General features: G+C 41.8%; 5 protein-coding genes across 11 annotated transcripts; 2 read left to right on the top strand and 3 right to left on the bottom strand.

Moving 5' to 3' along the window:
* The first annotated feature begins 1,036 nt into the window (after positions 1-1,036).
* LOC117427085 (frizzled-5-like) lies at positions 1,037-7,092 on the top strand. Its single transcript, XM_059034060.1, has 2 exons — positions 1,037-1,486; positions 2,353-7,092. Exon 2 carries the CDS (start codon positions 2,359-2,361, stop codon positions 4,084-4,086), a length of 1,728 nt encoding a protein of 575 aa, XP_058890043.1. The 5' UTR covers positions 1,037-1,486; positions 2,353-2,358; the 3' UTR covers positions 4,087-7,092.
* A 5,183-nt stretch (positions 7,093-12,275) lies between these two features.
* On the bottom strand, positions 12,276-31,390 carry LOC117427001 (cyclin-Y-like protein 1). 3 transcript variants are annotated; one of them, XM_034045308.3, is made up of 11 exons: positions 30,974-31,390; positions 30,312-30,494; positions 27,677-27,751; positions 26,890-26,924; positions 23,984-24,084; positions 21,381-21,416; positions 20,868-20,919; positions 20,537-20,656; positions 17,152-17,318; positions 15,890-16,052; positions 12,276-15,021 (listed from the first exon to the last, which is right to left on the bottom strand). In XM_034045308.3, the coding sequence occupies exons 2-11, from the start codon at positions 30,475-30,477 to the stop codon at positions 14,905-14,907; spliced, it is 1,032 nt and encodes a 343-aa protein (XP_033901199.1). In that variant the 5' UTR covers positions 30,478-30,494; positions 30,974-31,390; the 3' UTR covers positions 12,276-14,904. The 3 variants fall into 3 exon arrangements, with proteins under 3 accessions (XP_033901199.1, XP_033901200.1, XP_034781440.1); XM_034045309.3 differs by having other exon boundaries at positions 30,312-30,491; XM_034925549.2 differs by lacking the exon at positions 30,974-31,390 and having other exon boundaries at positions 30,312-30,967.
* Positions 31,391-32,594: 1,204 nt separating this feature from the next.
* Positions 32,595-37,074, top strand: LOC117427176 (protein N-lysine methyltransferase METTL21A). 2 transcript variants are annotated; one of them, XM_034045604.3, is made up of 4 exons: positions 32,595-32,704; positions 33,058-33,222; positions 33,964-34,075; positions 34,643-37,074. In XM_034045604.3, exons 2-4 carry the CDS (start codon positions 33,073-33,075, stop codon positions 35,038-35,040), a joined length of 660 nt encoding a protein of 219 aa, XP_033901495.1. In that variant the 5' UTR covers positions 32,595-32,704; positions 33,058-33,072; the 3' UTR covers positions 35,041-37,074. The 2 variants fall into 2 exon arrangements, with proteins under 2 accessions (XP_033901495.1, XP_034780846.1); XM_034924955.2 differs by having other exon boundaries at positions 32,595-32,889.
* A 4,061-nt stretch (positions 37,075-41,135) lies between these two features.
* On the bottom strand, positions 41,136-52,209 carry LOC117427000 (cyclic AMP-responsive element-binding protein 1). Of its 4 annotated transcripts, none has more exons than XM_034045304.3 (8): positions 51,598-52,207; positions 48,092-48,220; positions 47,547-47,717; positions 47,263-47,363; positions 46,748-46,890; positions 46,207-46,389; positions 41,937-42,090; positions 41,136-41,540 (listed from the first exon to the last, which is right to left on the bottom strand). In XM_034045304.3, exons 2-8 carry the CDS (start codon positions 48,203-48,205, stop codon positions 41,396-41,398), a joined length of 1,011 nt encoding a protein of 336 aa, XP_033901195.3. In that variant the 5' UTR covers positions 48,206-48,220; positions 51,598-52,207; the 3' UTR covers positions 41,136-41,395. The 4 variants fall into 4 exon arrangements, with proteins under 4 accessions (XP_033901195.3, XP_033901196.3, XP_033901198.1 ...); XM_034045305.3 differs by having other exon boundaries at positions 47,571-47,717; positions 51,598-52,205; XM_034045306.3 differs by lacking the exon at positions 41,136-41,540 and adding an exon at positions 45,488-45,582 and having other exon boundaries at positions 41,957-42,090; positions 51,598-52,209.
* Positions 52,210-73,066: 20,857 nt separating this feature from the next.
* On the bottom strand, positions 73,067-108,214 carry LOC117426282 (Krueppel-like factor 7). The gene is made up of 4 exons (XM_034043710.3): positions 107,641-108,214; positions 86,473-87,088; positions 83,787-83,910; positions 73,067-78,831 (listed from the first exon to the last, which is right to left on the bottom strand). Exons 1-4 carry the CDS (start codon positions 107,740-107,742, stop codon positions 78,780-78,782), a joined length of 894 nt encoding a protein of 297 aa, XP_033899601.2. The 5' UTR covers positions 107,743-108,214; the 3' UTR covers positions 73,067-78,779.
* Between the last annotated feature and the right edge of the window lie 25,633 nt (positions 108,215-133,847).

The raw sequence follows: 133,847 nt of genomic DNA, 5'->3' as shown, positions 1-133,847 counted from the left end.
TTGAGGTTCTGTTTATTCATTGTTTCAGAGACACATTCCTTACAGATGTATGCTTTACATTTTTGTTTGATTTAGGTCGGGAAATCTGTTTGTTTTTTGTTTTGTTTTTAATTGCGCCACTGCAGAATTGCGTGCGTGTTTCGGGTATTTTTAATTCAGCCCAGTCACTCTGGAATCAGACTCACACCCGTGTAATTGCAAGGTAAAGCAACTACAAAAGCTGATGAAAAATGTCCATACTTGTTGCTTGACAAGTTGCTTTAAATAAATGTTCTGTGTCAAGAAAGGATTCCTGCATGAAGCTGAAAACTGAACTTCAGTGAGTCTTCATCATCCATCCATCCATCTATCTATCCATCTATCCATCTATCCATCTATCTATCCATCTATCCATCTATCTATCCATCTATCCATCTATCCATCTATCCATCTATCCATCTATCCATCTATCTATCCATCTATCCATCTATCTATCCATCTATCCATCTATCCATCTATCCATCTATCCATCTATCTATCCATCTATCCATCTATCTATCCATCTATCCATCTATCCATCTATCTATCTATCTATCTATAAACATCTTCAAAATGGTACTTGTAAAAAAAAAACAATAACAGCTGCTACAGTCTAGTCTACTGCAATTAAATTCAAATTGGCTTTCCTTGTTTACTCACACATATTAAAACAGTTAACCTTTTTTTTTTGTTTTACTGCTATAGCATTTTAGCATTTTGAATGTATTCAGTGCCTGAGAGAGAGCGCCCTCAGTACTTCTTCTGTAACAAGTGTTAGAGGCACATTCACAATGAATCTTTCATTTAAACATTTAGAAGATTATATAGTTTTGTTAAAAACAAACAGCACAATGAACCGACTCTGTTTTTACTGTTAAAAATGAAGCATTTCAACCTTCTACAAGATTCTAATGGTACAGCGACGCTGCCAGGGCTGTGGGCGTGCCTGAGATAGGCCAGTGGCGGGCTTGTACCTAGTAAAGGCCGGGCATGAATTAACGACTCAGGCGGGGTTATTGAAATATCGCAAGCAGATGGGAGGCGCACCTGATCAAGTGGGCTGGAGACAACTGGAATCGAGGGAGGGACTGGCTGGCGCAAGAGGCGATGCTTGAGGTGCCGTAGGTGTGGTTAATGCGTGTTACTTCATTTGAGCGGAGGAGAGGGGTTTGATAGGAGTTGCGTGGTTCAGTGATCAGGATCGGTTGTAAACCGTAGTAGTACATAGAAGTAAATCCAGAATAAAAGTGTGTGGACTGGAAAGAGTGGATTAAAAAAAAAGAAGAAAAAAACAGTTCAAGAAAAAAAAAAGTTTTAAAAATGGCTAAGAAAAATCTGGAAAAAAAGAGGACACAAAATGGAATGATGTGCCGCCGCACCTGAAGTGCAATTGACATTGCCGAGTGACCGGGACTCTGTGATATTTACACAACTCAGTGGAAATATAAAGAGACAGGCTGCTTTGCAGGTTAGTTTCGATTATACAGAAAGCTTGTCATTTATTTAATTTATTTTTTTGTGTGTGGACATATAGGTGCGTGTTCGGGATAAACCGACATAAAAAGACAACACGAGCAATTGCAAACGGGTTAATCTGTAACAGCGATAGCACGGTGAACGGATACAAACCAATGGTAAGCAAAAAAGTGACTGACGAAATGTGAATACTTAAAAAAATAATAAAAAGGAGGACAACTACTTCAACCAGTTTATATCCTAAAACAGACGGACAACTTATTTACGCAAAAGTGATACATTAATTCCAACAGGTACACATTTCTGTTTGAACTTTTCCGTAATTATGAATATTTACACAGCAAGGTACCTGGGGTAATATTGCTGAGAAAATCAAACTATTCAGAAAAGTAAGCTCCACAATGTTTTTAATCTCTGCTTGCAAACTGCTGTGTGCAAGAATTAGACTCGCACTGTCTAAACTGCAATTCCAGGACCAGAAAATCTGCCTGTTCATATCAGTGATTTGTGTTCATTTTTAACCAAATCGACAGATTAATTTAATATTTTGATTGTAACTTTTTGTATTAAGGAAGCCTACGGACAACAGTAAGACTTAAAATCACCTTAACCAAGAGGAGAGTTAAAAAAACAAAACAAAAAAAACCAGCCTGAATTCAGGTGTGTCGATAGACATGCTATTTGAATCAGGTGCGGTTTCCTATTGGAACGGAATGTTTTCCCTTGAAAAATGAAGTTGTAAGAGAGACTGAAGTCCAAAAGACAAAGGCGGCGGGAGCTGATTTAAATTATCTTTTTATTGTTTTTAAAAAAAATCTATAATTTTAAAATCCGATTTTATTACTATTTATTGAAAAGGTGGAAATGGCGTCTCCGATGTTGAAGACCCTGCGCTTTCACATCCTGCCGTGGGTTGCCCTGCTGTTCCTGGTCGAGGTCCCGCAGTTTGCATCTGGGGCCTCCAAGGAGATCATATGCCAGGAAATCACGGTGCCCATGTGCAAAGGCATCGGATACAACCTGACCTACATGCCCAACCAGTTTAACCACGACACTCAGGACGAGGCTGGCCTCGAGGTGCACCAGTTCTGGCCCCTGGTTGAAATCCAGTGCTCCCCTGACCTGCACTTCTTCTTGTGTAGCATGTACACCCCCATCTGCCTGGTGGATTACAAGAAGCCCCTGCCCCCCTGCAGGTCTGTGTGCGAGCGCGCCAAAACCGGCTGCTCCCCCCTCATGAGGCAGTATGGCTTCGGCTGGCCGGAGAGGATGAACTGTGAGAAGCTGCCAGTGTTAGGGGACCCAGATAACCTCTGTATGGACTACAACCGGACCGAGACCACCACCACGTCGCCGCTGTTTCAGAAGCCCACCCGTCCCCCAAAGGGCCCCCCGAAAGGGCCCGGGCAGAAGGCTGTGGATTGTGGGCGGCAGTGCCGCTGCAGGGAGCCCCTGGTTCAGATCCACCGGGAGGCCCACCCCCTCTACAACAAGATCAAGACGGGCCAGGTGCTCAACTGTGCCGTCCCCTGCTACGAGCCCTACTTCTCTCAGGACGAGCGCACGTTTGCCACCTTCTGGATCGGCCTGTGGTCCATCCTGTGCTTCATCTCCACCTTCACCACCGTGGCCACCTTCTTGATCGACATGGAGCGGTTCAAGTACCCGGAGCGGCCCATCATCTTCCTGTCCACCTGCTACCTCTTCGTGTCCATCGGATACATCATCAGACTGATCTCCGGACACACCAGCGTCGCCTGCAACAAAGACTACCAGCACGTGCACTACGACACCACCGGCCCCGCGCTCTGCACCGTCGTCTTTCTGCTGGTCTACTTCTTCGGCATGGCTAGCTCCATCTGGTGGGTCATCCTGTCCTTCACCTGGTTCCTGGCGGCTGGCATGAAGTGGGGGAATGAGGCCATCGCCAGCTACTCCCAGTATTTCCACATGGCAGCCTGGCTCATCCCCAGCGTCAAGTCCATCGCCGTCCTGGCTCTGAGCTCCGTGGACGGGGACCCCGTGGCTGGGATCTGCTACGTGGGCAACCAGAACCTGGACAACCTGCGTGGGTTCGTGCTAGCCCCGCTGGTGGTGTACCTCTTCACTGGGACCATGTTCCTGCTGGCAGGCTTTGTGTCTCTGTTCAGGATCAGAAGCGTGATCAAGCAAGGGGGAACCAAGACGGACAAGCTGGAGAAGCTGATGATCCGCATCGGCATCTTCACCGTGCTCTACACCGTCCCGGCCACCATCGTGGTGGCCTGTTACACCTACGAGCAGCACTACAGGGAGAGCTGGGCCAAGGCTCTCAACTGCTCCTGCCCAGGGAGTGAAGCCCCGTCTGGGCCTGACTATGCAGTCTTCATGCTCAAGTACTTCATGTGTCTGGTGGTGGGCATCACCTCCGGGGTCTGGATTTGGTCCGGCAAGACCCTGGACTCGTGGAGGAGGTTCAGCAGCAGGTGCTGCCGAGGCAGGAAGCCCACCAGCGCCTCCATGTACAGTGAGGCCAGCACGGCTCTGACTGCCAGGACTGGGGTGGCTAGCTCAGGCTCCTACCACAAGCAGGTGCCACTTTCTCATGTTTAAAGCACAGCAGCGGGGAGCCTGCACTCAGCTTTGTTGTTGTTGTGTGTGTGTGTGTGTGTATATGTAAAGAAAAGACTTTTTTTTTTTTAAATTTTTAAAAAAGTTAAAAAAACAAATTTAAAAAAAAAGATATTTTTCGATCTACTCCTCAAGCATTTCATTGAAATATTTTCAACAGATGACATCACATTTAGCACCTCATAAAGTACCTTAAATTAAGCATAATTAATGTGTCGGGTATTTTTCTATATAAAATAATAATAATTCAAAGTCATCTTCCCCCAAAAACAAGCAGTTGCAGAAAGGGAATGTTTTTTTAATTCTCACAGATTTCAAATGACATATTTATTGTGGCACTTACTAAGAGCAGCTCATGCACCCATCCACTCTCACGATTCTGAATGTGGAGTTGAGACCTTTATTATTATTAAGGCACATAGCTAACCCTCAGATTTACAGTTTGAAGCATTTGACAACGAGAATAAGCCAGGGTCCTAGCTTGGCAAAAATGAATACCATAGTGCTTTATATAACCTTCAACCATAGTTCATTTTACCGAAAAAAAAACAAACACCCTATACGTCATTGCAGTTAACCAGCTTGTGAGAGAGAAAGAGACACTGACTGTGTTGTCATGTGTATTAATCTTCGTTTTCTAAAGTTAATTTGATGTCCCTCAATAGGCTGCCCATATATTTCCATGTTTTAAATGCAGCCAGGTGTATTGTGTGCAAACCTCTTCTTCTTCACATGAAAAAGCCTTTAGAAATCATCTTCCCTCTATCTCTCTTTCTCTTGCTAAAGACGGCAGGATGCATATGCATAACATTTTGTATTTTTTCCCTACATGGTCATCACTCAAGACACTAGAGAGCCCGAGACCACAGTTGTGTACTGCACTATTATTTCCATTGTGTGTTTTCAAGGGTAGGGAGCATTGGTATTTGAATACATGGGAACACCACACTGTATAGTCTGATGACATCCACAGCAGTGGGTGTCCTGTCCACTAACCTTGTCCCTGACCCTAACCCTGTCCACTGCTAAGAGTCCCTGCGTTTGGAGATGCCTTGCAGCCCAGCTTGGCTGCTCAGATGTTAATGGTAATTTTGAGTGGCTGCAATGAAGAAGCACTGCAATGGATCAAATGCTATAGATCAGATGAATTCTGCATTTACAAATCTGCACTGCTCGAGATCACAAGACTGCACTTGATGATTTATTTTATTTTAGGAGGCTGTGTGGTCCAGTGGTTAAAGAAACAGGCTTGTAACCAGGAGGTCCCCAGTTCAAATCCCACCTCAGCCACTGACTCATTGTGTGACCCTGAGCAAGTCACTTAACCTCCTTGTGCTCCGTCTTTCGGGTGAGACGTAATTGTAAGTGACTCTGCAGCTGATGCATAGTTCACACACCCTAGTCTCTGTAAGTCGCCTTGGATAAAGGCGTCTGCTAAATAAACAAATAACAAATAATAATAATTTTAAAAAACATTGTGGGGGGGGGATGTGATAGTATAAAAATAAATTGGTAGCTGATTAATATAGTGTTTTGCACAGCTTTACCAGATAGAAAGCAACACCTTGTAACTGCCAGGACACCTGTTTGTTCTGCAGCATGGGGAATTGCATTTATCAAGTTACATCAGCAAGTTTGCCTTGTGAATATGAAGTGTGTCAGTGAAACTATAACCGGGCTGATCTGGAACTGCATAGGTGTGAGTGTGTGTGTTATTTAAACAGCTTTAAAAATAATAATGATAATCGTTTCAACAATAATTTAAGAAGGTGAACTGCTCTCCTGTACTCTGTCAGATTAAACTGTGCTTTACTGGTTTATGATCTGGTACTACAACTAGTCCCAATATGGTAACCAAAACCAATTTTCCTATGTGTTGGGGATGTGCAGAACCATGTATTGTGTGGGTTAATTATCTTCCCCTTTAACATGTGTTGCTGAACTCAGTGTATTCTCTTGTAAGTGCACTATGCCTCCCAGTGGCCAAATGCCAGAATTGCAGTTTTTAACATTTCTGGGCACTCCACGTAAAATCAGTCACAGCTAGTGTTCTGTGTGCACCTTGAAAACAGCAACAAGAACCAGGCAACGTATGTATCTTAGTGGAAAGAAACCATGTTATAACTTCATGAGGTTTCAATGTATCTCCACCTCTGTCTCTCTTTCTCTCAAAGTGCAACAGCCCTTTAGCAGTGTATGTAAAGCTGAGGGCACACTGAGCCACTTCAGGGCTTAGAACTTGGTTTCAGGCCACTGCATGGCACATCAGGGGACTTGAGGTTTGATACAGCAAAGTTACCTCAAACTAGGTGTCCTGGAACCAGGTTTCAAGCCGCTTTGTTCCCTCAGTTTAAGGTAACCCATTCGAAACCTCTTTTTATACATAGGAGTGGCTTACCACAGCCAGTGCTTCATGTGGTGAACGACTGGGTCCTGTCTCTCTGTGTCCGTGGTTTCTTTTGTTATTTTTATTTCAAGCCCCTCTGTCCTGGCAGTCTGATTGCAGTAGGCATGCTGCATTGTTCTGGTAAGGCTGTGTACACAATGGCTGAAATTGCACCATGTTTGTTATTGTTGTATGTTTTGTGGTAACTCTGTAAATAAGTGAATATATTGCTGAACCCATTCTGGCTCTCTTGAAAGTCTTATTTATAATTGAAGTTTTAGACTGAGACAGCAAATTAGCGAGCTGTAGCGCAATGACAGAACTTCTTATTTCTTCTTCAAATGTTGTAACTTTAATCTTTTGTAACACTGATGTCTTTGGGTCATGTGCTCATGATAGTTTTGAAACTTATATGTATTTTACTTTACGAAGAGTCAGATTTAGATATTTATGATAAAGAAAAGAGTGGTTATTTTTGTCCGCTGATTATTGTAGAGAATAAACTGTTTTACAGTCTCTGTATCTAGTCTGTGTGTGCTTGTTGTTCTTCTACTTGTACTTAAAAACGAAATAATAAATGAACACAATTCTGGACCGCCCCCCATCCCCCGCGCACTTGTTAAGCTCCAGGATTGGGGTTTATTTAACCCATTCATTACCAAATTAATTTATTTGAAAAAATCAGAACAAGCTGTAATTTGTCATTTAATACATTACATTTAGACTTTCCTTTTGCAAACAGCACAAAGCTGAGTACATCATGTTGACACTCTCTAGTATCTTTTTTCGGAGGATCCATTCCTTTGTCCTGGTGCTGTGGTCATTATTTGGGCTGTAGGTCACAATATGCTGTATCACAGTTTGCAGTCACAATACAGTACACTATATGGTCTTGATGGGTTTTTAAAAAAGCATACAAAATGATGGAGGGTGTTTGTTAAACTGGACTAGCATGTAATTATACCAACTAATCCCAGTCATTTCCTCCTTGAAGAAACAGCTGGAGTATTCAAGTACCTTTGGGTGGCATAGTATTGGAGGTGTGTATTGTGCTATAAAGTAATACTGTATCAGCACTCCACTGGGGTTACCGTAGGACTCCATGTTTACTGGGACAGTTCATGCATTCTGGTACGTTTTACCTGTCTTGGATACCCTTCACAGCAGGACTACACTTACCAGAATGCATTGGAGTGTCTCAGTGAACATGATGGAGTCATGGTAACATTGCACCCCACGGAACCTTCTCAAATCTCCCATTTTACTATCGGCGTCACTGTTCTCTGACTAAACAGATGTCCTTCACAAAGCGTCTCTCTCTCGAAACTGCGCCGTGGAAAATGACTTTCAATGAGTATGTGTGTTGTGCGCTATTGTTTATCATATATGATGCAATTATGTTTACAACGTGTTAAGCAAATATTGGCAGTTCGAGTGATAAACGTTTATTTATTAGGTTAAAGAAGTCGGCGTTCCACAGCTTGATTGGACTAAAGTTAGTACACCACCTAACCCCGATTGTAGTGCACCACAAGTTAATCATCACAGGTATATCCTCTGCTAAATCAAACGAAGCAAGTTCCCGATTGCATCAGTGTGCCAAATCAGATCCGTGATGATCCTGTTCAAGTGGATTAATTTAGTACTGTGAAGGATAAACTAAGTTACTACGCTTGCTCTTTCTAAGCATTTACTGCATACATTTTTTCTTTTTTGCAGAGATAGCTGAATTTTTCCTCAGTACATCTGAAAACTTGATTCTGTACATTTCTTACGTCGGTCACGTTCGGACAGTCTGATCCGTGAGAATAAAGTCTTGCGCAACAGTTTTCTGTTTAACGCAATACAATTTCAGTTCAACTATAAACAACTAATGGTCCATTATCACGCAATTTAAACTTTTCAGTGCCGATGCAGCACTGTCGGCGCTTAAATGCAAGTACAGTATGATCCGCCAGTTTGAAATGTGCACAAAAAAGACATCATGTTTATTTTTACTTACATGTTTGATGTAATAAAAATGCATCTTTCTTTTTGTACAGGGATCCCTTTATATATTTAGCTGACACTGAATTCCACATAGATAAGTAAAGAAGGTTTTATCAGCTATACTTTTAGGATAGAATTTAAAAAAAAACACTACATGAACATCATTTAGATATTTTATTCAACATCATGTAGTCAAAGAAACTACAAAATTATATTGCAGAAGTCCACCGGAAGCCTATAACAGCACAATGTTTCATGTTAGATTTCGAAATGTCACGTTTTTTTCAGTTTGTCAGGTTTTTGTTAAGTACCGGTATCTGGAAAACTACAAAGTGGTATTTAATTTAATAAAGTAACGTAACATTATTCAGCAGGTTTCATTCGACCTTATGAAGCAGACTACAGGGGGATGCAAATCTTTTGGCTGTAGCTATAGGTTAGTCCTCATTATCGGTCTAACTTGTTCCGATCAGTTAAACCAATCACCGGGATCATCTGTTTGGTAAGTTAGTACAGATATGCATCATTTCCTAGTCCGCATTTCATTCCACTTGATGTCGATAAATCCCTGGTACCTGCAATTGACCCTGTAAGTTTGACCGGGACGGTTAATCATGAATAGCTCATGTGGTAGAGCCAGCGTCACCCTTTGAGTTAAGGAGGTCATTGCTGAGAGGTACTGTAGGTTTTGTTTGGTTATTTCTGCTATCACAACATTGAACTGATTCATGAAGACTTCACAACACTGAACTGATTCACGAAGGCTTCACAACACTGAACTGATTCATGAAGACTTCACAACACTGAACTGATTCACGAAGACTTCACAACATTGAAATGATTCACGAAGGCTTCACAATACTGAAATGATTCATGAAGGCTTCACAACACTGAACTGATTCACGAAGGCTTCACAACACTGAACTGATTCATGAAGGCTTCACAACACTGAACTGATTCATGAAGGCTTCACAACACTGAACTGATTCATGAAGACTTCACAACATTGAACTGATTCATGAAGACTTCACAACACTGAACTGATTCATGAAGACTTCACAACACTGAACTGATTCATGAAGACTTCACAACACTGAACTGATTCATGAAGACTTCACAACATTGAAATGATTCATGAAGGTTTCACAACATTGAAATGATTCACGAAGGCTTCACAACACTGAACTGATTCATGAAGGCTTCACAACATTGAACTGATTCATGAAGACTTCACAACACTGAACTGATTCATGAAGACTTCACAACACTGAACTGATTCATGAAGACTTCACAACACTGAACTGATTCACGAAGACTTCACAACACTGAACTGATTCACGAAGACTTCACAACACTGAACTGATTCACGAAGGATTCACAACACTGAAATGATTCATGAAGGATTCACAACACTGATCTGAAGGGTTTTGGTAGAGGTACTATTAACTTACAAACAAAAGCCAAGAATGCAAACATTTCAGCCAATATCTTCGTCACTTAGTTTTATTTTATAGTCTTACCAAGGTGTGCTAAAGTCTTCATTATCAATCAAGATAAGTCAACAGGATTCTTGGATGTTTGCCATTTCTCAAAGTGCAGGTGCTTGCTTCAGTTCAAGGGTAGTCCTGCTGTAGGGTGTTTATTTATGGTACATTGAAACTCGCACTGTACCTAATGTTTGTATTTCGCCAAGGTACTGGCATTGCACGAAGGGTTACACGCCATGTAATTCCAGCATTACTGCATGCTAAATAATACAGAAATACTGTTTCTTGTTAACATGGACGTAAAATGCAAGTGCTTTTTTTATTATTATTTATTTATTTCTTGTTTTAATTCACCTTACCTGTAATAGACCCCAGGAGGCGGGGGTGAGCCACTGTGTTTTTGAATTCTCATTTAGTTACAGGAGTATAAAGAGAGTAAGGCAGCACTTCAGAGAACACTGTAGATTGAAGGGGAGCGGTTAAGAATGGCATGGTGATGGCTCCATGGCGATTGAATAAACAGAACCTTAATGCCACCAGACAACTGATTCTCAGACAGGAATAAACCCCCATTCTAGAGGAGGATGCATTCGTTAACCCTCTGTCCATGAGGCAGGGATGAGGGAGTAACCAGCAAGCTGTCACAGAGGATTGACAAAGATACTTGCCATTGTGATTTTAATCTGCAGTGTCTTTAAATAACTGGAGCCCTAAAGTGAAACAAACATTACTGTTTGTATCTTGAAAACCAATGGAACGGACATATTAGAAAGACAGACTAAAGCCAAGTCACACTGTGAGGTTCCCATGCAAATTCCCAAGTACCAGGCCGTTGGTGAGGCTCAATTGAAACCTGTTCGTTTTTTCATGTTTTCATTTTTCATGTGCTACGTTGTTTTATGAATCACTCTGTATATGTGAGGAATGGGCGAGTGGGCATCTTTCTGCACAGGGGTTATTTGCAGCATCTTGCCCCATGCTGCTGCAGCAGGTTGAGAGCTTAACCCCCCCCCCCCCAATGTGACACTAACCATTGAGTACATAACCCTTTTAACCTGACAAGGGCTTTCCTAGCTTATCCTAGTAACAATGCCGGGCTCCCACGAGAACGCAGGGATTAACGTAGTGACCAACACCTGGACCACCCCCAGTTGGACCTGAGTTACCTTTTTCCATAGAGCTGATTGTTATGAAAGTTTACTTCATAATGGAATGGCAAGAAAACATCCAACTTTTACTGTTTCAGCACTAAGAAACTTTTGAAAAAGTTAACCATGCTGGAAGTGGAATTATTTCTGCTACGCAGTGTCAGATGCCACAGCTTGACCAGGGACACAATATAAAAAACAGATTTTCCCATGGAAGCCAGTACGTTTTTTTTAAAATATATATATAAGTATTAACTCATAGCATTTACCCTGGCATCTACCTCACAGACCTACAGTGTAATAAGTGAGTTTGATAATCCCGCTCTTCAGTTGCACAAAACTCTGCAATTGTGCAATAAGATCCATGATTTGCAACCCCAGAAGTGTGCACTCTGAAAAGGGAAGACAGGTGGCATAATGGGCTAATTCACTGGCATTCTGTACTGTGCACCTTGGAGTACTGGGTTCGATTCCAGTGGGGTTCCTTCCATTATTTTCAAAGACGGTTCATTTGAATGAAAAAGCAAGCTCTTCCATGGAAGTGATGGCACAGTGGGCTAATTCATTGGCATGCTGCGCTGTTCGCCTTGGAGTACTGGGTTAAAATCCAGCTGATTCGTTCCTTTATTTTCAAATAACTGGTTAATTGACCTTCTTGTCAGTGTGAAACACAGCTTTTCTGTCTGAGCTGGTGGCGCAGTGGGTTAAACCCATGACCACCTCTCCATGAAAATGGCAGCTCAAATCCAGCTCCCAGAGGTGAGTTCTTGAAATAAGTAATGATTTTGTTTGTGTTTCCACATATGGAAGACAGGATCTGCTCTATGGAGGCTGGAGAGAATAGAAAGGGGGGGTCTGCCCCGCCCCACCAGGGAGGCAAGTGGAAGGTGGTAGTGTTCTCTCAGGCAGCAACACCACCACCTTCCACTCGCCTCCCTCCTTCATCATTGTCTATACAGGAAATTAACAAATTATTTGAACATAAAGGAATCAGATGGATTTTAACCCTGTTCTCCAAAGAGAATAGCACAGCATCTTAGTGAATTAGCCCATTCTGCCATCTCATTTCCATGAAAGAGCATGCTTTTCATTGATTAAGGTAAATGAACCAATCCTCCAAGGAGGAACAGCACAGCATGCTTGTGAATGATCACACTGGAACACTTGAAGTGTGTACTGTGAAATCTAAAGGCAGCAATCACCTTTGCTTTACAATCGTTGTTACAGATACCAATCCCCATTGCTGTATCATGGGTTTATGGTTTATAAGAGGCAGTTATTGCTTAGGAGAGAAACTGCCCAACACATTGGTCATCCGATACCACAATGCACAGTAAGTAGAAAGCAGAATACAACCCTTATGAACACAAGGTTTATTTATAGACAAGGTTATGTAACTGTATTCCCTGCTTTACCATATTGGTCCTACTTGCTCTAGTTTCACACATGATGACAACTCTGTTGGAGTCGGAACCTTCCTTACACTAACTTAACTTTGATAACAAATAATCTCGCATAATAAACCAGGCTCACCATTTAAATAAGTTATAAAAAAATGAATTAGAACACAAAGCAAATATTATTAAACCCAGGGGTACAGTACTTTTGCAGGACCGCACAGTGGACCCAAAGATTCCAAGATTGCTATTGTTGCTGGATTTCAATTGAGCAGAAAGAAAAGGACAACCAAGTGGATAATGGGCCCAAGACAATGTTACATCACACTAGAGGGAAATAACAAAGGAAATGAGCAGTCATTTTGTGCTTTCAAGCATCATGTCAGAGGTGGCAAAAAACAGCTTGGAGATTTTATTTTGGTGTAAGCTCTTGGATGGATGGATGGGTGGGGTCAAAAGGGGATTATTAATGTAAAATACCAAAACAATAAAAAAATTACAATCGAACCTACAGTAGTGTTCTAGAATGTTGAAACCTATAAATGCAAGTTCAATAAAAACATTCTATAAAACAATACAAGGACATGGACTACTGTTTCACACTTCAGGGGTTGTGGGTTATTTGACAAGTAGCACTCTAACCTGCCATGGATAGTTTCAATACAACACTCTATGCCCTTTGCCTCAAGGTGATAACATTTTATATATGACCTGGAAGCACTATTTTAGTGGCCTCCTTTGGGAAGTTCAAATAGGAACCAATTACAAGATTAGCCTTCCCTGCCTTGTAAATCACGTATATAGAAACTGAATGCATACTGTCAATTAATCCAACACTGAGCTAGAGAGTAGTGAGTTTGTAACTGTGCTCTATCGACCAATGATCAGATATGGTAGGACTGTTTATTGAAATGTTATTTTTACCAATGATATTAACATTTTCATGAGAATATTACCCCCCCTTACGTCAGGGCCCTTGAACAGTTTAATATTATTTTAAATTGAATTTAATAACAAGACAGATTCTTCTGACCCTTAATGAAGATAATGCTGCCAACCAAAAGAGTGGAGCATGTACTTTGTGTACGGCCTTTAAAAACAGTGTTAAGAAAAAACAAGCAGTCTAGCAGTAGGAAAAGAAATATAGGATAAAAACAAACAAAAGCCATACGCTGGTGTTGCACAATGCACACACAGACCCCTCACAGAAGAAGGCATGATGCATTATAAACAAACCTTATTGCACAATGGTTGTATTAATACTTACTCTCCCTCAATCACTGCAGAGCAGAAGTACAGTACCCTACAGTGCGATGCTGTAGCACATGCTATGCCTGGATAAGTTGCATGGAATCAAAAATGCAAATTTGGGGAAAAATCATTCGTACTAAGCAATGCACTACAACCTGATCCAATCTGAAAAAGTGACTCTTCCCCTCCCCCATTAAAAGAGGAACTGAATAGTTCGCTCTTACCAGTAACAAAAGCGGTCATATTGATAAGAGCAAAGGTGTTATGTATACATCAGTCAGTAAAAGGCTTGTGAGCATCAGCAACAAAAACAGACATACTTCACTATATAAAAGTATTTTATATTAACTGATATACCATGCATCCTTATTTTTATTAATGTAGAAAAACAGCACTTTTTTTTTTTTTTTAAACACAAAGTACAATACAGCAATATGATGCAACTGCCTTACGACAATGTTGTTTTGTTTTAGGATTAGCGGAGGAAAAAAACCTCAATTAATAATGAAGATCTTCAGGGTGCATGCTATATCGATTGCTAATAAAACGCTGTACCATGTGAGCAGGTGTTTTGGTTGGTTTCTTTTCACTCTACGTATAAAGCTAAAAGGTTTAAAGAAATGTTCTCTGCAATGAGGTATTCAATTGGACAGAGGAAGCCGATATCAGGTCCGTGAAACTCCCCTATCCATCGTGCCACACAATCGTTTAAAAAAAAAAAACACACACACACACTGCAAAACTGTTAATATCGTGCTTCCATTTGGAATATGAACATACAGTACTGCAGCCATGAGCTTAGATACAGCTCTCTAGAACTCTGGGAACAGTCAAAAAAAGATTACTCGATTAGTGTTTATTTAAAATACTCCATTGGCAAATGATTTTCAATTAAAAACTGACAGCTTTCACAGCTCTTAGCCTACATAGTAAGCAAACCCCTTTTTATTTTGCACCTCTGGGTATTTCAGCAGAGTTGTGTGCTGTCGAAGCAGCACCTATTTTTCTCTTTCAATTTGTATATATTTTCTCTTTACTGGAGTGTGCTTGTTGTAGTGGATGGGGTTAACGAGAGCGCTGCTCCTCTCTGGGTGAAGGACTCCCAGTAAAGCCCCCTCTGCAGCAGCAGTCCCACTCGGGGTCTAGGACAGCACTGCGTTAGAGTGACGGATACCCAATAGATTATCTGCACTCAACGATCTTCTCATAGCAACTTTACTCAGGTCTTTATACTTGTCCTCACAGAGCCTGGAGATTGCCTACAAATACAAACAGAACACAATGTTGGTCAAAAACTGAGTTTATAAATACCAAAGACTGCCCATTAGAGTAATGATTCAGCCATACAAACATCTACTGAGAACTCGTAGGGGTGGGAACATATTGTTTTAACTAATATGAACAGGAATAAAAGGAGAGGCCAAAGGATTTCAATCAACAAGGCGGCCTTACATTACTGCAAGATGACAGTTTTATTATATACACTCCAATACAAAATGTATCATAGCAATGACTTTTGTATAATATAAATTGAACTTACTATCTGTTTAAACATTTATTTTCCAAAATAATATTTTTCACAAAAAAATAGTAAAAACCTACATCAGTAAAAGTGCACATATGAACAATGAAAGCATCTATAAAACAGGGGTGTTGGTGGAGAAATGATCGATTGTGCACAGAGGAATCCTGAGATTTCCTTCCTCCACATATCACGTGTTGTGTTCTTGAATGATGTACAAAGTAATTTACAGCTGGTCTTAATACATTTACCCCTATATCAATTGACTTGGACAAAATACGGTCTCATTAACAATCATTTTAAACTTGTTATACAGAGTAGCCCATCAGTTCCTTCGCATGCAAGGTTTTCAAGCTGTATTGTAGCCCTCCATATCTGAGCATGTGTGGAAGCAGGGACGGAAATAAGACTCCTAATGCATGACCGTTTCACCCACTTCCAGGTTTTACTTCAAGCTTGATTAACCACAGTGTATAGGTAACAAGCTCATGTGCATCTTATTAAAGTCACAGTAAAACCAGGAATAATTCAGTATTTCTTTATGCAATTCAGAATTCGTGGATGCTGGAAGACAAGCAAGCCTGTTTGAATAGAGCGCCCCTCACCTCCAGCTTCTGTGCCCTCTCCTTGCTGAGGGACTCCAGGGGGAAGTTCATGTGGTTGTCGTCTGCCAGCGAGCGCAGGTCAAAGTAATATTTGGCGTAAACGCTGGCCGGAACGTTAATGTTAAACTGCAGCAGCTCCAAGAACTGCCTTTCCATTTCATTCCTGGAGGAAAGTTATCATGTACAAATATTATGGCATGTAGCAACATCAAAGCAACATATGCGAGCCCCCTGCCACCCTAAATACAAACTGACTCATGTTAGTTAAGAGTTGCAGGAGTGTCTGTGCCTAGGTAATTGGAAGTACACAGTAAAGCACAGCCAGTTTCAAGAAATGCATTAGTCAACTCACTAATCCGAATCCCCTTAGTCCGAACTGACCTATAATTCAAACCATACTGTCACAATGAAATGCACGCCGATAGCAGATGTAGGAACCAAACTTCAAAAATCATAATTCTACAATAAGTGCGTAAATATTTACAGCAGTCTCTGTACTGACCCACCCCTCCCCCAAAGGATTATTAGTGATTTTTGATGATATGTAGAAAAAACATAAAACAAAGATTATCCAAGCATTTTTAGTATGATACAGAACAATGCATCTCCATAGAACAAGGCCATGAAACATCCACCCTATAAAATAAACCTGCATGTTGTTTATTAGTGGTGAAGGACTTAGGCATTTTTGCCAGGATGATAGCAGAGAGGCTGTTTATTGGTACAAATAAAAGGACTGTGCGGGTCGCTACGGCAACTAATGGATCTGCCGAGAGCCGGCACTATTATCTCGGAGCTCTAAGAGCTCTCGAGTCAGAGCAGGCTCCTCCATGAAAAGCTTCAATAGGAAGGCTGTGTGCTTGTGTTACACAAGAGGTCGGCATGCAGCACAGACCAAAGGCAGCACTAGACTAACCTTGGCATTCAGACAGTAAAACATGGCATTGGAGAGAAAAACAGGAACACCTTGCCAGTGAAACAATTCTGTGCAAAAGAAGCCTTAGAAGAAATCAATCAATATTATCGGGGATGTCATTTCAAGGGGTCCATTACTGTCCCATCATTACTCAATTTAATATTGCCCTAAGTAGTTCATTCATTTAGTTTACTTTGTATTAAATCTGTCAAACACCACAAGCATTACTACGGGGACCTGCGAAAAAATAAAAATGATCCAAGCCTGTGTAGTTTTATGCTTCACAAAACATTTCTATAACGGATCCCAGTAAAACCCTGCACCCATTAGTTGAGTTGTTACTCACATGTCCTCCACAGTGATGTCTTTAAGGATCTGGCAGTAGTCCACATTCCATACTGCTTGGTCATCCCACACTTTCGATGCCAGCAAGATAGCACCCAGTACAATCCTCTTCCAGTTACTGGGACAAATATCAATCTCTGCATACGTCAGCAGGCGTTCCAGATAAACCTGCCACGAAACAAACCCCCCTTAGCTTTCAGGGAAAACCATTAAACCAACACCACACTCGTTCCACAGTGTTTGTTTTGTTCTTTAAAAGCCATACTGACTCACGGAATATGGGGCAGTGTGAAGTACTTCAGATGCGCAGCGATGGATTTTAGATTTGTTGCCGACCTCTCAAAACTAGAATGACTTATGTATAGATTCCGCTATTGTTGGCTAATAACACTGGTTACATTGGGAAGATCAAAATATCGTAATATTGGCTAAAAGCTCCATAATACATATAGGTCTATTAAATAATGCAAATGTTAAACCAAGACCACAGTAAACATGGCTTTTGTAATTATTAAATCAAACAAGTAACCCCACTTAACAGTAAACCTCCTTTAACAATGCATTGTTATACACTGGCACCTCTGGATTTCAGCTGGCCAGTCAAAGGTCAGGGATGGAAATAAGACTTCTATTGCACAACAGTTTCACCCATTCCAGGCTTTACTATGACCTTGATTAGCCGCAGTGTGTAGGTAACAAGCTCAGGCAAGTCTTATTAAAGTCCTAGTTATTATTTATTATTATTATTATGTATTTCTTAGCAGACACCCTTATCCAGGGCGACTTACAATTGTTACAAGATATCACATTATTTTTACATACTAGTGAAATCAGGAATGGATCAAACTGCTATGCAATGGGAGTGTCATTTCAGTCCCTGAAGGTTAGCCTTCCACATGAGGGTTTTTACTTCTGGTTCATGTCAAGACCATAGTATTAGTAACCCAGCACAATGAAAAGGAGAGCAGTGGTAATGCCCCTAAGAAAACAAAGTAGCTCATTTTGAAAATCAGTTTGAGGACCACAGAAATGATACTGCACAGCCAAACATTACCCTTCTAAGCACACAACCAGGAGGTTTGGGTTCCCTTGCTACTGTGCACTTAGGCAAGTGTTTTATTTAAGCACAACTTAAGTAAAAGGAGACGTGTTTATCACATCTCTTTCATCAGCACGGTCAGGCACTGAAATCACTTTCCTTTGTTCTAATGCCACCTAGTGGCCATCTAAAATACAACTTGAGGCAGCAATAAATTAAGGCTTCTTCTGCTGTATTAGAATTAGTTATTTAGCTGTATTAGTGCTTATTTTAAGCTAATTTTCGAGTTCTATGTAAATTGTTTTTTTTTTTTTGGGGGGGGGGGGGCTTTCGTTTTTTGATATACTGTATGAAATTATTGTTTGGTTACTTTCCAAAATGCTTTTTATTTCTGTCAGAATATGTATAGTTGTAACTCGACAGTACTTGCATATTTAAGTTGTACCTTCTTTCTTTTGCCATCTTCCACAATGAAATCCCTATGGTCACGGGCACATTCTTCTGGGGTTTTTGTGTGTAGGCATTTTTGTACATTTCGCCACAATTCTGTTTTAAATCCACTGTATCTTAACTGTAGTACAGCTTGAAATCCCACTAACAAGCCTCCATCTTGATTGTAATCTTGCAAGCGGAGTCTCCAATAGAAATGTAGGAATGTGCTGTCACTCAGTAGTTGGGGTGGGTTTAAAGTATTCAGAACTAATCAATGACAGATAAAAGTCAGGGACATTGCCCAGCAGCACTGGGAAATGTATTTATTATTATTTTTGTACTAGGTTTTATTTTTTAATGGGAATAGGGTAAAGTCAATGTGAATTGATTAACCATTTCCACAGTTTTTCCGGTGCTTTCCGGTGTTTATTGGCTATCCACTGATTTCATTTTTTTTGTATCAGGGGTGTTTTATCAGTTAAAACTGAAAATCAGAAGCCCAAATTATAATACATTATAGGAGGCTGTGTGGTCCAGGGGTTAAAGAAATGGGCTTGTAAACAGGAGGTCCCCGGTTCAAATCCCAGCTCAGCCGCTGACTCATTGTGTGACCCTGAGCAAGTCACTTAACCTCCTTGTGCTCCGTCTTTCGGGTGAGACCCTGTTGTAAGTGACTCTGAAACTGATCCTAGTCTCATATCTTGTAAAGCGCTTTGTGATGGTGGTCCACTATGAAAGACGCTATATAAAAATAGATTATTACTACTACTGTTACTAGAAAATATTAAAACACAAAAAGTACTGATACAACATGCCTCCTCATACAATACTTCCACAAGATATGTGCCCATCTTTGCATTGCTTAAAATAGTCGAAGTATAGAGTACTATATCAAAATCAAAAAGCCGAAGATGAACACGTACATACTGCCGGTGTACGTAATGTCCGAGATGTCCGAGATGCTATATTGCTGTACTGTATGAATGTAATTTTGTTGTGGTTTGCATTTGTCAGATCATTTCAACCTACCCTTGAGATTACTAATCATTTCAACTGGTAAACCCTCAATGTGCTAGAAAAGTGTTATAAAAAGAGTTTGAACATTATTATTATTATTAGTTTATTTAGCAGACGCCTTTATCCAAGGCGACTTACAGAGACTAGGGTGTGTGAACTATGCATCAGCTGCAGAGTCACTTACAACTATGTCTCACCCGAAAGACGGAACACAAGGAGGTTAAGTGACTTGCTCAGGGTCACACAATGAGTCAGTGGCTGAGGTGGGATTTGAACCGGGGACCTCCTGGTTACAAGCCCTTTTCTTTAACCACTGGACCTATCGTTTACTGATGCATTGCAACCTAAAGTTTATGACAAGAGAAAAACAGCATCTAAAAGAAATTTAAAAAAAAAAAAAGATTTAGAATTCAAAATCATAACTTTGCAGTATTTTATTTTTTATTTTTTTTTTAATCATGTGGGCTTGCAAAGAGCAAAGTGAAGGGTCCGGATGTTCATTCTTTAAACAAGCGCAGCACAAAAAATAAAATAGCAAGCATTCCACTACCTTCTCTATAGAACTAAAAGTAGTTTGGATCAGAGGCTTCAGCAGCAATCCCTTCATTTCTCTCGACTGCTGCCCCTTGTAGATGAATTCTCAAGCAGCCTCTTTGCTGCTCTCGAATCAAGGCACTTTGACATCAGAGCATTTTTGTGATACTTACGTTGATAAAGCAGGCCAGTATTTCCGGAACTGGAAAGATTCTCTTGAACTTTAATTTTTACTAATCTGAATCTTCCTATAGATCAACTGTTACTATTATTGGGAAGCAGCAGTTCTCAGTCTTTCAGGATAATTGGGGTATGGAAGAAAGCAATGTAAAACATTTGAGTGCAGTGATTGTTGCATTCTCACCAGGGTTACTATTGCACACTCCGCTGTCAGCTGGGCAGCACTGAAGAGGGTTCTGACAAACCGGTAGATGTGCTTATGCTCCGGGTCACTCCTACAGTAATCTTCAGGCACCTCTTCCCTCTGCCAACGAAGGTAGGGGACAAAATGCAATGTCAATCTTACACTTAATTACTTCTTTGTCGTGCAACAAGTGCCAAATTAACTCCTGTACTGAATCTACATTTATATTAAAAGCACAAGAACCGATGAAACTTTTATGCTGTCACTCAATTTATTTTCTCTGGCGCTGTTACAGTATGCGTCCCAACTTCATAAAATAAAACACACATACCGATAGAGGATGCAGCTTTTCATCAAAGATATCAAGCGATCTGTCCGAATCCCTATTGCAAATTAAAATAAAAAGCAGCTTTACCAAGACATGGAAGTCAAAGTAATTACCCCAGAGACAACCAGTGAAACAAACCTTTACGCTGTCCACCACAAACAGCACCACCTTTACTTTCGAATTCCTCTCTCTGCTGCCATGCCATAATGCCTTCCGTTTGATAAAACAGGGTTTAATAGGTTATCTTTTCCAATTCTTCTGGTTTAATTGAGCAGAGAGACAACATGCACAACTCTTATCTGTGCCAGCCACTGCAGATTAAGATAGCAGAGGTTACCCAAGCCACAGAACTACATGTTTAACAAAACAGCTGTAAATTCCTTAAAGGTTAAAGAAACTAAATCAATACCGAGATCCCAATTACATTTTACAGCATGCTGACAAGTCCCTACATTTACAAAATCACTGCTGAATTACAAATGACTTTGTCAGACGAAACAGAAAACAGGTTCTTACCTGTTCTTTATGTGGTAGTATATTGCTAATGTAACACTGTTAGGAAGAAAAAAAAAATTAATAAATCAATTAGATTTTTCTCTTTTACAAATACTTTTTCAATCATCGTTCAGCACGATGGTATGTACTAGAGTTCCCTCAAGTTAATTACATTGCATACAATGCCTCAAATCTAAAACTCCAGCCACCCCACCCCTACCCTGCAGCGTCAGCACACACACAGGACTCAAAGTATTTGGTCTCCATGTCGTACTGTACCTTACACAAAACAAAATCAGCACGAGATAACAAGTGTGAAATATGTAGACTTTATTTTTGAAGGTTACTTTTATTATCCTGTGTATGTAAAATTTCCCATTAACGACCAAACAGCAAAATTAAATCTAATGATTTCCATTACACGAGAGTAGATGTTAAAACTTCATGCTGATTTGAACTCGGCTCTCGCCAAGATAAGCACCAACTAAGACGTAGCTTTACAGTAAACTAATGTGATCCATATGCGTCTCCATCCATTTACGTTTCCTTCCATATGATGATGTAGATATCCTTCTGTCTGGTGTTAATGGCTGAAGTGTAATGCTGGCTCCAGGGATCAGCTTATTTGCCTCCCTGGCGCATCAGCGCCAGGGAGGCACAGAACTGCACAGAACTGCGTAAAACGTAAAAGGCAATGCAATTTAGCAAAACCAAAAGATTAAAAAAAAAAAAAAAGTTTCCAGAATTAACACAGTAACCAAAGTCAGTATTCAAATTTGCAGAATATAGTGCTCGATAAGGCGCTAATGTCACAGTTCACTTGCAAATGAAAATGCACAAAAGCAAAAAAGATGAAAACAGATCAAACAAAAAATAAATCACTATTTTAGATCAAAATAGTATCTAAAACTGTTTAATGATTAACTGTGACATTACCCTAGCTTGTCTTGTTCGCTTTGTTTTGGCTGCATTTTCATCAAGTGAAACAGGAGGAAGTGTCGTGTAACTGTATAATATAAGACTTAAGATTTGTCATTAGAGAATTAAATAATTCAGGCTGCAAGAGATATTCAAATACATTGTAACATTGAAAAGATGGGCTTTGTATCAGTCGGAAATTGCATGCGACGGGCAAGTGCATTCATTTGTTATATATATGGGGATTGATTTTATTCTTAATACAAGGGCGGTAAAACGCGACTGACGTGTATCTGGGGAACGGATATCTCAATGCCGACTGTATCCCCCACCCCACCAGATATGGTTTCATGCCGTCTATCAAGTGCTTTTGATGAATGAATGAATGCATCCATCATTCCACATCACTTCAGCTGTGCTTTTGTTTCTTTGGCACTGCCTTGGGGTTCTGGAATGCCCTTCCGGATTTCACTGTGTCATTGTTAAACTCTCAGGGTTTAGAACTGCTGTTCAGGCTGATCTGTGCTCGAGATGAACTTGTTTAAGTTAGAATGAAACCAGAATTGTGTATTTACATGTACTAAAGTAAATAACCTAAAAACCAAAGGGTATGGCAGATAAGGGGCTTTTAGAGAATGGCTCATCATTTCAGACAACCCCACTATGCCTGCATTCTCCTGTTACAGCACTATTAATACACTTTCTGCATTTCACACAAGTCTCCATGCAACTGATGTGGAAACCTTTCTGCATCCTTATTGCTGGCAATCAAACTGACTAATCATTCAGCTTCCCCCTTCTATCAGATTACACTGTAATCACCACCCTTTAACCGGTCAATGATCAATTAAACAAATCAGTGCCACAGTACAAGACAGGTTAACAGCGGTCCAAAATCCATTATCCATAAACAGGGCTTCTGATTTTTGGTTTTAACCGATAACACCCCCCGATACAAAAAAAATGAAATCAGTGGGTAGCCAATAAACACCAGAAAAACTGTGGAAATGGTTAATCAATTCACGTTAACACTACCATTTTCCCATTAAAAAAAAAAAAACCTACTACAAAAATAATAAGAATAAATACATTTCCCAGTGCTGCTGGGCAATGTCCCACCTTTCTGACTTGTAGCTATCATTGATTCGTTCTGAATACTTTACACACGCCCAAACTATTTGGTGACAGCACATTCCTACATTTCTATTGGAGACTCCGCTTGCAAGATTTAAAATGAGATTACAATCAGGAATGGAGGCTTGTTAGCAGGATTTAAAGCTGTATTAAAGTTAAGACAGAGGATTTAAAACAGAATTGTGGCAAAATGGAAAAAAATGCCTACCCACAAAAACCCCAGAAGATCCCATGACCATAGGGATTTTGTTATGGAAGACAGCAAAGGAAGGAAGGTACAACTTAAGTGTGCAAGTAGTCGAGTTACTACTATACATATTTTGACAGAAAAAAAACGCTCAAGCACTTTGTAAAGTAACCGAAAACACTAATTTCATACAGTACATCAAAAACGAAAGCCCCGAAAAAAACAGTTTACATAAAACTCAAAAATAGCTAAAAATAAGCACCGAAAAAAAAAAAAAAAAAAAAAACGAAACAGATGCCCCATCAATAAAACCAGCCTGATGACGTTATCAGAACGGGCAGACCCTGCGCTGATAGTCCCTGGGGAATACTTTGATAACACTCACCACTTTATTGTGCTTTTTAAATTAGGCTGGCTGACTGTGCTGTCATCAAGAAATATCGTAGAACAGGAGCTGTACTTCTTGGAGAGCTGCCCAGGGGACACCTGCAAAAAACAAAAGCATAATTGTGAAACAGACCACTTACTTAATAAGGAAAAGGGCTCCTATATTAACACTGGAAATGCTATTGTTACAGAACAGAATAATTTATATAATATATATATATATATATTTATATATATATATACACATACACACACACACACACACACACACAGTGCCTTGCAAAAGTATTCAGACCCCTGACCAATTCTCTCATATTACTGAATTACAAATGGTACACTGAAATTTCGTTCTGTTTGATATTTTATTTTAAAACACTGAAACTCAAAATCAATTATTGTAAGGCGACATTGGTTTTATGCTGGAAAATATTTAAGAAAAATAAAAAACTGAAATATCTTGCTTGCATAAGTATTCAACCCCTGTGCTGTGGAAGCTCTCAGTTTACACCGATGAAAGAAATTGCCCTAATGAGGACACAATTACCTTACCATAGGCCTCCACCTATGAACCATTAAAGTTGCTGTCACATTTTCTGGATAAAAACCCCACTGTTGAAGGATCATTGGTCAGGCTGTGAATCTGAAGGAAAATTAAGACCAAAGAGCAAAGAGCATTCTACAGAAGTTAGAGATAAAGTAATACAAATGCATAGATTATGGAAAGGGTACAAAATAATATCCAAGTGTTTGGATATCCCAGTGAGCACAGTTGGATCAATAATCAGGAAGTGGAAGCTGCATCACACCACCCAGGCACTGCCAAGAAAAGGCAGTCCCTCAAAACTCAGCGCTCAAACAAGGAGACTTATGAGAGAAGCCACAGAGAGGCCAACAATAACTTTGAAGAAGCTACAGAGTTCAGTGGCTGGGAGTGGAGTAATGGTGCCAGTCAACCATATCAAGAGCTCTGCATAACACTGGCCTGTATGGGAGGGTGGAAGGAAATAAGCCGTTACTCAAAGTACCATCTGAAAGCACGTCTGGAGTTTGACAGAAATCATGAGAGTGACCCAGCTGCGATGTGGGAAAAGGTTTTGTGGTCAGATGAGACCAAGATAGAGCTTTTTGGCCAAAAATCAAAGCGCTATGTGTGGCACAAACCTAACACTGCCCATGCCTCAAGACACACCATCCCTACAGTGAAGTATGGTGGTGGCAGCATCATGCTGTGGGGATGCTTCTCATCAGCAGGGACTGGGCATCTTGTTAAAATTGAATGAAGAATGGATGGAGCAAAATACAGGGAAATACTGCAAGAGAACCTGCTTCAGTCCGCTAAAAAACTAAAGCTTGGGAGGAAATTCATCTTTCAGCAGGACAATGATCCCAAGCACAAGGCCAAAGCAACATTGGAGTGGCTCAAGAACAAAAAGGTGAATGTCCTACAGTGGCCCAGTCAAAGTCCTGATCTCAATCCCATTGAGAATCTGTGGCACTATTTGAAAATTGCGGTCCACAAGCGACGTCCAACCAACCTGAACAATCTAGAGCAAATCTGCCAAGAAGAATGGGCCAAAATCACTTCAACACTGTGTGCAAAGCTGGTACATACTTACCCCCAAAAAAGCTGTTATTGCAGCAAAAGGTGGCTCTACCAAATATTAATGTGGGGGGGTTATGCAAGCAAGATATTTCAGTTTTTTTATTTTTCTTAAAAATATTTCCCAACATAAAACCAATGTCACCTTACAATAATAGATTTTGAGTTTCAGTGTTTTAAAATAAAATAGAACGAAATTTCAATGTACCATTTGTAATTCAGTAATATGAGAGAATTGGTCAGGGGTCTGAATACATTTGCAAGGCACTGTATATATATCGTTTATATTTCTTATTTAAACATTTGTTAATTCGAGAATGTTTACTTTCATAAGTGCCCTCAAATGTATTAATAAAACAAAATTGCTAACGTTACCTGGAAGCATTTGTTTTCTTTACTTGTGTGGCGAATCTGCCATTAAGAGAATCAAACTACTTTAAAAAAAAAAAAAAAAAAGCGTGTCTCTGTATATATAGTTGTTTAGGAACATGCTGAGTTTTGCACATCGCTGCTTGTATGCAGATAGTTTAATCAAATAAACTGCCTATCCTTCCATTCAAAGTTAACTTCTATTTATGCAACTACCCTATATATATATATATATATATATATATATATATATATATATATATATATATATATAATAAATTACAATAGGTGTATTTTTAGTCACGTTTGTCTGGGCACCCACCAGAAATGCTAAAACTCAGTGCATACACCGTCTAGTTTTTTTCTTCTTCTGAACTCAGTGACTTAGACTGGCGGTTGTTATGCTGCTCAAGTATAAATTTGAGAAATTACAATAATGTTTTATTTATTTGGACGATAAAATCATGATTATCTTGATAACTTACAAACAATAATCGATTGTTGAAAATGTCATTATCATCCAACCCTAATCTGGAAAGCCTTGCCCAAGTGCTAACTGGGATTTGTGAACAGAAGTCAGCCCGGTTAACCGGGTGCTGGAGGAATGCATTTCTTATGTATTTACTTTGTTTTTCAGCCGTGATGCTCAGATATTTAGGTGGGATTCCACGCTGTCTAAAGCAGATTCATTAAGATCAAGTTGGCTCACAGTTGCACAGGGGTAATCCCCTACATGCTCACACTCAATTGCATGCAAAAAATATATATAGAAAGAAAGCAGGATGTTAGATTACTGTTCATTTGAGAGGTCACTATTTACGCCTTGCTTCATCTGAATTTTAATTAAGAATGACAGAAAGCTTTTTATCTTGTATGACCTTAAAATGACTACATCTTAGAAAAATCGGATCTAAACCAATTTTCACATTACTTACATGGTTTATGTGATTGCTTTTCCTCTTATCTCTCACTGTAAAACAAACAAGACAGAATAATTACTGTTTCCATGTCCCTTAACATGCTCAAAACCGGCGACAGTGATTGGAACAAATCTAGATTGTAAACATACTGTATTCAGGGTTACAATTTACCAGAACATCTGCTGTAGTCCAAACTGATAATTGTACTAAACACACCTATATTGTTAACAGGGCTGGAAATAAGACTTCCATTGCATAACAGTATCACCCACTTCAGGTTTTCCTACGGGCTTGATTCGCCATAGTGTATAGGCAACGAGCTCAGTTGTGTTTTATTAAACTTGTAGGAAAACCAGGAATGGATCAAACTGCTATGCAATGGAACTCTTATTTCCATCCCTGAGTTGATAATACAAATAATAAAAAACAAATCACATGGATGTATTTATTCATTGTTTCTTAAGGCTTCGTCATTTATAACCTAATTTTGCCTCTTGCTAGTATTTGCATCAGCAGTGTGCCTTTTTGTATCAGTGGATTTTAAAAGAGATGGAATCTGATAAGAATCTTTACTGCCTGCCATTGGAAATCCATTATTGATCAAACTAGTGTAAACACAATAAGAGTCACATCATGTCAAGTTGGTAAACAAACAAGCCCTGCTGTCTGATGTGTGCACAACATTGTAAAGAGAACAGTGCAGTAAGCAGACACAAGGGGTGCATGATACAAGGTGGAACTTGACAGGGCTGTGAGACCTTACAGCTCTAACCTTGCGAAACCACAAAGCCTAAAAACTTACCATCCGTCTGGGATTTGCTGAGGAAGATGGTACTTGCCCTCGGGTGGTCCGATGGATTGGATTCTGGCGCTAAATCTATGAAACAAAAAAATATATATATATATATTATAATAATAACAATAAGTAGGCTTGCTACTTTGATTGTAATTTGTAAAGCTCGTTAAACGTCGACTTCCCAAAAAAATATGAGTTTAACTGAAATAAATAAGGTCCTGTTACTTTCTATGGGAAATGTTGTACATTTCAAATCTGAATCTGAAAGACAATTGAAACCGAAATTAAACCTCTACCATGTTTTCTGATGCATGTGTCATTTTCTTTCATTTACAGTTCAGAACAGCAAGCAGGAAGATAGTACATTTCGTTCTTTTGGAAACTACAGGTCGTAATACTCAAGACCTCTCTTCTCATAAATACTGAATTAAGTCCCTGGGTTTAATTGTAGACCATCCCATGCGCCTGTCCTTAACTCTTGTTCCTCGATAAAAGCTAAATTAAAGGGGTTTGTTTCCCCATTTCCTTTAATTAATGAATCTTATCTAAGTGCGATGAGAATTCTTATATCCAGACTGTTCACGCCCTGTTAATCTGTTTGGCTTTTATAGGTTTACTGCCTCCATCAATCACCCATGACAGATTTATTTTTATCAGAAAACGTTTCTCAGCAGCGCTGTCTGTGTATTCATTTCGGTTCCACATATTTCAAATGACTGTAGCCAGCTTGAGTTTCATGAGGGCAGGGTTATGGGATTAGTACAGAAGCCCAGAGAGGGAGAACTTAATTATACTTCAAGCAATGGAAAACACAAGCCTTGTAGCAATATCTGTAACCCCGCCCCCTCTTCTAAATAGACCTGCAAATCATTTCCACTTTCCTTTTTGTGAAAGATGTTTTTGTCAATTAGATTGATCGCATTGGAGGCGATCGGAAGTATTATGGGAGGACACTTTACAGGGTTCCCACATTGCAACTGCCCTGAAACAGCATACAAGGTAGGGCAGTCAACATTCTCCATTAGAGAACGCGAGAGCAGCTGACCCTGCCTGTGGTTTTCTGATGAGAATTTATTTCTAAAAATAAATTGTTTGCGGACGGACGTCATGATAAGAATACATTTAAATCACAAACTTCATTTATTGTAACTTTGATTTATTGGATTAGATAAGGGATAACAAAAGGTTTGGCAACAACAGTGGAAAAAAAATACCTTTAGACCCAAACATTAGGCAAGATAGATGCAAAATACGTCAATAGAACGCTACACAAAAGCACAGATCACAGAAAAACAGAACTAGAATGACTGCTGATGGCCTCTAGACACAATTGTGGATAATACAGCCTGGTTAACAAAACTCTCTGGTAACCTGTGTGTGCACTACCATGCAAACACTGAAATAAATAAACACAAGGGGTAAAGCGCAGAGCCCAAAACTCCTCATTCTAGACACTATACTCTGTAAATCTACTTGTGTCTAATGCTTAGATCACACCACAGTGGTGGTTTACTGCAGACAAAGTTTTAGCAGAAGTTTAGATATTCATTTACACTGGTTTATTGCCGTGTGAAAGCTAGATTGGGCTTGCAAATCTAGGACCATAAACTAAAGGCTGTAAATGTTCAGCAACAGCATCTTGGAATATAAAATAGACCCCAGAACTGATAGAAATGTGTTTTACTTTCTGAACACTAGACAGCATCCATATACAACTGTGCTGTAGTGGAAGCTGAGACTCTCCTCTTGTTCAAATCTGAAGTGAACGCTTTCTGGTTTACCCTGGCAACTGGCTGCTAGCGCAGCTGTTAACTGGTCCCATGTAAAGTTTAAAGACTTCCTAATTCAAGTGGCAACAGCTGAAGTTACTGTTGCTTTCTCTTCAGTTCTCCCCACTACCATCAATTACTATGGGGCTGCAAATTACAAGACAGGGGTGTGGAGGGAGATTCCTGCTGTTTGCAGGTTCCCGTTTTAAACTCACAGTTCCAAGTTTGAAAGTTTCAAGCAGGTTTAATTTTCTTGTGTGTGTCATACTTGCTCTATAAAACAACGTCGACGCCTGTCTGTCTTAGCTGTTTTCTAGACTCTAAGATGAGCAATACAGTCACAAAACCATAATGGTATCAATCAAACGCGTTAGCCTCAACTCAAAGGAGGAGGAAACAGGAAACTGGTATTGATGTGAAACGGAAGGGAATCTTAGAGCTGCTGTCCCGCTGAGCAAAGCACTTACCCCCGGTGGTCTTACAGCTGGCCCAGGCGATTCCCGTGATGCAAGAAAGTGGTTTTATGTTTATGGGTTGGGGGTTAGTAACGCATATTTTTTTACTAGCGCATTCCTGCAACACGATATTCCCTGGACACGTTTTTTTAAATCCCCCTTTCCTTTACACAAACTCGTACTCACTTGTCCCCCTACCCACTCTCAAGAACAGTTAAAATACAGAATCTGTTCTTTTAAGAATTGTTCAGAACAGAAATCACGACAATTAACAATTAAGACAATTCTAACATACCTTCAACAACAAAAAACACTCAATCCTAGATCCTGCGGCTCTTAAAACTTAAACATGCCATTCTGGATTCGGATAACAGTCCGTATGGGTGGGGAAAAAAGGCTATGATCAAAATAACTTACCGTCGGGTACCTCTCTGTCACTGATGTGCTGCAGAGAGGGTCCCGAATCGGGTTCATTCAATTCTGCCTCCACTTGGTAGACATCCGGACGCTCCGGCTTCCTGCGTGCCCGGCTCACCTTGGGACTCCCACCGGGGGACACGCAACACGACACCGTGTTTCCCATTTCTTAGTGCTTTCCTACTAAAATATATGTTTGTGGGAGTAACGTATCCTTTTGCTTAAAATAAAATAAAGCACAGTGAAATATGCCGCTATTATAGTACTAGCTAAATTTTGAAAATGCTGAACCTAACACAATTGCAGCCATTTTACTGTAAAGTTAAAATGTACAAAAAAAGGCACTAATTAGTTCTACAGTGGTGTTAAAATAAAGTTAGATCCTCATAGGGATGTCGGTCCTAGGGTGCAATTCTTCGTCAAGGTGTAATACCGGTAACACAGCGCCCTCATCAAACACACAAACAGCCTGCTGAAATTCAATGACGACTAGCAGACTTGACAAATCACAGCGGATGTCAACCCTTCGCAGACTGCTTGTGAAATAAATCTCACACTGGTCCACGGCGTTGGTGAAGTTAAGTCAGTGTGTCACGGGCGACTTACTGTAAATCATTCTCGAGATGTTAAAATAAAAGATATATAAAACCGGCGATACCCACATTCAGTTTGTGTCGCCCACGCCCCTGCTGTTTTACAACGAACTGGGTTTCTACTGGTAATCCATTCTTAAACCGGGATCCTCGTTCCAGCGCAAACCTTCAGACCCTCCCCCCTTGGCTTCCCAGGGTCAGGTGTCCACTCTACCCCGAGGCTTCACGGCCTACAGCCTCTTTCTTCTCTTTCTCCCTGTGCAAATGTGTTCATATCCTGCAGACAGCTGATCTGCAATGAGCCTCGGCCTTTTTGGGAGTTAGCCTTTGGTCCCCGGTGTCGGCTAATGTGAATCCCCCGGTTATCCCCTGCTCCCCTCCGGCCAGTTCAGTAAACCGCTCCCTGCCGCCGCCATCTGCTTCAAAGCCGCTACCTGGCAATCGTGCACGCCCCGCCCACCTTCCTGTAGCGATGCTCTGATTGGATGCAATCTAAAACACCGCAGCATCTAGAACTTTATTTGTTCCCTATGCTGTCATTTCCGTGACTCTTCGGGCGCTTAGTAAAAGATAACCCCGCCCACTCTAGCTATCTGAATGTTGCTTTGCTACAAATACTGTCAATTATTAATGCGTATTGTTCTTGCCAATGAAATGACGCGTTCCAAGTTTAAGAATAAGGCGGGTCTTGAACTAAACCGCTTTATTTGATTGGTTTGATTTTGTTTTCAAATGTCCACCCAACCAAATATTTAAAGAAACAGCAAATATTTTTGCAGCATGGTGAGGGGAATGTGCTCATCTAGAATACAATGCAATTACTGTGTAGTTAAAAACAACACATGGATTCATGAATACATTTGTGGTATTTACAAAGCAAGGCACACAGTGTTACCTAGCTTCTGCCTTGTGGGTGTAACATCTTGTGGGATACCATTTAATAGGAATTATGTTAATATTGTCTGAAGCTGTAGTGCAGTCCACATTGTTTACATCCCCCCCCCCCCAGGTAGTTTCCGTTGAAGATGAAGAACACTCTTAATCAACTCTTACTCAATAATGATAAGCGCTGTGTCCATGCAGTCTCACCTCACAGATATTTAACATGCTCAGACGACAGTAACTGGCGTGGCTTCATTAAACCCTGCAACATTACTGTGAAAGCGCGCTTTTTAATAATCTGTAGCGCATATGCTATAGATTTGTTGTGTTCGGATACTGAATTGCTCCATCTTTCTGTTAATTCGGTTTCATGTTGTTTACACTGTCCAAATGTTTTCGGTTGTAGGGGCGCAACCCCTGCCACCAGAACTTACTTTCCCAGAGAGCCAACAATTACGGGAAGGAAATAGTACTTCCGATTAGCAAACACATTCAGCGTACATAATACAGGATTTCAGGATACCGAACATCGTGTCCAGCATCCAGAAAACCACTTTAGGACATTCGTCTGAATTGTGGCATTAATCACTTTCCATAAACTCATAATATATATGAATAACGTACGTTCTTACATTCTTTCTAAACAATATGTTATATACTGGACACGAATTAACGTGTTCCAAACGATACTTTTTTTTAATGAAAAAAGCGATTCTGCAGTTTGAGAAGCTGGTAAACAGAATGTCAGTTTGTCTCTCATTCGTGCATTTTGACAGAATAATAATAACAATTTGCTCTCTGGATTGGCGTAATTCGGATTTCAGCGTCAGCATGGCTGACACGTGACACTGTGCAGGATCTACGCTTCCGGACAGAACTGAAGCTACAAGCATCGTGATCGCCAGTGCGTGGGTACTGGTAAGCATTTTCTAATATCTACCAGTAATCCACAGCACTGTGCATTGTGTAATGTTATTATGAGGGTTTTTTTGAAAGATTACAGACAGCAAAGGCTGCTAGTACTGGCTAAAAATCTTAATCGGCGGAATCAACTACTGTATTTGAACATTGCCCTTTGTGTACGTTCGTCCGGCTAAACACAGGTACTGATGTGGTGTCTTTGTATTCATAAAACAATATTTATTATAATTACAGTTTAATAATTACACGTTATTAAAAAAGCAAACAAGCTTATATCGTGTGTTTTAATGAGTGCCATGTTTACGAATGTTTAACAATGCTTTTAAAACCTGCTGTTTGTTTGTTGCAAGGTCGAAGGAGCTGACATGGCTCTTGTGCCGTATGAAAACCACACCTCGTTACCCGGTCTCAGCAAGCTGCACGAGCCTTCTGCTACGTTTCATTTCGCCAAACACAAGATCCACATCAGACAGGACTGGAAGCGTCTGGGTGTTGCAGCCGTGGTGTGGGACGCTGTGAGTAAGCAAGCAAACAATTGCGATTATTACCATGAGCCTAGAAATATTGTACACAGTCAATATGGCTCATTCACAAAGTATACAAACTATAACCTGATAAAAAAAAAAACCTAATTACCGGTAACATTTGTACAGGATTACAGGGATGGAAATAACTCGTATTTCATGACAGTTTCACCCCGTCCAGGAAATAAAATGTTTAATCGTTAGTGCCTTTTCAGATATCCTTGAGCCACTTAAATAAATGACCGAAACAAGTTTTGTGGTTTAAATTATTTATTTATTTATTTATTGATTGTAACAGTTGTCCATTTTGTAAGTGCTATAAGACCCTCCAGGGTGGGCAGTATTACCAGATCAAATACCAGACCAGATAAACTGGGCCTCATTATGCTCATGGGTGGTCCGGTATTGCCCAATACCGCCCAGCCTGTCAGGTCTTATTGCTTACTTTCATCAGACTGTACAAAAAAAAGGACATTGGGAAAGACAATTGGGGTGATGTTAAAATGATCGATGACGTCACGAACAGGGGTTGTTCAATTCTCAACATCAACCTTACTTACCCAGAGCACAATGTATTGACAGTGTCAAAATCTGTGCGTACATTTGTACCTATGTCCAGATAACCATCATGCACTTGCAGTGGAAGATGCTGAGGTAATCCTTTAGCACAGGTTGTGAGTGTCTGTCAGCTCTCCCGCTGTGAGTTCCCTCCTGTGTTTTGACCCTCTCCAGGCAGTGGTTCTTTGCACGTTCCTGGAGCTCGGCTCGATTGCATTGGAAGGCAGCTCTGCTGTGGAGCTGGGGGCAGGAACAGGGCTGGTGGGAATTGTAGCTGCTTTGCTTGGTGAGCACTTTCTATTTGTCTCCCTGTTTCAAGTTTGCAATCGGAAAATAGACATCAGTATGCATGTTGCAGTTTTTGCCGCAAGGCTGGAAATAAACAAGTCTAGCAACGTAGTTTAAGACAGTATGGATCTTTTTTATTTATGTATTTAATATTATTATTATTATTATTATTATTATTATTATTATTATTATTATTATTATTTATTTTTAATGGAACATTATTCCAGACAAAGATAATTTGCCAAGCCTTTGTCTGCTAGTTTAACCCATTTCATTCTCATATAATGAAAGCTATTTGTGCAGGTTCATGCCAAGTCCCACTATTCAGTGTTTGTGCTGGGATTGTAATAGGAGTTAACCTATACTTAATCAGCCTAGGTGCTATTAATAGTTTGACAGGAAATGTCCATTATATTCCAGCTGAATAGGCTAGTTGCTTGCAAGTCTTTGATTGTGAGTTAATATGTTGTGTGTAAGGCGTCTCTTTCTGTTTAAAAGCTGTCATCTCACGTGGTTTGGACAACAGGACCTAGGACTAAATGTACACTTAACTTTTTTCTTTTAGGTGCTAAAGTGACCATCACAGACCGAGAACCAGCAGTTGAATTCTTAGAATCCAATGTCCAAGCCAATCTGCCACTTGACTTTCAAGCAAGGACGAAAGTCACAGAACTGACTTGGGGGGAAAGCCTGGATCGCTTTGAACGAGGCGGCTATGACCTGGTTTTAGGAGCTGATATCGTTTACCTGGAAGAGACCTTTCCTGATTTGTTAAAAACACTGGAATACCTGAGCTCGGAGAGGACTGTGATCCTGCTTTCCTGTAGGATCCGCTACGAACGAGACCAGGATTTCCTGAAGATGCTACAGCAGGGTTTCACAGTGGAAGAGGTCCATTACGAGCCAGAGAGGGACGTTTACATATACAAGGCACAGAAGCGTAGAGTGAAAGAAGACTTGTAAGCCCACATGAGCAGGACGTGTTCAAGGCTATTCTGCTGAGTTTCCAAACCGCGACACAACGTAGCTATGCCAGGTCAAAGGTTACATATACACTGTGAGAAGTTTTCCGTCCCGCGTGTCTGTTTGTTACATCGTCAGCTAATGACGATTTAATCGATTAAACTATTGGCCGTGTGTCATATTTAATCATATCAATTAAACCTGGACTGTGGTGATACTACTGCGCGATTCGCACAGGACTAAAAATCACATAAACAGGTGCGAACCATCCAGTTATTTTTTTTATTTTTTATAAATTTAGTCATTGCCAATTATTTTTATTATTTTCTTCCCAATTTGGAAATGCCCCATTATTTTTAGGCTCAGCTCACCGCTACCACCCCTGCGCTGACGCGGGAGGGCGAAGACGAACACACGCTGTCCTTCGAAACGTGTGACGTCAGCCGACCGCTTTTTTTTCACACTGCGGACTCACCATGCAGCCACCCGAGAGCTACAGCGTCGGAGGACAACGCAGCACTCGGGCAGCTTACAGGCAAGCCCGCAGGCCCCCGGCCAGACTACAGGGGTCGCTGGTGCGCGGTGAGCCGAGAACACCCTGGCCGACCTAACCCTCCCTCCCCCCGGGCGGCGCTCGGCCAATTGAGCGCCGCCCCCCCTGGAAGCTCCCATCCTCGGTCGGCAAAGGAATAGCCCGGACTCGACCTCGCGACGTCCAGACTACAGAGCGCATCCTGCACTCCATGTGGCCCCTATCCAGTTATTTTTATCACAGATCATTTTCTCAGAGGTCCTTCTGATTTTTTCGAGACCTTCTGTAAAATGTCAAACTCAAGTGTCCTGTGTCTCTTTAATCCCGTGCGAATCGACCATGTTAGTGTTATGTTAGAATTGATACAGCGTTTCCGGGGTATTCACCTCAAAGCAATACCAGCATTCACAATAATCCATAATATAATATTAAAATTGGTACGTTCTGTCCTGAGATTCTCCAGGTCAGTAAAACGCTACGAGTGTGCATTTGGGGACGGGCAAAAATACAAAACATAATTGCCGACTCTTGAATGCTGCATTTAAAGATATGTACAGAAATACATATCACTCAAGGGACGAAGCGGTTATTCAAGCCTTTGGAAAATACGGTACAACAAAACAGGTTATTTACACCCGCTTCATTGTTTACAAAGCATGCAAAACATTGCATTTCATTTTGAATTTACCAACTTCCCTTGATAAAGACTAATCCTCGTCTGGGAGGTTCCAAGGCATCCTCAGCTTTTGACCAACTCTGAAGACGGCTGGTTTTCAGTCCCGTGTGAATCATGCTTATGGGGCCCGAGTTGCCTCCCCCTGAGTTAAGTGATCTGATCTGTGCAAGTCTATTTTATAAATCATTTCTGTAATCAGTTTTAAAAGCAAGGGTTCAATTCTGATCTTAATCTGGCACTGTTGTTCCTCTAATGGTTTAGTTTCTAAGTATGTTTACCTTGCTTGTGTACTGTAGAGAGCGGTGGGCTTTGTGAGATGTGTTTGAACAATGGAATAACCTGAAAACTAGGAAATGTTTAAAGATACCATAGAAAACCCATGCCAGGCATATAAATAACACATTGCAGGTGTCAGTATTATGAAAAAGTAGGTCACAACCTACTTCACAGCAGGCAAGAACATTGAATAAGACTCTTTAGTAAGCTAGGTCCAGTGTGTCTAACTTCACAGCAACATTCTATATCATTTTACAGAGAGGACGCTTCTATTAACCGGTACATTGGTACATTAGTTTACTGTACAGCTGTTAATATGCTGTGGAATTGTAAAACTAAATACACATGAATTAGTTGACAACACACAAAAAGGAGTTTTTTTTTTTTCTTTTCCCTTAACTTTAAAAGCAAATTTAATGCGCTTCACAGAAATGTCTGTCTGTAAAAGGATGTTAACAGTTTCGTTTCACAAGCTGAATTAAAAAAAAAACAAAAAAACAGGGAGGTGGGTGCAGAGTTAATGTCAATACAGAAATAAATGACCCCCCCGTTTTACAGACAAGTTTATATACAATGTACTGCTATGCTACTGAAACACAAAAGCAGATGCTTGTATCCATACATACAGAGTGCTTAAAAAATGACACACAGTAAAACTGGCATTACACAGATAAACCACAAGGAAAATGAATTCCTCTTTCCCAGCATTAATGTAACTGTGGGAACATTTATAAGTACATGTTTTTTTTCTCACATCTTCTTGTTTATAAAGTTGTTTGCATGGTGAGTATGCTCCCACACCCTTAAAAAAACACACAACATAAATGCAGACTGGGATTTGCTTCCCCAGACTGCATGGGGAAAAAAAAAATACAGGTGAGAAACCAACATGAGTCCACTGTGTGTAGGTTACAAAGTGAGCAATAGAACCATTACTTTAGAGTAGGCAGAGTAGACTGGCTAATCTGAGCCATGCAGGCTACTATAATGTAATACTATGGTAACTATGTAAAAGATGTTTTGATTAAATACATGAAACAAACAAGCAGGTTTTTTTTTTTAGTACAGCGCTAAAACCAATACTCATCAGAGCAAGTCATTCCCAAATCTGAACAGGGTCTGTTGTGGTTTGGCTAAGCGGCAGTGTACAGTACTCCACTACTCCTCATCAACCTCACCCAGGGAGGAAAGCAAGAGAGGTACAGTAAAAACAAAATAGAGTACTCCAAATCTGTGGTACAAAGAGGTTTCCCAACACACCTGAAAGCACAACACATCGTCCAGGTGCTGCACACACCTGAACGCACAACACATCGCCCAGGTGCTGCACACACCTGAACACACAACACATCGCCCAGGTGCTGCACACACCTGAACGCACAACACATCGCCCAGGTGCTGCAGTGTTTTATAGCAGGAGCAAATCTACTAGTTGTTTCCGACCCCCGAATAACAAACTGTGGACTGTCTTACTGGGGTTACTGAAGTGCTAAGGTTTTGTAATCCCATGATTAGCGTGAATTGGGGTTGTGAATCCAGCCGTTATAGAGCAACAGCTCAAAGGCAAACAGATACTTTAATCAGGACCACATTTACACTGGAACACTGAAAAAAAACTCAAGATCAGCTATAAAAAAGATGAATGTTGTCAGATTTTTGTTATAAAATATTTCCCTTTGTCTGAGGGTTGTGCTGTCATGAGATATCGTGCCATCAATGGATTTACACCAGACATACCTTGAAAATGCTGGCCAGGTCTGCAGACCAGACCAGACTTAGTAAATAAAAACTTTTTCACTGATAGCTTTCTCACAAAGCTGAAGAATTATAATAATGTATTTATATACGTTTTAATACTCAAGAAATGTATAGGTTTGATTAAGATGTTTTCTTGTTATTCAGATTATATAATAATTAAACCAGAATTACAGAAAGAAACTTCCTTCTTGTAATTGACATGGAAAAGGCTTTCCCTATTACAATATTCAAAAGGTTTGTAGTAATCTGCCATTATAAACTATGTACAGAAAACTGTTTTACTCCTAGAAGCAATGTAAAAAAGACAGGGAAAAGCATGCAGCCATGATGCCACAGATTCACACAGGTGTCAGCAATGTGGACATCACGCTTCAAGATTTTTTAAAAAAAAGTACACACACTCCACTGCACAAATTCTTCACACGTCCTTTTCCTAATTTTCAATCTCGGCGATTTCCAGATTGTAAAAACAGCCAACATAAAATAAAATAAAAACGCTGATGTTTGTTTACATAAATGTATTCACATTTATTTAAAACCTGTTCAGGAACAATGATGATGAGTATTAAATGGGTTAATAATGTCATTAGCATTTTCTAAAAACATTCAGGTCCCATTTTTATTACTTATAATTAATATAATGTACACTGATTAATTGTGCCACTGTAAGGGTGTGCAGCCAGGAGGCCTGTACAATGACACTGTTTGGATCAAGGGTGCACAATTCTAGTCTTAAGAACCATTTTGCTCACTTAATGAAACAGTAAACTACTGTAGGACCTGCAGAGAGGGTTCATTGACTTATTCAGGCCACCAGTGAAAGCTAGTTAGCAGTAAATTACCAGATTATAAACCATCATATTAAATTTAGCTGGTTCCAAATATTTGTGAACAGTGGCTGCCACAAAGACTAACATTAGCATTCACAGAAGCTACTGTGAATGTTTAAACCCAACCACTAAATTAGCCAGAATTTATATTGGTCTACAGAAAAAAAAAAGAAATGCTTAACAGGATTACTGGAAAAAAAAAATTGTAATCTGCAAACAAGCAACAACAGCAATAAAATCAATGAATTCACTTTTTTGATTTTCTATTACCTTTTTTATAATTTGTTTGGTTTTAATATACAAAAAAAAGTTCTGAGCTGGTAGAAGCGTATAAAACATTCTTAACAACCAATGATAACAACGTTGGTTCTTTAAAGCCATTGTGAAAACTGGTAGCTGCCAAAAAGATAATAGCTGGAAATTATGTCTAATCTGACTATTCCCCGTCTCTGTGACAAAGAAGACCTCTAACAAAAAGATATATAAAAATAAAAAAAACATAGTATTAATTGTAACTGTGGCTATAATAATACTGTACATTATGGCATGATATAACATAATATAAAATAAAACAAGAAAGCATGCCCCCCCCCCCAATGCCTTGAGCTGAATAATCATTTGAGGTACAGGTGTTTAAACTCTGAACCGTGATATAACAACATGGAGCAAATAACCGTTCCTTGGGTTGAGCATCTGAAACCTGCGTCTGAATTCCCTCCAACCATCCCAAAATAATACCTCTACTGCTGACATACAGCTAATATATATATATATATATATATATATATACACACACTACAACTAACACACACATGTACGAAGCAGGGATAATATACAATATAGCATACTAAAATAACAAAAAACAAAAAGTACTTTACAACACAAGTATTTCCCCAACCTGCATCATCAGTGTCATATGACCTCATAGAAAACGAAGGACTGGACTTTTGCCAGTTTCTATTAGATGTTCTGCTAATCTATCCACTGAAAGTGCTGTGCCTCTGATGCAGTCAGGTTGGGGACTGCTGTGTTACAGACTCAAGGTTACACTTGTACTTTAGAATATGATAGTCTGGCTCAGACTGCTTGCCGATAAAGGAAGGGTGTCTTAAAAATGAGATTCATCCTAGTCTACTTTAAGCAAGTGCACCTTGAATAGGTCCGGTTTTCCAACAGAAATCCTGTCTATTAAAAAGTAGCTTTTTCAAAGCTTTCACTGGATATATTTTCATTAAAATGAATCTGCTTTTCGACTGCTGTCTATTTGTGAAATTGTCATGAATGTTTAACCTCACCATGTCCCATCTTGACCCGAGCTCAGGTCAGTAACATACCTCACTGAATACCTTTATAAGGTAATATTCACACACACACACACACACACCAAATTTACAGATTTCGGTTAGTCTTTAAGAAAACTAAATTCTTAAAAAAAAAAAAAAAAAAAAAAAAAAACATTTCAGCAATTAAACTGAACTGCCTCCAAACGTTTTAGTAAGAAAAGCACCACACATACAAAATACACATTTTGTAAACCAGCCATAGAAATCTCTCACTTCAACCCACTGACACTACAATCTTACATTCAGTTTTAACTTACTGGAGGGAACATCAAACCATGCTCTGGGTGGGTGCTTGCATGCTTCAGATTCTGGGATGATAAATACTTTTAAAGTAAATAGCGCACACTGCACCAGTATTAATTATTATGCATAACTAAATTAAATTCATTGTTGATAGATATTTAAGAAGCAAAGCAAGATTTAGAGCTGAACATCTGAAGGAACAACAAAAAAAAAAAAAAATCTCCGAAGCATACAGCACAAGAGTGGCTTCAAATGATGCACCCTGTTTTCCTTTGCCTGCTTGGGAGTCTGAGGAGCCACAAAATGGCATCATGGAATTCATTAAGGTGTATATGATTCAAGCTTACAAAGAAGTTCCTGTTAGGTGGAAAAGTAGGAAAACCTCCATGTCAATTTCAAAATACCTCAAGTTTTATTTTTCTTTTTTTCCATTTATCTTTTTTTTTTATATATATTATAATAAATTTATTTAAAAAACGGGTCTTCATGATTAAAAGTATTGTTGTTATTATCCAACGGTAGGACGTAGGACTAATCCATAGTTTTGAAATAGGTCGGATCCTTTTGCAGGTATTTTGTAGCATAAAAAAAAAAAAAAAAAACACACACACACAACATTTAGAAAAATGTGTCTGTCGCCCAGCTTCCTAATGCCAGACTAGTCTCTGTACAGATCTGCAGTAAAACATCCGTGGAATTAATCGGATTTATGGCAGTAGAGGTCTTTAAGTGCTTTAAGTTCTTCAATCAACGTTTTGTTCTGGTTTTCCAACACAGCCACCCGGTTCTCCAGGCATTTCACATACTCCTTTTTCTTCCTGCGACACTCCCGCGCTGCCTCCCTGCCGCACAGAGAGAGGGGAGGGGAGTTAATGTGGGGTCAAAACCAGAACCACGTCACATTAAAACTGAAACCAACACAAGAAAAGCAAATGTACAACTGAAGTACCCTTGGGTACAACGTCAAATAATATGACAGTGAAAGATAGCTATACCTGGATTCGGAAAAAAACGAGACAATATCATTTGCAATACCAAATCATTGCAATAACAGGAATTGGTCAAACCAAATGTGAACAGGCCCTTTATCCACAGCAGAACTGGTGTACAATTTAACACTGCATAGAGGAGGAGGAATACATGTATATGAAAATGAGTTTTCTAGCAGACATTCCTATTCCACAAACAGGCTGCCATGGTCACCCACCACCCGTCTGATCCCTCAGATGTGAGAGTACCTGTTTTTCATGAGGCGCACTTCTCTCTTGCGAGTCGCTTCCTCCGCTGTCTGGTGAGTGGGCAGTGCTGGGGAGGACGCCATGACCACGCCCGGGGCGATGGTGCTGGTGGGAGCAGTGCGGATCTGATAGGCCTGGACATCCCCGGAGGCAGCTGAGAAGGAGACACAAAGAGGTTGCAACGGGTTACCCAAGTCTGAGTGAGAAGCATGCAGCAGTCCCTGGATATTCACCCACAAAGCAGCAGCACTACGGGGTTATATTAGGAGTGCTCTCTGTTTTTGGATCTAGGAGCTTTTTATTAAGTTCAAAACCTGTAAAATCCAGCCTGTCAGGCTGGGTCAGTCCCACAGAACCAATAATGAGATCAGCTAACATAAGCAGGAAGCAGCACTCTCAAAACAACCTTAAAGCATGTGGAGGCATCGTTGGCACCTATATGTTCTTCACAGAGGAACGCGTCTCCTGCTAGATTTAGCTGTCCCACTTGCACATCAAAAAAATGTGAAATACTAGAAACGGTGAATTTGCGAAAGGGCCCTTTATACAGTCAAATATAGTGCAGTAATCCGTCGCGTATCCGACTGCAGTGGGACCAGAGTAAGGGCGGATATGTAAAAGTCGGATAAATGAATCCTGTTTTAAAAACCATTGTACACAGCTGTAACAATTATTAAAGTCACACAATTATTGTTTTGAGATTCAGATTCTATTAGGGAGCTCCCCTAAATCCCTTGTTTAGAAAGAAAGGGTATTAATGCTTGTGACAGAGTAGCCGTCTGCCGTGTGGGTGCGTGCATTTGCTGATGAGTGACAGGCAGGAGATCAAGACGGAGGGTGAAGTTGATATGCCCTGCAGGCAAACAGGATTTATTTACATATCAACACACTGACCAGCTCACGTGACACTACCAGCAATGGCAACGCATGGAACACATACAAACAGGGATGGGACGGTATAAAATTTGCATGGTATGATAACTGTTAAATAAAAAAAAAACCTGTGGTAACCTTAATATCACGGTATACAGTACATCATGCAAGTTATACAATAAAGGCTTAAATGAAGAAAGACTAATGTAAATCACTTAAATTAAAGTAATTCACAAAAATAAAACCAACAAATCACACGTCCTTTCATGGAATGATTTAAACATTTGGTATTTAGTATTTTACTATGCCAAATAACTTGGTACGTTTCTTTTTTATAAAGACAATCAGAATTAAAAACAAAACAAAAAAAAAACTAAAGATGTACACGACGGTTATACTACAACCGTGTTAAGATGCATTATTTGCTCAAAATGATGTGGTGCTGTAGTTTGGTAAAACATTAACGTATAAAATTAAATAAATAAATACTTTGTTTAGCTGATGGTAAATAGAATTAAGAAATGATCAGTCTTATTGCTTAAAACACAGACATGTACCACAGGTTATTATTTAAGACCAGGAGATGAATTGTTTATTTTTTCAACCGGATAAATAAAATAGGTATAGCAATTTAAATGTATTTTAATACTAAAATGTGTTGGATTTAGCTACACGATACATGACATTGCACAAGTAAGCTTCCAATGAAGAGTACACATGTGGAGTTTGTAAAAAAATATTTCTTCACTTACCTAAGAAAATTGGAACACTGTTATAACTTGTTTAAACAAAACTACGCTGACAATAAGTAGGCTGTCCTGCTGCAGTCACGGGTCTGTGCTCATTTTAATAGAGACATTGGTGGTGTTCTTATAGCGCAGATTTCCGCAGTTCTGTACAGAATCGCGGAGATGCGCTGTGGACGTCACTCAACTCCACCCACAGAAATCTGTGCAGATTCTGCATAGCCCAGCGCAGCTTTGAAATGTTACTGCGGGAGGCTGGCTGCTGCTGTGAACCAAAGAGACGATGCAAAGATCACGAGCGACCTGCTAATCGTAATGCAAATAACCACTAAAACTACTGCTACCACCTTGTTAGCGGAGGCGAACGACATTTTATCATTATACAATGAAGCCGTGAACAGCCTTGTCAACACTATATTAAATAAATAAATCCATTATTTAAACAAACAATGTACTAAATCTGTGATAAGTGATGTATACATTTTACAATAACGTTAATGCTAATCAATTACATGAAACTGACTCTTGTCTAGGTTGATAATCCAGACAAATGTAAATGTAGCACGTTGAAAATGTGTGCTGTGCTGAACGGTTTGGAGAAGGCGTTTCTCTAAAAGCTGCACGTGACCTCAGAAAGACACCAGCCAAGAGCAGCTGGCACAGCAAGCCCTGGGTAACAGAACGTAGCAATTGAAATGTGTATTCTGTGTCGTTGACAGTTTCCTTCAAAACCATTGTCAAAATACAGTATCAGTTCACAAAAAGATCGTCCTCAGACACTTTGCTAAGGCTGCAAGTACCATCGCTTGATTAGAAGAAGCATGTTTGCAGCTGAAAAATGTGTTACCCATTGTATAAAGGAATTACAATAATTGCGGTGTAGAATAAAAGGAACGGTATTAATACTGTAATGTACCTAAACCGCAGTGAACCGAAAAATCGGAATACCGACCCATCCCAACATACAACAGTGCATGAAAACTTTGGCAGGATCTACAATCTCTGAACTAATCTTCTCTGTTCAATAATAAACAACTTGCTACTCAGTCTACGAATTTCAGCTTCTTTAGCCTAATTGGTTTTGGTTTTGCAGCAGCCCTGAGGTGAACCTTTTTATATGCGACGTCCCGCTGGAACACACCTACCTGCTGATGAGATGCCACACCTGGTAATCACACACAGCAGACAGGCTCTGTATTTATTGTAAATTAATTACAATAAATACACACTATTTACAGTATACATTTACACAGAAACCCCTCTTCATGCGCAGGGTTGTACAAATTTTATATTAGTGTCAGGTAATTTACACAGCAGAAAACCGCATAGATTTACGAGAAACAACAACTTTCAATTGTAAGCACAACTCGCTTTTTTGCATTAGCGCTGCACACGTGGGTGACGTTGCTGAAGAGCTTGATCATGGCGGATACGTGATGGTTTACTACCAATTTACTACCAACACGTGAATTAACCATGTACTCGATCTTTCTCAAACAGTCCAGGCACTAAATAGTTAAAACACTGAATTAAAATAAATACATTTAAAAACACACAACAACTTTGCAGCAGCCTTGTATTAACCCTTCTGCTCTGGCGAACACTCCACCTGTTTGAGGTCTGACTGACATAACGTGACTTCTGGCTTGTGTACCAGGACAAATATCCACCAAAAGTATACAGTATTATACATTTCTAAACAGCTGAGAATCTGAAGATTATTAAGACAATAACGTTTTTCACTCTATGATGAAACATACCCTACGATTACCTAGTTTGAATGTAAAAAATACATTTTAAATGTACTCAAATTCAAGTCTCTTTAGAAATGTCTCCAAGTGTAATTTAGTGATCTCCTACCTAAAAACTGTAACAGTATTTGTGGCAGCCACAACTCACAGGAACTAGGATCAGAAAGAATTGTATAAATACCGTGTCTGGTTTTCATTTTACACCAAATTGTTTGACGGGTGCGTAAATGTGAAGAAGTTCGCCATCAGATAGATCTGTCAACTCATCAACATCTTCTGTAAAAAAAATGTTTTTTCTTTCGGTTCAGTAAGCATTCTTGGTTATGTAAAGCAATGCAATCTGCTCTCTGGTAATGCTGCACTTTAAAATCATGGTATATTCAATAATCGAAACCGAAGATACTGAAATGCTGCACCTCATGATAAAAGCGACATCCATTGGCCTGGGGCTTTAATGAAATGCATATTGATTGGCGAGATATCCCTCAAGTTTATACTGTGAATATTTTACTACAGTTAATATTTTATTAATTTTTTTGGTGGTTTATAAACATTTTGGACAATGTAGCATGATTTCTGGTAAGCTTGTACTTCGCTGAATCTCCTGTCCAAAAAATAGAATAAAACTCACTTGTCTAGCTTTCTGTCTATCTAGATATACTTTAATTTTGAAAGTATACAAAACCATCCCTGATTGGTTGTTGGAGCCTTTGGAGATGTCAGTCATTTGATAAGCAACCAATGGTTGTTTAAAAAGGCTTAAAATGGGCGTCAAACATCACCATTTCATCGTGGCTCATATATGAACGACTTCTAGCGACGCCGTAGCGGAAAGGTTAAACATCAAGTCCCACTTGATGGAACTTTGTTTTTCTTTCTTCTTGTTCTGGCGTCACTCACCTTGCACAACTACCTGGTTACTGGGAACCAGTATCTGCTGCCCATCAGAGGTCTGTGCGTACTGCAAGATTGTAGTACCGGGCTGAGCTGCAGCCGCATTGCTCATGGTCAGTGTCTGCAGCCCCTGCATTCCATCAGTGCCATTGTTAGCCAGCTGAATGGCACCTCCCTGTGTGATAGCAACTGGGGGAGAAAGCAGAGGAGAAATAAAATCAACAACTGCGTCAAGCCTTTCAAACAAGAGGCATGCATGTTAATGGCTCATACCTGGCAGACAATGGCAGCACACATATAAACACTCATACATTACAACAATACATTTGCTTATTTAACGAACGCCTTGTTTACAAAGGGTAGGGGAAGTGAACATTTGTATTTGAGGATGTTCTGAAATTAACAAAACAAGAAGAAAAAAGAAAAACATTTCAGCGATTAAAAAAATCGGTTTCTAACAAATCTGAAGTTAAGAATGAACATTATTTTTGTTGAAACAGTCAAATGTAAAGTAAAACGTTCACATAAAGCAGCTTTTCCCACTTACTGTATTGCCCGGTGCTGGTTTGGTATATCGGTGTTGGCACAGTCACTGTGGTGATGGCAGGAGTGGACGAATCCTCTTCCGATTTCTCTTCCTCTATCCGGGGAACTCCTGGGGCGTCCGATGAAAGATCATTCAGGATTTTTCTACCAATGCAATAAAAAAAAAGCAAATCAGAAGCCAGGGACAGCATTATACAGTACCTGAATAAATATCAACATCTTTGCGTTTGTTTGTCAGCCAGATTTGTAGTAAGATGGTGAGTACAGACACAGCACACTACAGGTATTGGCATCAAGGTACACAACAGTATGACAGTTAATACATACATTCATTGATTTTGTAAGCTCAAAATATGATTAAAATCATAATGCTACTCCACTATCACTTCCATTCTTGTTATAAGGCAGAAAACAAATAGCACTGTGCTGTGAGTTTAGCTCCTGGGATCGCTGTATAGATACACACACGTACCCTGGCTTCTGCAATGGGAGGATTGTAAAACGCTGTGGTAGTACCTGTAGGAGGGCCGTCTTGAGAGGATCTCTCTGCGTTTCTGAGAGTCTGTCACACTGTCCACCGACTCCTGGGAATCCTCGCTCTCAGCAATCGTAGAAATCTGCAACAAATTGGTAAGCTTAGTCCAATCCTTATTTAATGACGTATTTATTCAAATATGCAAAATCAAAAAATGCTTTACATTTCTTCACTTCCACATGCATTTAACAGGGTGCGTGTTCATGGAAACTCTGAATGAAAAATGCATGATGGAATGAGTAGTGTAGTAAATAGGTAGACTTGCATAGATACAGTTGTCAGTGCTCACCTGCACCGTCTGAACCTGCGGAGACTGGATGACTGAGGGTTGTGCAGCCTGTATGACCCCGTGCACCTGAACCGTCTGTCCGTTTGGAAGCTGAACAAGAGTCACTGTGGGGCCTGTAGATGTAGCGTGAGCCCCTGCCATGGACACCTTATTTAGAAAAATAAAAAAACACCTTTAGTGTTTTGTGGTAGAGAAGGAATTGTGTCAACAACAGAAACTGGTTGATATGCTGGAATATACTAGAGCCCTACAAGTCTGCCATTTATTATAGTTGAACGTGATTTGCCAAGTTTATCATCATGCATTACCATTGGGAGTAGTGAGGATCCCTGGGAGCCGAGCGCTCTACCTATGTCAGCATTGCAATCTGTGGCTGTGCCAGCACTCCTATCTGTACCTGTGTCAGCGTTGCGATCTGTACCTGTGTCTGCATTCCTATCTGTGCCTGTACTCCTCTGTGCCTCCACTCCTACCTGTGCCAGCACTCCTATCTGTACTTGTGTCTCCACTCCTATCTGTACCTGTGCAAGCGTTGCAATCTGTGGCTGTGCCTGCACTCCAATCTGCTGGTTTTCTGTCTCTGTGACAGCAGCCTCGCCACCCCGCTGAGTCTCTGCTCCAGATTCCATGGTCATTTAGTTTGCTGAAGACTGAAACACAAAGAAAAGCCACATTAACAAAAACAAAATTAACAGCCTACCCTGCAACAACTCAGGCATCACTCAAGACACAGCGCTTTACATTTTGAATACCACAATGTAGGATGTGGAAAGTGGATTTCAAATTAGTTCAGAGCTGTACAGTAATTTTTTACAGCGGCTCTGAAAAGGATCACACAACTGTTGAGACCCATTTGCACCAGGTATGGCATTCTGTTGGTTCAAATAGTCTTACAGATAAGCAGTCATGCTCTATTCATCCCTCTATTCCAAAAATGATAAATAAACAGATGTCTAGTGAGTTAACATATGCATACACGTTTTGTAGGTCATTAATGGACACTTTCAAATCATACAAGTGTTCACAGATTCAAGTTCTCTGATGAGGTAAAGCTGAGATGCAAGTTAACACACAGAAAGAGATCTAAATAAACATATTTGAAGCTCTGCAGAAGAAATGATTGAGATTGCTTGTAGACTTTATTGCTTTATTGATACTGTTGGATGCTGCTTTTACCCTTAAACAGAATCATTTACTTTTCTTTTTTTGGTGATGGTCAATATGCTGGAATATACTGGACTAAATCCTCATAACAATTAAGATTATTTTCATGTTTCTGTACAGCACAGACCTTATGCAAACTCACATGCAAAATAAACCATTTTACTTATGTGCTAGTATACCTGCACAGCCAGAAGTAGGGAAATATTTGACCCTATTATATATTTTTTGCAGCTGGGTGTTGGTCTGAAGTTCGAACTACATTTTTTTCCCCCATAAGAGCAGCTCCTTCTGGTGGTTGATGTAAACCCTGAAATGTTGAGTGACCAACAACTTGGATCAGCACATCAAGGACTTAGCTATCTATCTAGATGTGTTCCCATAACCAATATATACATTTATTTCAGAATTTAGTTTTACTGTGCCCTTCAAATTTATCTAAAAATTCAATGTAAAGAAAGTTTAAAAACAGTGCACTCCCATAGAGAGGGTCCTTATCATCATGTACTTATCGCATATTACTTGAAAGATTTTTGTAAAATAAAATATATAAATAAATAAATAATAAATCAAATTAATCTGATTAAAGCCTAATGTAATCTGAAATATCTATAGGGGCCAAGGAGCATATGCTAAAAGTTTGATGAAGACAGTTCAGTAACCGTGTTCACCACGTAGAGTGCGAGGGAATGACACGAGCAAAGCACATATAGGTATACAGTACAATACACACACAGAGAGGGAACGTGAAATAACCTGCACACCTTTTCTTTGTGTTACATCGGTAGTTTATTGAAATCCTAGACATCACATTAAGAGACAGGTTTGATGTTGACCAGGTCCAACGAGGCAATGTGCTGAAGTACGTGCCCTATGGGGGTAAACTGTTGCTGAGGGAACACAATTCACGTTTTTCAGGAACAGTGGCTTGAAACTTTGTTCCAGACTGGGACACCTAGTTCCCTCAGCTTTCAGCTTTACTCTTTACAGAACAGCAGTCTCTTATGTATGTAAAACTGTAACAAAGAGCTTTCACAACATTAGACATCGGCAGCAGTTCTCTTGAAAAGCCATATAAGAGGAAGAGAAATTTCCATTATGTGGCAAACCTGCCAGCTGGGCTTTAACAGTGTATTTGTATTGCTCCCATCCTTACAGGTGGTTTAACTACAGACACACAATAATACAGCCTCCAGGTAGGAATGTTTTCACTCACGTCATTGTTAGCTGTGAACATAATAAAAGACTAGCCACTCGTACACTACTGCCCAAAACCAACTCGAGACTTGTGTGAGAATATACAGGATTCCCTTTATATGCAGATATTAATATTAAAGGATAGAAATAAGACTCACATTGCATAGATCCTTTCCTGGTTTCATTATGAGTTTAATCAGACACACATGAGCTTGTTACCTACACACTGTGGCTAATGGAGCTTGTAGCAAAACCTGGAATGGGCAACACTGCTATGCAATAGGATTCTTATTTCCATCCCTGATTATGTGAATGCAGATGCATTAGAAATAGTCAAAACCAAGCTTCTGTGATTTTTCTTTTTTAATCTGTTTAAAAAAAAAAAAAAGGGGGAATAAATTTGTGTTTGTCCAGACTCAGATTCCAGCTCTCTCTGTCACTGAAACACTGGGGCTATGCTTTTATCACTCAATACTACACTATGGTATCCTGAGATTTTAGAAAGGCAAAAACGTTTTATTTTTGAAATGGTTATAGTAACATGTCCAATACAAATCAGAAACTCACTGTAGGGCATTGGTAAATCAAAATGACAGCGTACGGTGTACTACTTAACTAAATAAAATTAGTACTATCTTCTCTTACTAGGTTTTTGGATGCAACCGGCGAAAGACTTGCAGCTTGCATGCAACATGCCTGCTCCCCCCTCAGTGCTCCTCCCTCCTACACTGCGTATGACAGTACATTTTCACTTTCAATTTCATGGGTTTAAAACATTTCCTACATTAATATTTTGAAATAATCGTTGCATTGATACACTTGATTACATATATTACTTATTTACGACGTCAATTAGCCCCGACGCATTTAAAAAAATAAATAAATAAACCACCTCCCATATCTGATTTATTTCAAAAACTCGTCAGCCGAAAATGCCCGCCCTCGTTTAAAAATCGCATGCTGTTTTCGAGCGTGACATTTTCAACCGATTGTGGGATGAAAAAAAAGCAGCTCTAAGAGATTAACCTAATTTACATATATATATAATATATATATTATACACATATAAGAAATCAGACACATTACACACACACCATTATCTGAGATTTTCATGAAAGAAAAAATAAATGTAATGCCACCTTTTTTCGTTTTCTTTTAAGATAATGAATCTCGAGTGAATAATTTGCAGTATTTTTTACTCAAATAATAAAGTGTTGCGTCTAAAAATTCATTAAACACCACAAAGCAAAATAAATAAATAAATGCATTTTGTACATTGCTGAACACCCAGCGTGTTATTTTATGTACCGGCGCAAATATGAATATTTGAAACCTCCTCCTATCTCATGTGGAAAATACATGTAAAAAATAATGTCTTATTCGAAAATACCAATTTTTTTTTTTGGGGGGGGGGGGGGGGAGAAAGATTAGTTGTTTGTGCTTTAGAGACACCGGTACATTTTATCGAAGTAGAGTTAGCAGACCCTCTCTGCGCGTCCCCCGGCTCCCGCTCTCTGATTCCCAGCCGCGTACTCTCCTCCCTCCCCGGCAAGCAGGCAGCCTGCGAGCCCCGCCGCCGCCATGATCTCTTTGTTTCCCCCGGGCCGAGCCGAACTAAGTATCTCTGGGACTTATCCCTGCCACCCCCCAGACACTTCTCTCCTCTTACCGGTACAGACTCCTTCCGTCACTCCCGGGCCCCCGGAGCTCCACTTTTATTCAGGCCGACACGTAAGAGACCGCGTCAGGCTACACCTCCGTCGCGTCACCGGGAACAACAACACGAAGAAGGAGAGACACGAAAATTAGCTCAGCAAGTACCATCGAGTGAAGTCGAGTTAGACCCGAGAGATTCCGAAGACTGGCCGAGTGTTTCCGAATGCTGTCCGACCTCCGCCGGAGAAACACGGACATTCGTCAACTGTGACTGAACTACACACAAGGCAGATACATACCGGTATTTCCTCCTACGCCGGGCTACACCGTGGAAAACCTGACTATTAATAAGGAACAGCAGGAGCTCACATGATGCGTGTCAGAATGTGCTGCTGGCTTTTATTTTTTTTTGTAATTGTTTTACTACGGAAACTTTATCCAGCTCCATTCTCTTGACGTTTGTATTTCTTCAACAGTGTCTGCCTTTTTATTTAGTTATTATCAAGTGTCTGATTTCATGCCTCGCTCAAGATGACACCATTTCTTGTTTTGCAGGAGAACATCTAATATAATCATAGTTTTGACCTCCTAATGAACCCTGACCTGAACAGATACGAAGAACGCTGTACCTCCTGTCCCGCAGTGTGCCTGAAACTGGCAAAATGCCCATTTATCTGACCTCGATTCTCAATTATCCGTTCTCTAAAGCCCGTTTCGAGGGCTGTCCAACACAGATAGAAGTGCTTATGCAGAGCGCTGTCAGTACTGCACACGGTCGAGCAACGCCTCTTACTGATTGAACTTGAAGTTCTTGTCATCAGTTAACCCAGTTGAGCAGATTTGCTAATCACCAAGTGTGCATTTAATACATGCATAGTGACTCTCATGGGCTAGTTTGATCTACTTTCACCCTGGCCGGGATAAACCACCCACCGCTGGGTTTTGTTTATACCATTTTACAGTGACAACGTTTTATGTGCTAGTGTGAAACTGACCTGCTGGTAGGAGTGGATTTATCTGACCTCGACCTGTCCACACTCAGCAAGGCTGAAACAATGAACCCTTTGCCCTCATTGCGAAGTCAGAAGGGAAGGCAGGGCAGCTGCTGTAGTTCGTGTATGTGCGGCGCAAGCCATGAAATCCAAACAGAGCTGCGCGGTGTGGTCTGTGGTTCTCTTCACATCCTGCCCACATTCCAGCTGTGGCATTTGGAAAGTCCAAACAGCAAACTTTGGTACTGTAAGCTATAAATATTTGCGACCAAAATATCAAATCACACCCATAAAACCTATTTTGCTACAGAAATGCTGCGACCTGTTGCAATATACTAAGTATGTATTGTTAGTGGAATTTGATATTCGTGACAAAAAATGTTTGCGTTTTTTTTCATACGCGAAAAACGCATAATAAACGGCTCGCAAATATTTGTGGCTTCACAAAAGTATTTCCTTTCTCAACAAAACAATGAAGTTTTATTTCTGACCAGCAGGTGGCAGCATATGACAGCATTTAAACGTAAGGGTGCCTTCCCTGGCTGCTGTGTGGTTGTACAAGTCTAGTCTAGAGGTTTTATTTGGAATGTTTGTTTTCTGTGTTATTTTTTTATTTATTTATTTTGTATTTTTATGGTTTTCAAATTTTATGTAGCTTGCATTTTATGTATTTGTTAACCTATAACCTGCCACATGTCATAGATATTGCCAATATTTGCCCCACTGTAAATCAGCAATTAGACCAGGTTTTCTGGAAAATAAAACAATATATACATGGGCAGATCCAGGGAGGGGGAACTGTACAGTGTTCGAATCTGATACAATGTTTCCATATGAAATCAATAGAAGATCACATACATAATCATTCCGAGTGATTGAAGGGTCCATGTGTATACGTTTTATACTTCAAGTCCTGTATGAAAAATTTAAACTTTGTAAAAATATTTTAAAAAATAGACAAATGAAGTGACTTCAGTAAGGAGTGTACAAGCTTTATTGAAGCCCTGTGCATTTTGGATCAAATTTAATTGTGACAGTTTAGTGAGAGACTGAGCCCCCCGACAGGAGGCTGCTTGGCATGGAATGAGAGGCTGCTTGGCATGGGATAACCCAGCTGGGGTATCGTTGTATAGGGTTAGGGTTAGGGTTAGGGTTAGTGAGGGACTGAGCCCCCCGACAGGAGGCTGCTTGGCATGGAATGACCCAGCTGGGGTATCGTTGTATAGGGTTAGGGTTAGGGTTAGGGTCAGGGTCAGGGTTAGGGTCAGGGTCAGGGTTAGGGTTAGGGTTAGGGTTAGTGAGGGACTGAGCCCCCCGACAGGAGTCTGCTTTGCATGGAATGACCCAGCTGGGGTATCGTTGTTCAGGGATCAGTAATGCATGTTCAGTGTGACTAGACCGTTATTGAATCCTGCAGTTACCCAGAGGAGTGACTGAGTTAGCATAGGAGTGCTGTGTACTTACTGGTTTGCAGACATTTTCCAAACAGGACCCTCCCTTGGTCTTTTAATGTATCTCTCAGGGCTCATTAGGTCCAATTTACTAAGATGTTAGCAGTTGCACAACAGATTTTTGAAACAAAAAGTGGAGTGATTTATTGTGTTTGAATTACTAATCACTCACTGAAATGCATTTGTTTTGGGCACGTGCACAGACACACGGATGCACGCACCGCACTGACACACACACACACACACACACGCACGCACGGACACACACACTGACACACACACACACACATGCACGCATGCACTGACACACACATACACAGACACACGCACGCATGCACTGACACACACAAACACACACACACACACGGACGCATGCACACACTGACGCACTCACACACATACACACACGCACACACAGACGCATGCACACACTGACACACGCACACACGCACACATGCATGCACTTACACACACACACGCACACATGGACGCACGCACGCACGCATGCACTGACACACACACACACACATACATGTTTGCATCCCTATATTTGTGGGGACTTCTCACTGACTCTCACTATATTTTTATTTACTATTTCTAATTCCAGTCAGACAAAACTCCACACAGGGTGAAAGTAAACAAACTATATATATATATATATCTTTTTTTTTAAGGCATATTTAGTTCTTAAAAAGGTGTTTTACAAAGTGGGGATGTCCCCACAATGTCATTTTTTCAGGAGTTACTATCTTTGTGGGGACATTTTCTCAAATTTTGCATCAATGACATGCTTTCTGGGGAGGGTCTCGGGGCTCGGGGCTCCCTTTACTAAATGGGCACCCTTATTAAAACATTTCCCATGGTTATACTATGCACCTTCCATCATTTCCCATGGTTATACTATGCACCTTCCATCATTTCCCATGGTTTGCTTTTTTTTTAATATGCTTTACCATACCTCTCTACAATGGTTGCATATGCTTTACCATTCTTTCACTGTGCTGTATTACACCTTGCTATGCTTGCTGTGCTTTTAGTTTGGGAAACTTTCATAAAGGGATTCCCAGTCTTCAGGGGCTTCACACTTATTGGTGAACAAGAATTCAACATTTTTTTTGGATGTACACAAATGGTTGAAATGATTAAAAATTTGTTTACTTTGTACACTGCAGTTATACCTCCTTTCAAACACACACACACACACACACACACACACATTATATATATCTTATAATACTTTGTAATCTCTATTTTGCATGATATGTATTTTTGTATGTGTTTATTGTCCCACGCTGTCTGTTCTTAATCATCATTTATTGCTGTTCTGTACTCATGAATAATTGGCATGTTTAATAAAGTCACCAGCATGTTGTACCTTAGGGAGCAAGGTGGAATTTCTGCAATGAGGCCAGTGCAAAAAATACACCTGTCCCAAAAGTACAATATGGTTGAAATGATTAAGGACGCATCACAGGACAGCAAAGTTACAGCGAAATACAATGCAATAAGGAGGGTGAGCTTTATTCCCACACACCTCATCATGGTAACGTCTGTACCTCAGGGGCTTGAATTCAGAGCACTCCGAATAAGGAGGGTGAGCTTTATTCCCACACACCTCATCATGGTAACGTCTGTACCTCAGGGGCTTGAATTCAGAGCACTCCGAATAAGGAGGGTGAGCTTTATTCCCACACGCCTCATCGTGGTGCAGTCTGTACCTCACGGGCTTGAATTCAGAGCACTCCGAATAAGGAGGGTGAGCTTTATTCCCACACACCTCATCGTGGTGCAGTCTGTACCTCAGGGGTTTGAATTCAGAGCACTCCGAATAAGGAGGGTGAGCTTTATTCCCACACACCTCATCGTGGTAACGTCTGTACCTCAGGGGCTTGAATTCAGAGCACTCCGAATAAGGAGGGTGAGCTTTATTCCCACACGCCTCATCGTGGTAACGTCTGTACCTCAGGGGCTTGAATTCAGAGCACTCCGAATAAGGAGGGTGAGCTTTATTCCCACACACCTCATCGTGGTAACGTCTGTACCTCAGGGGCTTGAATTCAGAGCACTCCGAATAAGGAGGGTGAGCTTTATTCCCACACACCTCATCGTGGTAACGTCTGTACCTCAGGGGCTTGAATTCAGAGCACTCCGAATAAGGAGGGTGAGCTTTATTCCCACACACCTCATCGTGGTAACGTCTGTACCTCAGGGGCTTGAATTCAGAGCACTCCGAATAAGGAGGGTGAGCTTTATTCCCACACACCTCATCGTGGTAACGTCTGTACCTCAGGGGCTTGAATTCAGAGCACTCCGAATAAGGAGGGTGAGCTTTATTCCCACACGCCTCATCGTGGTGCAGTCTGTACCTCAGGGGCTTGAATTCAGAGCACTCCGAATAAGGAGGGTGAGCTTTATTCCCACACGCCTCATCGTGGTAACGTCTGTACCTCAGGGGCTTGAATTCAGAGCACTCCGAATAAGGAGGGTGAGCTTTATTCCCACACGCCTCATCGTGGTAACGTCTGTACCTCAGGGGCTTGAATTCAGAGCACTCCGAATAAGGAGGGTGAGCTTTATTCCCACACGCCTCATCGTGGTAACGTCTGTACCTCAGGGGCTTGAATTCAGAGCACTCCGAATAAGGAGGGTGAGCTTTATTCCCACACACCTCATCGTGGTAACGTCTGTACCTCAGGGGCTTGAATTCAGAGCACTCCGAATAAGGAGGGTGAGCTTTATTCCCACACACCTCATCGTGGTAACGTCTGTACCTCAGGGGCTTGAATTCAGAGCACTCCGAATAAGGAGGGTGAGCTTTATTCCCACACACCTCATCGTGGTAACGTCTGTACCTCAGGGGCTTGAATTCAGAGCACTCCGAATAAGGAGGGTGAGCTTTATTCCCACACACCTCATCGTGGTAACGTCTGTACCTCAGGGGCTTGAATTCAGAGCACTCCGAATAAGGAGGGTGAGCTTTATTCCCACACACCTCATCGTGGTAACGTCTGTACCTCAGGGGCTTGAATTCAGAGCACTCCGAATAAGGAGGGTGAGCTTTATTCCCACACACCTCATCGTGGTGCAGTCTGTACCTCAGGGGCTTGAATTCAGAGCACTCCGAATAAGGAGGGTGAGCTTTATTCCCACACGCCTCATCGTGGTAACGTCTGTACCTCAGGGGCTTGAAATTCAGAGCACTCCGAATAAGGAGGGTGAGCTTTATTCCCACACACCTCATCGTGGTGCAGTCTGTACCTCAGGGGCTTGAATTCAGAGCACTCCGAATAAGGAGGGTGAGCTTTATTCCCACACACCTCATCGTGGTAACGTCTGTACCTCAGGGGCTTGAATTCAGAGCACTCCGAATAAGGAGGGTGAGCTTTATTCCCACACACCTCATCATGGTAACGTCTGTACCTCAGGGGCTTGAATTCAGAGCACTCCGAATAAGGAGGGTGAGCTTTATTCCCACACACCTCATCGTGGTAACGTCTGTACCTCAGGGGCTTGAATTCAGAGCACTCCGAATAAGGAGGGTGAGCTTTATTCCCACACACCTCATCGTGGTAACGTCTGTACCTCAGGGGCTTGAATTCAGAGCACTCCGAATAAGGAGGGTGAGCTTTATTCCCACACACCTCATCGTGGTAACGTCTGTACCTCAGGGGCTTGAATTCAGAGCACTCCGAATAAGGAGGGTGAGCTTTATTCCCACACGCCTCATCGTGGTGCAGTCTGTACCTCAGGGGCTTGAATTCAGAGCACTCCGAATAAGGAGGGTGAGCTTTATTCCCACACACCTCATCGTGGTAACGTCTGTACCTCAGGGGCTTGAATTCAGAGCACTCCGAATAAGGAGGGTGAGCTTTATTCCCACACACCTCATCGTGGTAACGTCTGTACCTCAGGGGCTTGAATTCAGAGCACTCCGAATAAGGAGGGTGAGCTTTATTCCCACACACCTCATCGTGGTAACGTCTGTACCTCAGGGGCTTGAATTCAGAGCACTCCGAATAAGGAGGGTGAGCTTTATTCCCACACGCCTCATCGTGGTGCAGTCTGTACCTCAGGGGCTTGAATTCAGAGCACTCCGAATAAGGAGGGTGAGCTTTATTCCCACACGCCTCATCGTGGTAACGTCTGTACCTCAGGGGCTTGAATTCAGAGCACTCCGAATAAGGAGGGTGAGCTTTATTCCCACACACCTCATTGTGGTAACGTCTGTACCTCAGGGGCTTGAATTCAGAGCACTCCGAATAAGGAGGGTGAGCTTTATTCCCACACGCCTCATCGTGGTGCAGTCTGTACCTCAGGGGCTTGAATTCAGAGCACTCCGAATAAGGAGGGTGAGCTTTATTCCCACACGCCTCATCGTGGTGCAGTCTGTACCTCAGGGGCTTGAATTCAGAGCACTCCGAATAAGGAGGGTGAGCTTTATTCCCACACGCCTCATCGTGGTAACGTCTGTACCTCAGGGGCTTGAATTCAGAGCACTCCGAATAAGGAGGGTGAGCTTTATTCCCACACGCCTCATCGTGGTAACGTCTGTACCTCAGGGGCTTGAATTCAGAGCACTCCGAATAAGGAGGGTGAGCTTTATTCCCACACACCTCATCATGGTAACGTCTGTACCTCAGGGGCTTGAATTCAGAGCACTCCGAATAAGGAGGGTGAGCTTTATTCCCACACACCTCATCATGGTACAGTCTGTACCTCAGGGGCTTGGCAGGAGAGCTGCTGGTTAAAAGGGCTGGCCGAGCCCCACAGCAGTCAGAGCTGCATCTTTAATTTGACTGTAATTGATGTATTCTCTCCTGATGGGGGGGTGAGATCTCATTAATTAGTAGATCTGGAGCTTCTCTTCCGATAACAACACCATTTACGAATGCAGTGTAACCAAGGTAATAAACATGTTAAACATCCTGGGCTCTGCTTTCACAAAAAACAGCTACTGTAATTCAAACTGCACCTTGCTGTCAGCCATTGCAAGCTGGTATTTTGTGACTGAACATGTGACCTCATACAAACTCTATGAAAGCAGACGCAGGGTGTTTGTGTGTGTGTGTGTATATATATATATATATATATATATATATATATATATATATATATATACAGTGTATGCAAACAGTTAAGGGGTATTCAAATATGTGTATATTAAGGGGTATAAATCCTGAAATATGATGTGCCAATGCATTTCAAACAAGTCTGATAGCCCCGATCAGCACTAACCTTGGACTGCCTTACTAATTCATCCTTCATTTTGGGCTGCATTTTGGAAGAGCTTGTCTCAGACTGGACTGTACTGCAGACTGGACCAGAGAGTTCACTTTTATAGAAAGCAGCTGAGCAGCAGGCATCACATACCCATTAATCGCACTGTGTTGCATTTCACACGACTCCCACATAGCCATCAGTGTGATTCACGGTGTGGGGTGAGGAGAGGCACCCCACACCGTGCAAGAATCATGCAAGAATGGAAATAGACCAGTAACCAGTTTATGCAGTGCAGTACAGTACAGCTAGAGGGGGCTGCTTCTAGATTTCAGTGGGTCAGTGGGGATTGTTAATAAACAGAAGCTACGTCAATCCTTAAAGGTGTTGTATCAAAGGGTTTAATAAGCCCATGTTTGTTTTAAATTGTGTCTCCATGCTTTGTTGTAAAATGGAAAATTAGGATATTACGAAGGGGCTGCACTTCGTTAACATGATCCTCTGCAGAAATTCTGCAAAATTATTTGTATTTGTTCCTCTTCTGGCTCATCTTTTTAATTTCCACAAACCAGTCCCAGCGTCAGGTCAGCGTTAGCCCTCTCTGCACTGAACGGGCAATGCTGTCCGAGAGCCTCATCTGGAATAGCTGCAGTTGAGAGAGCTCAGAAGCCCTGCGTGTAACACAGCTGCTCCTCAAAGGGACAGCATTCTCACTGACGCCGGGAAATCAATGCAAACACAAGAGAAAGACCGTCAGAACAACACTGTGTGATCACGACTGCAAAACAGGCTGAGAAAGAGGCAGCTGCCACTGGGCTAAAAATAAGGGTCAACTGTTTGCTTTCCTTTCTCGGCATAGTGTAAATGTGTTCTCTGGGGGCAAGACCACCATGTTCCGCAACCCCCCCCTCTCCCCCCCATATGAAATGGGTACATGTCACTCATACACAGTACGAGATAATATAACATACTGTATATATTTAATCTACTGCATGACTAAGCACATGTTATATATAGCTCTCTCCACAGCAACGTGAAAGATCTCAGTATTTATCGGAAAACAGTCTCCTCTTGCTGAGTCGCTGGCTGTCCCATGAGGCGTCTCGGATGAGCTCCTGTGCTGTGTCTTTCCTCTTCCTGTTTAGTTGCTAGGTGGCTTTGTTTACATGGCATCACAGGCAGTCAGCACAGACAGGAGAAAGTCAAACCGAGATGAGGGCTGACACAAAACCTGTTTGTGTTGATGGGAAACAAGAAGACGTGGGATGAAAGGGCCTTTCAATGCTTGACTTTTATTCAACCTTAAGCTTTCCTTGGCAGGACCAAGAGGAGCAGGGAGGCTGGGTGTGTGTGTGAATGGAGCTCACAAGCGCATGAGGACCCTTCAAGTGCTTTCAGTCTGGGGTTACAGAAGTGCAGTGTAATGAATCTGCTCCTAACGGCCCGTCACTTTCTAACACTCGCATCAGCATAAGACCTGTATTGACCTCTCTACTCCAGCTCGCTCTTTAGCTGAATAGTAAGACGTTCCTCTTTGAACCGTATGGTTTGCGGTTCATGTCCAGCCCTTTCCTTTCCATTCAATTCAATGATCTGAGATGCCAATTCATTACAAAAGGCAAAAGCATACTGTGAAACAACTGCAACAGGTTCAAAGGAAGTGCTTAGCTGCTGGTATGAGCAGTTCAGTGATTGGCCCCTCTTGTAGTTTTATTTCTAGTTACATTCTGTTACTAGTTTCACAGTCTTTATTTCAGATTTGCATTTGCCTTAAACCTGCACCCCTAGCTACTTTATGTACTCCTTTTATCTTCCCCAAGACAATCGCATCAACACTTCACACTGCTAATGGAACACGTGTGCTGGAGATTCACCCATCCATCAATTCCTTTTCATCAGTCAACGGTCAACCATTAATTACATGAACCACTCAACACGGGAGTTTCTAGCAGAATCAAGGAAAGGCTAGACCACTTTTATTTTAGTATATTATATGAACCAAGATTATCTTTTCTCTCTTCTGCACCTGTAAATAGCTATATCTTCTGGGATCAATAAGCTACTAACAACCAAACGAGCAAGATGGGCTGAATGGCCTCCTCTCGTTTGTAAACTTTCTTATGTTCATTCACCCCTCTCGCTTTCTCTTTTCCAAATGATTTGATTCTTGTCTCCCCAGTTCTCGACAGTCCAACCATCTGTGTCAACGCAAGCTCTCATAGGGACATTAATAGGACATTGATTTTTCAAGTCCTTTGTATCCTATTGCATCACAGTACAAAGAGCATTGCCTCCTGGGAAAGGTCTGTTCTGTTCACAACACTTTCACTCCATGAGCGCTTCACTGCAGGTCTTCTCACCCTTGGAAAGCAGTGTGTGTGCACGCGCCTGTGAGTGTGTGTGTGTGTGTGTGCATGTGTGTGTGCACGCGCCTGTGTGTGTGTGTGTGTGTGTGTGAGTGTGTGCACGCGCCTGTGAGTGTGTGTGTGTGTGTGTGTGTGTGTGTGCACGCGCCTGTGAGTGTGTGTGCGCGCGTGTGTGTGTGTGTGTGTGAGAGTGAGTGAGTGCTTGTTTAACTGAAGTCCCTCTATCTCTCCTCAGTGCCTCTACATACAGCAATACTGCTCTACATAAACAGTAACAGGGCTGCTACAATGGAACAAGGACTGGTCAAAACAGACCTGCTACCAATGCCCACAATGCACGATGGACTGTACCTCACAGCTCCTGTGCAAGTGGAAGCAGGCATGCCTTGTCCAGTTTTGAAGGTTTCTCTGATGTGGGCCACACCCTTCAAAAAGGTTACCACAGTATTTTTGTGCTGTAGTTTTGCACGGTTTTCCCGTGGTTATACTATGCATTTCCCACTGTTTACCCTGCCATGTTTATTAACATGCTTTACCATGCTTTATCACACTTTGCTATGTTGTAACTATGGTACACGTTTATAAGGACAGGCGCATGTCTGTTGCTTGTCACAATATACTTTGCACACGTTTGCAGGCCGGGCAGTGGTAACTCAATTTTAACATTCCAATGGCATCTCAATGGTACGAATCAAGATCACTGTGCAAAATGTGTTACACATCCATTGCATTGCCATGGCTGGGGGTCTACTCATGGTCCTGTGTGGTTCCTCTGGATAAGACACAGATATTAGAAAGGCTTTCCAATGCTCTTTTTAAATATTCTTGTTTTGTACAGGTGAAGAGAGCAGGGTGGGTAAAAGCCTTGGACTCTTGCTGCCTGCTGTTTCAATGAGCAATGTGTTTATATCCTGGCGCCCCTCATTGTACTCCTGCCATTTCTGAACTAACAGACAGAGGGAGTGGTTCATTGTTCATTGTGGGATCCATGTCAATGCTATTTTGGTTGCTGCAAGTGTCCTAAAGTACTGTAATGATACTGTGTGGACAATGTGAGTCAGGAGTTGAGTCATAACCTTGAGAGTGAGTGCCCCTCAGTACAATCTATTTGGAAACAACTTCGTCCAGAACTGAAGACCGCTGCATCTGCCATAGCACTTCCAGACTCAGATACTCAGTAGAAACTGGGGATCAAATATATATATATATATATATATATATATATATATATATATATATATATATATATATATATATATATATATATATATATATATATAAGAGGTATGACTGCAGTGTCCTGAATTAGATTATTATTTAATTATTAAACATTTTGTGTGTATATATATTGTATATATAATGCAGCCATAGACTTGATAGTTGCATTAAAGTAAAAAGCAGTGAGACAACTTTTCACCTGTGATAAAGTCACTCACATTAAATATATTTGAAGGCACTGTTTATCACAAACAAAACAAAACAAAACAAAACATGTTCACATTTTCCAGCGGAACAAAAATAAGGAAACTCAGTGGCTGGGTGTTGACAGTTTTGAGCAAAAAGTGATGAAATGTAAAATATTTACAGCTGGTTTCGTTGCCCCTCATGATCACTGATCTATGGTACATAACTCTGCATGCTTTACATCGTAACTTAGCAAAGCGGTAGTTCAGGCAGGAAAGTCACTTTTAACCTTAGATCAAATCACGGAGAGCATATTTTAGGCCCTTTGAATAGCTAGTATCTCATTTGATTGATAAATGATATGTCCAATGATCGTCAAGGAAGGGATTTATATCTTACCTCAATCCATTACTGTGCGTCAGAGTTCGCCTCCTCCCCAGCCTCAACCTGCTTTTTGGCTTGGTCTAACAGGGAGGGCAGCTATCCTGCCCTCTGCCCATGTGTTCCCTATGGTCAGCTCTCCACATATCTACAAGCTAATTTATGAACCTCGAAAGGCGAGGCCAATGTAGTGTAAAAATATGTATAATGTAATAGTGTTGTCTGGTCTAAGCTTTGATAAATTATCTATCGCATCAGTTTCCAGACTGAATCTTTGAGGACGAGTCCTGAGGAATTTCAAATCAACAGACCCAGATCTAGTCTGATCAAGGTGAAGAGAGAACATTACAGTTTCCAGGCCAGTAGGAATGTGCAAACAATTATGTAAGCTTTGCTTCAAATCACATAGGACATAGCACCACCTGATGGCTGCATGCTGTAATTGCTGCAATCAACCTGAATGAAAAAAAAAAAATCACTTCTTTATAAGGCTGTCCCTGAGAATCTGGGGAGGTTGGAGGCATGAATTGTTTCAATGTGTAGTGTGCATCTCATGGCCCAATATGCCCTTTTATGGTACCCCCCCCCCCCCCCATCCCCTTCGATAAGGCTTGAACTCAGGGGTGTTTGTGTCTGAATCATTGGAAGCTGGGCTCTGGACCTGCTCAGCCTCCTATTTCTGGCTTGCATTGCACTACGGGCTGGGTTCCATTCTGAAAGGAGAGAAGAGGTGACTCTGATTCATTTACCATCTGCAAATAATATTTACTCCCTGTTTTCATAAAGTAACTCCCTTAACAAAACAGGGTCCTTGAGCTGCAGGAAAGCTCAGTATCTCTGTTTTACTACAGGCTTCCTCTTCCTGGAAAAAAAAAAAAATCGAATCCTGATAATATGCTGCAACAGGATGGAGGACAGGGCCCTGCTATATGTTTGTCATTTATTTGCAGTTCTTTATTTTCACAGTTGAGGAGACTAGGGTTCATTGGTGGATTTTCCACTCTGTTGGGTTATGACAGAAACAAAGTAGTGACATCATCATGCAGCTTGTCCGTCTTTTGGGAACACATGCAAACACATTAGCTGGGGCAGGCAGCATCTGACACCTGGGTGTGTTCAGTATGTGTTCAGGGCTGAAACTGGGTTTGTTATCTTGTATTGACTTCTGGATGTATACAGACAGAGTTACTTCTACAGCCCATCAATGAATACATCTTCAGCGAAGTGAAGCTAGCCAGCTGCTGTATGAAACCACCAAATAAATAAAGCAACTGGGATTTTATTTCAGTGTCTGGTTCGGATTTATTTCTACCATAATAAAGTGAAGAACTGACTCATCACAAATATTCTCCACACATAGTGTTAGGACCCCGATCTTTTGGGCAAACACACACTCATGACAAGGAGGAATGTGCTGAAACTCTATGCTCTCGTTGTTTTTTAAAAGGGCAATCTGTCATTCTGTGCAAAAGAAGCAGATTTAATGTAGTCTTTGTAAAACATGCTGGTAATTTCAGATTATGGTTCCTAGCCAGCATATTTGAGCTGTCATCAGAATGATTAGAGCAGCCCAGGTCCCTGTATAAACAGGGAAGACAATACGCTGAACAAATCCACAGCTGTTAAACACTCAACATGGCTGCATTTACAAATGCTAAAAGAAACAGAATGAATTCAACGACAAATGTTTAGACTGGAAGTCTTCAACGATGAACCCTTTGTGGAAAGACTTCTAGTCAAACGGTTTGTCATTGGATTTAGTTTCTACACAGAACTTGGGTACCCATCATATTCACTCACAAGTCATCCCTGGTATTCAGTGATTGTATGCACAACTATGCACTCTGACAGCTTGCTACACAAATTCTGACATACAATACCAAGGCTATCACCACAGTGTATTAGCCAATATACTGCACAGTGGTGATACATTGCATGCTACCATATCAATACCATTGTGCTTCAACAGGAAGGAATGACAAGCTGTCACCCGCAGCAGGGGTAGTGCATATTCATCCAAGGACCTTCATTGGCTAACAGCAGCTCTTCAAGGGCAGGCGGAGCAGCTTGCTGTGCAATTCTGAGGTCGCACAGGGGGTTGATATGCCTCCAGGGGGGTATTGAGCACAACTGGGGGAATCCGTTGGGGAATTCAGGTCCCCTTTGTCATCACCAAAGGGTCATACTGTGTAGGATAGATTGGCACAGCTCTTCAAGGTTATGTCAAGCTGGGCATGCACTTTTAGTTAAGGGTATCCCATGATTATAGTACACTTTTATGATAACAACACTGTACACAAAAGAGCGTTCTTGTTTGCTTGCATGCGTGGAGCATCGTGCAAACCTTAGCATGTCTTTGGGGCATCAGCAGATCAAGGCTGTGAATGGTGCTTCTGTTCCCTCCTGCACTGATTCATACAACAGCTCTTTATTTGAATGAACCATACTGATTATATACAGTACTTGATCTAGAACAAATAGCTAGAAACGGACTGGGAGGTGTTAGCACTGCTCTCTCCTTGATAACAGCCTGCCCTGTTTAGTGCCACTGCGCTGTCATGGGATAGGGTTAAAAGGGTTAAAACCTCTTTATTAACTCACCTGAGCAAACATACATTGATAGCTTCAAAGATCTTTGCAAATGCATCTAGGAAGAGAAACCCAGAGTCACTGTCGTGGAACTTGAGGTTTCTTTTCGTATTTCTAAATTGATCGTATCACCATTGACTGTTTAATAGTTATGGACGTGTAATACAGCTGTTGGGTACAATACTGAGACGACTGCTTTTGGCTTGGAGTTTAAAGCCAGGCATCAGAGATGCTGAACTGTGGTCACTCCATTCACAGCATGCTTGTCACTGAAATCAACAGATCAATTACAGATCAGCTGTCTGTCAAAACAAACAAGGGGGTTTGCATAATAAACTGCTGCGATTTAGGGTCAATTAAACAGGATATGAAGGATTAAGATTATCCCCAAACATAACATTGTATCAGAAAAGGGTTAGAGTTAGGGGGGTTAGGTTTAGGTTAACAGTTAGGGTCAGGGTTAAGGTGGGGGTTAGGGATAGCAATAGGGATAGGGTTAGGGGTAGGGATGGTGTTATATCATGCAAAAAGATGTACAAATGAAGTACATTGTCGCTATGCATAATAACATTGTAATGATGTGTAAGTGCACATGTATTTACTAAGTAACTACTATGTAAATACACAGTAATTAGAGACACTTCATGGAGTATTACCAGTTATCCAATAATGGTTTAAAAGATCTCAGTTACCAATATTACACACTGGGCCCATCACTGATGAACCCTAATCAATGTACCCCACCATACCCTGCACCTTTTGAAGAGTTCTGTATGGTGCAAGCCACGGTGCTGACAGTCTAATCCAAATCTGCATGTCTTGGTACAGTAACTTTAAGACTCCCTCTATTTTCCTCTGCAGCAGGAAATGGGAAATTTAGCTCAGCTACTAGTAAAAGATTCCTGGAGGGAAGACACAGGATGCAGATGGTGCAGATAGAAGGAGATCTCTGTCTGAGTGCTTTTTGTTTCTTTAGGGTAATGATAAATCATACCAGAGTGCAGTGTTGCCAGGGCTTGGGAACACAGAAACCCATCCCTTAATAATCTGGAACAATGAGCCACTCACACTATATGCAAGATTCTCCTTCTCTATAGGAATGTGAAAACCTGCTGTAAAATACATGCTTATTAAAAGGAGCTTCATTTCCAACAGTTTTGCTCAACAGTGAAAACCAAATAAAATGAAATGATTTGCTGCTTGTAATGATGCCAGTTCTGCCGTGCTCCATTCCACCCGCGCAGGACACATAACAAGTCATGCACCACAGCAATTAAAATCAGCACATAACAAGTCATGCACCACAGCAATTAAAATCAGCACATAACAAGTCATGCACCACAGCAATTAAAATCAGCACATAACAAGTCATGCACCACAGCTATTAAAATCAGCACATAACAAGTCATGCACCACAGCAATTAAAATCAGCACATAACAAGCCATGCACCACAGCAATTAAAATCAGCACATAACAAGTCATGCACCACAGCTATTAAAATCAGCACATAACAAGTCATGCACCACAGCAATTAAAATCAGCACATAACAAGCCATGCACCACAGCAATTAAAATCAGCACATAACAAGCCATGCACCACAGCAATTAAAATCAGCACATAACAAGCCATGCACCACAGCAATTAAAATCAGCACATAACAAGTCATGCACCACAGCAATTAAAATCAGCACATAACAAGCAATGCACCACAGCAATTAAAATCAGCACATAACAAGCCATGCACCACAGCAATTAAAATCAGCACATAACAAGCCATGCACCACAGCAATTAAAATCAGCACATAACAAGCCATGCACCACAGCAATTAAAATCAGCACATAACAAGCCATGCACCACAGCAATTAAAATCAGCACATAAGTCATGCACCACAGCAATTAAGGTCAGCAGGAACTGGGCTAATATAAGCAGAAACTCGGGCTGTGCAAAGCAGCAGGGTTTGTGAATGCAGTTGACATATAAACTGTATATCAGTGCTCTCCTGTGTGTAATGCAATGAGACCTACAGGTCCTGTACTAGCAGCCGAAACACATTTCAAGCACTAAACCAGACAGTCTGTTACCTTGTAATTGATGGAACTCTACAAGGTTAAAACCGTTAATGTTCCAGCGCTTGTATGAAACTTACATTGCCTTCCAACAAGTACCAAGCCAGCTTTTTATTTTTGTTGTCATGAACATACGTTCCATGCATGCCTTTATACAAGCGTGCTGTGGTATACCATGGTACAAGCATAGCAAAGTGGACTGAAGTATCATGAAAGATAGTAAAGCATAGTGAAGGAACAGGTGAAGCAAGTTAAAAAGTAAAGGGGCCCCCAATAGGCTCATCTGGTATGGGCATGGCTGTGTGGTGTGCAGGGGGAGTCATACAGTCAGGGGAGCGCAGGTTCACGTCCTGGCTGTGTGGTGTGCAGGGTGAGTAATACAGTCAGGGGAGCGCAGGTTCACGTCCTGACTGTGTGGTGTGCAGGGGGAGTCATACAGTCAGGGGAGCGCAGGTTCACGTCCTGGCTGTGTGGTGTGCAGGGTGAGTAATACAGTCAGGGGAGCACAGGGCAGTGTCCTGGCTGTGTGGTGTGCAGGGGGAGTCATACAGTCAGGGGTGCAGGTTCATCTCCTGGCTGTGTGGTGTGCAGGGTGAGTTATACAGTCAGGGGAGCGCAGGGCAGTGTCCTGGCTGTGTGGTGTGCAAGCTGTCATACAGTCATGGGAGCGCAGGTTCACGTCCTGGCTGTGTGGTGTGCAGGGCGAGTCATACAGTCAGGGGAGCGCAGGTTCACGTCCTGGCTGTGTGGTGTGCAGGGGGAGTCATACAGTCATGGGAGCGCAGGTTCACATCCTGGCTGTGTGGTGTGCAGGGCGAGTCATACAGTCAGGGGAGCGCAGGTTCACGTCCTGGCTGTGTGGTGTGCAGGGGGAGTCATACAGTCAGGGGAGCGCAGGTTCACGTCCTGGCTGTGTGGTGTGCAGGGGGAGTCATACAGTCAGGGGAGCGCAGGTTCACGTCCTGGCTGTGTGGTGTGCAGGGGGAGTTATACAGTCAGGGGAGCGCAGGGCAGTGTCCTGGCTGTGTGGTGTGCAAGCTGTCATACAGTCATGGGAGCGCAGGTTCACGTCCTGGCTGTGTGGTGTGCAGGGGGAGTCATACAGTCAGGGGAGTGCAGGTTCACGTCCTTGCTGTGTGGTGTGCAGGGGGAGTCATACAGTCATGGGAGCGCAGGTTCACGTCCTGGCTGTGTGGTGTGCAGGGGGAGTCATACAGTCAGGGGAGCGCAGGTTCACGTCCTGGCTGTGTGGTGTGCAGGGGGAGTTATACAGTCAGGGGAGCGCAGGGCAGTGTCCTGGCTGTGTGGTGTGCAAGCTGTCATACAGTCATGGGAGCGCAGGTTCACGTCCTGGCTGTGTGGTGTGCAGGGGGAGTCATACAGTCAGGGGAGTGCAGGTTCACGTCCTTGCTGTGTGGTGTGCAGGGGGAGTCATACAGTCATGGGAGCGCAGGTTCACGTCCTGGCTGTGTGGTGTGCAGGGGGAGTCATACAGTCAGGGGAGCGCAGGTTCACGTCCTGGCTGTGTGGTGTGCAGGGGGAGTCATACAGTCAGGGGAGCGCAGGTTCACGTCCTGGCTGTGCCAAGTTACCAGTCTTCACTGACGATTCCGGAGGAAGCTTCAGATTGGTACTCTCACGGTTTAGGGAGGCTAAACTGGAAGGGACTATTTTTCCTCATCTCTCTACAATGGCCCTACTAGCCAGGCACCTGGTAAGCTCAGGTGAACACGTGCTTTGCTGGCCCTTGTCCTCCAGAGGCTGGTGCCTTGGTGACATCTGTACTCGTTCCTGGGTGTAAAAGAGGAAGCTGGCTTGGTCATGGGATCGGAGGATGCTCACTGAACCTTCAGTTCTCCTGAGCTGTGTGGGGAATTTCTGCGTTGAGGTAACTGCACATTCTAAATTGGGGAGGAAATCGGGGGTAAAAGCCCTTTGCATGTACAGAAAACAAACTAAGGTAAATGCATATAGGAGCTTGGCTAATTAAAACATTACATTTCAGATTGTGCATGATGAATCTTTGATAAGGACGAGTACTCTGAACCAACATAGACTTGTTGGAATCATTTCAAAGCTCTCATCACGTGTTGGTTCCACAGAATGCGTGTGTTTGTCTGAGGTGCTTCCTGTAGTAGAGCCTCCACTATCTCTCAAGGCTGGGATCGAGGGAAGGATGCTTGTGGATTCAGTGTGTAGAGCAGAAGCTGAGCTGATAGATCCAGGACTCAGTCCAAACAGACATGGATTGGGAATGAGCTTATTTTACTCTCAGCCAGTGCTACTAATGAAGAGAGTCGGGGGCTCTGCTTGCAAACATCCCATAATGGTGACAGTGGCGGGATCCTATTCTCTTGCCTATGGACGCCGCCCACCTTCATGAATATGAGTGCTTTGCGATACTTGTATAAAAAGCACTATATAAATGACATAAATAAATAAATAAATGTCTCCAGTTAAAGCTCAGGTGATGTCACCACCTATACAAGACATTTGCAAGATAGCAACTCCCTGCATCCCACAGTTATAAAGCAGCGAGCCCTGTATATTTCTGGATGCAGAATTAATCTCACCACTTTATTATTATTATTATTGTCCTCTTGGAATAATGTTCCCAGATGGGAAATGTTTACACAGCTTTTGTTCCCCAAAGTGCCACTGCTGTGTCTCAGGCCTAAGTTCCTGCTATTCTTAGAGTTCCGAAGGAAGGAAGCAGAGGGGAGGGAGGGGGAGGGGGAGGGGGAGTGGGGGGGCGCCACCGATTAAAAGAACACATTTCCGTTCACTTCCTGTGAGGAAAAGGGTCCATCCTGTCTTGAGTCACACATGGCGCTCGACCAGCTCCCAGGCCTTCGTGCTCTGAGAAGAGTCCAGCGTTTCCCTGGAAAGGTCACGCTCCCTCGCTGCAGTAAATATTTTCTGGAGTGGTTTCCCTCGTTTATAAGACCTATCTGTGTATTCTATGAACTTTCATCTTTCAGAAAGGAAGAGGGGGGAGGGAGATTTCCTCGAGGATAGCTGCATGGATTTATTAAGTGCTTTCTATATTTTATAATGCATATTGAGATTGTACTGAATGCAGTGGCGTGCCGTGACAAAATGGACTGAGAAAGTTCTCCATGAAAATGGATTCGTAACCAAATCGACTATGATGTCTCAGTTTTCTGTTTTAGTGTAAAATATAATTAGATGTTGTAAAGGTATTTGTATCTATCAATGTATATTTATAAGCAATACCGGTGCTCACTAATGATTGGTCAGCTGTCAGAGCTTTGACTTTCCCATTGGTTGCTAAAGCAGGGCCTTCAAGTGAGGCAGAGAATACCCTGAGAGATTTATGGCCCGCCTCTGCTCACTCCTGATTGGTCGCCTGTCTAAAAAAAAAAAAAAAGGACATTCTTCGACTCGCCTATTGGTTAAACTCACTCAAGACCGTCTAGCATCTGGTCGTTGTTTTAGACTTATGCAGGGAAATGCAGATCTCTTATTGGCTGATCACATCCCCTTCAGGAAACCCCTAGACTCTTAAAAAACCTTCAGTAAACCCTGTAAGTCATCTTGGATAAAGGCGTCAGACAAATTATTATTATTATTATTATTTATTTCTTAGCAGACGCCCTTATCCAGGGCGACTTACAATTGTTACAAGATATCACATTATACATTATTTCACATTATACAGATATCACATTATTTTACATACAATTACCCATTTATACAGTTGGGTTTTTACTGGAGCAATCTAGGTAAAGTACCTTGCTCAAGGGTACAACAGCAGTGTCCCCCACTGGGGATTGAACCCACAACCCTCCGGTCAAGAGTCCAGAGCCCTAACCACTACTCCACACTGCTGCCTTATGAAGGCAAATGAACAAATAATAATTAGAGTAGTATGTTTCATAGTATAAGCAAGCACACTGTACTCAAGTGAGTGAGGCAACGTACTGTCATTTGATTGACAGTTTACTTGGCACTGTCTGGTCAGCAGAGAATACCTTGAAGGTCCTGACGGCACACCACTGACTGAATGTCTATGATGCTGCTTAAGAGCAGTTGATTTGCTGTGTTGCTCTGAAGCGTGTCCCAGCTCTAAATCAGTGGAGATTTTTGTAATGGTGAGGATTTTGTTTTCTGACCCTTTGTAGATACATTTTTTTCTTTTCAAAAGGTTTAAAAACAGCAACCAGATTGAAGGGGCTTTCAATCACAAAAACCAACAACAGCAACACGACAGTCTAGGACTTGCATAGCGCCTTTCATAGCCGAAGTCATCCTGAAGCTCAAAGGGCTCTCTGTACATGCCTCCCTACAGCCCTGAAGCCATTCTTTAAAATACAGGCGCTCCATACACAGTATGAAGAACATTCAGGATTTGTTATAAACATTGGCAAATTATTACTCTTTTTTCTATTTCAGTAATGCTACCATAACATAAAAAAATGAATGAGTTCATTCATCCCAGATGACACGGCTGCAGGTGACACTAGGCAGACCGTATCCTAGCAACCTGAGCAGCTACTGTCTGTAACAGTGCGGAGGCACTCCCAAGTGAGAATAATAGGTGATCTACTGACTTTTATTGTGTCGCACGTTGTGCTAGCTGACTGAAAAGGATAAAGACGCTATATAGAATTGCCTGAAGCAGCTCAGAATGCCAAACAAATACTGAAAGTTATTTCAAGTGATCCTGGAAGACAGGAAACAGCACAGCAAGGTTCAATACATCTTACAGGTATTGTTATAATGTATATACCCGTGAGACTGCCTCTGTAACTGAGCAGCCCAGAGTCTTGTTCCAGTGAGGTCTTTAACTCTGTCCTTGAGCCCTGTTCATTCAGGTAATAATCCTGTTTATAATGAATTCATTCAGTACATAATCCTGGGGTTTGTTACCATGTGGGTCTTTGGGGCTTCACTGGATTGAACTGTGTTTGTAAGGATGTGTGCTACCTCCCCATCCCTCATTAATAAATATCGAAGAACACGATACACAAATGGAACCCCAGGCCGAGCAGATTCTACCATTTATTACACATATTACATTCTTAAATAAAAATGCTCCACAGAACAGTTCTTGCATAGATATCTTACAATACCAATTTAAAAAAGAATTATGAAACAGACCAGTAACAAAAATAAATTTTCTTCTTCCTTAATAAAGAACATTACCTTACTAACATCATATAATACAAATAATAATATTTTTTAAAACACTTTGTACAGCAAAAAAAAGGAGGTGGAAATTAAACAAATAAAAGCACAGGACAGGCTGGAGTGTTTATCAAAGTCATTCCACGTTTAAGAACAAAACCAAGGTGCAATGGAGACTCTTTTATCGCATTCCTCAACGCGTTGAAAATCAATCTGTGAATTGTGGTAAAGCTTGGAATCAAAACATCCAAAAGCTGGAAAAGGCTGATCTGCTTCAAGAACCCCAAAGAGAAATCCCAAAGAGGAACCTCTTTAAACAGCCAATCATTTTAAATGAGGGGGTTGACACAGTGGGAGTATAGGGTCCTGGGGTTTAGGGGAGTTTTAGGTCCTATACAATTATAATACACTGGAGAGCAATGGGACTCCTGTTTACTGTGCCTCAATGCAACCTTGCCATTAAAACCAGACAGGCACTCAACTGTGGGGGGGGGGCTGTCCTGGGAATCTTTTTTAACCATAAATAAATAAATAAATAAATCATACTAATGACAATTATTATTATTTAAAAAAAAAAAAAAAAAAAAGTTAAAGTGAATATTTTCAGGTTAGCAAAAGTGGTGCTGTGCAGCTGAGAACAGCGCAGGAATTCGGAGTGCAGAGTGCCACTGGTGTCAAAGGGGCTGTGGAGCCTCTGTGTGTCAAGCCAAAGGGAAAATATGCCCCTCGCTCCCAAATGACAATACAGTCCTCTCAGAGAGCTTTGTGATTTCTAGCTGAAGATCCCATGTTTATCAAAGCTGATCTGCACTGTGCATGAACAGAGCGCACCTGTGACGTTACAGAACTACAAGCAACAAAGTGATCCCTTAAATTAACATCCCCAGACAGTGTTCACAAAAACGGTGCAAATTTTACACTGGAGGAAAATAAGGTGTTTGCACGTGGGGGCCGTTTGTGTGTGTGAACATTGCACTCCCAGTGATTGAATCGAGGATAACAGGCTGGGCAAGCACAGCTCCACACTGATAGAATGAACAATGTAAAAGAGACATGCTGTGTATCTGTGAGACATCTTTGCATGTCAAGACTACGGAAGGGAGGGGGAGGGAGCAGATGCAATGTACAGTGACTCTACAGTATTTCTCACTCTGTGGTTCACCTTGGGCATTTCAACTTTTTTTATTTATTTAGTATTATTATTATTATTATTTTTTTTTTACAACAATTTCCCACAATCGGGAACCCTAAAGCCACACAGTGGCTGGTCCTCAGACCATGAGAGGTAATGAAAAAACAAACATTAGCATCAACGTTCAAAACATGCAGGCAGGCGCCTGACTGAGCCACCACCACGGGCAGTGAGCTACGTCAAAACCCATCCCTTGCAAATTATAGATTAAAGCAAAATAAAAACAGGCCTGTAGAAATGTATAGCAATAGTACACAATGGAGGAATACGCCCTGCACTTGGACACCTTCCTCACCCACGACTCAAAGCTTGCAGCTCACTCACCCCAGCAGGACAGTGGAGAACACAGCCCCCGTGGCACTGCGGATAAAACCCACTGCTCGGAATCGAGGACGCAGGGTCTTACATACTGGAGTAGTGCAAGGTGGAGGGAGGAGGAGCTCTGACTGAATACACTTACACACTGATTATGTGAAAAACACACACACACACACACACACATATATATATATATAAAGATGCAGTACCCATTAATAAGGCCATGGGGCAGTTTTTCCCTAGCCAGCTGTTACAGAAACAGATTCTCATTTTCCAGGAATGTTTTGGATGATTTCCCTGTCCAAACCCAAACAGACATTTCAATGTCATTACAGCGATCTTGCAGTTACGGCACCTCCTGTGGTGCAGATTATTAAGGGTTTGCATTAGCTCTAGTGGTTTAAAAGCAGTTTCCAGTGCTGGAAATAGAGGTGCACTGATGCATGGAGGCGTACTGGTGGTACTGCCGGATTCCTGAGGGGAGGGGGTTACTCAGTCCCTGCTGGTCAGACAGGGTACTGCATCTTTAACAATCCAGACATGAACAGCTATGTGGACACATGACACAGACAGGTTCCAGCAGACAGACTAGGGGAGCAGTATACAGACAGCGTGCTCTTATCAATGGAGTGACATTGTTATACAGAGGCTGAGGCTTGGAAGGGGAACACTTTCATTCATCACAACTGGTAGGGATCAGACGTTGAAGCCTGCGGATGCCATTTGCAAATATGCGTGATCTGCATGGCTATAGGCAACAGCTACTTTAAATAACTATAGCCACTCCACATAACTTTGTACATTTGTTGTGTCAATAAGCCTAGCTATATGACCTTAAAATCTCTGGTCTGGCTAATGCATACAACCGTTTCCTGGTAGATGATCCAATCATCTTCCATATTAGCCGTTTCCTGGTAGATGATCCAATCATCTTCCATATTAACCGTCTCCTGGTAGATGATCCAATGATCGTCCATATTAACTAACTGTCTCCTGGTAGATGATCCAATGATCGTCCATATTTATGCACCCAGAGACCAAACATTATTATTATTATTTTTTACAAGGAGCCGGCTCAATGTTTAAAAGGGGCGACGCAAAGGAAAAGCGGGAGTTTCCTGCGTTAACGGGGGCACAGTGCAAAATCTTTGGAAAGTATAACCGTGCGCTTTCACAACACAGACCCTCACTGTGTACGGACTGTAGTTGTGCTTTGGAATTGGGAAAACAAACTCTATTTGGGAAAATGATCGTTGTCAAACTCATACAGGTTCATAGATTTTATTAGTTGCATTATAGCTTATTTTTATATATATAAAACAGCGCCTCCCCCCCCCCCCCCCTCCAAAAAAATAAATAAATAAACGAGGATTGATTTCAAAATCAATCAACCCTTTTTATACATTTGGTTAATTTTACAAAACATGCACTTGATCATTGTTGTTGCTAATCTTGTATTATTAATATTGCTATAATAATATGATTAACAACAACAATAATAACTTGTAACATTTATTCATAAATAGGTGTAAGTCCTATTTAAAAAAAATAAAATAAATAAATAAAAAAACAAACAAACTGTAACAAACTCCAGAGACTGGATATATAAAAGCGCTCCCTTCGTTTGATTGATTTCTTGGTCAGTTTCCTGGCGAGTGGAGTTCATATATATTAGAAATACGAGTGTAAAGAGTTTGTTTTGTTATTTCTAAATGAGAGACGGAACAGATGGGACAGACCTGACCCATGTGATTTCAGTGTTCAGTGCCCCAGTCTAAGCACCTCAAAAGCACCACAATGTTCTGACTGGGTCAATCAGCACTGATGAGAATTAACCTGGGGGAGCCCAGAACCATAGCTGACTGTGCATGGAAGTAGTGAGGAATTTGATCTGTAATAAAGTGTTTCAAAATAGCATTGGATGACACTTTTACACAACAGGAAGCATAAAACAATAACAAAAAATGGACCATGCTCTTTTTTTGGTAATACAAACTGGCCACATACAGGACATAGCACATTAGCTCCCCACATTGCCTCTTTCTGAGCATGTGTTGGTTCTGCGCAGGCGTGCTGCATTTTCAAAAGTTTGCAGTCTACAAGTTGTTCATTAAAGACACACAGGCACCAACGGAACGTTTAACTGAATGTTGACATGGAATGGTGAAATAACACATGCACCACATTTAATTCAATCCTGCTACCCCCCCCCCCCCCCCCCAAAAAAAACAAACAAAAAAAAAACACTGGACCCCAAAAACTGATCGTTCATGGTTACGTGGTTTTACGAACGCAACTTTCTTTTGGGGAGCCAATATAAAACATTTGTGAACTTTAAAAAGGAACCAGACTACAATTACTTCAAACCTTCAACACTGTCAACTTCAATTTCAGGATTGAAAGTGTGGAAACATGTGTTAACTCTTTCTCTTTAGCGCCAGTGTTTGTGGTTCAGGTGTGCCATATGCAGCAGCAGCAGCCCACTGGCTGCCATCACTTCCAAGGCCTGGTTTCTATGCGTCCGTAAGAAGTCTTAATTAAGAGTCTGACTGGGAGATCGTCAGCAGTCATCGTTATGTACTTAACAATGACAATGTTTTTCTGGAGGTGACTCTCATTGCGGAGACCCATAGATGCCTGGGAAGGGTTGCAGAATATGAGACCAGAGAGACATTTGAATATGATTTAAACCATTTCTACTAAGTGTGTACAGTGACAAGTTTGACTTCAGAACCGATCATTCTGTAATCTGTGGCTCTGCCGTGCAGAGATCAAATGGGGTACTTTTTTTTTTTCTTTAAAAGAAAATCTGTCAGGAAAGAAAACCTTTTTTTTGTTGTTGTTGTTTGTTTGTCTTTTTTTTAGGTTTTTTTTTTTTTTTTTTTTTTTTTTTTTTTAATTTGTTTTATAGAGAAAAAAAAGCACAGCTAACATTTAAAAAGTCAGTGCAGCTGACAGGTAAGAGATGGGCAAAGTTTGTGTGACCCAATGCATCCTGTGCTCCTGGGCTTGCTTGTTGCAAAGTTTAGCCATGTAGAATGTTGAAAGGCCGTTTGCTGTGGGCAGACGGCCTCCTAAGACAGAGTGCAGTTCCAGGAAGGACGCAGAGCTCTCAAGTTTGCAAACAAGCGTTTCAAGTTTTCAAGAATGAGGCCTAATCCAGAAGGGAAAGTCACGAGAGGAACGCTCTGGTCTACATTTGAAATTGTTTTAAGGAAACCAGGCTTTTCCCCCTCCTTTTTGACCATCATGAAACCTTTTCTTGTCTTTTTTTCTATGTTGAAGTCTGGATTAGCTAGTGCATACTGTAGCATGTTGTCTGTAGATGTACACACACACACGCACACAAATAAAGCAACCATTTTTGTGAGTTTTAAGACATTTCAGATCCGAAGAAGAGGCAACAAAGTGTCACTGCCCAGTCAGGTGCCTTGAAGGTCACTGGCGTGGAAAGGAATGACACCTCCAGATTGGAGCGAGCAGAGGGGGAGGTCTAGGAGGGGCCATTACAAGAAGTTTTAAGAGATTCCCCAAAGCGTTAGGGGGATCAGGTGTGGCCACCAGTTTTTGATTTGTTTTCTCAGTTTTGGCTTATTAGTTTTTACACATTTCACCTCCAAGTAAAAAAAAAAAAAAAATGTGGACAATTTAAATGAAGGTCGTATGCAATGGCGGATAATCAATGCAATCCTCTTGGGTTTCCATAGCAACAGGAACACCGCCAAATAAATGAGGCGTGATTGTTTCAGCAATCGTTTGGCAGTGTCTGACTCCAGCACCAGGCTGGGTAAGGCATGACCAATCAAGTAAAAGAGTTAAGGTTTCTATGCTCTTTTTTTTCAGCTCTCTTTCTTTCTTCTGTTACTCTCCTTCCTCAAGACAGGACAAGCCGAGTGTATTCTGTGCTCTTCAAGATGTGTTCGGGCCTCCTTCCGGTTGTGCAGAACTGTCTACAGCTTCCTCTCTCTCTCTCTCTAATATATATATATATATATATATATATATATATATATATATATATATATATATATATATATATATTTTTTTTTTAAAAGAGTTCTTCCTCAGATATGTCTCTTCATGTGAAGAGCCAGGTGGTCGGACCGGGAGAAACACCTGAAACACACACAAAAAAGGGAAGTTTTTAATTCAGTGCGGGACTCCCCTTTAATTCCAAACATTACTATGCTGATACACTAAGGAATCTGTTAAACACCAGTTCCATTTGTATGTGGAAAAAACAAAAACAGCATCAAACTGCAACACAATACCGCATCTTCCTCAAAACAGTATTTTGGTCAGTTAAGCTTAGCCCTGCTGCTTGTTTAGCCGTGGGTTCAAAATCTTTGCCGGGTCTACCTCAGTGCCAATTCATTAACATTGTAAATGAAAGATTGTTGAAATGTCCGGGTCATTCATTATCCAAGTGAAAGAGCCCAGAGAGATCCAGACTGGGAGCTTGTTTCAGGTCTGTTGAAGAAGGGCTCCGCAGCCAGGTCAGGGGGAGGATCTTGTACTCTCTGGCTGGTGCACTCGCTGTACAGTGCAATGCTTCACTTGCTATGCAAAACACACAGAAATCTTTGAATATGCACAAGCACCTAAAAAAAAGTGCTACAGTCACAGGAAATGTTCCTCAATATATTATTTTTGAACCTCGAAGAGATTCATAAGCGGATGTCTCCACATGCACTTCACTGGAAAAGTGTTTTTTTTTTGGTTTTAAATAAAGCACAGCATCAGATATTTGGTCTTTAAACTGACAGTATGGAAAAACATTTTTGGCTGGTTTCATAGATCCCTGATTAGCACTAATCTTGGACTACCTAATTCTACTTCAGGTCAGACAATCCAAGATTAGGGCTAATCAGGGTCTGTGAAACCAGCATGATGTACTGTACCTAAACTAAATGGCAAAACTTTTGTACACATGTAATAACTAAATTGTATCACTTACTAAGTTGTCCCACTAATCACTTTATAATTAAAACAGCCAGATTATTATTAATTTGCCAAAGAATAGGCAGGGCAGATTAACTATTTAAACAGATGGCATGAGATAGATAGAGAGATAGAGAGAGAGAGAGAGAGAGAGAGAAACAGAAAGAGCGACGGCGCATGTCTTGCTAGCTCGCAGGCAGCTTATCCTATGGGCCGGACGTTGCAATGAAGCTCCAGGTTACACTGGCTTTGTTTTTTCAGATACTGTATGTAAAATAAAATCAGATCAGATCTGTGTTTAATTGGCCCTCAACTCCTGAGGTTAAGCAGTTAAAGTAAGACAAGTCAGAAAACTGCAACGTCAGACATTGGACTTCAGAGAAGACGGCTGAGAGCTTGAGATTGAAAAGGAGAGAGAGAGTGCAGTCGTAGCTATGTAGCCACTGCATCCATCCAACAGTAAGCCTGCTTCTTCTGCTTCTCGTATCATTTAAGAAGAGCTGGCAGTGACAGGGGGAGTGATGGTTTCCTGCAGAGATGGACAGATGGTGAAGTGAGTCAGTGCCAGTGGCCCCGACACCAGCTGGTACTTCCAGAACGCAATCAGGCAGCCGGTAGGACATGCGAGAACCCCCTGCCACCCCTCACCCCGCCATGTGTCAGCACTTGATTAGGCAGGATTAATGATAGGGGGAGGTGAAGTCGGGGTGGGCTGGGTTCCACATGGTACTTGCTGTCATGGGGGCTGGGTAATGGAGAGAGAGTTGTGTACTGTACATCTACACTGTACATCACCACACAAAGTTCCCAGCTGCTTTCCTACATATCTTTTTTTCTTTATTTGTATTGTCTGTTATTCTCTCCAGTCATTTGTATTTTAATAATGATAATAAAAAAAAATTTCCTGGAAAGGTTTTAGGAACACACTATGTGACCATCCCTGCATAATCGGAAAACTAAACTTAGAGCTATTAGTTGCTATTGCTGTGGAATTGTACAGGAATGCATTTGGATCATTAGTTTATCACGAACCCTGGGTTTGCTTGATACGTGAACACGACTAGATTCACAACGACCCACACGTGAATAACTTTCCCAGTCCAAAGAGTACTAGCGAGTATTGACCACAGTGTTCTGGTTGAAGGGGATCTGTGCAACATACATCTGGCCTCTTTATTGAAGGGGATCTGTGCAACATGCATCTGGTCTCTTTATTGAAGGGGATCTGTGCAACATGCATCTGGTCTCTTTATTGAAGGGGATCTGTGCAACATGCATCTGGTCTCTTTACTGAAGGGGATCTGTGCAACATGCATCTGGTCTCTTTACTGAAGGGGATCTGTGCAACATGCATCTGGTCTCTTTATTGAAGGGGATATGTGCAACATGCTTCTGGTCTCTTTATTGAAGGGGATCTGTGCAACATGCTTCTGGTCTCTTTATTGAAGGGGATCTGTGCAACAAGCATCTGGTCTCTTTACTGATGGGGATCTGTGCAACATGCATCTGGTCTCTTTACTGAAGGGGATCTGTGCAACATGCATCTGGTCTCTTTACTGAAGGGGATCTGTGCAACATGCATCTGGTCTCTTTATTGAAGGGGATATGTGCAACATGCTTCTGGTCTCTTTATTGAAGGGGATATGTGCAACAAGCATCTGGTCTCTTTATTGAAGGGGATCTGTGCAACATGCATCTAGTCTCTTTATTCCCCCTCTTTCCTTGACAATGACGAATGCCAGCCAAAATGTGGGTCAATTGTATTGAGTTTAGGAATTTATTTTCTACTCTTCCCCATTTTTCATTTTTGACAAATATTTATATATACTGATCCACAAAAGACACGCAACACTCTGGTCTAATGGATGTAATCAGATATTTTAAACATTGATATCAAACAAAATCACAGAAAATGTGAACAAAAATACAGATCAAAGAAGCATGATAAGTTTTCATTATGAAACATGACACACTGTCAAAATGAAAACATTATAAAGTTCGTATCGGGTATGATCTCCCTGAGCATTAACACAATCCATAGACCTGATCAGACTCTGGATAAACTACTGTGGGATGTTCCACCACTCTTTCTTCCTGTGCAGCTGCAGCCAGCTGGTGAAAGTTGGCTGGTCGCGGTTGTCTCCTGTGGATAGCTCTGGCGATTTGGTCCCACAGATGTTCTATTGGACTCAGGTCAGGAGAAAAAAACTGGCAACGGCAAGACCTTGACATTGTTTTCTTGAAGTCGTGCAATTTTAATCCTAAAAATCGACACTTCCGGATTGGCTTGCAGGAATGGAAAAACTGCTGCCACAAGGACTTCGTCAATGTATTGCTGAGTAGTAAGGTTGCCCTCAATCTGCACCAAAGGCATTCTTGTGTTAAAGGAGATTCCAGCCCACATCATCACACTTCCACCGCTCCACTGGTTGGCTTGAACAATGCAACAGTCAGCATAATGGTCTTGACTTCTCTCACAGACAGGCTGCCTTCAATCATGCTGATAGCAACCAGGCGATCTTCATTACTCAAGCGGGGCTTGGTCGTATCTTTTGCTGTTATTGCGTTAATTAAAACCATGTGTTTTCGAATGGCTGTTTATACAGATTCTTAATCAACTCATTTTGGCAATTTTAACTCAACTCAAATACCAAACACTGAGCACCTGGCGTTTTTATTAAATCACATGACTTGAGCTCAGTATTGTGTTATCCCAAGGAACAATACTACTCAAACAATCAACAAACCTATCTGCTCACTATTTAAAATGTATGCGCTCAATGAGCTATTGATGTAAAAGTTAGACTGTTGCATTTTCATTGTGCATCAATATATATATATATATATATTATATATATATATATATATTGTACTTGACATTTGAGCTGTTTCCCTGACATTTGGTAACCTTAACCATTTATCATTAAGACACAGGATCGAGGGAATAAAATGTATTGGTTAGGACAGGGGTGTTTTCAAGAACCCCAGAATAGACACACACCAACAACCGCATGTTTTAGGAGGTATGAGAGAGAGGAAACACAAAGAGATACATGGGAAATGAAGGGCTGACAATGGAAATGAACTGACTGACATCTGCCAGCACTGTGCGAGCAGGCATCACTGACAGTTCTCCTTGATTGACCTTAAATGCCCTTGCATGTCCCATTGTGCTAATAGTTGAGCTCTCTTCTTTATTATTCTGGGCTCTAATGCTTATAAATAATGTAGACCCACCCCCTCCCCCATATATATATATATATATATATATATATATATATATATATATATATATATATATATATATATATATATATACATATATATACAGTATATATATATGACACACACACACACACACACACACACACACACAGACAGTGCAAAACGTTTGAACCTTTATCTCTCCAGCCACACAAAAGCTAATCCTGAGACAATAGGCTGGCCGAAGCCCCACTTCAAATGAAAACTCAAAGGCTTGCAGGAAGCTCTATTGCTGTGCTGTTCCCTGGCTCTGCAGCCCGCTCTGATCTTACTGATCCCACACCTGCTGCCCGGTCCTGACGGCATAATCAGTCAGGTTACAAAGCAGGGGCCCCACGGAGCCCGCAGCAGAACGGGCTTCGCTTTCCACCGGGCCTCCTTGTAGCCTGTGTGTATATACTGTATAGTTACAACATAGCGTCAATTCACAAACTCGCTTCATTCACGTTCAGGCCATGGTGACAGCAAATTGAACATGTGCTCCAGGGATGGGAATAAGACTCCCATTGCAGAGCAGTTTCACCTATTCCTGGTTTTGTTATGAGTATACAGTAAGGCTCATCAAGTTCGTAGTAAAGCCTGGAATGGGTGAAACTGCTATGCAATAGGAGTCTTATTTCCATCCCGTGCTTATATATATATATATATATATATATATATATATATATATATATTATATATATATATATATTTTTTTTTTATGGCAGATAGTAAAACACAACAGGAGCTGGCTCTCACTATCAGTCTAGACTTATTTTCTGTTATTTTCTATAAAGCTGCTTAGAAAAAGTCCTAGATTAGCAATGGGGCTGTGGTTTGCTTCTCAGAGGGCTGGGGTACGGGCGCCTGGGCAGGGGCTCTCTTACCTGTCGCAGTGGTTACACTTGAACGGTTTGGCTCCAGTGTGCTTCCTGTAGTGCCTCGTCAACTCATCGCTCCGTGCAAAGCGCCACTCGCAGCCCTCCCACGAACACTTGTAAGGCTTCTCCCCTGCGGAGAGGTCAAGCACAAAACGTTACTGTGCAGAAGAGACAGCTGTTACCCCCAGCCAAACATAACCTGACCCCATTGAGACAGAAAACTAACACAACCTGACCCCATTGAGACAGAAAACTAACACTACCTGACCCCATTGAGACAGAATTCGTTCCCAGATTCCGTACAGAGAAGCCACTGAATATACTCTTGTTCCACCATTTAAAAAATACAATACAATCTTTTAACAACATAGATATAACCTGTGACCCACAATATATGACCACAGCCAGTTTACCTTGAAACGGGGTTTGCTCACATACATGTCCCGTTTGTTTTTTGTGCACACAGTAATTTGTGTTTAGGACCAGGTATTAGCAAAAGCTTGGAATAGTCCCTTTGAATACAGCCTTTGCAAGCTGATAAAGTAGGTGGGCTTTAGAATTCCATTGGAGTAAAGCAAGTCGTGGCTACATGGAGGCGGGGCAGGGTAGCACAATCAGGTTGCCATGACATGTCGTCCACACCAGAAGTAGGATTCGCCAACCAATCAGGCCTCGCCGCCAGCTTGGCAAACAGACAACCAAGATCACACCTACCCACTCTAATCAGATCCCCATTTGGTTGATTAATAAACTACACATCATGTCTAGCAGCACCCTGAATACACTCTCTCTTTATTCAGGGTCCACAAGGCTCAAGCCTCTTGGTAAAGGGCAGTCCTTAATGAGCTTGATTGTATTGCAGTCTTCTAGCAGGGACAGCGACCAGGATGATAAATGCCTCTTAATAAAGCTGGATTAAGACTTTTTTTTGTTAACCCCCCGCAAGTGATGCAACATGAGGTGAACAGTACTGTGATTAAAAGGTGCATCAGACAACGCACATGGTGCAATTCACAGCATGCACAAAACAGCCGAAACATACTGCTTGAAGCCTTTTCTTTGGTCTCTAATGCCGGATCTTGCTATTCCCAGCTTCTCAACTTGCACTAGGGGAAGACCAGCTGTGACAAGGAGCAGAAAACACACCTGAGGGGGAAGGCACACACCTCAGCATTTCCCCAGCCCACGTTCCCTCCGCACGGCTAAGCAGACACCAGGGAGGCTGACAAACGCTTACATCCCGATTTAAACACTCGCAAACAAGCTGAACCTCTGAGCTCACTTTACCTTCTTGAAATATGAAAAGTCTACAAAAGAGTCTGTAACAGAACGGGAAGAAAACTTGCACGTTAAATAAGCTGTGATGAAAATAATACGTTTGCCTCAATCTTTCCTTGAAAACAAAATATAACAGCAGGATTTTCCGATTTTTTCTTTCTGTCTTTCTTCTCTCTTTTTTAAAGCCAGCAACGAGTCAGGGACGCAGGTGAGAGAAACTCTGCAGGATTCACACTCTGCTTCCATTAATTGGAGACAGATCCCCAGAGGCTGAACATCAGCTCAGCAGACTGGGCCCTGCACCCACGGCAACCAGAAAAATCAGGCAATTAGAGCTCGGAGCCATGCAGCATGATGCAGTCGCTTAGCAACCAAGAAAAAGAAACAGAAGAGATGGCAAGGCAGCAGGCCGAGAAAACACACCAGGAGGCACTGCTTGGAGGCACAACATATTATACAGTTGCCTGGCAATCGAGAGAGAGAGGGAGAGAGAGAGGAGCGAGCAAGAAGAAAGAGAGTGTGAACAGCAGTGTAGCAGGCCGAGACTAGCACCCAGCGCGGCAAGTAATTGGCCAATTACTACTTTCTGCCTGGTGCTGATGTGGTCTCCTAGCAACCAGCCCCATCCCCCTAGTCAGACAGGTGCCTCTGTAGCAGTTAATTACATTCTCAGGCAACTGAAGAAGCAGTTATATTATCTGTGAGGTTGTTAAAGTAGCTGGGTAAAAGCCGTTTATGGATCGTTATTTTTGAGTTCATGGTGCTGGTGGATACTGCTTGATATTATGAGCTATTCCAGCTCCCCAACCCCAACGTTCTTCCATATTGCTACTTACATAACTCATGCCAGCCATTATGAATGCAAAACAATTAGCACACGCAGGGCGATGCACTTTCCATACATGCGGTAGTTTTACGAGCTGGTATAATCAGAATCTTTGGTGGCTGTAATTTATGGGCATAATTAAAAAAAAAAAAAAAAGCTGATTAAGTGAATTACACTGCTGAGCTTTACTTGTAACAGATCATTGTGAACACGTGTTGCTATTCACAGTGCTCTCACATGTCTGGGCTTTTCAGTTGCGGTCTCCTGGTTGTCTACTAAAAGACATTAGCTATAAACGAACCTCAGCCATAAATTATGCTGTCTAAAAATGTTTAAAATTAGGCATGTATAACAAATTGAAATAAATGCAAGTCTGCAGGCTTGTATTGAAGTACAAGGGTCTGCACTGGCATTGCATCTGCTTAGTGCTTGGTGAAGGTTTCTGTTTAGGACACAGGATTAAAGCCTTAAAAAAAAAAAGTGTGTAAACAGACTCAAAATGCCCCCTGAGGAGGCAGTAAGAAGCAAATCAGAGGTGCTCACCACCTCGGGAGGCGGTCGACCACTTCCGACGAAGCCAGCCCTTACCCGTATGTGTCCTCTGATGTGCTTTTAGGTGGGAGCTCTTTGTGTAAACCTTGCGGCAGCCGTTGAACTGGCAGCGATGGACCCGCTTCTTGTTTTCGGGGGTAGTTTCAGCTGTTCTGCTGCCAACGGCCCCCTGCTCCCCATCACTCTGCGCCCCCTTCGTCGGGGAGGGCAGAGTTGCCACAGCGACCACCTTGGCAGCCCCTGTGCCGATCTTCTTCGCCACCAGCTTGAGTGTGAGCGTGCCGTCGGCGCCGGCCGTGAGCGTCTGCGGGGGTTTGATGAGGTGTCTGCCGAGCTCGGGGGAGGAGGGTGGAGTGAGGGAGGTGACGGCGCTGAGCTGGGCTGCGTTCACGCCTCCCCCCATGCCGGCGCATGCCTCTTTGGTCATGGAGTCTGCTGTCTGGACACTCAGGGGGGCCTTCAGCAGGACCCTGTCCTGGGAAATGAGGAGTCCCGTGGGGTTAGGCTGCTCTGAGAGCAGTAAGGAGTCCTGGGGGTCCTCGACTTCAACCTTCATGAAGGAAGGCGTCAAGAGGCAGTCTAAGTCTTCATCGAAGGGGTCTGTGAACTTCTTGGGCTCCGTCTGCAGGTAGCGCTCCAGCTCCAGGCACGTCTGCAGAGAGATCAGAGACAGGAATTCAGTGCCAGGAGGCAAAGGGTCTGAACAGCAACACACAGCTTTGTATTTGCAAAGCAAAGATACAACCGACACAGCAAGTTTCCTAATCCTTTTCTCCAGTGCTAAGTTTGCTAAGCCCTGATGGACCCGCTCCTAACCAAGTACTAGGCACTTACTTCTGTGGTTTCACATGGTATTGCTTTACTGTTTAACTAGGCAAGTTTAAAAAAAACAGCTGTTTCTTTGCTACAAGAACCTCAAACAATTCTTGCTACTCGATACTGTATCCGTCTAAAATTAATTTCACCAGAAGCTACCCTGTAACTCCTAAAACAGCAAACCCAATACATGGGGTGTGCTGATACTCGTACCCGCACTCCTGATCGCCTTTAAGAAGAATTTACAAAATCGGCAGGTATGAAATAAATCCATTCGCGTTGATTTCAAAACAAGAAAAGCTGACTGTACCAATCAATGGCAATACATTTCAGCATTGTTTTAAAAGTCATTTGGAAGTGAATTTTCCTCTTATCCACAGCGCTGACATGTCTACTGTCATAGACAGACAATGATAAAAAAATTAAAAAAAGTGGAATGCATTCCTTTAATACATAATGATAAATACTTTTAAAATTAATCAGCACACCCCAGCCTAATATACTATACAGTGGCCTATTCCTTGTATACATATCCCTAAACATTTTATATATTACTCAAATATTGAAATGATTGCTCTTAAAAGCACCCACACTTTCATTGCAGGTACATGCATCTTTGAACATCCCAGAGGAACTAAACTCCATAGCTCTCATAAAGTACAACTGCTTGCAATAAACAAGCCAAGTAGAAAAATACAAATTAACCACACGTGGACATACAATATCATCTCTGAAGATTAAACACCACTCAACCATGACAACAGAACTTCACTGTGGTTGAATATCTTAATAAAAAGTGTATAACACAGCATTCGGATGATGGAGAGAATCTGGTTTAATTACAAATTAAAATACAGTATTGTGGCTGTGCAATATCAGCCCAGCCCTGCACACGTCAGGAGGTCAATGCATTGCTCAGCCCAGCCCTGCACACATCAGGAGGTCAATGCATTGCTCAGCCCAGCCCTGCACATGTCAAGAGGTCAATGCATTGCTCAGCCCAGCCCTGCACACATCAGGAGGTCAATGCATTGCTCAGCCCAGCCCTGCACATGTCAAGAGGTCAATGCATTGCTCAGCCCAGCCCTGCACACATCAGGAGGTCAATGCATTGCTCAGCCCAGCCCTGCACATGTCAAGAGGTCAATGCATTGCTCAGCCCAGCCCTGCACACATCAGGAGGTCAATGCATTGCTCAGCCCAGCCCTGCACATGTCAAGAGGTCAATGCATTGCTCTTTGAAATCCAACATCCCTTTTGAACTCCGAGACATCAAAACAATTACCATATTATCAACCCCCCCCCCCCCCCCCCCCCGTGTAATTAAACAGTTCGAATAAATTTTCCTACAAAGAGGTTTTAATTAAAAGAGCTTTTCCTTTTATCAAACATCGTTTGAAGCTATGCCTCAAGATGCAGCCCGACATGGCTTTTTAACACAGTGTGTGCTGCTGAAATTACCCGTTCAAACGACAGACCAAACAGGACTAAAGGGTTGGGTTATTTTATAGCCAATATGCTGCTAGTTAAGCTTCTGCAGGAAAGTCTTTAGTTGTCTAACAAAATGTTTATCTATTTATTTTTCCCCACCCAGACTTTGTGTAAGGAAAATCTAACTTAAAAAAAAAGTAAGAAGAAGAGCACTCCGTATTTTCTCAGCTCCTTCGTGTTTGAACGCAATTTTCCCCGTGTAGAAGACTGAGCATCCTTAAGTCTGAACCCTTGTATAAAGCACACTTAACACAACACTTGCTCTTGTTTCAGCTTTCTCTAGATCATTGCTTTATTTTTAGAGTAAAAGTGTGTTCTTCTGAATTAAAGATGAATTGCTGAAGTAAATAAAGTTCTGAAACATTTTGCAAACGCTCTCAAGACGGTGCTGAGTGAAAGCTGTGCCCCCGGAGCAGGCAGACAGGGAGTGGCTGTGAGGGGGCTGGTGGCTGCTCCTCCCCCTCCTCCGACACTGCAGGGATACAATTACCAACAGGAGCCATACAACATGTTTATTTTGCTGTGCAGTAAATGGGCAGGAGCGTGTAACTGTGGCAGCTTGTGAGGATCACCTCAGGGTTAAACCCGTACATTTTGGCAAAAGGAGCCCCAAGAAAAGTCCCGTCAGCCCTCTTAGAATAACTGTGGAAAAAAACAAACAGCGGGACGTCCACTAATTAGCAACTTAATGAGGGAAATTAACAAGTGGTACAGTATGTCATGAAATTGGGCACTGAAAGTGTTCCAGTAATTTGCTTCATGCAATTATGAAATAGTTAGGATGCTCGTTAATGAATGAAATAAATCAAATAAAAAAGTCTCATAATGTGTTCAAAGAATCTTATTTTAAATGCTCAAAATAAACATTCAAATGAAATATATTGTGGGACTGGGTTCACTGGATATGAAAAGCACCAAGAAAATCAGCAATATCACTTCAAAGGAACAGGCTCCTCCCCCAGTTCCAACAAGCAACAGCATCTCAAAGGAACAGGCTCCTCCCCCAGTTCCAACAAGCAACAGCATCTCAAAGGAACAGGCTCCTCCCCCAGTTCCAACAAGCAACAGCATCTCAAAGGAACAGGCTCCTCCCCCAGTTCCAACAAGCAACAGCATCTCAAAGGAACAGGCTCCTCCCCCAGTTCCAACAAGCAACAGCATCTCAAAGGAACAGGCTCCTCCCCCAGTTCCAACAAGCAACAGCATCTCAAAGGAACAGGCTCCTCCCCCAGTTCCAACAAGCAACAGCATCTCAAAGGAACAGGCTCCTCCCCCAGTTCCAACAAGCAACAGCATCTCAAAGGAACAGGCTCCTCCCCCAGTTCCAACAAGCAACAGCATCTCAAAGGAACAGGCTCCTCCCCCAGTTCCAACAAGCAACAGCATCTCAAAGGAACAGGCTCCTCCCCCAGTTCCAACAAGCAACAGCATCTCAAAGGAACAGGCTCCTCCCCCAGTTCCAACAAGCAACAGCATCTCAAAGGAACAGGCTCCTCCCCCAGTTCCAACAAGCAACAGCATCTCAAAGGAACAGGCTCCTCCCCCAGTTCCAACAAGCAACAGCATCTCAAAGGAACAGGCTCCTCCCCCAGTTCCAACAAGCAACAGCATCTCAAAGGAACAGGCTCCTCCCCCAGTTCCAACAAGCAACAGCATCTCAAAGGAACAGGCTCCTCCCCCAGTTCCAACAAGCAACAGCATCTCAAAGGAACAGGCTCCTCCCCCAGTTCCAACAAGCAACAGCATCTCAAAGGAACAGGCTCCTCCCCCAGTTCCAACAAGCAACAGCATCTCAAAGGAACAGGCTCCTCCCCCAGTTCCAACAAGCAACAGCATCTCAAAGGAACAGGCTCCTCCCCCAGTTCCAACAAGCAACAGCATCTCAAAGGAACAGGCTCCTCCCCCAGTTCCAACAAGCAACAGCATCTCAAAGGAACAGGCTCCTCCCCCAGTTCCAACAAGCAACAGCATCTCAAAGGAACAGGCTCCTCCCCCAGTTCCAACAAGCAACAGCATCTCAAAGGAACAGGCTCCTCCCCCAGTTCCAACAAGCAACAGCATCTCAAAGGAACAGGCTCCTCCCCCAGTTCCAACAAGCAACAGCATCTCAAAGGAACAGGCTCCTCCCCCAGTTCCAACAAGCAACAGCATCTCAAAGGAACAGGCTCCTCCCCCAGTTCCAACAAGCAACAGCATCTCAAAGGAACAGGCTCCTCCCCCAGTTCCAACAAGCAACAGCATCTCAAAGGAACAGGCTCCTCCCCCAGTTCCAACAAGCAACAGCATCTCAAAGGAACAGGCTCCTCCCCCAGTTCCAACAAGCAACAGCATCTCAAAGGAACAGGCTCCTCCCCCAGTTCCAACAAGCAACAGCATCTCAAAGGAACAGGTTCCTTCCCCAGTTCCAACAAGCAACAGCATCTCAAAGGAACAGGCTCCTCCCCCAGTTCCAACAAGCAACAGCATCTCAAAGGAACAGGCTCCTCCCCCAGTTCCAACAAGCAACAGCATCTCAAAGGAACAGGCTCCTCCCCCAGTTCCAACAAGCAACAGCATCTCAAAGGAACAGGCTCCTCCCCCAGTTCCAACAAGCAACAGCATCTCAAAGGAACAGGCTCCTCCCCCAGTTCCAACAAGCAACAGCAACTATAAAGAAACAGGCTCCTCCCCCAGTTCCAACAAGCAACAGCAACTATAAAGAAACAGACTCCTCTCCCAGTTTCAAGCTGTGGAACTGGTGGATAAAACAACGGCTGGGATTGGCTGCACCACTTTTATGCAACGTGTAACAATGGCTGCATGTGCTGTATAGTACCTTCCTTTCACCTCCTTCTAAGAGGGCTTCGAGCTTGCTGCTACACAGAAGGAAGCCTCATAGCAGCTCCTTTAAAATCATTAAACCTCTTGGATGTGTCAAATGTGCAAAAATATAGAAAGAAATAAAAAAGCTAGCTTGAGGCTGCAGGCTCCAGCCCCTGCCGTGTCCTGGCATTATCTTTTCATGAGGCCGATATTAGGTCCTGCCTTTCAGGACCCTCGTGAGTACAGTAAGTCAACAATCCTCCCATGCTCCCCTTGTCTCCCCATGAAATCTTTATAAGCAAGCAGCATGATCAAGGATCTCTGGACTCAGACTCTCATGCTGGGACGCTCATCTGTGTAATTACCAGTCAGTCTTTTCCATCCCTGCACCTGTGCTGCTTTGCATGCCAGCTGGGGTGGGGGGAGTCTGTAATTCTCTCTCCTCTAGACGGCCCTCTCCAATCCCATCCCAGACGCTCTGTTGGGACTGGCTCTCTCCCCTCATCCTCCCCCTCCAACCCCTTCGAATGAACAACAATTAGGACTAAAAAGCCATCATCTCCTGACAGCTACCCGACCAGGCTAATAAAAAGGGGATATAAAAATAAATGAATAACGCATACCCCCCCGAGAAAGAAAAATGGAAACAGCTGCTTATGCACCCAAGGCAGATTCGCCACTTTTAAATTTTCGGATAATTTAATTCAGTTTTGCTTGGCCAATTGCCATGAGACAGGATTACACAGTAGGGATATTCACACATTCAGATACATCCATTCGCTTTTGTTTTATGCATGTAAAGGGTAGATCTGTGAATACATTACTCAAAATAGGAACAGCATATGAGGAAGACAGCCGCTAAAACTTTGTGCAATTAAAATGTATTATTACATTCCCCTATATTTTAAACCATATTCGCTGTGTATTGTGTGCATGCTTGTTTGTTTTGTTGGATGGAAATGTCTTGGCTCACTATTAATTATTTATGTGTACTTGGTTCTGAATTCAGTGTATTGAAATACCCTCAGAAGTATTTTCTTCTAAAGCTGATGACAACGACACAGGGTCATACAGTGCCTGCTTGCACAATACCAGCAGGTCTAGTGCATATGCATATACAGTACATTAAAAACAGTACCGAAACCAAGTTTGTATACTCTCAAGACTACAGTACACATGCTATTTTTTCTGGAGCTCCACTCAAATCTGCACACACAACTGCTTTCTATGTAACACAACACTTCTGTTTCTGCCCTGTTACAGTTTCTCAGCCAACAATACAGTAGTTCTTCCAGACAAAAACGTTAAGCACCATGAAAAGGCTTCGGGTTTGTGCTTGGTGATTCACTGCACCATTTAAAACAAACCGCTACAGACCTATAAATGCTACCTAATGTTTTCTGTTGCATACAGAATCAGAGGCAAGACTGTAATAAAGGGGAGAGCTTCAGCTATGCATGCCTTCATCAATTTCCGACGTAAAAACTCATCATCAATCTGAACAAAAAACTAAAATAAACATTTTCGTTCAGTTCAGCAATTCAAACGTTTTGGTGATCTGCCGTCTTCTGTGTCATTTACTCACTGTATCATTCAATCTTTGCCTTGTTTAGGTTTTCTAAATCTGCCCATTGGTTTTCCCGTTTCCTGTTAGCCCTGGGAAAGCTCCTGCTCGACGCTCGGAGCAGAACTCAGTTGAACAGGAAAGCCGCTGCTGGTGCAGCACAGCTGTAGACGTGATAACCACCAGCCGGATTACTCCAACCAAAAGGAAAGAGGAAATCCTACCCAGCTTGCATGGTCACCACCTTCTTCCCATTTCAAACGCACAGGGCATTGACACCAATTCATTCCAAATCTGAGATTATTCTTCCTTTACAAATCTGCTCTGTGAAATGCTTCAGCGAGCGTCAAGCACTTCCAGGAGCCCAGCAGCGTAGCGTTTTGCTGTTAGTAAGGAACAGCAACACAGAAGCGGAGTATGGAGTTCCCAGACCACCTACTGCACATCACGTGCTTGTGTTGAGTCATGCATCACAACGTGTCACGGGTTTAAATGGGCTTTGCGAGCTGAGGCGATGCTGAATCTGGAAAGCTATGCTACGTTTTTAGAAGTGACTCCTGTCATTGGCATTGCATGTTCTGTATAGCGGTTTGCTGAAATGAGTCCTGAAACTATAGTGACTGGGCAAACAGCTTTTAGATGACAAGGTTAGGAACCAGTTTCGGCTGGACATCGTGGAAAGTGTGTTGTACGCAATCAGTACCTGAGAATCTTTCATAATGCACAAACAAGATGCAGTCTCCAGGACTCTCCTGCAAGAGCCATGGGTAACTCCTTCGATTAAATAAATGAATAAACATCATCGCACAAATCAGCCAATAACTCCAACGGATCCTATCAGTGCGATCAGATCCTGAGGTACAATCATGGCTCCTCCTTACGGTACTCAAAGCAGCACGCAAAGACTGCTGGTGATGTCACTTCCAAAACTGGAAAGGGCAAACAAGAATGGGGCACACACACACACACATGCCCTTAAACATGTTGCAAGAGATGTATTGAATACACATAGGCCTAGTATAGGACTATCCCAAAATGTTAGCATGCTTGCATGTGTATACAAAACACACACACACACACACACACACACACACACACACACGTCAAGCCAAGCAGCTCCAGTCTTCAGCCTTATTTTTCCTCGCTGGGGTGCTGGTAGATACAGCAGGTTATCCCCAGATAAGACTTGAAAGTCACCTTTTGGCCGTGAAGAAGGTGCAGCACTCTGAGGAACCATCCAGCCGTTTGTTAACTGTTCCTTCCATTTTAAACACAGAAGACACGCCCCTGGGTTAAACAGTTCCCGTTATTTTTATAACCACAGCAACCTTAACCAAGGCAACCCAGACCTAGATTCAACTCAACACCAGTGAGTAATCCTGAATCAGAAAGCTGAGCTGGTGGGAACCTGCCACAACTCAGCCCTGTTTTTCTCTGTGCTTTCCACACGGAGAATCGACTTGAGTCCGACAGAACTTAGAAACAACAAGAAACCAGATGAGCAAGACAGGAAATGAATAAATGTAATAAAAAGAGATACTTTAAAACAGGGGTTAGACTTCAGGTCATTGACAAAGGATTCAGATAAATCTGTGGTACAGAACCTAAAGATTACACCTTGGAATTATTGTAGAGTACGACGCCTTTAGTCTGACTGTAATAAGAGAAAGGTAACAACAGAGAGAGCAGGTGTCAGGAATGGAAGGGGCCGTGCCTCTCAACATTCTGAAAAAGAACAAGGCCTTACTCTAGGTCATGGGGTCAGCTGTACAGCGACCCTCATGGATAGATACAGGTGCAGCAGGAGCAGTATGCTCTGTGCACTAGTAGAGTAGCAGAGTGCAGCTACTTCACAGCTTCTACTAGACACCCAGCTGAAAGAGGGGGAGGCAATGTCTAATTTAATACTATTCCAATGCAAATGGACATTTCGGTAATGATCTTTTCACTTAACATTACAAAGCTCTCTGTTATACTGGATCACCATCTTTGCTTCGTTGTAGATTTGCTTGTGCATATAAACATTACCTGTGCTTGCCAAGAAAATATCCCACTGCATCTTGGAGGGACTATTCAGCTGTTACATTGGTTTTTATGTCACTTATTATAGCCTACAAATGAAATCACATGCACATTTCACAGCATGTGTGCTAACATTTCCCCAGCTATGTAAACAGAGCTTAGATTTTATAATGGGTTTTATGGGTCAGTACATTGAACAGTAAATGTGCAAAAACCAGGCCAAACCCTCTAGGCAGCGAGGTTTAAAGCCAGCGACACGAGTTTTGGAAAGTAGATACTACCCTCACTTTGACAGGATTTCCACAAGCTGCACTGTATCTGTGCAAAGACTGCTAATGTAGCCTGGCCTTTCAGGCTCGGTAATCTAATCAGGACACAGTGATTTTCATTAAATCCTACTGTCAGGATTACTCATGTCACAATCGGATTGAAAGGGGACACTTTTAAATGGGGTTAACAGCTTCTTATAAGCTTTGATGTCTGCAAGAGGGATATTTAGGCACATTACTCCGCGTGTCGGACTAATCTTCATTATTCGCAAAAGAAAAGGTTACACCACAGTGGAAAAATGAATGGATGGAAACAAAGAAACAAGGAGAGGGAAGACAAGGGAGGAATAACAAAACAGCAGGGGGGACAAAGACAGAAGGAAAGGAAAGGGAGCAGAGGGAGGGAGGACTAAGACATATAAAGGGAACAAAGAGAGTAAGACAGATAAAGAAGGAAAGCACGCGTGGAGAGAAAGTGTGCCAGACTAATCCTCTGGGTGCATGACTGGCAGCTCTGGTTCCATGTTCCAGGCTGCAGGCAAGTCACTGCAGATATCATCCCTGATAACACCGCTGGCTCTCGTGTGGGATCAGCCCTGTCAATCTCAAATACAGACAGTATCACAGGAAGAGTGTGTCACTAAGCCATAAAAAAACACAATCTCTGCTGTTGAGATTCTCTGGAGTGATAAGAGAGACTCTGCAGTTTCAACTAGACCAAGAGCTTTCCCTCAGGAGACAAAGCCTGTATGCTGCACATATTAATGGTCATTGCTGCACATATCATTGGTCATTGCTGCTCGTATCATTGGTCATTGCTGCTCGTATCATTGGTCATTGCTGCTCGTATCATTGGTCATTGCTGCTCGTATCATTGGTCATTGCCAAGACTGGGTTTCTTTTCGATTTTGTACAAACGTTACCCAACGTAATGGCAACTGGAAAAAAGACTGGTTCCGGTGCAATGAAATGAGAATAAATAATGCAAAAGCCATGCATTAGCCAAGAACCTCTACTGGGACTACACAGCAGAACAAATCATTTGATCAATACATTGTAAGCATTCTGTTCTGTTTTTTATTATCTGTCATCTGAGCCTTCTAAACCTCAGCCAGACCCTTCATCTACACCGCACACCACACATGCTGAAGTAGGAGAGCTCTATATTAATAGCTCCTAAAATGAACCTGCTGCTGAAATGATACACATGTCTACTGCAGGCATGCTTCTTTGTTATGCAATAGCCACCATCATGCCCATCTGGGTATGTGAGGCAACACAAGACTGTACTTTTTATAAAGCTCAGGATCAAAAATCCCCACTACCTTTGGCTTTTCAAATGTAGTGTTGAATTACAGTCAGCTAAAAGCAGTGGTTACAGCAGCAGCTGAACCTGGCTGCCACTCAGAGCTCAGCCAGCTCCCACATAGTGCACTGGAACCACCAGCCAGCTCCCACATAGTGCACTGGAACCACCAGCCAGCTCCCACATAGTGCACTGGAACCACCAGCCAGCTCCCACATAGTGCACTGGAACCACCAGCCAGCTCCCACATAGTGCAGTGGAACCACCAGCTAGCTCCCACATAGTGCACTGGAACCACCAGCCAGCTCCCACATACTGCACTGGAACCACCAGCCAGCTCCCACATAGTGCACTGGAACCACCAGCCAGCTCCCACATACTGCACTGGAACCACCAGCCAGCTCCCACATAGTGCACTGGAACCACCAGCCAGCTCCCACATACTGCACTGGAACCACCAGCCAGCTCCCACATAGTGCACTGGAACCACCAGCCAGCTCCCACATACTGCACTGGAACCACCAGCTAGCTCCCACATAGTGCACTGGAACCACCAGCCAGCTCCCACATACTGCACTGGAACCACCAGCTAGCTCCCACATAGTGCACTGGAACCACCAGCCAGCTCCCACATAGTGCAGTGGAACCACCAGCCAGCTCCCACATAGTGCACTGGAACCACCAGCCAGCTCCCACATAGTGCACTGGAACCACCAGCCAGCTCCCACATAGTGCACTGGAACCACCAGCCAGCTCCCACATACTGCACTGGAACCACCAGCCAGCTCCCACATAGTGCACTGGAACCACCAGCCAGCTCCCACATAGTGCACTGGAACCACCAGCCAGCTCCCACATACTGCACTGGAACCACCAGCCAGCTCCCACATAGTGCACTGGAACCACCAGCCAGCTCCAACATAGTGCAGTGGAACCACCAGCCAGCTCCCACATAGTGCACTGGAACCACCAGCTAGCTCCCACATAGTGCACTGGAACCACCAGCCAGCTCCCACATAGTGCAGTGGAACCACCAGCTAGCTCCCACATAGTGCAGTGGAACCACCAGCCAGCTCCCACATACTGCACTGGAAACAACAAACTGGTGTGGGATTTCTACACTTCAACGTCACTGCAGTGCTGCTTGTCATTTTGTTTTTACCCCTTCCTGAAAGAGTTGTCGACTCCACAAATCAGTGAGCGTCTGTATTTTTCTTGTGTCCGACTGCACCACTGTACCCTTGCCCCGTCCTTCTGTACTGCACCTGAGGTAACAACAGAATAACCTCCCAGAAGTATCATTTGTTTAGCCTTTGGTGTGACATTTAAACCATGCTGGTTCAATAAAAAGGTATTCTTGCTGCATCATGCTCTGTATTCATTGAGAATGCAAACAGAGGGTACGGCAAGGAGACAGCAAGGCAAGTCCTCCAGGTGACTTTGGAAGAGCTTTTGACGTGTAAACTTCAAGCAGATGAGAAGCACTGCAGGCTGGCCTGGGGAAAGCCAAATTATAGCTGCCAGGGGTCTGGGGTGGGTCAAAGGCAGCCTTTTAATTATTGATAGCTTTGATCTGATGGCTTTGATTTTACATTTTTTTGTTTTATAGGTTTGGGTCCCAGTACACCCTTAACCCCATACTATTTGGAATATTGCTTCATTACGCATTATGAATCTTAGTTATTAAAAAAAAATACCTTGAATAGGGTTTAATTGCAGCATACTGTACGCTAACAATGTAGGATTTTCATTCAGTGAATTCACTAAACCTAACCCCAACCCCCCACCCATCTCCACCATAACCACTATTGTCAGAAACCACCTCAAGGTTAAAATATTTAACTTAATAAAAGAGGCTTGACAGATCATGCATAGCGCATTCATGAGCAAGTACAGCGCCAGCTTTAATACATAGTAAGCAAACTGCTTCATAAATAAGTTCAATACTGTTAAACATACAGGATATTCCTGTGACGTCATTAATTGGACGCTATTACCTTGGGCAGTACAAACCCTGCTGAAGACGACGACAGGATAGTACTTTAACATAGAACAGGTCATGACTTGTTCACAGCCTTTCTTACCCAACGTGCTCGATCAGTGAAGTGATGCATTCCTGCACCTTGCACAGGTGTTGCAATGCTGAACAGTTTGTGCATTTCTGATATCCGCTTTTGTGAAAGGCAAGGGCTTGGCAGGACAGGAGTCTATCCATTCAAGTTACAGGGCAGGTAAACAGCGCTGTGGTGCAATTTCCTCATAGTGCAAGTCTCAACCCTGACATAGTCAGCAGTGTGCAAATGTATCATAACACTTCAGGATTAGTCATTTATACACACCTACCTACCTGCATTCAATCGTCAGTCAGTAATCCGCAATACAGAAACAGGCACCCATGTGTGAAAATGTTAGACCACATTGTGCTTTAAATTAGGCATTTTAAACCAACTTCTAAAAAGACTCCTACATTTTACCATTTGTGGCTGCATGTTCCTTTTCTCTTACTATTTTAAATGAATTGGAATAAATAGCTTTGAGAATGTAGCCCACTGTTTTTTGTTGGTTGATTTTCTATTTCCAGTACATTTTAAGGAATCTATACTAAATTGATAATGTGACTGTATCTCTGGTCAGAGTGGGTTGTGCTGTTTCGTATGAATGGGACACCTCTGAGAAGTTGAGGGTAAAAAATTAAATTACCACAGCAAGCAAACAAGCAATCATGGAATACATCCATCCATCCATCCATATCTCAATGTTTGCTTCTTCATTCGAATATCTACATACTCGTGATGCCTCCAGCAACTTCATAGAGTGGCAGTTTTGTTGTGAGATTTAAATAAGCAAATAAAAACAAATGAACAAAGTGCCCTACAGCATCACTGACGTACACGCAGGCGCTGCAAAAGCGACAGCTTCAAAACCATTTCATGCCAGCAGCAGCTTTGCAGCGAATGCAAATGAATGCACCCTGACACTGTACGCCAGTTTTTAGGTTGGCTCCTAACCATTGCCGTTGCTAGGATTTGCATCCTGCCCCATCACCCCCCCTCACAAGCTCTCATTTAACTTTACAGAAGCTTAAGAAATTATATTTAATATATAAAGGGGGGCGCCATAGAGCAAGCAATAACCTACAGTAACATTTACTAATGTATTATAAATACATTTCCATGAAGAACATTGTACAGGGTCCTGAGCCATACAGGAGGGTTCCACTCCAATAGAGATCAGAGCACCTACCCACAGGTGGCTTTATAAAGTTCAACAAGAAGAATTAAAACAGCAGAGCTACAGCAAGCGGAATTAACGCAGTAGAGCTAAGATTAATGTGATGTCATTTCCATCGGATTTCAGATGGCTGTATCACATTAACCCATTAAGTACCTGATTATTTTGTCTTAATTCGATACATTACATTTAGACTTAGCTTTTGCGGTGAACAAAATCAGAATAAGTTATCATAACAACACAGTCAAAGAGAAAATGTAAATAACAGGCGAGGACAGTGGCACTTAATGGGTTCCTATCCAATACATAGATATCACATCAATACAGATTTTTAAAGAGGGCATATTATATCAAAAGTGGGGGTTGAAATTTGTTTTTGGGGTATTTTTCCCTTCAGCACCAATCAGAAAACACTACAAACAGGAGCAAACCCCTCCTGCAGCAATCTTGTTCAATTAAAAACACTACAATACAACATCAAACATCTTTTGCTTGTCAATGACTAACCACATTACAGTACCTGACTCATTTCCACAGCAGAGAATTGTTTCAGTGAAAAAGGTGACATCATGTTTGTATGAGGCCATCTCAATTACAAAGCCCTGTTGCAACTGCAGCCTGACTTAACAATACTGTTCCTTATCTTAATTTCAGAAAAATCTAAATCACTTCAACATCGTCTGTGTTTTATACAAACACCTGTGTTACTCAGATGTTGCCCTGGAAACCAGTCATGCTGCGTGGCATGCACTTCCACCACACTGCCGTCAGCCCTTTACCTCTGATATCAACAGTACAATACAGGGCCATGTGCAGTATAAAGCAGGGATGAGACCCCCACTGCATAGCAGTTTGACACATTCCTGGCTTTACTATGAGTTTAATAAGACACACCTGAGCTTGCTACCTATACACTGTGTCTAATCAAGCTGGTAGTAAAATGTGGAATGGAGAGAAGGAGAATTAAAATATAAATAACAGTTGCACGGTACTTGTTTGTCGGTCTCACTGTGTTTTAGTGTCTGTTTTGGCCACCGCGCCGGTTTATTTTAATTCTCCTTCTCTCGTCCGTTCTCCACTCACCGAACACCCAACCCCGAGTGAGTGAAACACTGCCTCTTTTATGCAGGTGTCCTGAGACTCGATTGCTAATCAATCATTCAATTGGAATCTCGGCACTCTGCACGTGAACTAATTGTGCTCTCTGTGCTTCTATGCTAATACCTACTTTAATCTGCACGTGGAGTGATTGTGCATTTCTCCGTGCCTAAATACAATTATACACTTTACATACATAACCCACATGCTGTGCACCACTACAGTAATACATGTAACAGACAAAAAATACACACGCCACATACAACATAAAACACAAAATATACAGAGGGGCGGGGGTACCCCGTCACAGCCAATGATACCCTTATAAGAGTTTACCACGATCGTAATGCTTTTCCCATGGTTACACTATACATATGCATTTACCACAGCTTACCATGGCTTGCCATGTTTTTAATACACTACCATTTCTCTCCAGGCTTTTACAATGCATGTCTATGCTTTACCATGCTTTCATGATGTTTAATAGCCATGGTAAACTTTTCTAAGGGCATCACCATGCGCCACTGCAAATGGCCTGAGTTCTATCAGCTGACTAAGGACACAGACCACTGTTTATCTACCACAGCATGGCAGTGTACAGTATACAAATATATACTGTATACAGCTTGTCACCTGCTTCACTTCAAAGCACAGGGGAAATAGTGTGAAAAGGGTGCTAATCAAACAGTATTGAGAAGTGTGTAGTCTCAAAAGCAACTGTTTGAATTGAGTAAAGGATTGTTGACGTGCGCTCAGACAGTAAGCGTGAAACCCATTGGTAAACAAGGGTAGGGTTTCCTGAGGAAAGCCCTGGTGTTTGGACAGCAGCCGAGACCCCGAGCAGTTTGCTCACTTCATCTCGTGTTTAACCACAGCGCTTTGGGAAGCAGCCTGAGCAGAGAGGGGGGGCCTTTCTGTCGAGGTTTCGCTTACACAGAGCAACAAGAACAAAAGGCTTACTACACAGCTTCCTATAGTGCTCACTCATAATGAACACAGGATTCCCCCATTGTGATGGCATGTAGAGTGAATGGCTTTATAGAGATACCAACAAAAACAATACTGTGCAAAAAATAACTGCTGGAATCCATGCAAAAACTACCTTCATTAAAATGTAATACCGGCCGTCATATATAAAGCACATCTGTTTAACAAAATATAGAACATACAGTCTCCTGAACTGAAACATTGATCTACTGAAGCGCAGAGACTTTCCCCACACAAACATGCTGTATGTGCAAACATGTAAATACAGGCAGTGTGGTCTAAGCATGGAGCAGGGGACTGAAAGAGTTCACATCCCAGCGCAGTCACTGTGCCTCACTGGATGGAACCTCAGGCAAGTCAGCTGACCTCCCTGTGGTCAGCAGCAAGCTAATGTCTCGAGCAAGTTTGAAAAAAATTAAAAGGTAAAGTGCTTTCACTTGCCTTATTTACTTAAAGGAAAGGATGCCAAGAGGGTACCGCAGCAATACTTTATTATATTTATATTATGTACACACGCTATGCTTGTGATATGGCCAGTATAAAGATATACTGAACTTTAACATTCTGAGCAGGAAGTGAAGGCTCCTAATAAAAGCGATGCAGTTAAAACACTGAAGCCTGGCGTTTAACTAAACCAGTGCTGTCAGTCGTCTCCATGTAATACTGCACATGACAGCAGACTATGCACATAACTACGCTGCTGTCGCAGGGTCGCTGCTATGAGGTTTCATGACCAGTCTTTATTTGAACACAGTTATTAATAATGGAACACCAGGTCAGTTATGACCTGCCTGATGTAATCCAGAGAGTTCAGCTCTAAGGCAATGATCTATTACAACCGCTATTGGCCAATGCCACTGCTTATTAAAGTGAGTCTTGAGATTTATTGTTCTTTATTTTCTGTTTATGGTACTGTACGATGGATTAACTCGTCTTTGGGAACGAGCAAGATCCGGTCAATGCCTTTTCCTAGTTAAAAAAAAACAAGGCTTTACAGTAAAAACAAAAACAAACAGCACTAGAACCACCACGGTAGTCATTTTGACGGGTTTGGATTTCAAATGTAAACGAATCTGCATTTGTGAATGCAATGCGGTTGTCCTTTTTTTTCTTTCGTTATTGATTTATTTTTTTTTAATTATTTTTTTTTTTTAAACGGACAACCGCATTACATTGACAGCACGCAGATTCGTTTACATTTTAAATCTCAGTCCTGCGGCGGTTCTAGTGTTAAAAGTATATTTACTGCTGTCACATGACAAAAACAACAACAACACAAATGTTTTTCTGCCTGACAGTCTGCCAGTAAGCCTACTTTTAGACAAGTATCCATGGCAACACCTGTTGCTAGGTAGCAAGGTCATCATAACCATGACCGTGTGTGTGTGTGTGTGTGTGTGTGTGTGTGTGTGTGTGTGTGTGTGTAGGGTACCTGCTAGGTGGCTATTATAAAAGCTGCAGAATGACAAGTTATAAAGAAACCATGGAGATGCATGACTAAGGTATGCATGATGAATAAATAAGCATTCTGCTACCTCATATGCTGTTCCTTCTTTTAACCTACACTACTCTGAGCAAAACACGGAGCGCTAGACTCTCTTCAGACTCTCCCTACCTAGGAGACACAGGGCAGCACAAGTGCCATCTGCAGGCTCATTTCAGATCCCAAAGCCACAGGAGACCCCGGATTGGAATTCTCTGATGCAACATTGTGTCATCTCTGCAGAATTAGAATCTGTCTTCAGTCACCAGTCACGCTAGCTCATCAATGCTTAGGCATGTACTGTAACTAGCAGCAGCCAGGGAGTAAGGTTAGCTGTACATTAGAGCAAGCCACCTCCCCCTCCTCCTCCACACACTGGGGTTATGCTTTCCAAGCAGTTTGTGGATAGAGCAATGAAATAACAATTTAAAAAATAAATGACAAAAACAAAAAATCCACCAGTGCTCCTGCAGCCGTGACTGGGGCAGCTGCATGCCTTGAATCTCACAGACAGATAAAAGCAACGGTGTTGTGAACAGCCAGCTGTGCGCACCAGTGAGGATTACATAACATACAGTACAGCACAGAACTCATAGCCTACAGTCACAGGAGAGTGGCTGGATATTCAAGTACAGTGTAAGTGTGTGTTTGCATCACCATGCTGTCGCTGTCTGCACTATAGTCAAGTAGGCTGCTCGCAATCGCTCTCCTGCACGTGGTTCCTGCTCTCTGTGGGTATTCAGGATAGAGAAAGACACTCACAGAATACTCCACACATCATTAAAAACCACCCTCTCTCTTACCAAATTGCACAGACAGGACCCTTTCTCAATGTGGTTCCCTGTATTATTGGAGTATTCACATTAATAAGTGATTAGCCCACTCTCTGAAACAGCTCCATTAGAAAACCAAAAGGGATTACGCCTCTTTAAACAGGGCTCTTTCATCAGACAGCTCCTGAAAATAAACGCAGTGAAAGCAGCCTCTGCAGAGCTTCTGGCTTATTGCAATCCAACCCAACCCAACCATACCCTACCCTACCCTACCACGCCACAGCAACAAACCACGAGAACAACGACAAGAAAACAACTCAATACCCGCCATGCAGACAAAGCAAAACCACAGTTTCAACTTCCAAATGCTTTTTTTCTATCCAGTCAAAACACATGGCTTAATGTATTCCCTGCCTCTTTTTCATTGGCATTTAAAAACAGGATTTGTTCTATAACCGTGTTGCTCCTCCTCTTTCTAATGACCTAATTTTAACAACTATCAGGTTACAAAATGAAAGAGATATAAAAGAAAGGCAGAGAAAAAAACACAAACAGATCGGAAATTACAAAACAAGGAGAACAATGCTGCACGTGATCATTCCAAAGAGCTCGTCCGAGTTCCGATTTCATTTCTTTCCCAACATTCAGATAGTAGCGCAGACACAAAAGGCACCAGAGGACCCAACTATGAGGTGCCAACTATTACACAAGACATGGTGCATGCAGGAAATTCAGAGGAGATAGAAACAAAACGAGTAGGGGCTACACAAGCAGAAAATCAGGGAGCAACACAGGGAACCAGCACAGGGGAAGCAGGAGCATAAAACATGCTGGCGCACTATCTCCGACACAACTGGTGACATTATTTATTTCCCTTTAATGGCTTCAGTTTTGCAGTACACCATCCTCTTAAAGGGACACTCAGATTTGGCTCAGTTTCACATACAGTTCAAATATAACTCTTTCTTTCACTTTCTATAAAAGGAAGAACAGTTCTTTGGAAGACAGAGTGCTCTGGAGTTCCAGTATTCACCTGGGAAGGCTTGGTGTGGCTACAGCTGTATTGCAACAGTGGAAGAATGGATCAGGTCTCAGCCTAACCTCCTGTAGGCTCAGTGATCCATGCCACCAAACTGGCTGACAGCAGAGTCTGGTGTTCACCATGCTTTGCTCAGAGGGGAGATGAGACAGCACCTGCACTCCACTGTCTTTGTTTAACAGAAGAACAATGCACATCCTGGAAAAGCATCGAGCCTCCCCATTTAAAAATGGCCCTATACCCGTGCAGATAGCAACAGCATCACCAGGTTACAGTGCAAGCAAGCCCCCGGCACACACATGCTCCATTTTATACCCATTAAGCCTTAATCTAAACTTGAAAGCATAATGTTAAAAATCAATTAAATGCTGCTGGCAGACCCGAATTTGCCATTGTTGTTTGCAGTATGAAAAGGATTTGTCATCTTTCTCTCAGTGGGGATTTTCAAATTAAGAGTTTTATAATGCATAATTACAAGTAACTTCGTGCTCCAGACTTCCAATTAATTTTTGTACAATTTTTCTCCCTAGACATATTTGAGATCAGAGGGCTCTGCCAGGTTATCAAGTTATATATAGCCTGCAGCTTACTTATATCCCTACCTTTTAGCTAGCACACTATCAATCAATGATGCTGTATCCTGCCCTGACAGATTCTTATTTGTGCAAATCCTGGAAGGTAATCCAGTGATTCTAGAACTTCTGTACAAGCATGTGTGAATCTGTGCTGGGCTCATTCAATGAAGTGCTAAATTATCTAAAATACCAGTGTGCTAATAAACTAGTTGCTGGCAGAGGACTAGTGTTGATAGTTCTGACAATACTGACTGAGCCATATCAGCATGGGAAATGCTTAGAGAGAGAGTGTAACTGTCTGTCTATTAGAGTCAACGACAAAAACGTTTTAGAAAGGCAGGCTACAAAGTGACTGTAAAAAGGAAGAAAGCAGGACAATCCAGTGCCAGCCAAAAGAGAAGAGTCTACTCTTAAAGAAGAGCCCACACAACGAGAGTCAATTTACTAAAGCGACTTGTACAACCCAATGCAACAGGGTATAAACTCAGAGAACATCATGTCAGTGATTTCTGGATCAATCCTGTAAGTAAGATATGTTGTACAGTGCAATATATGAATGCACATGGCACAGGGCCACGGTGTACCATATGGACAAACACAAAGAAAGAGATCTTTAAAAAGCAATGTATCCTGCAATATGAAAAGGCTTCTAAATGAATGCACGAGGTCCTTTACTACAGTGACGCAATGAGATCCAATTGTGTTAATGATCAATAGCAAGACATCCAAACAAAAAAATCAAACAAAACAAGTCAAAAACTATTGTGCCATTGCAGCGCATCAAAAATAAAGTATCTATTTGCAAGTGTTTGTGTTCCGGCCACCGGATGGCTTCATTTTAATGAATGAGTGGAGGCTGAGCGAGCTGTGTCACAATGTTTCACAGAGCGGAATGGCAACACTGTATAGATTTGTAACTAACACTCCATGGTCTGTGTGCACAGCACAGTGCAAAGTCCATTGCACAAGCTTCACTGCTGCTAATTCTACATAACGCACTGCTGGCCTGGTTCAGGTGACAGTATCCACCCAGCGTATGTGCATTACAATGATATTTAACAAAGAATTGACATTTGATGCACTGGAAACTGGAATGTGCCGAAAGTTCAAACCAGCTACTTTTTAATTTTACAGTTACCCCTCCTAGTAGTAACCCGCTGTGCGCAATTATATTTACATAACACTCAAGACTACTAAGCCGTTTAAATTGTCACCGACATTAAACGAAGCAGAATATCGCCGTGCTTTATTCTATCCACCACTGACTGTCTATACAACAAACACAGCGACTGACAGTCGTATATATTGATCTCTCCACTGTGCAGGTACTGTCTTCAACAGAATAAAGCAAAGCATGGCTTTTAATCGGCTCAGTAATATATCCTTATCTCTCACACACACACACACACATCCTAAACATCCACTTTTGGAAATTTTACAAAACCACCCTTTCGTGCCATATGATTTAATTTTTAAAAAATAACTATTGAGTCACGCATTGTATTTATTACAGTAATTACTGCTGCGGCCGTGAGCAGCTCAGCAGAGCTGTGCGGTACTTGACAGTTACCCAGGATACAATGTTACGGTACTTTTTATTAGTCAAATTAATATTATTATCAACCAAACCTGTCTAAAGATGCAGTGTTAACTGTCAGCGTGTACATGTGGCGTGCTGCTGGCGACCACACAGCCAACATTTTACAATAATTATTACAGTAATAGACACAAAAACGTAAACCATTCACCTGCTGCCAATTTTCTTCAAGGGAAGGCAAAGCGGAGAAGTAGCCGGTGTCGTGCACCAGCTGCAGCTCTTGAAAAATACTGTGATTTGCTAACACGTCCATGTTGACGCTTGACAGTCACAAAGCAATCTTTTGATCTCCAAAAACGATAACCCACTTATTCAAGAAAAATAAAATAAAATAAAAAAACACATTTAAAAAAATCCTTGAGATCCCAAAACTGCGTGTCCGCTGTCCTCCAAAGCAAACATATACCAAAACATACAGCGTGGAATTGAATTGCGCTCCGCTAAATCATGCAATCCCGTTTTACTGGTCTGAGCGCTTCTGATCTGCGACCCAAGACTGTGGATGCAAGCTCAGTGGCATGAAACGTCCATCTATTTCCGCATTGCCGAATGCACCCGATTGCAATCTTTGCTCTTTAAAATTCCAAGTTAAATTTTTTTGGCTGCTCCGCTCAGCAGGCTAAGTGCCGTCTACTGTTCGGAGCGAGCCAAGGGAACCCAGGGCCGTCAATCAACCTCGTGCGTGACCATATTAGGTAAAAAGGGCTGACGATTTCACTGACGACCAATTAGGGCGGCGCGAACGCGGTGTAAAGGGCGGAGCCAGAACTGATTGTCGGTCCCTGACTGGCCGGCAGGGGCTGTCTGTCGAACCTCACAAGGATTGTAAAATTGAGCTATTTTTAGATGGCTATATAAGCGCCGAAGAGTCACTCTCGCACTCACTGAGAGAAACGGAGTTCATGGGAGATGAGAAAGTTAGGAGAGGCTTGCGTGTGTGCTGAAAAAGTAACTTCTCTTCCCCTTTACCACCGCCTAACTCGCTGAAATACGTACAAACTGTGTAGATTTGACATAGCTAGTTAGAAGAATAAAGCGCCAGCTGTGTATCTCCCCTCCCCAAATACCGAACCGCTGACTGGGGAGAGCGGAGGTTGTTTTCCATTTGAGGAAGGAAATGTACTCGTGTTGTTAGGAGCCCCCTAGCGGTGGAGATATCACAGGCTTGCTGTAATGTTGAGGACATGGCACATGGCATTCACATTCAAACACAGTGACGGCACAGGTACGCTATTACGGTAGAGCCCACAGCAAGCCTCGTTAATTGAATAGCATATCAAGGACATCGCCAATTACTGTATATATATATATATATATATATATATATATATATATATATATATATATATATATACAGTGGCTTTGATATATAGTGGCTTTGATTTTATTATATATTTAGATTGAATATTAATGTATTAACAAAATGTATTAAAAAAAAAAAAAAACGTTGTCTAAATCCTCCTATGAAAAATAGCAGACGTATGCATTTCAAAATAAGCATGCACCCATTGTGAGCACGGTGACAGCAGCGATGTCATTTTCATCTGTGTGTGTGTGTGTGTGTGTGTGTAGTAGTAATAATATGTATCAGGTTCATGTATGGAGTCGCCGAATTAAAAAAACAAATCTTTGTAGATGTATAGTTGTTCATTTTGTACAAGGCTTTGAAACAGGGCAGTCAGCATTACTAGAGCACCATTAAATAATGCAGAACACTACCGCACTAGCGAAAGCAATTAAACCAAAAGAATACAGACCATGTGTTTTAACCTCATCGATTTCAGGTACTGTACTGTAAAATAAAGACACGTGGTTTCAACATGACATCTCCAGAAATCTGCAGAACCCCTTTTAATGCATAACTTTAATCCAGCTGTCTGCCATTGTCAAAATTAGATTTATAAACCTTTAAACTAGAACTGAAGCATACCAGTAAGAATAAAGTAATCGCGGTGTTTCTGTACAGTATAAATTGCGTCCGTGTGCATATATTTACACCCCTTTGATTTCTTTATCAACAACAGATTAAAAGAACACTGGTTTCCAATGTAGACATGATTTTCAATTAAATTGCTTTACTTTTCATATTTTTTTTTATTTTTAAAAATGCAGTTTTGCATGTTATTATGTAATAACTTACACTACAGTGCATTGCTTGCGCGAAGGTCAATTATATATTTAGGGTTTCTGTTTTTATTAATGTTTCGGTATTTATTTTTTAGCTATACCTCCTAAGATATGAACATACAGAACATTGTCAATGACCCCTAACACGTTATAAGATGACCTGCTGTTGATTAAAGACTCTTGGAGCTCTCGGAGTTAGTTAACCAAGAGTAATATCTGTGCTGTCTTTAGGTCTGTAGCTGTATGTGTTGCATGATGGCACTGGCTGGACATAACGAAATGTTGGGAGACAGATACGGTAACACATGGGAGATGACAGCTGTTGCAGGTAATTTTCTGTATTGATTTGTGAAGGTGTGTGCGTTTTAGACAAGAGGAATGAATGGTAGTGTGGCAGGCTTCCCTGAACAAGGAGGTGGAATAAGAAAAGGAGCTGAACAGCTGATAACAGGCTAACAGAAACACTTTGTAATCCCTGTCAGTAACGCAATTTTGAAGGAACTTTACAAGATTTCATGAAGAATTCCTCGTTCATGATGCATTTCACCAACGCCTATTCATAACACCAGCACATACCCATTTTCTAATTGTGAGTAAGACAGCCTCTATTCCCAGCAGTCCCAGTATTAAACACATTAATAAATACAATAAAATATAGGCAAAAATAAACGTGTTCTTTTTAAGCTACATTTCAACATTTTAAACAAAAGTCATGGTATATATTTAACACATCGTTTTACGTCCACATCTGTTGCTGTTTTGAAGGCAAAGAGTGGTCACACCAAATATTGATTTGATGTAGATTTTTCTTCTGTTCACTCACTTTGCATTTTGTTAATTGACAAATATAAACTATTAACATGTCTATTTTTGAAAGCATTCTTACTTTACAGCATTTTTTCACACCTGCCTAAAACTTTTGCACAGTACTGTATATATCTCTATCTATCTATCTATCTATCTATCTATCTATCTATCTATCTATCTATCTATCTATATATATATGTATATATTCTTTGCTTGTTTTTTATACTTCTAGCCCTATAATGCTCATCACATTTCACATCTGATAGGATGCTTAGTCACTCCTGAATGTTATTATTTTTCATATACAGTTCATTGCGTTGCCAGACAGGCTACAAAAATGGTGTTTTGTACAAGAAACAGAATCCAGTCACATAAATAAAGCAGCTTTTCTCATTTAACAAATGCTTGGGCATTACAGGGTTAATTTGCAATGTTCCTATATTTCAAATACTGTACAGCAAACTGTATAAATGAAAAGCTAATGCACCTTCCTGGTACTGTACCTGCAGTAATCGCTTCCTATCTCCTCTCTGTCTGAGCTTTGAGAGGAGGCACTGTAGGCACCAGCAAATCTATTTTTACTTCAGCTGCCCTGAGTAATAGCTGGGTAGAGATCCTGACAGGCATGTTCACCAAGATGACCCAATGCCACTTTCTTTAAGGAAAAATGAAACGTAATACAGCTGCCTGCTGTGTGTGTGTGTGTGTGTGTGTGTGTGTGTGTGTGTGTGTGTGTGTGTGTTTGTGTGCGCTCGCAACATTTAGTACAATCCAGTTATTGTTTGGACAAGATTGCAAAACTGATTTTGCCCAGATCTTTTGTCTGCATTCCTTATTAGACCATGCCAGGACCCCCATAGCCCTCCTTGTTTAACATCTGCAAGGCCAGTGTGACTGATAAAACACTGCTGTCCGCTCTGCCTGAGTGGATGTATATTTTATGGGGGTGTGTGGGGAGGAATTTGGTAACTAAGGGATAATGTTGTTATCTGTCATTTCAAGGACATCCAAGGAAAAGTCCATCTCAAAGGTCTAGCCTAGCGTATGTATTAATATCAGCATAATGAATTAGCCACTTTTAATGAGCACTCGTTCTCTGGTTGTAGGAGTGCCATGTGCAAAGATTAAACACCAAATTATGCATAATGGTTATTCATTATTCAATAATACGTATCAGGGAGAGATTTTTTTAATAGTTTGCATTCTTTGACATGATTTTCAAATGGTTATCTGGTGGAGTTAGGACTTGGGAACTTATACAAGTCAGTACACATTTATACTGCATAACTATTTTCTAACAGGTTGAACAGCCTCCTGTTTCTGTGCTCTCAGCTTAAACATTGACGTTACAGTAGTCTGGCAGTGAAATCCTTTTTAAACAAGTCTACTGTGCAAACATCATATAGGTGCTCCTTGAAAAAGGCTATCAGTGTAACAAAAGCAACAACTGGGTGATCCATTTTTTTTGTTTCACACCTATAACATCACTTGATGGTGTCACGTATATAACCTCCTACTGCTGCAATGCTGAATTGACATTCTTGTTAAAGTGGCAAGCAGGTTTCAAGGAAGGAGGGCGCTTGTGTCCCTACAGCCAATGCAAGGCGGCATGTCGTTTTGCCTTTTTGATTGTATGCGAGTCCCAACGAGTCTGGCAGTGATCATCAGCGATTCCTGTTGGCTCTCTCTCAGAGGCCTGGCCCTCACCATCTGTACCCTGGTGCAGTTGTGATGGAGATACTCAATGCATCATTAAGTGCCTAAAGAAAGCAATGTGTAACTGGGTTAACTTCATTCAATGCTTTGCAATGCTTCTTTGTGTATGTGGTACTGTCCAGCCTGGTAAGATCGAGTCTGATTGCTCACAATAAAGCCGGGATTTGATCTAAAGTAGGATACACCATCCATCAGCATCTAGCCTAGTGACTCAACTGGAAAAGCTGTTTGGATGTTTATTTACTGAGTATTCATCATAATGTATGGGACAAAAGAAAAGAAAAACAATAATCGCATAAAAAAGGAGAACTGTGGTTTACTGTAATCAAACTTTTAAGCATGTAAACCCATCAGAACTTTACATCTCAAGAAAATTACTATTATTATTATTCTTTATATACATATACAGTATATTAATAATGTCCAAAGCGACTTACAGACACTAGGGGGTTGAACTATGCATCAGCAACTGCTGCAGAGTCACTTACAATATAACATTGTACTAAAGTGATACAAGTCCAAACAAGACACTGAAATTGTCATAAAGAGACAAAAAGTGTTTGAAATATTGATCTAAACCAAAGACAAACTGTTATTAGTAACCATGCTTTTATCATAACCAAGAGAACCCTAAAGGCTGCTTCTGCTTGGATCATTACTGTATGTGCCATGCATACCAGCTGTTCCAGTTTCTGAACACTGGGCTCCTTCATTCACGGGAGCCGATAATTATTGTAAAGTGACTTTGACAAGTCGTGTGTCAGCATGCAACCTGCAAAGAAAGGTTTAATCAACCCTCTCTGAAAATCTGAGCGTACAGTTACACTGGCAGGCAGAGTGCTGGACGCCTTTATAAAGGAATTTGATCTTGTTAAAATATATATTATACAGCCTGGCAGAAATGTATTGTTTTCAGGATGATAGTCACAGAAATAGGTTGAGGGTTAGCCGCAACCCCTCATTCATGAATATCCTGATCCTCTGAATTCAGACTGTGTCAGACTGCAGCTTTCAATTGCAATGCTGGGGATTGTTCCTAAATCCTTTCAGAGGATTCAATATGATACATTGGGACGGACAGAGCTTAGCAGCAGTGTGGAGTAGTGGTTAGGGCTCTGGACTCTTGACTGGAGGGTCGTGGGTTCAGTCCCTGGTAGGGGACACTACTGCTGTACCCTTGAGCAAGGTACTTTACCTAGATTGCTCCAGTAAAAACCCAACTGTATAAATGGGTAATTGTGTGTAAAAAATAATGTAATATCTTGTAACAATTGTAAGTCACCCTGGATAAGGGCGTCTGCTAAGAAATAAATAATAATAATAGATAAAATAACTGTAAGATGAAGATAGCTGCAAATAGGTGGGATGGATGAGAGTGTGACAGTTCAGGTTATAGAAATCTGTAACACTGTTAGAATGCAATAGAGTCCATGGCAGCTTGGGTCTCTGGGTCTATACCAGAATTGCATAATAAAGTAATCTTGTTATTTGTTCTATTCTGTGTGTGGCACGCTGGAAGTCAGTGAATGTGGTTTCCAGTGGTCATGATGGATGATGCATGCCCCTGGTGCAGCTCTACCAGGGTTTCAACACATCTCCCACTGAACACTACGAGTTGTATTGATTTAAACAGCTGTGGCTCTGGAGACCACCACTGCTTAGACCATTAAATAGAGCAGTTTGTGTAACAAGGAGTCTCTCTCTAGTGCATTTCTGCTCTGTTGCATTGTGGTGCACCCAATGCACAGAGCTGAGGCATGATTCTCAGAGCTCAACTCAGCCCACAGGGGTGCTTAAGACCCCTGTTCCCAGGATATGCAGTTTTACAATGCTTTTCCCATTGTTATACTATGCATTTACCATAGATTACCCTGGTTTGTCATTTTTATTGATATATACCTTGTAACTTTTTACAATGCTTGCCTATGCTTTACCATGCTTTCACTATGCTTTATTACACTTGTTGTGTTTTAACTATGGTACACTTTTATAAGGGATGATATAACGTGAATCTATAAGTGAATGTACCAAGTTGCTCTTTAACGGTAAGTTTTGTGATATATTTCTGCAACAAGCGTGGGAATTTAGTCTTTAGTTCTGTACTAACTTGAGTGCTAGCTACAGTATGGTACTATCTGCAGATCATTCCCAACTCCCGACTATCTTAGTACCAACCACAACAATCCCAGCTTCAGTACAGACCTCAGGCTTAAGCTCATCATTTCTTCTTCGTTTGCAGCTTCTATAGATTTACAGAATCTCACAACCCATGGAGATATCGTCACTAAAGGCATGCCACCTCAGCCACGGGACCTGGGTCTCAGTGAATTGCAGATAGGAGGCAAAGATAAAGAGGCTTGTAATTCACGATATGAGCACACACATGTGCACACCCTGTGGAGTGATTTCCCTCTGTTTTAACGCTGCTGGTGATACAGAACCCAGGAAACGCAGCCCCTGGGGTGACTTCATCTTGAGCAGAAACCAGAAGAAAGGTTGTATAACAAGGGACTCAGGCTGTCAATTACATACTATATCTCAGCAATGGAGGACAGCTAGCTCAGCCGTGCTATGCTGTGTCTGTGTTTCCTTTGCAATTAAATAAATAAATAAATAAATAAATGGACCACAGAGAACAGAGTGGGAATAACAGTGAATGAATTTAAATAAATGAACACATGCAAGGAAGGCGCTGTCTTTCCTTCAATACATTTATGTTTCTCAATCTCCTATCATCATGATAATCTAGCGGCTGTACCGTATGATGCTAACTGTGGTGGTACATTGATGCAGTCTATAATTCCCCTGAAAATGCAGTGTTACCCAGAGGCAACATGCCATGGTACTGCAAAAGCAATTACGTCACAAGAGATATGGGATATTATTAAGCTGATGCTGCAGGCAGTGTTTTAATATTGGTTATTGGACAATTTGTTGAGGTATTGAAGCAAAGGGCATTATTGCCTGTTTGAGCCAGTTTTTTATAGTTATTTTAAGATAGGGTAAAACCTTAAGGGGCCTATCTGAGAGCCCAATATTCTCCTAACACACGCAATCACAAAATCATCAATCATCTTTTGGAGCAGTAACACTGGCATCTGTCAAATAAAAGTTGAATTTATTTATAAATAAATATATATATATTTTCTTGAAGTGTTTTTGTTTTTATAATAATGGTATACATTTACGTACTGTATCATCAATCATAAACAGGAGGGGGAAAAAACAATAAACGATGTAAGAAAGCGATATTATAAAGGAATGCTGTTTTTTTTATTGCACTCATCTAATTCCAGTCTTGACATTTTGGAGAAAGCCTGGCTGGCATTAAAATGCTGCCTATAGGATTCAGACAGCTCTTCACTGAACCAATGAAATCTGTTTTTATACTGAATATTTGCACAAAAGAGGGAAAGAAGGTCAGCACTCAGGAGATATTAAAAATCACAGGAGGATGTAACCTATAAAGTTGGTTTTGCCATGTGGCAATGCGGTAACCCGTGGCAACAGCACACAGCATGACAGCTGTCAGGTATCGATTGTGATTAGTGCCTCAGCTGTTTCAAAGAAAAAAAAAGAAACAGTGCTGAATGTCAGAGATGAAAGGAAGAGGAATTCAAATAACTTTATTTTTAAATGAGCAATTAAATAAAGTTGGTGGCTTTCTATATCTGCACCAGCGCTAATGGTTTTAATGACGTTGTGTAATTGTGGGGTGGGTGAAAAAAAACGTTTTTTGTTTAATAGATAAATAGATACAGATAAACGTGTATGGACAGATTGCTCATTAAAATCTCTTGCATGTTTGTTCACCACCCTGTATATACATATACATATATTTCAATGACACTTTGTACTAAAACATTCAAAGGTATAGGGCCATATTATCAGAGCGTTTACTCCAGTCTTTAGTTAATTAACTCCTATTTGTATTAAAGTTCTATATTTCATGTCCTCTTCAGCACTCTCAAGGTGTTTTGTTTTTAATTTTGAAACATTGACATGATTTTTTCTCCTTTAAAAAAAGGGGGCTAATTAAAGAATGGAGGAAACTCTTTGAAAGTATGTCTTTATGCAGCAATCAACACAGTCACCACCAGGCAGTGACATTTGAAAGTCTGTTTAAAAGAGGAACCAAATCAGTAAAACCAGACTGCAGTATATTAAAGCCGATGTAAAAAAAATCAATATATCGAGGGATGCCAAGAAATGTTTGAGACGGGTGAAATGGGCAACACGTGGGCCATTCCTCATTCCTTCAACCATACCATTCTGGAGAACCACCACTTCACCTGTCAGCTCATTCAAATCTTGTGCATGTATTTAAGAATCGAATGAGTATCAGTTCAGGGATGCCAAGATATTTTACAAGAGAGAGGTCTGCGTAGTGGAACAATGAACAGCAAATGCACCCCCACCGCCTCCTCCTGCTCCCAGCAGTTCTGCGTTTATTCTTTTGTCGCAGTACTTGTTGGAGTGCAGTGTATTTCATGGCTGAGTTGCTCTGCTAGCGTCTCCAGCTCCCTCGACGGATGACGGTTAACACGCAAGGCTGGACTGAGCTGCACCTCCGCTGCAGGGGGCACCCTTTTATCTTTGATCTCGGGATCAGTTCTAATAAGGTGTGACACTAAACAACTGCACAGCCTTTTACTGAATGGACAAGCACAGACAACCAGGCTACTGGGATATAGGAAACTACTTCCAGATCCACGTGCGTGTTTTGGCACTGTATAGTACCTCTTTTAAACTGTCTTTAACTTCAGTATTGAGCCCTAAACTACCAGCAAAGTGTATCGGGCCACCACAGATTCGTCTTGACCGGATTCGGCAAGGTGTTTACATTTCTTTCAGTATGGAACCACCTGCCAACCGAGCAACTACTATCAGCCATCAATGCTTAGCTTTCCTGTTTATAACCCGTGATTTAAATTGACTAGCAGCTAGGAGATGAAGCTTTTCTATATTGCATCGTACATTCCAGTGATCCCATCTGCATAGCAAATTAATCAAGCCCATATACAGCAAGGTGTGTGCTACACGTACAAGTCCTTACTGGGGTTAAATAGCTGTATTTAATGCCCAAAACATTAACTTGGCTCACCTGACCGACATACTATACACATATACTGATAGATTGTTGAAAAATAATTATTTAAGTTGAATTCAAGCTGTCAGATTTGTTCAATCAGGTTTATCTACCTTCTTGATAAGGCTGCTTCAGCCTCCTTGTCGTTTAAGATACTAAGGTTGGCATTAATGCTGGGCATGTGATTATAACAAGTCAGGGCACGTTCATATGATGGGGGAGTCGGAGCTGAATGATGACTGTGTTGAGGGTGCGGGTCCCTTGTTACCAGTAAGCAAACTGACCTAGAAAATAATACATATAGCAAGGCATTTGGTGTCTGAAATACCGATCAAATCACTGTTGGATAAAAAAGAAGAAATGTGTTCAATTAACATTTATTGAATACAATTTTAAAAATCCATTCCTTGACGTCAATAGCTTTGTGTATTTTTAAAAATGCACGCATTTAATTCTTTGTTTATTGCATTTATAGGAATCACAAATTATTTTTATTTTTTTTTTCTTGGCAAACAGGACGGTTTATCCAATCAAGTGGGAATAAAGCTTTTTGCATTGACTAAATAAAATAATCCATGCCAGATTGTTTTTCTTCTTCTGTATCTATATAGACTGACGTGTTTGGGAACTGTACTGTAGAAGTTTAGCAGTGCAGGAGGCGGTGAACATTGTAAAGCGTGAATGAAAAGTAAAGGGCTACAGGAGCTTCTCTTGTCAGCCAGTCACAGAGCTGCGTGCTGATCATCAGCCGATGCTGGCCATGGGAAAGCTCACAACTACAAAGGATTTAGCAGCACTGTGAGTGAAGAACAGATACTGTACTGAACCGCAGGATGCACAGAAACCACTCTCTTGCTTACTGCAGATCATTATAAATCTACGGAGTACATGTCCAGGGTGTATATCGGATTTCAGATATACTGTGCTAGTCCACACGCGGATCATGTTCTGAAAGTCTTTTTATCTAGTGTCATTTTTTACACTTTAATGAACTCCTTAGAGTCCTGCTATTGTGACTGAGTCGTCTGCCCAGAACCATGCATCCAGCAATAGAATGTCTGCAAAATTCCATTCCAATATAAGAGTTTAGAACTTCAGTTTGGGAGGAAGGACTGCCCCCACACACATTACTTCATCTGCTAACCAATCAGGAGATTAGAAATAAACCAGACACTCGCCCCTCCTTATACACAATTAATTCACAGACCACCTCCTCCAGTCAGCACCCCCTTTTTGTTTTTTTGAATTTCATCTGTATCACACCCCATAATCATCAATACAAATATCACTACTCTCAAATTCTGTGTCTTGAAGGTTTGTCCTGAATCACTGAAGTTACATTTGATTCCAGTCGGCCTTATCATTAAAACATAGTTAAATTCGATATATAAGTCATAAGTATAAACTGTTGACAAACCCAATACTTTATTTTTCAATCTGTGTATTAGGATATAACCATCACCAGAAACATCTTAGTCACGGAATGGCCCAAAAGGACTTGTGCATTTTCAGTACATAATGGATTACAGCACAGCATTCGTTACAGTGGTTTTAAAGTGGGGTTTAAAGAGATATTCTGGGGTCCCTTTTAAAATGTTTTAGAAGCATGGCACTACATTTAGGGCTAGATTCTCAAAGAGATTTACTTTAAATAAGTCATTAACAGTTTTTTTTTTCAGAAAGGAAAAATGCATACAGTAGCCCACAAGAACTCAGACATTTCATTTTGAGACTTGTAGGTAGTCATAAGTTATTTTTATGATTTTTTTTTAAAATTAATTTTATTATTATTTATTTCTTAGCAGAATTGTACTTGGTGTTTCTCCTTTCAGAAAACACAATTTAAATGACATATCTTTGTGTTTCCTGAAAAATAGCCCTTATAAAAGTTCACCACAATATTTTTTGCAGTTTTTCCATGCTTTCCCATGGTTATAATTTGCATTTACCGTAGTTTACCCTGGTTTGCCATGTTTATTAATATGCTTTAGCATACCTTGTTATTCTTTACAGTGCTTACTTATGCTTTACCATGCTTTCACTGTGCTTTATCAGACTGCCATGCTTTTACTATGGTAGACTTTGAAAACTGGTCCTAAAGCGGTCAGCTTCATAACAGAATAACAAAGGTGGTGTATCTTTCAGCTGTATTCAAACTGGCTTTCAGAGGGCTCTGCTGGCTTGTGTCTGTTCAGCTCCCAGTGTTCATTTAAAGGTTGGCTGTTGTGGCTTCAGTAGTAATTTGTGGGTAATTAGGCTCATTTGCAGAGGTTAATCAAGGATGACACTGCGAGATTAAAATTCACCATAAATCCAATGGTGTTAGACGCAGCTGGTTGCCAGTGGATTTTTCTTTTCTTGTCGACGGCCCGGTTTACTTTTTCATTTTGTTTCTGTCTACAGAGAGTGACAGCCCATTTCCGCTTGGCCCCATGAGAGACACGCGGTAACCACCAGCCATCATCTCATTTATGTAACGCTAATGAAAGGTGGACTGGCTGCAGTCTGTTTCTGAACTCCAATTAACCTGCTGTGCCACCTACAGTAGCTGGATCTGTGTTGCTCTGTGTTTGTTCATTGCCTGTGCACACACTCCTTGGCAGAACAATCCCTGCCTCAGGACACAGTAATTGCCACTCTTAGAAGAATATCTTCTCTTGGCTTGTGCCTGACAGTGTTCAGCAGATAGCTGTGTATACTGTATACCTGAAATCCCAGAACTCCTGGGACTGTTGTGTTCATTATTGCAATCTATTATGTGTGGCCTCTATATAGATGATATCGAATGGCTTGCAGCAGGATACATTATTTGTCTTGTACAACGAAGGCCTAATGGCTAGAACTGGGGTATTGTGTTTGACGTTTGCACAGCACATAGAGGATTAAAACGGCTATTTGGAGGCAATTGTGCGCATATTGTAGCAGGATTGTAAAGACTTGTAACTGCATGTTGTGTTTACCAAGCGCAAAGAGACTGATCTGATGGGTTTTACATGAATATCGTAGCGATTACATAATATCGATCCCTGTTTAGTATTTAGAATTCTGGTATGGAATACCACATTGCCTTGTAAGGGCAGACTGAGTAATAACTCTGGGACGGGTATCAGGGTTATCTTGTAAGGGCAGACTGAGTAATAACTCCGGGACGGGTATCAGGGTTATCTTGTAAGGGCAGACTGAGTAATAACTCCGGGACGGGTATCAGGGTTATCTTGTAAGGGCAGACTGAGTAATAACTCCGGGACGGGTATCAGGGTTATCTTGTAAGGGCAGACTGAGTAATAACTCCGGGACGGGTATCAGGGTTATCTTGTTAGAGCAGACTGAGTAATAACTCTGGGACGGGTATCAGGGTTATCTTGTAAGGGCAGACTGAGTAATAACTCCGGGACGGGTATCAGGGTTATCTTGTAAGGGCAGACTGAGTAATAACTCCGGGACGGGTATCAGGGTTATCTTGTAAGGGCAGACTGAGTAATAACTCCGGGACGGGTATCAGGGTTATCTTGTAAGGGCAGACTGAGTAATAACTCCGGGACGGGTATCAGGGTTATCTTGTAAGGGCAGACTGAGTAATAACTGGGATGGGTATCAGGGTTATCTTGTAAGGGCAGACTGAGTAATAACTCCGGGACGGGTATCAGGGTTATCTTGTAAGGGCAGACTGAGTAATAACTCCGGGACGGGTATCAGGGTTATCTTGTAAGGACAGACTGAGTAATAACTCTGGGACGGGTATCAGGGTTATCTTGTTAGAGCAGACTGAGTAATAACTCCGGGACGGGTATCAGGGTTATCTTGTTAGAGCAGACTGAGTAATAACTCCGGGACGGGTATCAGGGTTATCTTGTAAGGGCAGACTGAGTAATAACTCCGGGACGGGTATCAGGGTTATCTTGTAAGGACAGACTGAGTAATAACTCTGGGACGGGTATCAGGGTTATCTTGTTAGAGCAGACTGAGTAATAACTCCGGGACGGGTATCAGGGTTATCTTGTAAGGGCAGACTGAGTAATAACTCTGGGACGGGTATCAGGGTTATCTTGTAAGGGCAGACTGAGTAATAACTCCGGGACGGGTATCAGGGTTATCTTGTTAGAGCAGACTGAGTAATAACTCCGGGACGGGTATCAGGGTTATCTTGTAAGGGCAGACTGAGTAATAACTCTGGGACGGGTATCAGGGTTATCTTGTAAGGGCAGACTGAGTAATAACTCCGGGACGGGTATCAGGGTTATCTTGTAAGGGCAGACTGAGTAATAACTCCGGGACGGGTATCAGGGTTATCTTGTAAGGGCAGACTGAGTAATAACTCCGGGACGGGTATCAGGGTTATCTTGTAAGGGCAGACTGAGTAATAACTCCGGGACGGGTATCAGGGTTATCTTGTAAGGGCAGACTGAGTAATAACTCCGGGACGGGTATCAGGGTTATCTTGTAAGGGCAGACTGAGTAATAACTGGGATGGGTATCAGGGTTATCTTGTAAGGGCAGACTGAGTAATAACTCCGGGACGGGTATCAGGGTTATCTTGTAAGGGCAGACTGAGTAATAACTCCGGGACGGGTATCAGGGTTATCTTGTAAGGACAGACTGAGTAATAACTCTGGGACGGGTATCAGGGTTATCTTGTTAGAGCAGACTGAGTAATAACTCCGGGACGGGTATCAGGGTTATCTTGTTAGAGCAGACTGAGTAATAACTCCGGGACGGGTATCAGGGTTATCTTGTAAGGGCAGACTGAGTAATAACTCCGGGACGGGTATCAGGGTTATCTTGTAAGGACAGACTGAGTAATAACTCTGGGACGGGTATCAGGGTTATCTTGTTAGAGCAGACTGAGTAATAACTCCGGGACGGGTATCAGGGTTATCTTGTAAGGGCAGACTGAGTAATAACTCTGGGACGGGTATCAGGGTTATCTTGTAAGGGCAGACTGAGTAATAACTCCGGGACGGGTATCAGGGTTATCTTGTTAGAGCAGACTGAGTAATAACTCCGGGACGGGTATCAGGGTTATCTTGTAAGGGCAGACTGAGTAATAACTCTGGGACGGGTATCAGGGTTATCTTGTAAGGGCAGACTGAGTAATAACTCCGGGACGGGTATCAGGGTTATCTTGTAAGGGCAGACTGAGTAATAACTCTGGGACGGGTATCAGGGTTATCTTGTAAGGGCAGACTGAGTAATAACTCCGGGACGGGTATCAGGGTTATCTTGTAAGGGCAGACTGAGTAATAACTCTGGGACGGGTATCAGGGTTATCTTGTAAGGGCAGACTGAGTAATAACTCCAGGACGGGTATCAGGGTTATCTTGTTAGAGCAGACTGAGTAATAACTCCGGGACGGGTATCAGGGTTATCTTGTAAGGGCAGACTGAGTAATAACTCCGGGACGGGTATCAGGGTTATCTTGTTAGAGCAGACTGAGTAATAACTCTGGGACGGGTATCAGGGTTATCTTGTAAGGGCAGACTGAGTAATAACTGGGACGGGTATCAGGGTTATCTTGTTAGGGCAGACTGAGTAATAACTCCGGGACGGGTATCAGGGTTATCTTGTTAGAGCAGACTGAGTAATAACTCCGGGACGGGTATCAGGGTTATCTTGTAAGGGCAGACTGAGTAATAACTCCGGGATGGGTATCAGGGTTATCTTGTAAGGGCAGACTGAGTAATAACTCTGGGATGGGTATCAGGGTTATCTTGTTAGAGCAGACTGAGTAATAACCCTGGGACGGGTATCAGGGTTATCTTGTAAGGGCAGACTGAGTAATAACTCCGGGACGGGTATCAGGGTTATCTTGTAAGGGCAGACTGAGTAATAACTCCGGGACGGGTATCAGGGTTATCTTGTAAGGGCAGACTGAGTAATAACTCCAGGACGGGTATCAGGGTTATCTTGTAAGGGCAGACTGAGTAATAACTGGGACGGGTATCAGGGTTATCTTGTAAGGGCAGACTGAGTAATAACTCTGGGACGGGTATCAGGGTTATCTTGTTAGAGCAGACTGAGTAATAACTCCGGGGCGGGTATCAGGGTTATCTTGTAAGGGCAGACTGAGTAATTAACTCCGGGACGGGTATCAGGGTTATCTTGTAAGGGCAGACTGAGTAATTAACTCCGGAACGGGTATCAGGGTTATCTTGTAAGGGCAGACTGAGTAATAACTCCGGGACAGGTATCAGGGTTATCTTGTAAGGGCAGACTGAGTAATAACTCCGGGACGGGTATCAGGGTTATCTTGTGAGGGCAGACTGAGTAATAACTCTGGGACGGGTATCAGGGTTATCTTGTAAGGGCAGACTGAGTAATAACTCCGGGACGGGTATCAGGGTTATCTTGTAAGGGCAGACTGAGTAATAACTCCGGGACGGGTATCAGGGTTATCTTGTAAGGGCAGACTGAGTAATAACTCCGGGACGGGTATCAGGGTTATCTTGTAAGGGCAGACTGAGTAATAACTCTGGGACGGGTATCAGGGTTATCTTGTAAGGGCAGACTGAGTAATAACTCTGGGACGGGTATCAGGGTTATCTTGTTAGAGCAGACTGAGTAATAACTCCGGGGCGGGTATCAGGGTTATCTTGTAAGGGCAGACTGAGTAATAACTCCGGGACGGGTATCAGGGTTATCTTGTTAGAGCAGACTGAGTAATAACTCCGGGACGGGTATCAGGGTTATCTTGTAAGGGCAGACTGAGTAATTAACTCCGGGACGGGTATCAGGGTTATCTTGTAAGGGCAGACTGAGTAATAACTCCGGGACGGGTATCAGGGTTATCTTGTAAGGGCAGACTGAGTAATAACTCCGGGACGGGTATCAGGGTTATCTTGTAAGGGCAGACTGAGTAATAACTCCGGGACGGGTATCAGGGTTATCTTGTAAGGGCAGACTGAGTAATAACTCCGGGACGGGTATCAGGGTTATCTTGTAAGGGCAGACTGAGTAATAACTCTGGGACGGGTATCAGGGTTATCTTGTAAGGGCAGACTGAGTAATAACTCTGGGACGGGTATCAGGGTTATCTTGTAAGGGCAGACTGAGTAATAACTCCGGGACGGGTATCAGGGTTATCTTGTAAGGGCAGACTGAGTAATAACTCCGGGACGGGTATCAGGGTTATCTTGTAAGGGCAGACTGAGTAATAACTCCGGGACGGGTATCAGGGTTATCTTGTAAGGGCAGACTGAGTAATAACTCTGGGACGGGTATCAGGGTTATCTTGTAAGGGCAGACTGAGTAATAACTCTGGGACGGGTATCAGGGTTATCTTGTTAGAGCAGACTGAGTAATAACTCCGGGGCGGGTATCAGGGTTATCTTGTAAGGGCAGACTGAGTAATAACTCCGGGACGGGTATCAGGGTTATCTTGTTAGAGCAGACTGAGTAATAACTCCGGGACGGGTATCAGGGTTATCTTGTAAGGGCAGACTGAGTAATTAACTCCGGGACGGGTATCAGGGTTATCTTGTAAGGGCAGACTGAGTAATAACTCCGGGACGGGTATCAGGGTTATCTTGTAAGGGCAGACTGAGTAATAACTCCGGGACGGGTATCAGGGTTATCTTGTAAGGGCAGACTGAGTAATAACTCTGGGACGGGTATCAGGGTTATCTTGTTAGAGGATACGCTTGGATGACCTCATTATTCTGCATCAATAGAATATCACCCAAGGTGGTAGTGTTGTTTTTGTTTTTTAACAAGGAGTTTCAGAAGCATTTAAACTAGAAAGGAAATGGGGAAAAATCAACAAAAAAACAGAAGGGAGACCACATCATAACAAGGCCAACAACTCAGGTAAGACAGCCATTAAATGTATTTATCTAAATGCTAGAAGTATCAGAAACAAAATGTTAGAACTTGAAGCTACTGCACTAACAAGTAACTACGATGTGATAGGTGTTACAGAAACTTGGTTATCCAAGAGTGATGGAGACGAATAAAATATTCATGGGTATACATTGTATAGGAAAGACAGGCAGGACAAAAGAGGCAGAGGGGTAGCGCTATACATCAAAAATAGTCTTGAAGCCCAGGTGTTAAATCTGGATGCAGAAAACACCGCCAAATCAATATGGGTCTGAATAATGGACAAAAATTCAAAGAGCATAATAATAGGAGCATGCTATAGACCACCAAATTCAGACGCTGAGCAAAATAATCTGTTATACAATGACATTCGAAATGCGTGTAGCAAAGGAGAAGCCATACTAATGGGGGATTTCAACTTCCCCCATATAAAATGGGAAGATCAAGATCATGCAACAGTCTCTTGACACAGGGGTTGTACCGACAGACTGGAGAATTGCAAACGTAATACCAATCCACAAAAAGGGAGACAAAACCGAACCAGGTAACTACAGACCAATAAGCCTGACTTCTATTGTATGTAAACTTATGGAAACTATAATAAGATCCAAAATGGAAAATTACCTATATGGCAAGAGTATCCTGTGAGACAGTCAGCATGGTTTTAGGTAAGGAAGATCGTGTCTAACTAACCTGCTTGATTTTTTTGAGGATGCAACATCAACAAAGGATAATTGCAAAGCATATGACATGGTTTATTTAGATTTCCTGAAAGCTTTTGACAAAGTCCCACATAAAAGATTAATTCTCAAACTGAACGCAGTAGGGATTCAAGGAAATGCATGCACATGGATTAGGGAGTGGTTAACATGTAGAAAACAGAAAGTACTGATTAGAGGAGAAACCTCAAAATGGAGCGAGGTAACCAGTGGAGTACCACAAGGATCAGTATTAGGTCCTCTGCTGTTCCTAATCTACATTAATGATTTAGATTCTGGTATAGTGAGCAAACTCGTTAAATTTGCAGACAACACAAAATTAGAAGCAGTGGGAAACACTGATGCAGCAGCAAAGGTCATTCAAAATGATTTAAACAGCATTCAGAACTGGGCAGACACATGGCAAATGACATTTAATAGAGAGAAGTGTAGTAAGGTACTACATGCAGGCAATAAAAATGTGCATTATAAATACTGAAATTGAAGAAGGAATCTATGAAAATGACCTAGGAGTTTATGTTGACTCAGAAATGTCTTCATCTAAAATGTGGGGAAGCTATAAAAAAGGCCAACAAGATGCTTGGATATATGGTGAAAAGTGTTGAATTTTAATTAAGGGAAGTAATGTTAAAACTTTACAATGCATTAGTAAGACCTCATCTAGAATACTGTGTTCAGTTCTGGTCACCTCGCTACAAAAAGGATATCGCTGCTCTAGAAAGAGTGCAAAGAAGAGCAACCAGAATTATTCCGGGTTTAAAAGGAATGTCATATGCAGACAGGCTAAAATAACTGAATCTATTCAGTCTTGAACAAAGAAGACTACACGACGATCTGATTCAAGCATTCAAAATCCTAAAAGGTATTGACAATGTCAACCCAGGGGACTTTTTTGACATGAAAAAAGAAACAAGAACCAGGGGTCACAAATGGAGATTAGATAAAGGGGCATTCAGAACAGAAAATAGGAGGCACATTTTTACACAGAGAATTGTGATGGTCTGGAACCAACTCCCCAGTAATGTTGTTGAAGTTGACACCCTGGGATCCTTCAAGAAGCTGCTTTATTCTGGGATCAATAAGCTACTAACAACCAAACGAGCAAGATGGGCTGAATGGCCTCCTCTCGTTTGTAAACTTTCTTATGTTCGTCTTATGTTCTAAAAAAAAAAGTCTTTTCAAAAGATTTTAAAAACAAGCAGTGCCTTTATCACTGTTTGTCTACTTGACTTATGCCCATATTCAGAAACACAGAATTCGCTTATGAATGTTTTCCCAATATGAGCAACCATAAACTTGGTACTTAAGTGAGCACTAACACTCACAGGTTGTTTCTGAATGTTTTTTTACCAGACAACTGATGTAGAATTGTTTCACTAACAACTCACAATGCCTATTGGTAACTTTCAAGAAAAATGAAAGCGTGACGCTACAGTTGATCCTCTTGAGCTGTGAGTAATAATGAAAGCGCACTGTATCATTCTGATCTCGTAGTCGAACTGCAAAATCCACAACAGGATAAGAGAGATTTCCTTGAGTCACTAGTTGTATTATGTTTTGTAAACAGGAAGGAATAGGCAAAGAGGAGAGAAATGGGAGTGCAGCAGCAAGTTTGCATTCAGCAATGTGGAAATGCAGGAGGGCAGTAGAGTGCTATTGGAATTGGATTTGGAGTTGGTGTAAGGACAGCTGCAGTGATATTAGAGAGAATTATTATTATTATTATTATTATTATTATTATTATTTATTTCTCAGCAGACGCCCTTATCCAGGGCGACTTACAATTGTTACAAGATATCACATTATTTTTACATACAATTACCCATTTATACAGTTGGGTTTTTACTGGAGCAATTTAGGTAAAGTACCTTGCTCAAGGGTACAGCAGCAGTGTCCCCTACCAGGGATTGAACCCACAACCCTCTGGTCAAGAGTCCAGAGCCCTAACCACTACTCCACACTGATGCCCGAATCCACTGATAGATTGGTAAGGGAGAGCATTCAGCTAAAAGGCAATTACTGCATGAAGTCACTATCCTCTGGAGAAGGGCTGTTTTATTTATTTATTTATTTTAAACAACAACCTTATAAAATGTTGAGCGAAAAAAATACTTTATTAAACTCCTTTGTGCATGATTCCTATAAGAAGTATTTTTTAGAACCAACAAAAGAAACGTATTTCCTTTCCCACATTGTTTGGCATTATGATTGCTGTTGTATTCTGGTTTTGCTATATAGGGATCACACACAGAAATACTGCACATATATGATAGCACAACAGGACTCTTACTTCATAAATATCTTCAAAGATACCAAGCTGGATATTCAATAGAAGTACCATCTGCATTGCAGTCCAGTCCCCAGTCCAGTCCATTCACTTTAAAAAACACTGTGGAAGAAATATGTCTGAAGACGAGTTTAGGTGCCTTTGCATATTTTTTAAAATAAATATACAGTGTTTCATCCTTTAAAAATATACAGAACCAAGTCCCCCCCTCCAAGTGCTTACGGCTGACAGGTTTATGGTTTCACTAGCTCAGGGTCAGGGAAAGACATGCTGTATTTTTAATAAGAAGTCTTGCCTGCAAGGAGATAAAGGTTTTTGCATAAAGAGAAAGAAAAGTGGTGATGCTTTGGAGGCTTTTGAGATGAAGCTGCGCAGAGAGAAGAGACACCTCTCTGTCCCCCCGGGAGCTCTCGTCAGCCAAGCTGCGGTGATAACGCCTTGCCAGAGAATGGCAGCTTTAATTGGAAATGTCACAGCACTGTCACACATTCGATCTGTGCTCTTGCAAATGAGTTTGTTTTGCAATTAAACACACATGCATTAAGCATGGAGTGGAGCTCAAACATTTTGCAAGAGAACTGCAGATGAGTTGTTGACCTGCTGACCCGTGGATTGCTCAGAGGCAGCTATGGCTTTGTAGTTCTGCATTTCAATAACAACTGCATGAAACTGTTTTAGACTGCCACAGAGGTACCAACTGCCTTCAGGTGTTCAGCATCGACTGCTTGGCAGAGCTAACCTTGTAGAACAGAACCAGGGATATGTAGTAAATTGCATTATGACAGTAAACATTTCCCTCCTAATTCTGATGCCATTAGGGCTGATGGATCCATCACATCCAATCAGAATACGTTCTGTGCAGCCGCAGGCAACCTATAAAACCAGGCTTTGTGCACTGTGGGTGCTGTGGTTATTATAATTGTGTTTTCTGACAGACTTTTATTTTTTTTCATTTTCTCTCTGATCTGGAGTTAAAAGATTCCCGTTGCCTGTATTCCTACCTCTTTCAAAGTTAGCCAGCAGATCTCTCCTGTCCTTTTCTAGCTGACTGGCTCCCAATTGTTTAGAGGATTGATTATGTCCAGTATAAAGCACATCCTAGCCAGACACAAGACCTTTTGGCTGAGCCACTCAAATCCTCAAGTCATGCTCACCACTGCTGCTGCTGGTCTCTAAAGTGCACCCCCCTCGCAGACCGGGAGTGTCACACAGCACAGATTCTGAAATACACAACAAGCAACACTCTGTCTGTAAACAATTCTAAATGAATGCTGAAAATCCAGTTTACTTTCAATTCTGTATATGTGTGGAATACTTTACAATGTTGATTCCAAGTAAATAGCTTAGTGTGTGTGTGTGTAGGGAGGATGCATGGTAGCGAAACAGTGAAGCAGCAAGTTGATTGATAGATGCCGATGATCATTATGCACTGTCACATATAAGTTAAATTAGGTAGGTATACTGTACACTTTAGATGGACAAAAAAACACAAAAATTACATAACTATATGAATCCCGGTAGGATCACTGTGCCTTTTCATTGGCAACCGTCAAGGCAGTACAAAACCCGTCGCGGTGGCAACCCAATTGTTGAGATGGTCAGAGTGGTTGTGGTGGCTGTCAGCTGGGCACGCTTGTTTAGGAAATCGTAATGCAGGTTAATCTTGACATGTTGGTTCAAGAAAAAATTATAATAATAAAATACGTATTACTGAAGCAACAATAAAAAAAAATTAAAAATAGCAAATGTTTGTGTTTTGCTGGTTTTCTTGCCCGTGGTATTGGGAGCACATGGGTCAGCAGGCACAGCATTGCACCTGTAGAAATGGGTGCCGGCCCAGCTGGCATTCCAGGAATCTACAAGACAGGCTATCCTAAAACATGAGCTACGCTTCTGCTGTGTTTTGTGTGAAACAGTATTAGCTCACCCGCAGTGTCTGAGTTAGCTAGACAAGACTAAACCCAGCACCCCGAGGACAGTCTGCTACTCACACCCAGAGGGAACATGAATCATACTTGCTTAAAATAAATAATAATTTAATACTACTGTGTACTTCCAGAGTTTGCTGCTATGTCCTACCATGGATCTTTGAAGTTTAGCAAGAACATTATTAAAAGTCAGTAGTAAACAAAAAAAACATTAAAAAGCTAGAAATCCTGCAATAAAAAAGTCAAAAGAAAGAAGCCCATGAGTTGCACAGATGCTCAGATGCTCATCTTGCTCCTGCTTAAAATCCCCAGCCCTGTACTGCCCCCTCCCACCCCCCCCTCCCCTCCTCGCTGTGCCCTGTGCTGTTCTTCGGGGTTAAATGCGAGCTCTCTTGTTTTCCTCGCCCCCTTCCATTTCTCACGGAGCAGGAGAAAAGCTCTTGGTGAATTATTTATCCCACTTAACCACCAAGCTTTGACTGTGAATCCAGGCAGACATAAGAAAACCCAGAGTGGCAGCGTGATAGCCCAGGCAGGCCTGCACTGGAGGGGGAGGAGGGTGGGGGAGGGTGGAGGAGGGGGGGGGGGGGGAATCAAGTTTTACCGAAATGTGTCATGTGAGAAGACATGTCCGGAGACTCCTGAAGGAGTAACAACCAAGGGTTTCAAATCTTTTTACTTTACTTTACTTTGTATTGGAGCAACCATATCAGTGTGGAGTAGTGGTTAGGGCTCTGGACTTGACCGGAGGGTTGTGGGTTCAGTCCCCAGTGGGGGACACTGCTGTTGTACCCTTGAGCAAGGTACTTTACCTAGATTGCTCCAGTAAAAACCCAACTGTATAAATGGGTAATTATATGTAAAATAATGTGATATCTGTATAATGTGAAATAATGTATAATGTGATATCTTGTAACAATTGTAAGTCGCCCTGGATAAGGGCGTCTGCTAAGAAATAAATAATAATAATTGTGATTCACATCATCTGGCTATTTGCTGTAATTTGGGATATTGTAGATATTGTTCAAGGAGCATGAACCATCCTGTTGCTACCTGGTGCCTAATCATCTGAGAGAAACTGGCATACCTCACAGGAAGGGACTACTTACCAAGAAGTAACTGGATTTGCATTTTGGAAATCTGCATATCCTAATTTAATCATGCTTTATTTTAAGGGCCCTTTTTTGTTGTTTATTAACTGTTAACAAACATTGTTAATTTTTAGCTAGGGTTAATAAAAACCTGATGTAATTTGCTAAACATTACTACAGTAACAATTTGAACTGATTACAAGCATATGATCAACTGGGTATTGATCATCCATAGGGCTCTGATATTTGATTGATCATCCATAGGGCTCTGGTGTTTGATTGATCATTCATAGGCCTCTGGTGTTTGCATTTTTAGCTGACCTATTATATATTATTAACTAACAGTAAACAGAAAATAAATAACGTACATTAACATGTTTATTAGCTGTTTGTTAACAGTTAATAAACAAGAAAATGGCCCTTAAGTTAAAGCGTGAACCCTAATTTTATATACATATATATAAACAAGCAAGTACATTTTAACGCAAGATAAAAAGGGGTCTGTGATAATGTAGTGCTAATGGTAGCTGGAGTAAAATAAATGGATTTTAAACTACTTTTTTTTAATTCATTTTAATTACTCTTTTAAGGGATATTGGGGTGTCAAGAATAAGATAAACTCTGGATGCAGCAGCACAGTGCAGTGCAAAGCTGTAAACAGCACTTTAGTATCTCAGATGTTCTTTACTTGAGTAACTAGGTCTTCTTTGGACTGGTTCCCATTTGATATTAAGACAATAAGAAGTAATATATAGCTGGCAAAAGTAATCTGGTAATGACTCTCAGACTGTAAAGCGTCTTGAGCCGAAGCCATAGGCACTAAAGGTACCCTGAAGGACCTTACCACATGGCACTCATGAAAAATATCATTAGCTTTTCTTCATTGCACTGTTGAAATACAGTACTGTGCTCTCCTCCACTGTTGAGTAAAGGGCTGTATAAATGACTCGGGACTCTACCAGCTCATATATCACAAGTCCCATTGCGTGTCCTCAGTATACTGTACTGTATATATAGCTAATGGTATAGATTTCATTAACATTGCTCATCTTTCACACTGTTAATTGCATGCCCATATACATTTCCCTTCAGATAACTGAATTGGAGATCCCTTTATGAATGTTTACCACAGTATTCTTGCAGTTTTACCCTGATTATACTGTGCATTTACCATAGTGCACCCTCGTTTGTCATGTTTATTAATATGCTTTACCATACCTCGCTATTCTTCACAATGCTACCTATGCTTTACCATGCTTTCACTATGCTGTTTAACACTATGCTATGCTTTTACTATAGTAAACTTTTATAAGGGTTATTGCTGTTAGACAGCGAGTACAGTAATACATCCTTCAGTCACCATTAACGTGCATGTGATATGTAACGAGGTGTTAATAAAACGCTTTGTGAAGACGTTTTTATTTGACTGGTTTGTTTTTCTTGTTCAACCTAACCTTCTGGTGGTAAGTCATGTTTACTTATTGGTGTGTGTGTGTATATATACTGTATATTTATAAATAAGTGCAAAACAATCATAATCTACCACTTTACAAGAGAAAATGTTTTGAAGGCTTTTCTTAGAAGTAACCATTGCAGAGGCCAGTGTGATCCAGCAGCGTGACAAACACGCATCATGAGATTAGACTCAACCACCCCACCCCACCCCCCAGGATTTGAACTCAAGACTCAGGAGCACAGAGGGTCGATGCAATGCACTTCCAAGCACAGTGTGCTCTCCTGAGGTAATCTCTTTTCCAGGTGTGCACTGATATAATGGCGTCACCAAGCTTTGCACGATATTGTATTTACAGCTCCAGCTTGAGCTTCTTGTGTCCCGTGTGAGTGCACAACAATTGTGACAGCATTTCAGGGTTAGTTGTGTTTGCAGTGCAGAGCCATCACAAGTGCAATTGTGTGTACGTACACATGTATGTACTATGTAACTGCTATGTAAATACAGAGTCATTAGAGACACTTGATGTAAAGTGTTTCCACTTTTTGTTTTATCAAGGCTACACAGCAGACAGACTTGCAGGCTCCAGTCACTCAAGCTCACACATGATTTCACTGTTGTGTATTTTTCATGTGGAGCTTCTTGATAACTGTACGGAATAGCTCCTTTTAACTTTGTTTACCTTTTACAGTTTAAAGTAAGATAATGCCTAAACAATAAAATGTATCATTTTCTAAAGCTTCTGGGTTACCGGTATATCATTTAGCAGTGCAGACTTTACACTAGAATCCTTTCAGTTAGCAGAGCGGACGCGTTAGAAACTACCAGTGGAGCTAGTGAAGCGGGCGTGTTGTAAACAGCGCCACACCTGGTGCGGCTGATACCTGCAACACATCCACTACTGTCCCAACTGACTCCAACAGTGACAACTCTGACGTCTACTCTCCCAACTGACTCCAACACTGACAACTCTGATGAAACCTGTAACACTTCTACTACTGTCCCAACTGACTCCAACACTGACAACTCTGATGATACCTGTAACACCTACTACTGTCCCAACTGACTCCAACACTGACAACTCTGATGAAACCTGTAACACTTCTACTACTGCCCAAACTGACTCCAACACTGACAACTCTGATGAAACCTGTAACACTTCTACTACTGTCCCAACTGACTCCAACACTGACAACTCTGATGATACCTGTAACACCTACTACTGTCCCAACTGACTCCAACACTGACAACTCTGATGATACCTGTAACACTTCTACTACTGTCCCAACTGACTCCAACACTGACAACTCTGATGATACCTGTAAC

The sequence above is a fragment of the Acipenser ruthenus genome, chromosome 11 (assembly GCF_902713425.1).
Source record: "Acipenser ruthenus chromosome 11, fAciRut3.2 maternal haplotype, whole genome shotgun sequence".
Classification (NCBI taxonomy): Eukaryota; Metazoa; Chordata; class Actinopteri; order Acipenseriformes; family Acipenseridae; genus Acipenser; species Acipenser ruthenus.
Note: the sequence above shows the minus strand (reverse complement) of the source record. Positions and strands in the feature narration are given on the sequence as shown.

Excerpts from the sequence above, each read along its gene's own strand:
- LOC117427085 (XM_059034060.1), top strand. The coding sequence starts at position 2,359 with ATGGCGTCTCCGATGTTGAAGACCCTGCGCTTTCACATCCTGCCGTGG.
- LOC117427000 (XM_034045304.3), bottom strand. The coding sequence starts at position 48,205 with ATGACCATGGAATCTGGAGCAGAGACTCAGCGGGGTGGCGAGGCTGCT. Across the intron at positions 47,718-48,091 it reads AGATTGCAACGCTTGCACAG|GTGTCCATGGCAGGGGCTCA; the intron begins GTACAGATAGGA and ends TTTCTAAATAAG. Across the intron at positions 47,364-47,546 it reads GCACTGACAACTGTATCTAT|ATTTCTACGATTGCTGAGAG; the intron begins GCAAGTCTACCT and ends AATTTGTTGCAG.
- LOC117426282 (XM_034043710.3), bottom strand. The coding sequence starts at position 107,742 with ATGGACGTGTTAGCAAATCACAGTATTTTTCAAGAGCTGCAGCTGGTG. Across the intron at positions 87,089-107,640 it reads TTGAAGAAAATTGGCAGCAG|ACGTGCCTGGAGCTGGAGCG; the intron begins GTGAATGGTTTA and ends ATCTCTCTGCAG. Across the intron at positions 83,911-86,472 it reads ACATCAGAGGACACATACGG|GGGAGAAGCCTTACAAGTGT; the intron begins GTAAGGGCTGGC and ends ACCTCTCCGCAG.
- LOC117427176 (XM_034045604.3), top strand. The coding sequence starts at position 33,073 with ATGGCTCTTGTGCCGTATGAAAACCACACCTCGTTACCCGGTCTCAGC. Across the intron at positions 33,223-33,963 it reads CAGCCGTGGTGTGGGACGCT|GCAGTGGTTCTTTGCACGTT; the intron begins GTGAGTAAGCAA and ends GACCCTCTCCAG. Across the intron at positions 34,076-34,642 it reads AATTGTAGCTGCTTTGCTTG|GTGCTAAAGTGACCATCACA; the intron begins GTGAGCACTTTC and ends TTTTTCTTTTAG.
- LOC117427001 (XM_034045308.3), bottom strand. The coding sequence starts at position 30,477 with ATGGGAAACACGGTGTCGTGTTGCGTGTCCCCCGGTGGGAGTCCCAAG. Across the intron at positions 20,920-21,380 it reads TACTACCACATAAAGAACAG|GGATTCGGACAGATCGCTTG; the intron begins GTAAGAACCTGT and ends AATTTGCAATAG. Across the intron at positions 20,657-20,867 it reads AAAAGCTGCATCCTCTATCG|AGGGAAGAGGTGCCTGAAGA; the intron begins GTATGTGTGTTT and ends CTTCGTTGGCAG.